General features: G+C 41.6%; 7 protein-coding genes and 3 long non-coding RNA genes across 23 annotated transcripts; 8 read left to right on the top strand and 2 right to left on the bottom strand.

Moving 5' to 3' along the window:
* The first annotated feature begins 25,962 nt into the window (after positions 1 to 25,962).
* Positions 25,963 to 30,657, top strand: LOC112185827. 2 transcript variants are annotated; one of them, XM_024324150.2, is made up of 6 exons: positions 28,490 to 28,759; positions 28,829 to 29,124; positions 29,214 to 29,279; positions 29,354 to 29,491; positions 29,571 to 29,729; positions 29,810 to 30,657. In XM_024324150.2, the coding sequence occupies exons 2-6, from the start codon at positions 28,972 to 28,974 to the stop codon at positions 30,449 to 30,451; spliced, it is 1,158 nt and encodes a 385-aa protein (XP_024179918.1). In that variant the 5' UTR covers positions 28,490 to 28,759; positions 28,829 to 28,971; the 3' UTR covers positions 30,452 to 30,657. The 2 variants fall into 2 exon arrangements, with proteins under 2 accessions (XP_024179916.1, XP_024179918.1); XM_024324148.2 differs by lacking the exons at positions 29,214 to 29,279; positions 29,354 to 29,491; positions 29,571 to 29,729; positions 29,810 to 30,657 and adding an exon at positions 25,963 to 26,340 and having other exon boundaries at positions 26,959 to 28,632; positions 28,697 to 28,759; positions 28,829 to 29,038.
* A 15,622-nt stretch (positions 30,658 to 46,279) lies between these two features.
* LOC112189534 (ethylene-responsive transcription factor ERF109) lies at positions 46,280 to 47,150 on the top strand. Its single transcript, XM_024328875.2, has one exon. The coding sequence runs from the start codon at positions 46,365 to 46,367 to the stop codon at positions 46,989 to 46,991; it is 627 nt and encodes a 208-aa protein (XP_024184643.1). The 5' UTR covers positions 46,280 to 46,364; the 3' UTR covers positions 46,992 to 47,150.
* A 508-nt stretch (positions 47,151 to 47,658) lies between these two features.
* LOC112189535 lies at positions 47,659 to 51,139 on the top strand. 8 transcript variants are annotated; one of them, XR_005807519.1, is made up of 7 exons: positions 47,660 to 47,976; positions 48,646 to 48,725; positions 48,812 to 49,207; positions 49,356 to 49,485; positions 49,566 to 50,295; positions 50,491 to 50,547; positions 50,653 to 51,139. It is a non-coding gene; the product is annotated as an uncharacterized LOC112189535 (long non-coding RNA). The 8 variants fall into 8 exon arrangements; XR_005807518.1 differs by having other exon boundaries at positions 47,661 to 47,976; positions 48,973 to 49,207; XR_005807522.1 differs by having other exon boundaries at positions 47,663 to 47,976; positions 48,646 to 49,207; positions 49,566 to 49,776; positions 50,211 to 50,295.
* Positions 51,140 to 79,164: 28,025 nt separating this feature from the next.
* Positions 79,165 to 100,194, top strand: LOC112188439 (ethylene-responsive transcription factor ERF109). 2 transcript variants are annotated; one of them, XR_005806133.1, is made up of 2 exons: positions 79,165 to 79,987; positions 100,166 to 100,194. XR_005806133.1 is itself a non-coding variant. In XM_040514171.1 (2 exons), exons 1-2 carry the CDS (start codon positions 79,239 to 79,241, stop codon positions 79,815 to 79,817), a joined length of 546 nt encoding a protein of 181 aa, XP_040370105.1. In that variant the 5' UTR covers positions 79,165 to 79,238; the 3' UTR covers positions 79,818 to 80,061. The 2 variants fall into 2 exon arrangements, 1 of the variants encoding a protein (XP_040370105.1); XM_040514171.1 differs by lacking the exon at positions 100,166 to 100,194 and having other exon boundaries at positions 79,165 to 79,773; positions 79,807 to 80,061.
* Positions 88,026 to 90,584, bottom strand: LOC112183806. Its single transcript, XM_024322140.1, has 6 exons — positions 89,874 to 90,584; positions 89,531 to 89,756; positions 89,170 to 89,324; positions 88,870 to 89,022; positions 88,614 to 88,756; positions 88,026 to 88,548 (listed from the first exon to the last, which is right to left on the bottom strand). Exons 1-6 carry the CDS (start codon positions 90,582 to 90,584, stop codon positions 88,026 to 88,028), a joined length of 1,911 nt encoding a protein of 636 aa, XP_024177908.1.
* Positions 99,311 to 100,293, top strand: LOC112188920 (ethylene-responsive transcription factor ERF109). The gene has a single exon (XM_024328159.2). It carries the CDS (start codon positions 99,377 to 99,379, stop codon positions 99,956 to 99,958), a length of 582 nt encoding a protein of 193 aa, XP_024183927.1. The 5' UTR covers positions 99,311 to 99,376; the 3' UTR covers positions 99,959 to 100,293.
* Positions 100,294 to 106,740: 6,447 nt separating this feature from the next.
* LOC112188922 lies at positions 106,741 to 109,429 on the bottom strand. 5 transcript variants are annotated; one of them, XR_005805668.1, is made up of 5 exons: positions 108,950 to 109,429; positions 108,818 to 108,879; positions 108,511 to 108,712; positions 107,244 to 107,618; positions 106,741 to 107,020 (listed from the first exon to the last, which is right to left on the bottom strand). It is a non-coding gene; the product is annotated as an uncharacterized LOC112188922 (long non-coding RNA). The 5 variants fall into 5 exon arrangements; XR_002931628.2 differs by having other exon boundaries at positions 106,741 to 107,405; positions 107,540 to 107,618; XR_005805667.1 differs by having other exon boundaries at positions 106,741 to 107,618; positions 108,950 to 109,075; positions 109,199 to 109,429.
* A 1,375-nt stretch (positions 109,430 to 110,804) lies between these two features.
* Positions 110,805 to 111,464, top strand: LOC112188921. The gene is made up of 2 exons (XR_002931627.2): positions 110,805 to 111,006; positions 111,180 to 111,464. It is a non-coding gene; the product is annotated as an uncharacterized LOC112188921 (long non-coding RNA).
* Positions 111,465 to 118,744: 7,280 nt separating this feature from the next.
* LOC112188919 (ethylene-responsive transcription factor ERF109) lies at positions 118,745 to 119,485 on the top strand. The gene has a single exon (XM_024328158.2). It carries the CDS (start codon positions 118,745 to 118,747, stop codon positions 119,345 to 119,347), a length of 603 nt encoding a protein of 200 aa, XP_024183926.2. The 3' UTR covers positions 119,348 to 119,485.
* A 10,795-nt stretch (positions 119,486 to 130,280) lies between these two features.
* Positions 130,281 to 130,634, top strand: LOC112183804 (uncharacterized mitochondrial protein AtMg00820-like). Its single transcript, XM_024322138.1, has one exon. It carries the CDS (start codon positions 130,281 to 130,283, stop codon positions 130,632 to 130,634), a length of 354 nt encoding a protein of 117 aa, XP_024177906.1.
* The last annotated feature ends 13,545 nt before the right edge of the window (positions 130,635 to 144,179 follow it).

Below are 144,179 nucleotides of genomic sequence, written 5' to 3'. Positions count from 1 at the left end.
TTAAGGTAGAATCTGATTTCTCACTACAGGAGGGGACCATAGAAATAAGAAACCCAGCAGTTTGTTCCTAGAATAACAAAGGTAATTTCCGCGTCAATAACGTTTTTTCGAAGAGAAAATGATATCCACACCAGCTTCTGGTCTTCCAACGAGCCCAAAAGCTCAAGTCAACAAGGCCATTCACTGCTACCGACATGTTCCTAATTCGAAAGCAAGAGTCGTTACCTTCCAGGTTCAACCTCACCTTTGTTTCCGTTCACCCAACTTAGTCAGAGGTAGTTTTTTCTAAACCAGGAAGGAGGTAAATCACCTATAAAAGGGATAAAGATCCGGATGCCCAATAATATTTCACCTATTTTTGAGTAAGACAACAACCAACCTGGAGAAAGTGGGTAGGAGAGTCAATGTTCCAGATGTTTCCTAAACCAAGTAATGATCTGTCTCCATCATACCTCCAACCTTGAGATTAATCCAGAAGGGAGATGATATGTATACTTGCACACGAAGCGGATGATAACTGAGGGGGACATGCAAGTCCATAATTCTCACTTGGACTCGTCATGTCAGTAACCAAGAATACTCTTCTTCTCGAAAGAAAGCTGATATTGTTGCTTTAAATAAGCACAAATTTGGGGAGAACCTTGACATGTTTGTTTCTTTTGTAGTTTTTTTTTTTAAATAAACTTTAGCTAAAAATAAATGAACCTTGACATGTTTGTTCTTTTATTGTTTCTTTTACATGATTGTTGGTTTCTGAATTTCTAATCAGACTGGGTTGGGTTCTATTCATTGTTTCAAAATGTAGAAATTATCATTCGTAATTATTCGAAAGGTGAAAACCGATAAGTCCTTGAGGCGTTAGTTTAAGTGGTGAAAACGGATTGAAAATTTGATGTAGATGAAAACACGATAAGTCAATAACCCAGCAACAAAGTGTGAAACTGACATAGAGCTAGGAGAAGACTACTACACCGTTGGGGACCAGATTTCTAAGAGAAATCAGGAAAAGCCTTTGAAGTATTTCAATCTGAAAATACTTTGATAAAAAAAAAAGCTTCAAAACTGAGTTTTAGGCTTTTAGGGGTCTGAGCTAAACGGCATTTGGAATACAAGGTCCCTTTATTGTCATCAACCTGCAGTTACCGCTAAACAATTCAAATCCTCCACTAACATTTGCATTCAAGATGTGGAAACATATCCATTGTGAGAAAGCTGTTTGATGGGTTGGTTAACCAAGGCCGCGCTGTATTCAAACTTATCGCAGAACGTACATGAAGCTCTATGCTTGCACGGTGGACCTTTTAGGACTATCCGGTAACTTGACCGAGGCTTATGACATTGCTAGGGGACTCCCCTGTAAACCTTCAATACGCCTACTTGAGTCTCTGCTAGGTGCTTGTAGAATTCATGGGAATGTTGAACTTGGAGAGAATATTGATGTGCTTGTTCTAGATCTGAATTGGACTCTGAAAATTCAAGACCACATGTAATGCTTCATAATAACTAAGCAGAGCTGGGAAATGAACTGATGCTGATAGAGTAAGGTCTAGGATGAAAGAGAGACGTTTGAGAAAAGCACCTGATTTAGAATTTTCATGAGACATTAAAGCATTGCCCTGAAGAGTCTCACATGTATATATTATCGCACAAAGAACTTAGCTCAGAGCGTTAATTAGGAATTTAGGAGCGGATTTTTCTTCCTTAGCTATAGTGCTATACAATGTGTCTATCTCTCTCGCCACATAACCGACAATGACTTTGGAGTTTCGACTACAATTCTGACTACGAGCATTGTTGGGTAAAGAATGAAGAAATTGTTTCGAGAGAGGCTGGAATTTAAAAAGTGAAGAAGCTGCTTGGTCGGAGTCTCAAAGAAAAGGGAAGGATTGGAGGGGCTTCCTCTGTTTTTATATGGTCGGTTCAATTTGACATGTTGATGTAGAACGGATGGCAGTCCGAATCGAAGAATAATTCGATCGTGCAAAAAGAGGAAAACCTAAGTTACTATTGTAACTTTTGCATTCGGTGTTTGATTCGAGCATGCCATAGCTTTCTGGAAAGGGAATCGCGCCAGGAACAAAACTTGTATCTATGCCACGACGTGTGAGATTTTTCGGGCTTTCGAGGTCGTTTAGGGCCTTCAAACTGCAATTTACTGTTTTTCAGAATTTTTGGTTTCCTAGTTTGTTTTGGATTTGTTTTATTTTTACCCGTGGGCTTTAGGGTTTCATTGTTAGTCGCCCTAGGGTTTCTTTTCTCATATATAAGCAGTCTTAAGCGACTGTAGAACCCATCTTTCATCTTATTATCAATCAAATAGAGAATTTTCTCTTTTATCTCTGGTGGACTCCAGAATCCTTTGTTTAGGTTTATTGCTTGTAAACCTAGGTTCCCGTTCTGACTACATCAGGTGGTATCAAAGCAGGTCTTCCCTGTCTCTCCTATTTACCTTGGTAGCAATGGGTGAAGTTACGAAAGCAGATCTTGATGCTCTTACCGCTTCTCTTACTACAGCGTTTACCGCTGCCATCAACACCATGAACAATCAGATTGGAGAAATTCATGTGTTGTTGGGACAACAATAACAACAACAACAATAATTGGAATAGAGGCGGGGAAGGAGGCCAGCGAGCTAGGGCTCCACGTGGTGAAGTTGTTAATAATTCAGAATCTGAGTCTGAAGAAGAAATTGTGCAACCTGAACAACAAGGACAAGTTGACCAGGATTACAAAATAAAGGCTGAAATTCCTTTCTTTTCGGGCAACTTGGGTGTGGAAGATTATCTGGATTGGCAGCTTCAGGTGGACAGATTCTTTGAGATTATGGAGGTGCCTGAACACAAGCAGGTTAAGCATATTGCCTGGAGATTGAAGAGTACTACTGCAGTTTGGTGGGATAAGTTGCAGAATACTCGAAAGAAGCAGAGGAAGCAGGGCGTTAAAACATGGCGAAGAATTAAACAGCTGATGATGGAGAGATTCTTGCTAGATGATTATGAGCAGATTCTGTACAGCTTGTATATTGAATGTGTTCAGGGAACTAGGACAGTGGCTGAGTACACCGCTGAGTTCTTACGTTATTCAGAGCGTAATGAACTAGCAGAAACTGAAGGCCAAAAGGTGGCTCGCTATATCAGTGGGCTGAAGCCTTTCATTCAGGAGAAAATTGGGTTGCAAACTATGTGGACTGTGGCAGAAGATTCAAATCTAGCATTGAAGGCAGAATTGTTAGAGAAGCCTTCACGAGCTTCTTCTTTCCAGAGATATAACTACCAAAGGAGCACATATTTGGTAAACGCCTCAACTGACAAGGGTAAAGCCTTACAGCAGAATACAGGAAGTGCTCCTAGGGCTTCCAATCCTCCTTCTAAAGGAACTAGCAGTTCTAGTAGTGCTCCAAATAGAGTCCCAAATCAGAGGCTTCATAATCCTTATGCTAGGCCTACAACAGAAGTCTATTATAGATGCAACAAGCCTGGGCATAGATCTAATGTGTGTCCTGAAAGGAGACAAGCTGCTCTTATAGGTGAGTATGCTGAAGATGAAGAAGAAGTTGGAAGAGATGACGATTATAATGGGGCTGAGTTTTCGGTGGAGGAGTCTCCTGAAAAGGTTAATATTGTGTTGCAGCGGGTTTTATTATCTCCTAAAGAAGATGGGCAGCGGCACAATATTTTCAGGTCACTTTGTTCCATTAATGACAAAGTGTGCAATTTGATTGTGGATAATGGGAGCTGTGAAAATTTTGTAGCCAAGAAGTTGGTGGAGTATTTGCAGTTACCTACACAACCTCATGAGGCACCTTATTCCCTTGGGTGGGTCAAGAAAGGTCCACAGGTTCAAGTTGCTGAGTCCTGCAAAGTACCGGTATCCATTGGTAAGCATTATAAAGATGATATTCTGTGAGATATTATCGATATGGATGCTTGTCATATTTTATTTGGGCGACCTTGGCAATATGATGTGGATGTGACTTACAAAGGCAGAGATAATGTGATGATGTTTATGTGGAATAGTCATAAAATTGCTATGGCTCCTGTGTGTCAATTTGAGAAGTCTGGTGGAAAGAAAGGGGAGAGTTTTCTGACCTTGTCTAGCAGTGAATTTGAGATGGAGGGAGCCTTTAAAGAATCTAAAGTTTTCTGTCCAGTGGTGATTAAAGGTTTGTTGACTGAATGACTGCAGAAAAGGAAGATATGGTGATCCCTAAGGAAGTGCAAAATATGTTGGGAGAGTTTGAAAAGCTGATTTCAGATGAGTTGCCCAACAAGTTACCACCTATGAGGGACATTCAGCATCAGATTGATTTGTTGCCTGGAGCTAGTTTGCCAAATCTGCCCCATTACCGCATGAGTCCCAAGGAGAACGAGATCTTGAGGGAGCAGATTGAAGACTTGCTGAAAAAGGGGTTCATTCGCGAAAGTATGAGTCCTTGTGCAGTTCCAGTTCTCCTTGTTCCTAAGAAGGGCAATCAATGGCGGATGTGTGTTGACAGCAGAGCCATAAATAAGATAACTGTGAAGTACAGGTTTCCTATTCCTCGTTTGGAGGACATGCTTGATGAGCTGGAGGGTTCCAAAGTGTTTACCAAGATAGATCTTCGAAGTGGTTACCACCAGATTCGAATCAAGCTAGGGGATGAGTGGAAGATAGCTTTTAAGAGCAAGGATGGCTTATACGAGTGGATGGTTATGCCATTCAGGTTGCCTAATGCACCCAACACCTTTATGAGGCTTATGAACAAGGTTTTTCATCCTTTTAGTGGTTCTTTTGTCGTGGTGTATTTTGATGATATATTGATATATAGCAGGACCAAGGAAGAACATCTGGTACATTTGAGGCAGGTTTTGGGAGCCTTACAGCAAAATAAACTGTACATTAACCTGAAAAAGTGTACTTTCTGCACTAGTAAGCTGTTGTTTCTGGGTTTTGTGATTGGAGAGGAAGACATTCAGGTTGATGAAGAGAAGGTACGAGCTATAAGAGAATGGCCAGCCCCAAAAACAGTTTCTGAAGTGCGGAGTTTCCATGGTTTAGCTACTTTCTACAGGAGATTTGTGAGGAATTTCAGTACCATTACTGCTCCTATTACTGAATGTTTGAAGAAAGGCAAATTCCAGTGGGGAGAAGAACAAGAGAAGAGCTTTGTCTTAATTAAGGAGAAACTTTGTACTGCACCAGTTCTCGCTCTTCCCAATTTTGACAAGGTTTTTTAGGTCGAATGTGATGCTAATGGCTTGGGAGTAGGTGCTGTGTTGTCACAAGAGAAGAAACCAATAGCATTCTTTAGTGAAAAGCTTAGTGAAGCTCGTCAGAAGTGGATTACTTATGATCAGGAATTTTATGTAGTGTTCCGGGCATTGAAACAATGGGAGCACTACCTGATTCAATGAGAGTTTGTACTGTTCACTGATCATCAGGCCTTGAAGTACCTTAATAGTCAGAAAACTGTGAATAAGATGCATGCAAGGTGGGTGAGTTTTCTGCAGAAATTTCCTTTTGTGATTCAGCATAGATTTGGTACTCTTAATAGGGTGGCAGATGCTTTGAGTAGGAGGGCTTCCTTACTGGTCACTTTAGCTCAGGAGATTGTGGAGTTTGATCTCTTGAAGGAATTGTATGAGGAAGATGTCGAATTTAAGGAGATTTAGGCCAAGTGCAGTAGCCATAATGCAGTTGCAGATTTTTATGTGAATGAAGGTTATTTATTCAAGGGCAATCGGCTATGTATCCCTAGTTCTTCATTGAGGGAGAAACTGATCAGAGATCTGCATGGAGGGGGTTTGAGTGGACACTTGGGTCGAGACAAAACTATTGCTAGCCTTGAGGAGAGGTATTTCTGGCCACAGCTGAAGAAGGATGTAGGAGCTATTGTAAGGAAGTGCTACACCTGCCAGGTTTCGAAGGGTCAGTCCCCAAATACAGGTCTTTATCTACCTTTACTTGTTCCTAAAGATATTTGGCAGGATCTTGCTATGGACTTTGTGTTGGGATTACCCCGTACACAAAGGGGTGTGGATTCTGTGTTTGTGGTAGTTGACAGGTTCTCCAAGATGGTGCACTTTATAGCTTGTAAGAAGACTGTTGATGCTTCCGATATAGCCAAATTGTTTTTCAGGGAGGTGGTTCGTTTTCATAGAGTACCTAAGTCCATTACTTCTGATAGAGACACGAAGTTCCTTAGTCACTTCTAGATTACTTTTTGGAGGATGTTTGGAATAGCTTTGAACCGTAGCAGCACAGTTCATCCTTAAACTGATGGGCAGATAGAGGTTACTAACAGAACCTTGGGTAACATGGTCAGGAGTGTTTGTGGAGATCGACCCAAACAGTGGGATTATGGTTTGCCACATGTAGAGTTTGCTTATAACAGTGGTGTGCATAGTGCAACAGGGAAGTCACCATTCTCCCTAGTTTATACTGTTGTTCCTCGACATGTGGTTGATTTGGTGAAGCTTCCTAAGGTTCCTGGTGTTAGTGTTGCTGCTGAGGGCATGGCTAGAGATGTGCAGGCTGTTCGAAAAGACGTTAAGGCCAAGTTGGAAGAAACTAATGCCAAGTATAAAGTTGCAGCTGACAAGCATCGAAGAGTTAAAGTGTTTCTAGAGGGTGATGACGTGATGGTGTTCATGAGGAAGTAGAGGTTTCCTGTTGGTACCTACAACAAGCTGAAGCCCATAAAATATGGTCCTTTTAAAGTGGTGAAGAAGATCAATGATAATGCTTAGGGCTAAATACAAATTACTACCCTGTGGTTTAGGTCCAAAATCAATTCAGTCCCTGAACTTCTAATTTTATCAAAAACACCCCTGCACTTTCAATTTTGATCTAATAGGTTCAATTTGTTAGTTTTCCGACAATTGAGTTATTTAACTTGTTAATGTGGCTCATAAATGGCCTATGTTTTATGATGTGGTGTCGAGGTGGTCTGGATAGTCAATTTAGGAGTGAGTCCTACTATTAAAAATAAATAATTTTTCAACAAATAATCCAACTATAACTTGAACCCATAATTGAATATTAACGAATTGGACCTATTAGATCAAAATTGAAAGTGCAGGGGTGTTTTTGATGAAATTAGAAGTCCATGGACTGAATTGATTTTGGACCTAAACCACAAGGTACTAACTAGTATTTAGCCCTAATGCTTATGTTGTTGCACTTCCAGATTCGATCGGCATTTCTAACACTTTTAATATTGCTGATCTGCATGAGTTTCGTGAAGATGAGGTTGTTTATCCTGAAGAGAACTCGGGGTCGAGTTCTTCGGAGGTGGATGTTAGCCAAATAGCTAGCCACCCTCAAGTATAAGGGTCAAGTTATAGTGTAGGGGATTATGAGTAGGGGATATCATACCCAAGGGATTGGAAAACCCACTCTAGCTAAGGAAAACCTAAAGTATGCTAGATGAATATGCAAATGTACAAGTCATAAACAAAGGCTCACAAGTGAACCAAAGTTCATGGTGAATATATGCAAGATGGTGAGTGGTTTGATTTTTTTGGCTTTGGAAATGGTTTTGAATCAAATTAACACACAATAAAAACTTGAAATGTAAACTAGGCTATGCTAAACTAGATGTGATAGATTGGATGGAAGTTAGAGGTTTAGATTGTTCACCATAGCCTCCCTTGCATGCATTGATGTTCAAATTATAAGTAAAACAATCCCAAGTATCCAATTACCCTCTTAGCATCCAGATAAGACTACTAAGGCCTAAACTCATTTGATTTTATCAATTCTCACCGGATAAGTGCGAAACTAATTACCAAAAAACAAGTTATATTACCGGATAAGTATCAATTCCTTGCTCCTAGATGCATAAAGGTTTGAGTTTAGATTATCAAGCAAGCAAACCAATCCTAGGTCTAGGTGATTTTAACTCACTACCCTCACATACACACCTAGTGTGTTATCATGCTATTAATGTTCAAAGCTAGCTACTCTCTAAACATTGTTCATGTAATGACAAATGCAAAGTATTCAAATTAGCTAGATTCAAATACAAGCATTCACTTCTTGAATTAGCATGTGAAGATGATCATGGAAAATACATCAAATAAGACTCAAACATCAATTCATTACAAGTTTGGCTAGGGCTTTCAACCCTAGCCCCAACAAATTAACTACTCACTCATAATCAAACACATAAGCTTCAACATGTTTATGAACATCAAACTAAAAAGTAGGGATAGAGAGAGGACTAGTGATAATCAAGTTGAGGATGGTGTAGATGAACTCATAAAGACATTGACATGGTGAAAATGGTAATGGTGATGATAATTTCTCAAGTAATACTAGACTCCTCTCATTCTTCTTCAAAGGTTGATGATGAAATATGAGATGTAGAGATGATCAAGTGGTGAAATGGTGGAGTGGTGAAGCTTTTTGTCTATGAAATGGAATGAGTAGATGGAAAAGATGATAAAGGTTGTGGTGGTGGTAATGGAGGTTATGAATTGATGGTAGTGGTGATGGAGGTTTTTTGGATGAGATGATAGTGGAAGAAGACCATATGGGGTGGAATGGGTGATGGTTTATATGGAGAAGAAAAAAGAGGGAAATAATGATGAATAAAAACAAAGCATGAAGGTGGATTATGAGAGTAATGATGAATAAAAATAAAGCATGAAGGTGGAGTATGGGAGTAATGATGATCTATTAAAGAGGTTGGAGTAGCAAAATATATCCAAGGAAAAAGAGAAAAGCATCTAGCTTTCTTTATGTGGGTGGGAAACATGAACATGATGAATGTTGAGCTGGTTTTAGGTCACTTTCTGCCCCTTAATTCCTTCAATTAATTCTCCACTAAGACTTTAGAATGGGCCTCTGACATCTTCATATCAAATGTTCCTCCATGAGTCTAGATCATCCTAGTAAAATTTCAGAGTTAAATTTATTGTGCTTTGGCCGTAAATACTTCTGAAATACGTACAGGTCAGGTTTTCCAGTTTTCGTCTTTCAGAAAATTGAACTGACTTTTTGAAGGCTTTCTACTCAAAACTAGCTTTAGCACTCTTCATAATAAATGATCCTTGGAATTTCTAGGATGAAACTGGAAAGTTTCAACTTATTCGGAGTTCGTTTGGTTAGGCGGCTACCCCTCCTTTCTTGTCTAGCTCACTTTCTCTTCTCCATTATTTCCTAACATGATAAGGAAAATAAATATATATAAATAAACACAAAGATTAATTAAAGTACAAGATTAGGAAAATAATGAAATTGGATTAGTCAACATCAAATTGGACTTTAGAACAAGTAATATTCATGTTTTATGGCACAAATATGTATATGAATTATGATCCAACAGTGGAAGAGACTGATGTAGAATGGATGGCAGTCCGAATCGAAGAACAATTTGATTGTGCAAAAGGTGGAAAACCTAAGTTACTATTGCAACTTTCGCATTCGATGTCCGATTCGAGCGTGCCATAACTTTCCGGAAAGGGAATCGCGCCAGGAACAAAACTCGTCGCTATGCCACGACGTGTGGGTTTTTTCGGGCTTTCGGGGTCGTTTAGGGCCTTAAAACTGCAATTTACTGTTTTTCAGAATTTTCAGTTTCCTAGTTTGTTTTGGATTTGTTTTATTTTTACCCGTGGGCTTTAGGGTTTCATTGTTAGTCGCCCTAGGGTTTCTTTTCTCATATATATGCAGCCTTAAGCGACTTCAGAACCCATCTTTCATCTTTTTATCAATCAAATAGAGAATTTTCTCTTTTATCTCTGATGGACTCCAAAATCATTTGTTTATGTTTATTACTTGTAAACCTAGGTTACCATTCCGACTGCATCACATGTGCTGAAGTTGTAAAAAGATTCCATGATAATGCATATTAAGTTGTTGACGGGCCTATGGGATTGTCCCCTAATGAAGTCTTTCATTAACCAAAAAAAAAAAAAAACTGTTGACCGGTACTCACCTCCTCTTATGTCCATGTACTTTGTAGTTTGTACATTTTATCATGTCAGTGTCCAATTTCATTCATTTTTTTTTTTTTTTTTTATGTCCAATTTCATTCATGACTGTAACTCGTTTTGTCAATTCACTAGGAAAACTGTATGAAAATCAATAAGCTCAAAATATCTGAGAAAATTAAAGGACTAATTTGTATCTTGCTACACATGGTTGGTTGATTTATAAATTTGATCATTTTGTTGTTATTAACAAATTTGATAGACAAACATTTGTAATTTGCTCCTTTTTGTTATTTTCTATAAGTTTACATCTTATGCAATGTCATATTTTCCAAGTTTAGTATTGACATAGGAGCCAAGTAGCCTAAGCTTACATTAAGCATTCTATCCACTCATCATTGCTGAATAAGCTTACATTAAGCGTTCTACAAGTGATTGCATAAAGATCGTACTTGAGTAACAAAATTTCAAAATAAATTCAAAATCTATCGATATCTTTGAAATTACTATTATGATGACATATTACTTATCTGAAATATAAATGAAATGGACATAGATAAACTTTTAAAAGTATGTGGATTTGATTAGCTATATACATTTGACCATGCAATAGAGTCGAACTTACGTAGTTTTTGATGTGAGGCCACCTGCATTTGAGGTAAGTAAACATGTAACTTTATCAAATTAATTCATCATTGATATACATGTAGTTGATGTAGTAGTGTTTCAAAAAGGCTTTGACGAGTCTATCTTTCCTCTTCTTCTTCTTCTTTTTTTCTTTTTTCTTTTTTTAAAAGAAGAAAAATTACAAATAGAAACCTCTACAACAACAAAAATTGAACTGATTGAAATTAAAGGCAGAGAGTGCAGGCATGGGCAGCTTCTTGATCCAGATAGTTGGGTTGGGAACACTGTGCCCTAAAATCGTAATCACGTTCGCAACAAAATTAACTTCACGAAGAACATGCTTAAAATTTAGCTTTTCAAAATTGGATGCCAAGATTTGAAAGTCTTTGATAAGGGTTTTCAACACAAAATTTCCAGCAATTGTTGCATAGAGCATGGTAGAGGCCATCTATAACTGCATTGCATTCTGCAACTGGAATAGTAGAGTAACCAACATTTCGAGTTCCTGCAATGATAGGCAAGCACTTGTGATCTCTGATGATAACACAGTAGCCTTCTCGTTGCTGATACCTAATCCATCAAAGTTCAGCCTGGCAAACTGGCAAGGAGGAGGGAGCCACATTATAACAGCTAATAGACGAGCCTATCTTTCCATATTCCATAAAAGATAGTCAAGATCAGCATCAATAATCCTTCAAGACAATTCCAAATGAAGAACTCCATCAATTTCTCCTATTTCAATAGGATTTTAAATACTAATAAACAGAAGAAGAAAAAATCAATTTACATTCAACATAACCCTAAAAAACAAAGTCATTTTGCATCGCTAATTATCAAATATTTTAAGAAGAAAAAGGAAGAAAAATTGGATTCACCATCGTCGTTCATATTAAATGAACGGTTCAGATCTTCAATATCATAAACCGATTTTTCATCTTTGTCGCTTTTATTAGTAGAGAAAATAAACCATTTCAAATGAATTGAAAATGAGGGAAAACAGTTAGCTTCTTCTCCAACCCCCGCCATTACCAAAGCTCAATTGTTCTTCAGTGAAGCCACATCTCTGTTCCTCGAGACTTTCTTTAGAGACCCAATACTACAAGCCCGTTATGATTACCTGCGGCGATCATCAAATCAAGAAGTGGTCGGATGATCAATTGGAATCTTGGTTCATTTGTAGGGATTCGGGGCTTCAGAATCAAAATGGACCAAGATTCCGATTTTTGCTAGGTATGCGTTCTTGATCTCTCAATTCTTTGTTTACTTTGCTACTGTTTGAGTCTTGAGAATTGGTGTCGGGGTTTAAGCAAAGTAGTGAACCATTCCTGCTTTGAATTCCAAACGTCTACTTTGATCTTTAACAAGTTAAAGCTGATTATGTTTGATTCCTTTCAAGATTGTTAGTTTGCTGTGATTTTGATTCTTCGTTTGATTCCTTTTATATATATATATATATATATATATATATATATATATATATATATATAATGATCTTCATACTGATATAGTTGTTAAGTGATACGCTTAAAGTGAGTGTCAATTTAAAACCCTGCATCAGATTCTAGTTACAATAAGTATGGATCGTTCTAAGCTTGGGATGAGGGTATACTTCCTGTCAAAAACGTCAAACAAATTAGTATTATTCATAAAGTATGAAACAAAAATAAAACGAAGTATATATTTACAAGAATTACAAGATAGGGGGGATTTATAAGAGTTTGTATTCTAATCTGACTATATAATACGTGTGATCGATCAAACTATGAATTATGATAAATATAGGGGATGGAAAAGATGTAAGATGAAGTTAATAACCATTAACACAAAAACAGGTAATCTAATCATAAACCATGCATCAAAATATATAGATGAAAGAAATCAATCAAGAACATAGATGAACGCATGCAAAGTCCTTATCACTTTCCTTAGTTAAATTGACTAAATGAACGGACCATAGTTAACCCTATTAAACATGCAATGCTAGTCTTAGAACGTTACTCACTAACAAAACATATTTAACGCATAAAGATCAATGAAAGTTTGATTGATTTAAGCCAAACACACAAGTTAGAACGCTAATCAAGCATGCAAGACTCATTGTTGATTTACCTAAGGAACTATAGGTTTTCCACTTAGCAATTAAGAACTAGAATGCTAACATATCTTAATTTGGATTCAATTACATGCTTAATATTCTAAGTTTGCAACCAAAGAACACAAAACACATAAAAAGGGGGATTGAAGCACAAAATCAACAATCTAAATTCATCACATATAGAAATCATAATTTATGTATGTTGAAACCTAAAACATTTATCATGCTTTATGGTAATTGAAAACTAAACATCAAAACATACTCTTTATTCTAAAAAATAGTTGAAACATCCTTTAAAAAAAAAAAACCTAGAACACTAGTATAATTGTCTTTAACGTTACAAGGCAAAGAAACCAAAAACAAAAGATAGAAGGACATGGTTACACTTTTGAAGAGATTAAAGAATGCAAGAAAGACTTCAAAATGATTGAGGACGTTGATGATGACTACGGCAAGGAGGTGAAGATGCTTCATGACTTCAATACTTGAACAATGGAGATGAGACGAAATTTAGAGAGTAAAGGGGAGGAATTGCAAATTTGATTATGGGTTTTGATGATTTCAGAGTTGTGGAACAAATAGAAGTATATGAAGGGAGAGAAATGGTATGAATGGGGTGAAGGAAGATGTGTAGGACGTCCCACATAGGTGAGTATATATAGAGGAAGCTTTAGACGTCAACCCTAGATCTCATTCTTCAAATTTGATTCAATTTCCTTCTCTGTATTGATGTAGATTTCTTCTTGAATTTTCTCAGTGGTCCACGTCATCATGCCTGCAATATATCCTCAAAATCAAATCAAATATGGATTAGAGACCTTCCCAAACTAGTCCAAAAGATATTCACGTCCAAAACTCTCCTTATTTGTGCAAAACAGATTCACGTGCAGATTGACATTCATGTACTAAATCAGCCATAATTTCTTCTAGAAAATTGATATTAATGAACCGTAAAAATTTCTAGAAACTAGACATCCGTAGCTTTCTAACCATATAAGGATCATCATCTGGTTTTTCTGAGCTTCTCTCAAGACTCTGCAGAAGTTGACTGATCTGCACAAGCAGATTTCCTAATTTGAAACGGATTTGACTTTGATGTGTATCTTGCGTCCAATTAAGATTCCTTGTCTAATCTTGATTGCTTTGCCACCACATGCTTTGCACATGTCGTCCATGACATCATCTAGAAGCTTCATGAATGTTCTTGGGCTCTTCTAGCCCACTCAAGTATCCTAGTATCATCAGGATTCGTAATGCCAACAGGTTTCGTAGTCCAACTGAGATTCTGTCATTTGTTATTTCTGTCATTTTCACGAGCTTGACTCCTAGTTGACTCAGGATTCCTACTTCAACTGGGATTGCTTCTCCTAGTAGGATTGGGAATGCATCATTTCTCCATTTCAGATCATTTATGCGCCTCATTTCCTCCTTGTCTGCTTTTTTAGACTCAAAACTACCTAAAAACACAAAATTAAGTTAGAAATGATAATGTTAATGAAATAACTAAGTAAAATATAGAGAGAATAACGTTTAAAACATAGCAAATATTGCTTTCATCATTAAGACCGAAAGAAATCTAATAAGGAATTGGGTGTTTTTGTGACTATGAAATTCGGGAGCTCAAATTTGGAGCTTTAGGACTAGAGTTGTGAATGTAGCTGGAATTTTGGTCTGTTATCAACTGCAAAATTAAGTTGCTCGTGGAAATTTTGTTTCATTGTGTTTTCGGGTTTGTCAACATTGTGCATTTTGGGTGGGGTTGCATACTTGCATTGGCAGTACACCAATCTTGTGGTTTACTTTCCATATTAGTATGCAACCTTCCCTGACAAACCAACTATATTTCAGCTTCCAACATTTCAGTTTCTCTTCTTTATTTGAGTTAGATAGTGTTTGAATAGTTTTCTGTGTCTGTAAATTCAGGGGAAGGTAATTTTGTTATAAAATGAAATCGCCGGATCTGCCGAGTGAGACGTGGGAATCCATATTCCTACATGCCAAATTGTCTGTGAAATCCCTAGTGCAGTTAAGTTGTTTTCGCAGAGTATGGCGTTTGGCAATTTTCTCCCCTACGTTTATCAAGGCATACGATGAAAGTAATAGTGGCAAGACTGGTTTATTGCTTTTTCAGACTCAACTGAAGTTGATTTACTGGCTGTTCTCGATTGATATCAATAACTGGGTTTCCTTTATAAACAGTCCTTTGGAGATTCGAGGCCTTTCAATCGTTGGCTCTTGCAGGGGACTCCTATGTTTCAGTAAACCCTATGAGATGATTTTAAATCCACCAATATATGTCTGGAATCCTTCCATTCGGAGACTTAGGCAGTTACCACAGGGACATATCCAAATAGAAGAAGGGGATCAAGGTGATGATGTTATAGTTCCTACTGCCATTGGTCTAGGCTTTGAAGCGAAGAGATATGATATAAAGTGGTTAAAATAAGGTGTACTGGATTGACAGAGATGATGAATCCTTTGTACGAAGTCGAAGTGTACAGTGTGAGGTCAAATGTTTGGACAAGATTGCCACCATTGAATGTCGCAATTGGGGATAATGAGACATACATTTTCAAAGCGGCGATGGCATTTACTTGTCAGGCTTTTTGTACTGGATGCTTGCGCGTAACAATGAAGGCATGCTGTGCTATGATGTGGCAAATCAAAGATTTACAGTGCAAGCATATCCAGAGCCTCCACTTTTGCAGAATGATAATCAAATTTCTGCTGGAGTTCATGATCATTCACTTTCTTTTCTCAGTTGGAGGCAGCAAAATGGTCATTTTACTTGTCAAGTCCACATCAAGCAAAGAAACGAGGAAGACCAAGAGCAGTGGACACTCATTTACAGCCTCGACCTTGAAAGTCCTTTTGCAATATCTCGGCCACTGGCCTACACACCAAAAGTTGGATACCTCATAGGAATTGTACGTGATGGTACACAAGACAGGAGTCTGCTTATTTTTGATCCAGCAACAAATCAAGGGGTAACTTTTGATATTGACCTGCCACACGACGATGATGAATTCTATGCTGATGAGTATATGGAGAATCTGCAGTTACTGTAGACAATGACCCCGGCTTCCAAGATTTTGGTAGACACTTTGCAGGCTACTATACTGCATCAGGTTCAAGGTAACGCTGATTGTTTACATACATAATTGGAGTTGCATTTTAAATTTTAGCAACTGAGGCTAAAGTGCAGCAATGTGTTGGCAGCTGTTTCCCAAATATTTGATTGACTCTGTTTTAAATCTACCATGAATTTTGTATCTGCTATGGGATTCAGGTCAGAAGTCTTTGTATACAATTTTTTTTCTTTTTCGATGGTCTTTGTATACAACTTTGTGGCTGCTATGGATGTTCTTTACAACCTTCACCCTCTAAGCGTTTTAGTCTCTCATAGTACTGTCTTCCTCAAGTGGGTATGCAACCCCACCAACATGACATGATATGACGATATCAATGCACATATGCAGAGAAAGAAGGTCCTGCATCCATGACACACACACACACACACAATTTTGGTATCAAAATATTGGTTACGCGTGCTCCATCTGCCCCCTCGCCTTTTAAATTGGCTACGTATTCCTGGCAAAATCCCATTTATCCAACCATTTTATTGTCTGCATTCATATATTTTGTAGTATATACCATATAGTGTTACTATCGTGTAGATTTTAATATAGTGACCATCATAAAACAATTCCTTGTTAAATGCCCACACGATCGATCACATCACCTTATTTTCATTTATAGTCTCCTCAGTGCACTTCCAGTTTATAAACCAAATATAATGAGGAGGTGCATGTGGAGCATGGACTTGTGTTGCAGGCCAATATAGTAATATCCACTCCATAACTTGGTCAACTCGTTGATTAACATTTGATGTCTTTTTGTTAGTGTGAGTCATCGTTCTCTATTAGGAATAGACTACAAGAGAATATATTGTTGTAATTACTTACCTTGTATATGTTGTGTAGGACAGTAGTACACAATAGTTGTCGTACGTTGTAGTACGATTGTGTAGGACAGTAGTACACAATAGTTGTAATACGTTATAGTACGATTGTAACCCTTTTATATACACCACAGAATGGGTGTAATTACATACAAGAAAATTCATTTTCTCAATACTGTCTTATTTGACTTGGTATCAGAGCAAAGATCCGAAAGGACTTTGTCTCCTTAATTCTTTGTTTAAGACCAGACCGATCTTCGTCTCTTTCAAAACCGATCAAGACCGATCTTCGTCTCTTCCAAGACCGATCTTCGTCTTGTCACATATTTGTTTAGACCAGATCTTCGCCTGCAATCGTTCATCACCAAGACCGGCAGTTTTCAAGTTAATTCCGGTCTGCTCAGATTGAGTCCGTCTGCGTCAGAACCGCCGTGCGCTGTCAACCATCGTGCATCGTCCAGTGGTCGGTTTCCAGATCGCCCACGATCCTCGCTCAGCGTCGTCGCTCAGCCACAGCAAGCTGCACAGCCGCGTCGTCCGGTTCACATCAGAATCGATCGATTCCAGCTGCGTTGCCCGGTTCACATCAGCATCGATCGCTATCAGCATCGATCTATTCCAGCCCAGAAAACGATCCGATCCTATCAGCATCGATCGCTATCATCCTTACCCAAACGTGGGACGATTCCAGATCGATCTCTTCACTCGGTCAACTCGGTCAGTGAGTCAACTCGGCCAGTGAGTCAACTCGACCAGTGAGTCAACCCAACTCAACTCGGTCAACCTCAAACAGGTTCCAAAAAAAAAAAAACTGTTACTATCTGTTTGTTTTTTGTTTGGAGACAACTATTCTTATTTCCGCTGCATACTTTGGGCTTTGTGTATTGTTTCTATTTGTATCATTGCAATGGGTGGTGATGACAGTGAAGGTCAGGGTTCTAAGGCCAATAAGGTTCAGAAAGTTGAGGTCTCTGTTAAGAGCTCAGAAGGTGGTTCTTTTGGAGGTACCAAACTCACTGGTACCAATTTTCGAACATGGAAGAAGATTATGTCCGTTTATCTTCGTGGGATACACAAGATGGGACATGTGACAGGAACAATCAAGGTTCCAAGTGAAGATGACATAGAGGCCTATGCTAAGTGGGAAGATGATGATGGGTTAGTAATGTCTATTTTATTTAGAGCTATGACTGATGATGTGCTATAGATGGTAGAGGAATGTGAAACTGCTGAGGCGATATGGAAGACGTTGGGAGATCTCTATACAAATGAGTCTGATTTTATACAGGTTCATGAACTGATGTGCAAAGCTGCAGGAATGCAACAGAATGGGCAACCAGTGTCAGTATTTTTCACCAAGCTGAAGAATGTATGGGCTGAAATTGATCAGAAGCGTCCTTGCAAGATCAAGAATCAGGAAGATCTTGTGTGGTACCAGAAAGAGAAGGAGCTAGAAAGGGTTCATGTCTTCCTGAGAGGGCTTGATGAGAAGCATAGCAGTGCCAAGGGAGAATTGCTCAGAATGACAGACCCTCCTAGTTTGAACACAGCTTTTACATACATCAGCAAGGATGAGTCTCAGCAGGAAAGTGTCAAACATGCACAGGTTGAAGTATCTAGCCTAGCCATTCAGGCCAAGTCACCTGCACCTTTCCTTCAGCAACAGAGTTCAGCCCCACTTCATCAGCAAGGTTTCCCGCAAGGCTTCACCAACCGTCCTTGTCCTCAATGCTCTTATTGTAACGATCTTGGGCATGTTCGGGAGACTTGTTGGAAGTTGAACCCACACCTTAAACCTAAAAAGCAAGGTTATTGCCTTAAGGGGAAAGCAGCTGCGGTTCACTTGGTCCAGGAACAAGATTTCTATGGAGTGGCTGGCCAAGATCATCATACAGCAGGTGGAGCTACCCCTACAGCCTCTATAGCTGGTCGACGTAAAATTGGTATGGCTTTACAAATTTCTAACTTTGTTGGTTCTGATACATGGATTATTGATTCTGGTGCCTCCGATCATATGACTTATGACAAATCATATTTTACTGAATTGTCTTCCCCATCAGTGTCCTATGTAACCAATGCCAATGGTGAGGCTTTTCCTGTGTTAGGGTCAGGGTCAGTGCGTATTACTCCCACTTTAGAACTTTATAATGTGTTATATGTGCCTGACTTATCTCATCACTTGATATCTGTCCCACAATTGAACACTGAGTCTAAATGCTCTGTAACCTTTTATCCTATGTATGTGATTTTTCAGGATCTTCTCACCAGGGAGATAGTAGGTCGGGGGTATCTGAGGGGCAGGTTGTTCCATCTGGATCAGACATACGCAGGAGAGAAACCAGGAGCACAGTCCCGAGCCACTTTGACTTCGACTTCTGATAAGCTAAGTGAGATTTGGTTGTGGCATCGCCGTTTAGGGCATCCATCTTTTAGTCTTATGAAGAAAACCATGCCTACTCTGTTTATTGGTGTGGATGAGTCAGTTTTACATTGTGAAACATGTGTTTTGGCCAAGAGTCATCGTGCTACTTATTCTCCTAGTATTTCTAATAAAAGTGTTATTCCTTTTGAGTTGATTCATTCTGATGTTTGGGGACCTTCTAGAGAGCCTACTGTATCGGGTATGCGATATTTTGTGTTGTTTATTGATGATTGTACAAGATTGTCATGGGTTGCTCTTCTTAAAACCAAAGATGAAGTCTTCCCTGCTTTTCAAACCTTTCGTAATCTTGTTCAGACACAATATCATAGCACCATTAAAGTCCTTCGTTCTGACAATGGGGGGGGGAGTATGTTAATCATGTGTTCCAAGAGTTTTTTCAAATCCATGGGATTGTTCACCAAACCACGTGTCCACAAACACCAGAACAGAATGGAGTGTCCGAAAGGAAAAACGGTCATTTACTTGATATGACTCGTGCCCTTCTTTTTCGTGCTCATATGCCTAAGTATCTTTGGGGCGATGCTATACATGCTTCCTCTCATCTTATCAATCGTCTTCCATCCAGTGTCCTTCAGGGCAAAATTCCATTTGAGGTTCTCGCCTCTCATGTCTCCTTACCATCCTTTCACAATCTTCCAGCTTGTGTTTTTGGTTGTGTTGCCTTTGTCCATGTACCAAAAAATCAGAGGTCTAAGTTGGATGCCCGGGCCCTTAAGTGTGTGTTTGTTGGCTACGGAGGTCATCAGAAGGGGTACAAGTGCTATCATCCACCCACCAGAAAGTATTATGTCACTATGGATGTTACTTTCTTTGAAGACATGAGTTATTTCTCCTCTTCAGATACAGCTCTTCAGGGGGAGAATTCATATTTTGAAGAGCTATATCATGGAGAGGGGGAGGAATCAGAGGGAGAAGGAGAAGCCACACAGCCAAGAGGTATTTTGACGGATCCGGTTGAAACTATTAGCTCGCCGCCTCCAGCAGCATAAGCACCAGTTCCCATCAATCAGAATGAGGTTGAAGACACAACTGCCCCTCCTGCCATCGCTTCTACCCTTGACCCACAGCTTCCTGGTACTGAAGATCACCCATTTGAGGTATGTCCATCCACTGATACTAGTAGTAGTGAGTCTAATGTTGAGCAATATGTGTTACCACATAGGACCACTCGAGGTCAATCAGCCAAAAGATATGAACCTACTCTTACTGCCAAATCAACATATCCAGTAGCCAACTATATGTCCACTAGGAGGTTGTCTAAATCATATGAATCATTTGTGAATCAAATATCTGCTGTATCAGTACCTAACAAAGTGCAGGATGCGTTGGGGGATCCAAAGTGGAGGAAGGCTATGGATGAAGAGATGGAGGCGTTGCAGAAGAACAATACTTGGCAACTTGTGCCTCCACCACAAGGCAAGAAGGCTGTAGGCTGTCATTGGGTGTTTACCGTGAAGCATAATGTAGATGGGTCAGTGAATCGATACAAAGCACGTCTTGTAGCAAAGGGATTTACTCAGACGTATGGTATAGACTATGATGAAACTTTTGCTCCTGTTGCCAAGATGAATACTATTCGGGTTCTGCTCTCGTTTGCTGCTAGTTTAAATTGGCCACTCCGACAGTTTGATGTCAAGAATGCATTTCTTCATGGAGAGTTAGCCGAGGAAGTATACATGAGCCTCCCACCAGGGTATGTAGTTGCTTCTCCTGGTGAGTTTGTATGCAAATTGAGAAAGTCTCTATATGGTCTCAAACAGTCACCTCGTGCTTGGTTTGGAAGATTTTCACAGTTCATGAGGAAGGTTGGTTACAGGCAGAGCAACTCAGACCATACCTTGTTTCTCAAGCATCAACAGGGGAAGGTAACAGCCCTAATTATCTATGTGGATGATATGGTAATCACTGGTAATGACATTGTTGAGATGGATAGACTGCAGAGACAGCTAGCTTCTGAGTTTGAGATGAAGGACTTGGGTGACCTTAAGTACTTCTTAGGAATTGAGGTAGCCAGGGGGAGAGAAGGAATCTATCTGTGCCAGAGGAAGTATGTTCTTGACTTGCTGACAGAGATAGGTTTATTAGATTGCAGACCTATTGACACTCCTATTGAGCAGAACCATGGTTTAGCTGCGTATCCAGATCAGGTACCTACTGATCGAGCTCGCTATCAGAGGTTAGTTGGGCGCTTGATTTATTTGGCTCATACCAGGCCAGACGTTGCGTATGCAGTGAGTGTGGTGAGTCAGTTCATGCATAATCCGAGTGAGAGTCACATGGATGCTGTTATGCGAATTCTGAAGTACTTGAAGTCAGCTCCAGGTAGGGGAGTACTATTTTCTAAACACAACAACATTCTTAAGGTTTGTGGCTTCACAGATGCAGATTGGGCTGGAAATATCACAGACAGGAGGTCGACATTAGGTTACTTTACCTTTGTGGGAGGTAATTTGGTTACATGGAAGAGTAAGAAACAGAAAGTTGTGGCACGTTCTAGTGATGAGGCCGAGTATAGAGGTATGGCTCACGGAGTGTGTGAATTATTGTGGCTGAGAAATCTGTTACGTGATCTGGGTTTCATACTCAAAAATTCTATGCAGTTGTATTGTGACAACAAGGCAGCTATTGACATATCACAGAATCCAGTACAGCATGATCGTACTAAGCATGTGGAGGTTGATCGTCACTTTATAAAGGAGAAGCTAGATGCCAAAATCATTAGCTTTCCTTTTGTTCCAACTGAAGAGCAACTTGCAGATGTACTTACCAAAGGAGTTTCCAGGAAGGCGTTTTATGACTCACTAAGCAAGTTGGGCATGGTTGATGTATATGCGCCAACTTGAGGGGGAGTGTTAGTGAGAGTCATCGTTCCCTATTAGAAATAGACTACAAGGGAATATATTGTTGTAACTACTTACCTTGTATATGTTGTGTAGTACAGTAGTATACAATAGTTGTAGTACGTTGTAGTACGATTGTAACCCTTTTATATACACCACAGAATGGGTGTAATTACATACAAGAAAATTCATTCTCTCAATACTGTCTTATTTGACTGTTTTTGGCCCAGCCGATCTAATTTTTCTTCATCGGAGATGAACGCACGACAAACTGTTTTTTAGGTTTTTGTTTTTTGCGAATTTGAGTCGTACTTCCTAATGAATTGGTGAATCCAAATCCATATCTGGATACGATCAGTTCATATTCGGGTGCTTGAGAATGCAATTTATGTGTTCCACTTGGATTGGAAATCTTTTTCCGCTGAAATATGGGCTCTGGAAAAGGATAATACTTGGAAAAATGTTCGCACTATTCGGCAGCCATCAAAGGATTACATAGCTTGGCCTCTGAGCTTTAATAAAAATGGTGGAGAAAAATTCAGCTACCGTCCCCAAACTATGCTGCCAAGGCCAATTTGATACCCGAACTCTTAAAAGTATCAATGTGATACCCAAAGACCTAAATTGGCATCAACGTGATACTTCTATCCAAAATTTCTAACGGCGCCGTTTGTTTGCTGACGTGGCAAGCAAGTGGGTCGGAAAAAAAATGAAATGACCTATTTACCCTTTTTTTTTTGTTAATTCATTTTTTTCCTTTCCTTTTCATTTCTTTTTCTTCCTTCTTCTTCTCAGCTTCTTCTTCTGGGATCTTCTTCTGGGATCTTCTTCTTCTTCTTCTTCTTAAGGTTTCGCGGCGCCAAGGGGCTGAAGCTCCCAATCAAACCGGTCGAAGAACCTGTTGGTGCCGAGAGGATCAACCATCCGTCGGCGTAAATTGGGGCCGCCGAGTTGTTGAGCGAGACGAGGCGGTCAACCGGAAGGTACCGTCAGAGAGTGGCCGTCGAGCATGGTAGCGATATTAGCGCCGAACGGGAGGGACTTGAGTGATCGGACAGGGAAAGCGATGGGACGAGGTGGTTGGTGGAGCTGGGTTCGCCGGAATTTGGTGTGCAGCGAACCGGTGCCTTCTCTTGAATCCGTTTCTTTTCTTCGGCTTGGGTTTTGTTGGGCTGTTCGATTTTTCCTCAAATTGCAGGCGTTGCTTACTAATTTGGGTCTTGGTACAACGTCTCTCTCTCTTTTTCTGCAAATTTTGGGCATGTTAATTTGTGATTTATTTAGTTAGTTTCTGTATTTAAACTCAGATGGTTGAAGAATTCAGAGTTAAGAAGATGGTTGAAGATGTTAGAGTTGATAACATGGTTGAAGATGGTGGAGTAAAGATGGTTGAATTTGATCATAGGAATGAAGATAAAGCTTTGGGATTGAGTAGGGGTGAAGATGATGAACTGGAGAAGGGTGAAGATGATCAAGATTATGATAGCAGTTCCACATAAAAACAAAGCTGTTCAGATAAGTAGATAACCACGTAAGAGAGCATAGCACCTGTATCGAATCTTGATGCAATTCTGCAAATACTAATGGAGGAATGACTGAATGAGGAATCAAACTCTCATGAGAGCATAACCACAGTCTCTTCTGTTTTTTTCCCCTCTGTTCAGCTGTTCGTCTTAATGGGATTGAATTGATTTTGATCAGATTAAACAACCCCTTGCCCCTTTGTATAATTGTATAATTGATTTGATCAGATTAAACAGGCGTGCTCTAGGGAGGCGTTCTCCAAATACCAAGGTGCAACAAGCATGCTCCAAATATTCTTCTACTCATGGTTCTGCTTCTAAAATCCAAGAATTCTTTATTATTTACTATTATTCCAAACTAACCAATCAAAAGATAGGGGAGATATATTATATTTTCATGTGAAGCCAATCACGTGGAGAAGTAGGGGGTGCCAATATTAATAATTGTGTGTGTAGAAACTCAAGTCAACTAGATTGCAAGCAACAATTACATATGCTGTCAAAAAGTTAAGGGGTGCCACAGGAGTGCGAGGGAGATGGATTTGTGGCAGGAACTGGAGAGGATCTTGGCGGCGTTAGTGATGGTTTGGGCGGAGGAGAAGTAGAGGAGAGAGAAGATGTTTGCCTCAAAATCGTCTCGGCCAAAGTGAGGGCCGAGGGACCTGTGGTTGAATCGTCCTTCTGAAATTGCGCGGGCGTGCCAACTCGCAGTCGAATGGCCAAGCGAGGTTTAGATCTGATTTGCACTTGTATCTAACTTCTTATCAAATGATTGTTGGCCGAGGAAGGAACCGTCTCGGCCGTTAGGTTCTGATGCCTCTGTTGCAAGGACTTTGGTTAGGCGTCAATCCTGACCGGGATCTTCTATCATGTTCACTTCTTGGGTAAACTCAAAGGTTCGGGTGACAAGCGAGAGACCTATTGGGTGAAGGTATTCGCAAATCACAGTGAAGACGAGGGTGAAGTGGATTTGGTTGTCAAAACGTTGTGAGATGATATGTGTGTGAACGGTGAATCGCATCAATCCAATCCGGACTGGCCGAAAGAGATCAATGGATGATAATTCTACGTTACGAACTACTCCTAAGTGCGAAAAGTAAAGTCCATATAAAATAAATAGACAAGAAAGTAAAGTGCTTGAATGTAACGACTGAAATAAAAGTAAGAAACTAAAAATGAAAAACAAGTTATGAAAGTTGAATCGAAGGCAAAGTACCTATGAGATAGTAAGAGAGAAGTTTGTGTAAAAGTTGTATATTGATTTGTTTGTGTGGTGCAGGACCTTTTACAATGAGTTACAATGTGCTATATACAAGTCAAAACCCTAGCTAACTTGTCCTCCAAGACGTGGCATTGAAGTAGGATTCTCCTTCCTTCTAGGATTGATTCGTCTCATAAAATCCTGACTTGGTTGATATCTGAAATCTTCACAATCGAAATCCATAATTGATTTGAACTCCTTCCTTGTGAGAATTCCTTCCATGAATGACCTCTCGACCGAATTTATTGTTTGGGCTTGGCCGAGCTAATCCTTCTCTTGACCTATTTGCGCATTCACCCATTTTTCACCTGGTTTGTCTAAAGGTATGGCTGTATGGCCCATTTTATTAATTTTAGGTAGGCCGACCCAAAGTCTCAAATCTCGGCCAAATGGCTGAACGACACACTCTTCTTAGTCATATGATTCAAAAACTTTACCTTGGTCAAACGACACCTTCAGCTCAGTTGTATCACTCAATGTCTTCTCGGCCAACTCCCCAAATGGCCTTACATCGGAGTGGCTAAATTCAGGTCCAAACATTGCCTCCCCAGTCTCATGAGCTTCGGCTCTCAAGTCGAGTGGTTATGAGACTTGAATAGAGCTTCTTGAAACAACTTGGTCGTGAAAAGAAATTGATCGTGCCGAATTACCTACATGAGACACGGCTGAACGACTCAACTCCTGAATTAGGCCGAACCCGGCCGAAGCATACATTGCCTTAAAGTCTTGGCCAAGATATGTGATGTATAAAGTTCGGCCGAGTTTACTTACCTAATATAATTTGCTAACCCAAACATTTGGTGAAGTGGCAAGGAAACTGAGTGCTTGAATTTCGGCCGAATAGCCCAACTGCTTGTCAAAGGTAAGATAACTACCTCAGTCAAGATTTCGTGCTCGGCCACGTCCATGATAGTTAGAAATTTGGCCGAAACAAATTAATTATTCCAAAACTCACTCATGCGTTTTAATAAAGTTTGGTCAGATTATTTTATAAGTTTGGCCGAGAAGGCCAATGTATAAAAATCTTGGCTGAGCCGTCCTTAAAAGAAAAGTGGGCCAAGGCATCCAATCCTAAGAGTTTGGCCATGTCGGCCGAACTATGAGCTTTGGGGAAGCCATACATCACAATTATATATATATATATATATATATATAGTACGGAAGACTTTAGAAGTCATGATATATATATTATATATATATATATATATATATTTATACATATAACTATGCATATAAATCATGATCTTGATCCTCAGTACTTTGCACGTGGGCTCTGACATGATTGCATAATTATAATATAATAATATGAATATGGGTGCAATGAGATAAACCTAACCATGTGACCATGCTTCAGTTTGATATCTTTTCTGGAGAAAATGAAGAACTGGGTGCCGATACCAATAGCCTCACTCCTCCAAAAAACCACTCAGTCTTCATCAGACACAACTCCTTCAAAATCACTCTGAAACTTCAAACACACTTCTGATCTAAGTACCTGGCTAAAGATCCGTGCTTGAAAATGGCAGGCTGCCCACTGGACTAGTACTTGCAAGTTTCGAATCGGGACGCCGGTCTAGAAAAGATGCCGGTAAGCTGCAGACAAGGACGAGTTGGGTCGGAGTAGTTATCTCAGGCTGAATAAATTGCACGGCGTCCATCGTCTTCCGGTAGAGGTCAGCCACTTTCACCATTTCTTTAATTGAATATAGGCTTGATGAATATTTGGGTCAATTGCTTCTATCCCCTCTGGGTTTATTTTGTCTGATACGAAAGGTTTAAAAAAAAATCAAACCTTTAATTAGGATAACCAATGCCATGAAGCCCCTGAGCAAGCTTGATTTTGTTCTTGACTTCTTCTCTAATTAAAGGTTTGAAAAGTCAAACCAATGTTGACAACTGCACGTGAATTTCTCCAAATTGAAAGTGATGTGTAATACTTGCAATGAATTGTGCTTCTGCTTGCATTTGATGAGTAATTTGCCCTGAGATTTACATATCTTGTACTTGGAATTTTAATCCCTAGATTATGGTTCATTTTGCTGGCGACTTCAAAACTTAGAATACTTTCTGTTGTGCTCTTACAGAGGACTGATTGCTTTCTTGCCATATCAATGAAGGTGCAGCCCTTAATTACCAATTACCACTTGCCACTGTTGCATTGCTTATTTCCTTTCTTGTGTCCAAAAGAGTAAACTCAATTTGAATTTTGAACAAACTCCAGATTTTGGTCTCTATGTCAAAATAGGGCGAAATCTGTCATGCGCTGATTCGATGATTTTTTTTTTTAACAGGTCCGAGGAAGTCTCTTGGCCACAAAACGAAGTGTCCTATGGCTGATGATGCTTCAGAACAAGAGGCCGGGTCAGAGGGTGGTGATGCAATAAAAATAAAATCAGCCGAATTCGCAACCAAATTTATGAAGGCTTTCGATGCTTCCAAAGACACACTTCAAAATTCCGTGGTTTGTCAGCTGGCGAAAAACAAAGAACCGCTGGGAATGTGCACACTGGGGCCACATTACTACGCGGGCATGCCGCTGGCCGTGAAGGAGGTACTAGAGGGTTCGTTAGTTGACACGTCATGTCTTGCTTATGGAGCTAGTTGGTCCACCTGGAGCTCTGAGTTCAAACTTCCGCGAGTTTGGCCGAAACTGACCCCTGAGTGGAGCAAATGGGTGCCAAGGATGGAGCATTTCTTTGCTCAAAAATGGAAGGACTATGGAATATATGATAGTATAAAGATGACTGAGCAAGAGATTCATATGGATCGGCCCCTTCTTGCTGCGAGCTTATGCTTCTGGTCGTCCGCAACCAACACCATCAACTTGCCTCTCGGTCCCATGACCCCTACTTTGTTAGACATGGCCGCAATATTTGGGTTTCGGCCGAATGGCGAGGCGGTTTGTGCTACAGCCAAATTCCCTAGTTCCCTCCATGCTAGTCTGAAACCTAAAGCAATAAAGAATGACAAGAAGGCTAAAGATGACGCAGAAGCTAAGGCAAAGCAATTACTCAACTATAGCACCTTTTATGCCACACATGCAGTTGATGAAGCAGTTTCAGAAACTAGGAGGCAACCTCCAAAACAGCACGAACACGCCGCCTTCCTTCTCTATTGGCTTTGTAAGTTTGTATTTTGCTCCAAGTCAAATAAGTGCACTTTTGAATTTGTTGGTATTGCAGAAGCTCTTAGCATGGGTAGACCTCTAGCCCTTGGGCCATTTGTTCTTGCTCGCCTCTACCGTGCTTTACGCAATGCAGTGATCGATAATATGAATTTGGATATTGGAGGGCCATTATGGATGTTTCAAGTGTGGATACAGACCTATTTTCATGAGCTCCGGCCGACATGTCCTCCATTTGTCCCCACAATGACACTTGGCCGTCAGATTATTGCCCTTGGCACTCATACACATTCAGCCGTGCAGTGTTTTGCCTTCTTTTATTCAAAAAAGACTATGTCCAAAGACGAGTTTGCCATATGTTACAGCCGAGATCACCCTTCTTTCCTTGAGATCAACATATCAAAACCATGGGATAAAAAATTTGAATTGGATGTGATTCTGACTTGGGGGAGTTTTCTGATCTCTCGAGACCTGAACTATGGCCTCAAAGGCACCGTGCGTCGGTATGGTGTGGAGGTCTATCTTCCCAATTTTGTTGCACGTCAGCTTGGCTTCATACAAAGTTGTCCGGCCTTATTCTTGATGTCAAGAAACTACTTCTCGTCATGGAGAGATGGGTTCACACGAACTTCTCAGTGTTCGGCCGTTGGTAACTACTATGAAGAGCAATTTGGCAAGTTTGAGAGGTCCGGCCTAAAGCCTCGTTGTCCTGATCATAGAGCCACCCCACACTTCCAAGCTTGGTGGTTGACTTTTATCATGAAAAATCTTGGAAAGGACTTGGCTGGGACCCAACGTGCTGCTTTACAAGGACTTCCGAACTTGCTAGGCCCCAAGGAAGGTAAGTTATTTTGGCTTATTGTTCCAACTTTTCCTTATATTGATCTCTTACCTCTTTGATCCAGGTAATGGTAAGAAGAAAGCACCGGATGGCAAGTTAAAATCAACCAAAGGATCCTCTAAACAAGGTAATCTTCAAACCAATCTTTCCGATTTCTGTTTACACATTTTCCTTCTAATGTGTTGCAACTCTTCAGGACAAACATCGAAGAAACGTGGCTCAACATTGGGGTATACTCGGAACGCCAAGAAAACAAAGTAATCATCGGATGTGGTGGAGAATTCGGTCACAAACCCGACGAACACTATGGTTAGTGAGGACATATTTTTTTAGGCTAATATGGATGATGGCCACGATGCTTTGGCTGAAAACCAAAATACGTCTGAAATTGAGGATATGGCCGAAACTGGTGACGCCTCGATCCATAGCGCGGACTCGGCTGATAGCGAAGGTTATTCGGAAGAAGCTCAATCAGAAAGTGGCGACCAAGAGGTAAGTTCCTAATCTAGAGTTGTGTGCTTCTCTCTCAACTTGGTTATACGATTCGTGCTTGGCTAAGAACCTTCCCTTTATTTTGATAGAGAGATGGCCGCATTGATCATTCTTTGCCCCCACTTGAAAACTCCATGATTGAGATTGACATGGACGTAAGCCTCCCTTACTCCTTTCTTGGATTTCATTTCTTGCTTGTCTGAGATTATTGACTTCTTTCATTTCACAGGACTTGGGTGAGAGCCAACTTCACAACACATCGAGCATTGGCCAACAACTTGCCATATCAAACAACTTTTCCAAGGATGTTGAAAACACAGATGCACGTGGCCGAGAAACACTACTTATCCATCAGACATTGGTTCAGGTAAGATATTTCATCCTGCCTTGGTGTTTAATTTTCCGAAATTCTATACGAAACAACTTGAAAAGTTGTTATCATGTAGGTGGGAGAATCTCGAAGCAGTACAACCCTAGAATTGGCTCTTCTCAACCAAACTGAATCTCATCCCCCTATGTTCGGAACACTTACCTCTCCTCCTAATGACGGGATGTGTCAAAGTGAGCAAGCTATCGTTTGCGCTCCATCTTCGGCCGAGCTTGTGGTGAGTGCCCTGGTAACTTCAAGTCTGGTTTGCCTTTAACCGAATTAATTCAGTTCCATTTTTTTTTTTTTTTTTTTTAGGATCATACAGCGAGTGATCTTGGTTTGGACCTACTTCAATTCCTAAATACTCTAGACAACACCACGAGTCCTGAAGAGGAAAAACTTGAAACAGCCGAAACCAAAAAGGCACTTGAGACGGTCAGACAGTTTTTGGGTTGTGATGTGAGAACAGTGATCGAGGCTAGTTTTCTCTCTTTCAAGGAGGTGGTTGAAGTACTTATTTCAGCCAAACATTTCTCTCAGGTAGAGGCTTATGAAGTTCATGCTCGTTTGGCTGTTGTAAATTTTAGTCTCTCTCCTTGTCTAGAAGCCCAAAAAGAGTTTGAAGCAGGCGAGAAGTTGAAAAGTGAGTACGATGACATTCGCCAATCCACCGATCTTGGCCAACTCCAAAAGTTGAAGACTTCTTTGGACAAAGGAAGGCAAAAAGTGCTTGATCTGAGGAAGCAGTTGGCCGAAGCTGAAAAGCAAGTCAAAGTCACTTCGGCCGCCATCCGAACCATTGTTCCCCAACAAGATCTCACCAAGTATAGCTTGATTCTCTCATCGGTCAAGTCGTATAACAAGAAGAGGGGCATCTTGAAGCGAAAGGTCGACCAAGGTATGCAAGACTTAGAAGATGTTAAAGAAGCTCTTCGGTCACTCTTGCCCACTGATTAGTTACTTTAGGATGTGATATTCATCTCGGCTTATATTTTGTACATGGCCTTAGGCCTGTAACTCAGCCGGTTGACACGTTTTTTTGTAGAGTTTGGCCGACCTTCTTTGTATGACTCAAACGCTAATTTTGTGAATGTGACCGTTGATCACCCGGCCGCTATTTTGTCAATTGACTCGGCCTCTTTTGACTTCATATATTCCGGCCACCTAAGTCTTTTTGCTTGTCATGCATTTTAATTTTGAGCTCGACCAAATCAACATCTTGAACTAGGCTGAAACTCTTGTTCACTTCGGCCGAGATGACCTCAGTCGTCTCGCCCAACACTTCTTGTTTAACTTAGCCAAAATAATTACTTGACTTCGGCCAACACTATGATGGTTGGTTCGGCCGTTACCTCTTATTTAGCTTTGGCCAATGAAAAAACTCTAGTCAACCAAATCAACAACTCGAGCTCGGCTGAAACTCTTGTTCACCTCGGCCGAGATTACCTCACTTCGGCCAAGATTACCCCAGTCGTCTCGGCCAACATTACTTGACTTCGGCCAACACAATTATGGTTGGTTCGGCCGATACCTCAACATTTTAACTTTGGCCAATGAAAAACTCAACATTTTAGTCAACCAAATCAACAACTCGAGCTCGGCTGAAACTCTTGTTCACTTCGGCCGAGATTACCTCAGTCGTCTCGGCCAACATTACTTGACTTCGGCCAACAAAATTATGGTTAGTTCGGCCGATACCTCAACATTTTAACTTTGGTCAACGAAAACTCAACATTTTAGTCAACCAAATCAACATCTCAAACTTCGGCCGAGATTACCTCACTTCGGCCAAGATTACCTCAGTCGTCTTGGCCAACACTTCTTGTTTAACTCGGCCAAAATAATTACTTGACTTCGGCCAAAACAATTATGGTTTGTTCGGCCGATACCTCTTATTTAGCTTTGGCCAACAAAAGTAAAGGTAAATTTCAAAAATATGAGTAAAGGGATGTAAAAAGACACTAAAATGTTGTTCATATAAAAACATCAAAAATAAAAAAGGCGGCCGAGTTTACAAACCCAAACTCGGCCGATGTTCTATAGATAGTACATTACGATTCTTGCTCCCTCATCTCCCATGTCGTGGGGTAGTATTTCTTAAGAAATTGCCCATTGATAGGCATTGCATGCAGCTCTCCATCTTGATCCCTAAGTTGATATGCACCTTCTCCTAGCACTTGATCGACGATAAACGGGCCTTCCCACCTTGGCGACCATTTTCCGAAACGTCTATCTTTAGTTCCGATAGGCAAAACGGCTTTCCAAACTAAATCTTCCTCAGCAAATGACTTAGACTTAACTCGCTTGTTGTATGCACGAGCCACAGCCTTTTTCTGTGCTTCCATTCGGTTGTAGGCGTCCATTCGCTCTTGGTCGAGTTCTTCAAGTTCCTGAATCATTGCTTGAGTGTAGTCGTCAGCCACCATTTCATTTTGAGCAGCGAATCTAAGTGATTTCAGTTTCACCTCGACAGGTAACATAGCATCGTGGCCATATGTTAGTGCAAAAGGCGTTGTTCCTGTGGCTGTACGTTTGGAGGTCCGAAAAGCCCACAATGTCTCAGATAGCAGATTGTGCCAATCTCTAGGATTCTCTTGAACCATCTTCTTGAGTATATTTATAATGCCTTTATTGCTAGCTTCGGCCTGACCATTTGCTTGGGCATAGTAAGGTGTCGAGTGAGTTAACTTGATACCCAGACTATCTGTGAGTTCATGCATTGCCTCGGCTATGAAAACCGAACCCCTATCGGCCGTTATGGTTTCAGGTATCCCAAACCTGTGTACAATGTTTTCCTCCACAAACTTGATCACTGTCTGACTTGAAATAGTAACGTATGGTTTGGCTTCTACCCATTTAGTGAAATAATCAGTGGCGACCAAGATCCATACGTGTTGTTTTGATGATGGTGGTCTAATACTCCCTATAATGTCCATGGCCAACCTCGAAATGGCCATGGCTTAACAATTGGATGGAGGACGTCGGCCGGAACCCTTTGCACAGGTGCATGAATTTGACATTTCTTGCAACTCTTTGCGAATTCAATGCAATCCTTTAGAATTGTTGGCCAATAGAAGCCATGTCTTCGAATTAACCACCTCATTTTGATTCCGGCCTGGTGTGCACCACATATCCCCTCATGGACATCTCTCATGACTTCCAAAGTCTCTTGCCCCCCTATATAAAGAAGGAGTAGATCATCCGAGCTTTTGCGGTACACTGCTTCTTTGTATATAACGAAATGTCCAGCCAAGTATCGAGTCTTCCGATCATGATTACCTTGAGGATTTTTGTGGAACTTGATAATGGGGAGTCTCCAATCATCGGGCTCGATGTCGATAACAAAAACATCCTCTGAGACTCCTCTCTCTTCTAAAGCTGGGAGGGTACGTTTGGCAATCTTGATGACTCGGGAGTCGTCTCCTTCGGGGATCCGTAACCCTGAGGCTAATTGAGCCATCTCATTGGCCTCCATGTTTTGTCCCCTTGGGAGGTGAGCGAAAGAGATTCGGTCGAACGTGTTGGCGAGCTGGTCAGCTAAAGCGTGATAGGATAAAAGCCCCCAGCTTGTGCATTTGAACTCCTTATTCATTTGATTAATGACTAGTTGAGAATCCCCGAACACCAAAACTCACCGTGCTCCCAACTCTTGGAGAATCTCCAAACCAACAATCAGAGCCTCATATTCTGCCTGATTGTTTGTGCACGTAAAGTCTAATTGGAAGGCGAACTAGAACTTTTGTCCTTCAGGCATTTCAACGACAACACCAGCCCCGGCTGAAAATTCAGTACTAGATCCATCGAAATACATGGTCCAGTGGTTATTGGTCATGGAAGCCACATATATGATCCCAATATCTACCTCTTCGGCTCCCTCAAACTCGGTCGAAGGGTGATGAGCAAGAAAATCGGCCAATGCTTGGCCTTTGACTGACTTTTGAGACACATATTGAAACGTGAACTCAGACAACGCCATGGTCCATTTTCCAATTCGGCCTCGTATGATGGGTCGAGTCAGCATGTATTTTACTAAATCGGTCTTGGATATGACTTGGACAACCGAGGGTAACATGTAATGCCGAAGCCGGATTGCCGAAAAGAACAATGCAAGACAAAGCCTCTCAATAGGCGTATACCGAGTTTCCACATCAGTGAGGATCCGGCTCAAGTAATGCACAGCACATTCCTTGCCATTGTCATTGTCTTGTGCCAGTAGGCTTCCTATTGAGTTATCCGATGTCGATATGTATAACTTCAAAGGCCTCCCACGTACTGGGGGTACTAGGACGGGTGGGTTTGATAAGTATCGTTTGAGTTGGTCGAATGCCGCTTGATGTTCTGTTCTCCAAACAAACTCATTTTCGGCCTTGGTTCTCAAAAGTGAAGAGAATGGCTGAATCTTGCCAGCCGAGTTAGAGATGAAACGCCTTAGAAAATTCACTTTTCCCAGGAATGATTAGAGTTCCTTCTTCGTGCTAGGAGCAGGCGCATCCATTATGGCCTTGGCTTTGTTTTTGTCGATTTCAATTCCCCTTTTATGAACTACAAAACCAAGGAACATACCAGCTGATACTCCAAAAAGGCATTTGTCAGGATTCATTTTTAGTTTGTGGGTTCGCATCCGTACGAATGTCTGTCGAAGGTCGGCCAAATGATTTTGCGTCTTGGCCGACTTTACCACAATGTCATCAATGTATACTTCGACTGTGTGGCCAATAAGGTCGTGAAAGATCATATTCATGGCCCTTTGATAGGTTGCGCCGGCGTTTTTGAGTCCAAATGGCATAACGAGCCACTCAAATGTTCCTATTGCGCCTGGGCATCTGAACGCCGTTTTGTGAACATCTTCCTCAGCTATAAAAATTTGGTTATATCCGGCGTGCCCATCCATGAAAGAAAGAATTTCATGTTTGGCCGCACCATCCACGAGCAAGTCGGCCACGGGCATTGGGTACTCATCCTTGGGTGTGGCCAAGTTGAGATTTCGAAAATCAACACATATGCGCATTTTTCCATTCTTTTTTCTTACTGGCACAATATTAGATAACCATTCAACATACCTGGCCGTTCGAATAAAACCGGCCTTTAATAAACGTTCCATTTCTTCTTTAATTTCAGGCAAAACCTCGGCGGCACATCGCCGAGGAGGTTGTTTGTAAGGCTTACAATTGGACTGTATAGGCAACCTATGTTCTACTATATTTCTATCTAAACCTGGCATTTCATGGTAATTCCATGCAAAACAATCTTGAAACTCAGTCAGCAAAGCCTTCAAATCTTCCTTCATCTTGGGTGGCAGGAGTTTGCTGATCCGGACTATCCGAGGCTCAGCGGTGGTCCCTAAATTTAGTTCTTCTAGAGGGTCTTGAGTTTCAGTAAGGTCATCTTCCAACTCGGCCGGTGCAGGGCCGATGTCTTCTATCTTCAACTCATCCTCTGGTGCTCCTTCTGAGATAAATTCTATCAAATTCATGGCCGAATCATTCTAAATAGAGTTTTCGGCCCAATGAGCCAACAGTTTCCTCATTGTTGATTTAACCGCGGTCGATAGTGTCTCGTTCTCTAGGCCACTATCCATGGATTATGGGATCAAACAAGTCCGCCAATGCTGGCCGCTCCGAGTCCTCGTGGACTTTCTCGGCGCCTAGGGCCAGTGCTCTTCGCATGGTTATCCTTGTAATTCGGCCAGTACCATCTTCCCTCTGAATTTCTGAGCAACCAATTTCTTCCTCGTAGTATTGGGCATCAATTGCGTTGGCCGAAGCTTTCAATGGTTGAGAATCAGCTTCCACTACTTCCACAGTGTTCCCATTCCAGAATACCAAAAGTTGATGCATGGACGAAGGGATGCACATACTCTGATGTATCCAATCTCTTCCTAAAATAACATTATAGCAAGGCTTGGAATCTATGACGAAGAAACCAGTCATCATGCTCTTGTTACCTACCGTGACTTCCAAAGGTAGAATTCCCTTGGTTTGCTTCTTACCACCGGAGAAATCTCGGATGGCGATCTCGGAGGACAAAATATCTTTGTCAGTCTTTTTCAACTTCTCGGCAACCGAAAGAGGAATAACATTTACGGCTGCTCCACCATCTACCAATACTCTTGATATCGGATATCCCTCAAAATGAGCCGTGATATACAATGGCTTGATGTGCTTGGACATAGCTGGTGTTGGCTTTGGAAAGTAGGCTTTGGCCAAGCCTTGGACTGGAGTTGGGCATTCACTTTCTTCTCGGACATCTCCCTCCATCCCGTCCGACTGTCCTGGCTGAGCCTGAAACTCGAGCGGGAGCACATACACCATATCAATGGCGGTATCTTCTTTATCTTCGGTTCGAACCGACCGTATGACCTCGACCTCATTCCCATTCCACAAAACAAGAAATTGATGTACTGAAGATGGGATACAAGTATTTTGGTGGATCCAATCACGACCCAGTATGGCGGTGCATGAGTTGTTGGTGGGGATGACAAAGAAACAAGTTGTCGAGCTTTTCTTTCCTACAGTTACTGTTAATGGCAATGCTCCTCTGACTTCAGCTTCTTCCCCTGTATAGTCGTAAATAGAAATATCAGTTGGAACAAAGCCATACCTGGCAGGGTGGAGTTGACGTATAATAGAGCAAGGAAGGATGTTGACAGCTGATCCTCCATCCACTAAAACCCTTGAAAATCGGTATCCGCCTATATAAGCATCTATAAGGATGGGATCTTTGACTTGGGTCATGGACTCGCTCGGCCGAGAAAAATATACTCCGGCCGAATCCCTCTCTTTCTGCACCAGGCCGAAATCATTCTTAATTGTTGACCGTACGCTAATCATATTCACCATAAAGTCACCGATGCCCTGAGATGTTGGGACAGTAGCTTCGTTGGCCTCCCTGGCCGAAGGTTGTACACTTGTCTCACTCAAAGTGTTCATGGTGGTATTAACCCGTGGATTAGAGCTCAGGACATCAGGAACCTGATCGGCATCATCATAGTCAACCTGTTCCTCATAATCCCCTATGTCATCATAATCCCCCATATCCTCATCCAATAGGCCTTCATCGTCCTCCAATATGCCCTTATCAATCTGGCCATCCAAGTCATCCAAATGTTGGTCTTGCTTATCATTTGTATCAGAGTCTTCTAACCATTTGGCCAAGTCTTGGTTTGCTTGAGCTTGCTGACAATTCTCTTCTTCTCGGACATGGTGGTCGAAACGTTTCATCAACTCTCTTTCCTGAGTAGTCATCCCATACATCTCGACCGCAGATTGGATCTTATGGAACCTCTTTAAATACTTCAGATATCTATCCGAGATTGGAATTTCCTCATTACCAAATTTAAGCTCTATGCCTTCTTGGACAGCCTGGTAAGCAACCTTTAAACCAAGGCTAGAATCCAAGTCCAACAAAAGGGTTGCTGACTTTGGGCATTCAGCGATCATGTGTAACGTATCCATCTCCTTATTTGTTGGTCCGTACAATGCAAGAGCAGAATTCTTTCGGTGATACTCCTTCATTCTCCTAAGTCCCTTAACTGAAAAAGGCGGATTCAAGTCCTTGTACAGTTTTACGAAAGGCTCTTCATCACCATTTGATTCAGAAATTTCTTCTTCCTCTTCACCTGATGCCGGTGTACCTGATGAAGACTTGGGTGAACTTGGGGCGTGAAGAATGTCCCACCTTTCTCTATCCATCTTCTCCATGCGTTCCTCAAATATGAACGCAAGTCTTTGTTCCTCAATTGTTAGGCCGAACAATTCTTCGGCCGAGTGCACACTAAAGCATTCTCTCAAATACTGTAAGTCGTCTCTCGAAATGGGAAGAGAATTATAATCAGCCTTTATTTCCTGATCTTCCAAATAAGCTTGATACTTGGCTCTCACACCTCTTCTCACATTAGGCGCCCAGAGTTCTTCGCATCTATTGCAATCCCTACGCACTAAGTTAAAAAGCTTGTTTTCCTCCTTAGTCAAACCATACCAATCGATGGCCGAATGCAAAAGATGATAGTTTCGCATAGTTACGAGTCCTTCGGCCGTAAAGGGTGGATTCCGACTCCTATCCACTACAACCAATGGTTTTGGGCGAGGGGCCTCTTTGAAGTGAACCTTCAATACCCCCTTTCTGCTTGAGTCGATTTGCATGTCTTCAGTATCCCGAGTGGATTTATCCACAGGAGGATCAGTGCTCTTTTTCACGTATGTTCTAAACCTTCTCGGTGCCGTTTCGTATCCAGACCTTTTAACGGGTCGCGGAGGTGAAGTTCTGGTTGTCTCGCTCAGTCGGGCTTTCTTAGCCTCGGCTACTTGCCTTTGCTGTCTTCTCAATTGTGTTTTCGTCATGGGGGCAATTGGCTGGTCCCTTGAAACACGGCCGTACCAACGGTTATCAGAAACCAAAGGAGGCTTGAAAGTCCTTAGTGGACGGGGGTTTCCATCATGGTCATAGCTACCACGGCTACAACCCTCGTCTCTATGATATCTCTTTTTGTCCCTCTCATTTCGGCAGTAATATTCTTCATCATAAAATGGCCGATCAAAGTTTAGGCGCCGCCTAACTGGCTCCCTCTCTGAGAATCTTCCGTCCGGTTTATCAAGACGATGAAACACACCCTTCGAATTTTCCCTTGGACTGTGCGAACCATACTTGTCCGATGCATCTGGGGTCAATGGTCGCTTTGTGGTAACCTGAGACCTGAATCTCTGTTTGTCAGCCTCGGCCTTACCTACTTCGGCCAAGATAATTCCTTTGTCCCGAGGTTCTACTCTGGAATGCACCTGTTCGGGCGTATTCCCTATTTTGGTTCCTGTTGGTGCACTCTCGGCTTTTTGAGTCGAATTAGAAGTTTTAAAACCCCTGTTACCAACCTGCTCTGGCCTCTGGAGTTTTAAAACCCTTTCAAGCATGACTTCTTCCTGGCACCGAGTGCATAGAACAGCTACTTTTGGTGGCTCAAGCTTGATACTCCCAATAGTAAGTCCTTCGGCCGTTGGCTGGACCAATGATTGGAGCTTATCAGTAGTCTTGCTATCATCTACCATTTTCCTTGGAGCATCCCCATCCTTGGGGACTCTGACATACACCATGTTCACTTGAGCTTCAGGAAACGGGTTGGTGTCAACCTTCATTGCTGGCTTACTTTCAGGGAACTTGAGAGTTCCTGCGTCAATGAGATCCTGTATCATATCACGAAAAATAACACAATTGTTAGTTGCATGCTTCCATGAATTATGATACTTGCAAAAAGTATTCCCCTTGATTTCTTCGGCCTTGGGGAGTATATGGCCGAAAGAAAGTTGAATCATCTTCTCGGCCAAGAGTTGATCAAAGATCAAATCGGCTTTAGCTATATTGAAAGTGTAAGTACGTGCATTAGTTTTTGTTGTGCTTGTGCTTTGGGCTGGTGGTGGTTTGGTTTGTTTTGGGTCAACCCGTTCCAAAGCTTTGCACACACGGGGTTGCTTAATCACCATTTCGGCCGAATCCACTTCAACCGAGTCCTCGTTTAAATCCAATCCAAATCTGTCAACCGCATTAACGGCCTGATTCTTGTAATACGTACCCTTTGATGCTGCCCGCTTTTGAGCTTCATCCCTCAAAATGGCATCATACCGATCGATCCTTGTCTCGAGCTCGAATAGGTCATTGAAGGTAACACCCTCAAAATGTTCTCTGAATTTGAAGCTCAAGCCAGCTACAGCCATATCTACGAACTCTGATTCAGGCAATCTTACTCGGCATCGTGCTCTAGCTAGTTTGAAGCGGCTTAAGTATTCTTGTGCAGTCTCATGACTCATCTGCGACGTCTTGGCCAGGTCAGCCAACCTAATCTCTTGTTGCGCTCGATAATATTGGTCATGGAAAGCTCGTTCCATTTCCCTCCAATTATTGACCGAGTTGGGCGGGAGATTGATGAACCAAGTGAAGACTAGTCCCGTGAGGGAGTGGACGAATAGCCTTAGCTTGTTGTCGTCAGAGCTAGCCTCTCCGCACTGGGCCGTGAATCGGCCAATGTGTTCTACAGTGGATTGATATGCATCTCCAGAGAACAATGTGAATAAGGGAATGCGATATCCTGCTGGGTACGGGATGGTATCAATATATGCAGGATACGGTTTAGCATAACTTGGTCTCTCCACCCGTCTTGGTAAGACTCCCATAAGATCTTCAACTAAATTTTGAAACTCATTGAGCCGAACCGGTCGGTCTTGACCTCCTCCTTGATGATTGTTCTGCTGATGGTTTTGAGCCACATTGTTGTTTACTTGGTTCGGCTGAGGGATGAATCCTTGGCCGAATCCCATTTCAGGTGGCATGCCATAAAGCGGATACGGCATCCTTGGCTGCTGTTGCATATTTGGCATCCTTGGCTGCTGTTGCATATTCATCTGGTTTGGAGCAGCCATGTTGACTTGGTTGGGTTGGATTTGAGCTTGTATGTTATGCTGATGTCCCACGATTTCGTGCGCTCCATTATTCCCGTTAGCCAACAATTGTTGGTAGATGAGGAGCAGGGTGTTATTGAGATTTCCCATTTGGGTACTAGTGTTACTGTTGATGCTTGCTGCCAAGTCTCGACCCAAACCATCTACTGAGAGCCTCAACTCATGGACAGTCCTCCTAGACTCGTCAGCCATCATTCGAGTTATCTCCTCGGCCGAAGGGTTGAAATTTGGATAAATCCCCCATTGGTTTTGTCCAGACTGTGATGAGTTTTGATGTGAAAGAGCCATTTGTCCGGAAGGCATTCCAAATGGTGTCACAGACGTAGATTCGGTCTGAATGCTTGGTACGATCATGGCCATACTTGACATTCCTATGGTTGAGGTGTTGGTAGCCCCTAGGACAGCCTGGGTTGCGGCCGTAGTTCCATGACCAGCCGTGACCGGGGTTGAGGTACGTGATGGTGTCACACTACCTGACGTCCCTGGTCCACTACTCATGGCTGAAGTTGTTCTTGTATACTTTCGCTTCGGACACTCGGCCGAGGTATGGCCGACTTCGTTACACTTAAGACAAGTATTTCCCCGGTATTTTAAGTATGGATTGGGGTGCATCCAAAAATGACGTCTTAGTGTTTTGTCCCACTGGGCGTGCCAAAAGATATTTGCCTCAAAATCGTCTCGGCCGAAGTGAGGGCCGAGGGACCTGTGGTTGAATCGTCCTTCTGAAATTGCGCGGGCGTGCCAACTCGCAGTCGAATGGCCAAGCGAGGTTTAGATCTGATTTGCACTTGTATCTGACTTCTTATCAAATGATTGTTGGCCGAGGAAGGAACCGTCTCGGCCGTTAGGTTCTGATGCCTCTGTTGCAAGGACTTTGGTTAGGCGTCAATCCTGACCGGGATCTTCTATCACGTTCACTTCTTGGGTAAACTCAAAGGTTCGGGTGACAAGCGAGAGACCTATTGGGTGAAGGTATTCGCAAATCACAGTGAAGACGAGGGTGAAGTGGATTTGGTTGTCAAAACGTTGTGAGATGATATGTGTGTGAACGGTGAATCGCATCAATCCAATCCGGACTGGCCGAAAGAGATCAATGGATGATAATTCTACGTTACGAACTACTCCTAAGTCCGAAAAGTAAAGTCCATATAAAATAAATAGACAAGAAAGTAAAGTGCTTGAATGTAACGACTGAAATAAAAGTAAGAAACTAAAAATGAAAAACAAGTTATGAAAGTTGAATCGAAGGCAAAGTACCTATGAGATAGTAAGAGAGAAGTTTGTGTAAAAGTTGTATATTGATTTGTTTGTGTGGTGCAGGACCTTTTACAATGAGTTACAATGTGCTATATATACAAGTCAAAACCCTAGCTAACTTGTCCTCCAAGACGTGGCATTGAAGTAGGATTCTCCTTCCTTCTAGGATTGATTCGTCTCATAAAATCCTGACTTGGTTGATATCTGAAATCTTCACAATCGAAATCCATAATTGATTTGAACTCCTTCCTTGTGAGAATTCCTTCCATGAATGACCTCTCGACCGAATTTATTGTTTGGGCTTGGCCGAGCTAATCCTTCTCTTGACCTATTTGCGCATTCACCCATTTTTCACCTGGTTTGTCTAAAGGTATGGCTGTATGGCCCATTTTATTAATTTTAGGTCGGCCGATCCAAAGTCTCAAATCTCGGCCAAATGGCTGAACGACACACTCTTCTTAGTCATATGATTCAAAAACTTTACCTTGGTCAAACGACACCTTCAGCTCAGTTGTATCACTCAATGTCTTCTCGGCCAACTCCCCAAATGGCCTTACATCGGAGTGGCTAAATTCAGGTCCAAACAGAAGAAGAAGAAGAAGAAGCTATTTTTCTTTGATTTCTTGGGAGAGAGTCACCATCGTCATCGGAGTGGTCTTGGGCTAGAAGAAAACCCCAGAAGAAGAAGAAGAAGAAGCAGAAGAAGAAGAAGAAGAAGAAGAAGAAGAAATGAAAAGAGAAGAAAAATAAATTAACAAAAAAGGGTAAAAAGTCGATTTTGCCCTTCTTCTTTTTGCCACGTGTTTGCCACGTCAGCAAACAGACGGCACAGTCAGAAATTTTGGACGGAAGTATCACATTGATACCAATTTAGGTCTTTGGGTATCACATTGATACTTTTGAGAGTTCGGGTATCAAATTGGCCTTGGCAACATAGTTTGGGGACGGTAGCTGAATTTTTCTCAAAATGGTGAAGTCAATATTACAAGAAGAAACTCTTGTTTGGTTTTATACGATACTAAATCTTTTTTTTTTTGGTCTGATATACATACTAAATCACGTCCTGTTAAGGAGATTAAGATACCTCATATAGCCACGTATATCGATGCCTAAGAGAGAGTTTGATTTTACTCCATTGAGTTCTAGTACTTGAGTTTGGAGTTTTCTTATTCAGATATTTGGATTAATTAGGAAATTCAGGCTTTAATTGTATGTTCCTAAACCCGTTGGTTTCAGCTCCATCGCTTGAGGTTTTAGTTCCATTGAATACTCTGTATGACAGATATGACAGCAATATTCATGTTTCTTACTGTTTCAAGAGGAAAATATGGAGGATGTGAAATGCCATTATCAGTGGCGGATTCAGGATTGAAAAATAGTGATTGGCATTGGCACCATACAATGAGACACTTCGTAATTTAGTTTCTGCATGTGCTCAAGTCAACTGATAGCCTCAGTCTTGCTAATTATGTAATGGCCGGTTACATCATTCGTGAGTGCTTTGAGGATCATTCGTAAGGGCTTTGAGGAAGATCTGGTTATCAGTAATACATGATAGATTTGCATTTAAGAAGTGGAAACATATCGATTGCTAGAAAGCTGTTTGATGTTAAGAAAGGTAGTGGGTACGTCTTGGAGTGTGATAAATGGGTACAGCTTGAAATGGGAATGGTGAAGCTGCCTTGAATGTTTGCTTGATGATGAAGTTATCAAGGATGGGACATTGTGGATTGGTCGAGCAAGGCGCAGTGTGAAGTCTATGGCAGAACATGGTTTGATACCCCAAATGAAGCACAATGCATATTTGCATGATGGGCCTTCTAGGAAGAACGAGTAATTTGACCGAGGCTTATGACATTGTTAGGGAACTGCCCCGTAAACCTTGTATAAGCCCACTTGGGTGCTTGTAGAATTCATGGGATGTTGAATTTGGAGAGAAAATTGGTGGTTTGCTCTCTGAATTGGACCCTGAAAATTCAAGACATCATGTAATACTACATAATATTTATGCAGCAGCTGGGAGATGGACCGATGCTTATAGAGCATGGTCTGGCATGGAAGAGAGGTGATTGAGACAAGTACCTGGATTTAGTCCTCTCATGCGACATTAAGGCATTCCCTTTAAGAGTGCCACGGAGATTATTGTACAAAGAACATAAACCGAATTAGGAGCGATTTTTCTTCCTTACCTATAGAATTTTGTTTCTCTCTCTCGTCACATGACCTACATCGACGCTGCAATTCCGACTTCGAGCGTTGTTGGGTAAAGAACCCAGAAATTGTTTTAGGAGGGGCTGGAGTGTAAGGAGTGAAGAAGCTGCTTGGTCGGAGAAAAGGGAAGGACCATGGAGGGGTTTCCTCTGGTTTTATATGGTCGGTTCCATGTGACATTTGCTGAAGCTGTAAACAGCTAGCAGTTTTCTTTTGCATTATTAATGCAAAAGCTGTTAATGGGTCCATTGTAACATATCATCATGCCAACATCCAATTTAAGGTCACTATCCATCCAATACAACTAGTCAACTATCCCTACTTTTGTCCTTTGGTTCAGGAAAACAAAAATAGTATTAGACAGTTAATTTCGTTGAGCACGTTTGGAATTAAATTTACAACAGCTGGCGGTTGTACACGCGACTTTCCACGTGGGTAACTAACCGACCAAGAGACCAAACAACCCTTTAATTCCAAATGAAGTACCCTGGGAATTAATTATCCATTCTATCCAATTTCTTTTTTGCCATTTCACTATCCCCAATTCCAATTTAACTGTAACTGGTTCTGTCAGTTATATAATCAACTGAATGATTAAATTTTTTTTAAAAAAAAAAAATTATGAATGTAAAGCTTGATATATCTTTCAAATATTATGGCGAGGCAAGAATGTAAAATTAAACTGAGATTTAGTCTAATTTTAGAAAGAGTGTGTATATATACAACATCATAATTGTTTAATAGTTTAATACACCATCCTTTAATTTTTTTTATTTATATAAAATTATAAATGACCCATACCTCTTCCACTTCCATCCCTTTCTTGTGAGACAATATGCCAGAACATTGTTTCAATTCTACAAATTTCATGACACCTATGGCTATCAAATTCATGAATTCACAAATAGCTTCAAATAACTAACAATTTCTACTGTGTCCCTTAATCAATTAGCATACAAAGCAAACAAGTTTCTGAATGCATCAGAGCATTTCGGTCTTCATAATTGCAGATGAGAAACTTTAAGACGAGAACCTCAAAACGATCTCATTGGAATTCCTCTTCGCCATTTTTTTTGTTATTAGTACCATTAATTGGTATAAACTCATCTTCCTTAATAATCTCACCAATACCATATCAAGCACAGCGCACATCAAAATTCTTAATTGGTAGCAACCACCTCACAACCCGATCATTCCATCAACGCCAGAATTACCAGAGCGGGTCGACAACCATGGCACATGTAGATTGTGTTCTTCTTGTTTATTACTTGCGGCAAAAGAATTTTAATAAGTAGATAAATGTGTGTAGGTATTTAGGATTGTGTACATAAAATCTCTCTTTAAAAAAAAAACTATGATCCATCATTTATAAAAAAATACTTTGAGAAATCATTTTGTATAATTGTGACCTCCACGTGTCTCAACTTTAGGAGGATGCTCTCGATCGTATTACTTTGATGAACATTCTGGGGAATGTTAAGCTGAATCAACATTTGGAAAGAAATCGGATGAGGATTGTCTCTTGCAAATCCGATAAGCTCTAATGGATGCAGATTTGCTCACTATCAACAATTAAGTGGTGATACTATCACCATATATGAAGCTGACACGTGTATAACAATCTAACAATAGTTAACTATATTTAACTCAATCAATTAAGAATGAGAAAAAAACATTTAACATTATTAAAATCTTTATATTTTATTTATTTTACTATTCATCTCCATCTTTCATCGTTCATCCTAGAACGATCCTCCACGGGAAGAAAGATGAGTCTCAAGAACAAGCCTCAAGGAAGAAGGTTGATTCAACGGATTGTGGTGGTAGAGATGAATTATTCCACCAAAATAAATTCCACTTTGGGTTTATTTCCCTATTTGGTGTCAGAGTGCCAATGACTTTGATGAATTATTTCACCACATTCAAATCTCAAATCTGGGTTTAGTGGGATTATTTATGCGAATTGGGTTTGTCTGGTTTGTTGTGAAGAAGGTAGGGAGAAAGGAACTAGTGACTAGAGAGAGAGAATTTGTTTTCTATCAGACCGCTTTTCAGTCTTGCAATTGAAATTGGGTCGTTTTGGTGTTCGATCAATCCTTGGTTTGCAAAATTCATAAGGGAAATCATATTTCAAAACTGAGTTTGATATGTTTCTCGGTTTGTGGGGTTTCTGATTGAGAAATAATCAAAACATAAGTTTATGAATTTTGAGTATTATCTCCAGCTCTGCAAAGTCCGGTTTGCTGCGTTTGATGAGAGAGTTTTGTTCTTTTATTTCTCTTTCTTCATTAATTATTAATATTGTTAATGGTATTAATATTAATCCTAAACCAGGATTAGACTATTGGACACGCGGTGAGTGTTTGTGGAGTGGTGGTATCACCCCCTTTGGCAAGGTGGTGAGCAAATTCACATCCAGCTCTAACGTCCCGGGGTGCTCTTCTGTCACTGTACTTGGCCGCCACGACGCCAAGTTTGTGACGGACGCGGCGGATTAAATGCTTACGCGGCACTCTCAAACTCAGCTGCTCGGAGGGCCTACCATCTCAATAGCGCAAACCTTCTAACAGCTGGCAACCACGTGGACAGCCCCCACTGTTGGCTCACCCTTATTATAAACCCAATCTCTCCCGCCGTTTCTCTTCATCGACTCAGCAAATCTATTCCAAACTCCTCACGTGACTAGTTAGTCGCTACTGATATTAAATGCTTACGCGGCACTCTCAAACTCAGCTGCTCGGAGGGCCCACTATCTCAATAGCCCAAACCTTCTAACAGCTGGCAACCACGTGGACAGCCCCCACTGTTGGCTCACCCTTATTATATACCCAATCTCTCCCGCCGTTTCTTTTCGTCGACTCAGCAAATCTATTCCAAACTCCTCACGTACTAACTAGTCGCTACTGATATTCTATGTGCATGCACTCCACTGCTTCACTTAGTCGCCACCAGAATCGAAAATGTCCTCGCATTCCGGGGGTTTGCCGAAAGAGCAGGAGCACGCAATCATGGTCTCCGCCCTTAAACAGGTCATCTGCGGCGGCGGCGGCGGCATTGCTTCCAGAAGCAGCGGACACTCTCGGCCAGCAGTTGAAGGTGGAAGTGGAACAAAGAAGGTTGTGATATCAATTTCGGATGGCGACACGTGCCAGGTGTGCAGGATCGACGGCTGCCTCGGCTGCGAGTTCTTCCCGCCAAGCAAGCCGGACAAAGGGAAGAGGATCAAGAAGGGCAAGTACAGGGGAGTGAGGCAGAGGCCTTGGGGGAAATGGGCTGCGGAGATTCGGGATCCGCGGCGGGCGGCGAGGGTTTGGCTCGGGACGTTCAAGACGGCGGAGGAAGCGGCCAGGGCTTATGACAAGGCTGCGATCGAGTTCCGAGGAGAGAAAGCCAAGCTCAACTTCCCACTAAGCAGTGAAGCTGGTACTACTAGTGCAGCATCGACTACGCAAAGCATGGAGACTGGTGAGGTCAATCAAGTCAACGCGAGTTCTGTGAAGTCAGCGAATCAGGAAGAGGGACAGAGCAGTGATGTTAAGGACGAAGACATTGATCGTTTCATCTGGGAAATGCTTAAAGATCAATGACGACGGCGATGAAGATTTAAGCACATGGGTCAACTCAAATTTGTTGAATAATAAAGAAATTGAGTAATTTCACTCAATTTCTTCTAGGTAGGGGGTCATCGTCGTACTAGGAGTCAACAAGCCGTAGCGGTTCATATTTATTAGTTAGAAGGATTTAGGAAAAGACTGCAGTTGGTTTTCTCAGTTGAAAAAGACGAAACACAAGCAAGCAGCAACATCCAAGTACCATCATATTATTAAGTTGGGAAATCTGGATATAATAAGTAGGAGATTGACATGAGAGTGTACTCTACTTTAAAAATTAAAAAAATTAAGCAGTACGTAACATGTTCTTTCCCCATTGGGTTTAGCACAACCAAGTGCCAAACCGTAGCACAACCAAGTGCCAAACAGAAGTGAATTTGGATCAGTTGGGCCCATTTCTTCTTAATCCATGAATGACATGGACAAGCCACCAATCACTACCACAAAACTTTTGAGCTAATGGTGACTGACCCTCTAATTCTTTGACTATTTAGAACATGACCATAGGCCAGCGACAGATTGCAAATGATTCTATTAACTGTTGTGATCCACGATAGCAAACATTAGTGACAAAAAGTTGCATCTGTCACCAATGAGATTGTTTATTAATAAACCAAACAATAAAATAAGGTAGCCATAGCTGATTGCTTTTCCTTCCCCTCATTTAGTGCTATATTTTGGTTTTTGCAACAGAATTTAGTATTATTCATCCCCACTTCTCTCTATCTCTCCCTCTCTCAGCAGCTAGCTAAACAAACAATGGAAAACTTAAAAACTTTCTTCTTCACCGCCATTTCTCAAACTCCGGTAACCTGCAACACGACCTACGCCAATGAATCTAGGATGAGCCGATCTACAAAACCCATATGGCCATACGACGGGAAATTAGCTAACGCGGCATCACCAACGAACAGCTGCCGATCATGTCTACTTCCTCGGGTCCCCCATCTTCTGCAAAAGGGTATAATTGCTTTGGATTTTAGACTTGTTTCTTTCTGCCTGGTTGAAATTTGGATTTCAGTATGGTATCATCGCTAGAGGATTTTATGGATGTTTTAGGGTGTTGCGTGTTCCTTTCCTTTGGGTGAATCTTACCTAAAAGCATAAGCATCCAAGTTAGTTTTCTTGACTCTTGTCTTTTAAATGTAAGTCCTTTAGTTCTGAAATGTCGGAAAGATTTCTTTTACCATTTTCAGATATAAGATAAGGAGAATTGTGGGTTTTTCTTTCATTGATTTCATATAAATATGGTTCTGGACTTGTTCAAGGAACTGTAATACGTGGTAGAATAATGGTCAAGCAATCACTTTATTTGGACTGTTCTTAACTTGCTGCTTTATTAGGAAAAGGAGATTGACTTGCTTGAAGTTGAAGGTTGGAGGAAATTACATAGATCAGGGAGAAAGATCAGGATTTAATTAAAAGATCATTCCTTCTTCTTTTCATTGTTGCTATAACGTTATTGTTGCTGTATTGTTTCCCTTTATATAGATTATACTTTTCTCATTATGCAAAAGCTGTATAATTCACTCCATCATCCACACTTTAATCAAAGTGATGCTGATGTGCAAGTGTTTCAAATAAAGAGTGGTTCCACACCTTGATTAGTTATGGTTTTTCTTTCCTGCAGAGATGGATTCGTTTCCGCTGCCAAGGAAGTTTCATTGCTTGATCAAGGAAGTCAGGGGAGGAGTTGTGTTCCCCAAACAGGTGAAAAATTACATCTCCTGATTGACTATTGTTACTTGCTCATGAGATTGATCATTCTTCACATTTTTGGTTTTCCCTTCTTCCAGGAGATTGAGTTTCTCAGTTGGCTTGAACACAAGAACATAGTTCAATTTCAGCTTGAGTCTTTGAATGTTTACAAACTCTAAAGTGTTTTGGTCATGCTATGATATTTTGTGGTTAAATATAAGATTTAGCTTAACATTATATGAAGTGATGTGATATGCAGGTTCATTTTTTGTCAAGAAAGATGGTTTACTTGGCCTTGGTTTTGTTAAGATATCTTTCATTTAGCAAAGAGGATTCTTTGATGGATTTGCTTAGTAAGCTGGTTTATGGAGACCTGACCCAAGTACGGGATAGCCAGGCCAAAAGAGGGCCCTTTCTTTTTGAAGATCAAGTACGACAAGTATCCGGCAATTGATGTCAGCGCCTGTAGTAAGATCAAGTCCGACGAGATTCAGGTAAACAAAACATGATCCTCTGCCTCATGCGTCATTTTTTCGCTTTTATTGTCATTTTTTGGTTTTTGTTTTGAGTTTGTATTAACAAGATAACTAAATAGAAGTCTATAACAACAACTTGCAATGCTTTTTTTTTATATCCATGCAGGTTTTACCTGCAGAAATAGGCAGCATAAGAGGAAGCCATGTGGAACTCAAAAGGGGGAAGTCATACCAGCCAGTTTGAGTCCATCGTTTTCTGCACCGGATTCAAGACATCAACAAGTTTGTGGCTCAAGGTGATTATACTAATCAATTACAATAAACAAAGTGCAGTTGTTTTTTGGCCTCAATTCATATTGATTTTTTTTTTTACTAGGCAGATGATTATCTTTTGAAAGAAGATGGGATTCCAAGACCAAGTTCTCCAAACCATTCGAAGGGACAGAAGGGTTTGTATTGTGTGGGACTATCAAGAAGCAATTTCCGTTTTTTATATGTTCTGTGGTCATTTTGTGAGGATGCCTACTTTCTTCATCACTTGAACCATTTATTTGTGAAGGCATGGTTTGGATGATCTTATGTTCCATGTAATTGTTCCCTTGCATCTAGATGAGAAGTGAATTGTATTGTAATCATAAGAACCGAGGAAATGGTGGACCACAATTAATTAATTAATTAGCATCACTGATCATAAATACTTGGTCTGCACTGCAAAACCTCACTTAGTTTCACTGATCATACACAGGCCTGAAATGCACTTCTTTGTTGTCTGCTTTCCTTCGAGTAATATAGTATCATTCTGCAGAAATCACGATCCAAGTTGATCTTTGTTTCATTTGTTTATAGTTATGATTTAATAGTCAACCTGTAGTTCTAATTAGAATGAAGTACAGATTCATAAGACATAATGTCTTGGTATCTGTTGATTATTTTTGTTTATTCATTGATGGTTTTATTATTTCTCGCTCTAATGATATTTCCACAATGATTGGCTTCTAACGCCTTATGGTTTTATCTGTAGTTTGGAGCCAAAATTTGTTTAATCACCTCTCTTCGGGATACTTGCTACATTGAGATCCTTCCTAAAGACAGGAATCCTACACAAGGTATATCTCATTTGCTTACTGCATCTTAACGTCAAGCTGCATTGAAACTTGAAAGAGAATGCATAACGCATAACATATGTCAGTTTCTGTTCAACCTTTGTGTTATATTGCTATAGTAGAACTTCCAAGTAAAAGTCAGTGAGGGTTCTTTTGTTTTTTTTTCAAACTTGTCCACCCTTTTCTGTTGTTTTTCAGAGCTTTGGCTGAGCTTTTGGAGCAAAGTGCATTACAACTCGCTATATGCTACTGCAGGTGATGAACTAAACTGCTATTTCTTGAATATCTTATTTACAATTTTTATTTTTTTTGCCCGACAGTCTGGTTATAATACTCATTCTTTTACTAATCTATTTACAGATGTTTCCACAAGAAGACCCAGAAAGAACCATTGGCTTTTCTAGACTGCAATTAGCAAGCAGACAGACTGGGATGTAATCTTAGTCTGCTTGCTGGTATCAATTCTACTGTCTTTGGCAGAATTAGAAAATGGGACAGTGCCTTGGTTGTTTCTACGAGGACCATTCTATTGATGATGTGCTTGAACCAGATTGTCGTTGTTTGCCTTGGTGTTTAGGTAGCGCAGCAGCTGGTCATTTCTTTCTACGAGTGCAGCAATTGGATATTCGCTGTGAAACAAAGACCAAGATTTATTTTTAATTTTCTTTATACACAAAAGATTGATATTAACTTTCTATACACAGAGCAAGCACTGCACACGCGCTCTAGCCGGATCTCTTAGTTCTCTCACTAATGTAAAGACTTTGTGTTGTTTCTCTTAATTGTCTATGTATATATTTGTCCTCTGTTGGTTTAGTTATTTAAGGTGCTTATGGTTGTTACTTATTTTTCCCAGTTTCATTTGCTTCCTTCCCTTTTGGGTTTTTACTTGGGTTTCCAGAGCATTTTTCTAAGTTGTATTTGCACTTTGTTTTGCGCTCTTTCATTTTCAGTTTCATGTTATTCATAAGTAAGGTGGGTGTCCCTTTCTTCAACTGTAGTTTGTTTCTTTCATATACAAAAAAATGGAGTACTTGCTTTTCTTACGGTTTTTTTTTTATTTTTGAAACTTACGGTAAATAATGTTCTAAGCAAAAGCAGTGGAAGAGACGAGAAAAAAAACAACCCCGCAGCAATGTAACAACTAGTAGTATTTATTTCAAAAGCTGACTATCTTTTAACTTTTAAGAATTATTTATATAATGTACCTATAATCAACGTTAGAAAATCTGGACATACATTTTGATTATTTGTACACAATTGAGAAAATCGTCTTAATGAGTGTCGCAGACGACATTTTAAATTTAAATATTAACTTTACCTAACAAAATGGTCACTGAGAGATTTTTTTATATTTATTTACTATTTTAATTATAAACAATAACTTTTCTGACGACAATTTCATCAGAATAAGTTTTTTTTTTTTTTCCCTAAATTCACTAAATCTTTCAATTAAAGCATAATACTTCAGGTGATTACACTTTACAATGTGATACTTCTGAATTTTATTTTTATTTTTATTTTATTCCTATCCCACCCTTCTCTCTCGGAGTTTCCAGTGCAATTTTGACTTGGAGCATTGTTGGGTAAAGAACCCAGAAATTGTTTGGGCCTTGTGCCCCCACGTAAAAAAAGAGAACCCAGAAATTGTTTGGGCCTTCTGTCCCCATTACACCAAAAATAAAAAAGAAGAAGCCAGAAATTGTTTTGCGAGATCGAGGCTAGAGTCTAAACTCTAAGAGCAAGTTCAACGGTATCGGTTTGCCCGGACAAAAGGTGGGAATGATGAGTGTTTGACCGGTTAATTGATTTTTATGCTTCCACCGTCCCATACATGACCAGCCAAGCTTTGCCTTTTCTTGACCCAGGCCAAAAAAATGGGCAAGCCTCTGACTATTTTCTTGCCCAAGGTCATGGAGCTGCCAGCTCGCCAAAGAGGAGAACGTGGGTGACGTCAGGTGCGGACGCAAGGAGACAGACGCGGGAGTGGAGGCCACGGACCAATCGAGAAGCGCCATGTGGCCCAGCACCTTCTGCATATCCGTATTTTGTCGCGTAGCGACATTGCTTTTGCGGCAGGGGACAGGTGGCATCGACCCGTTGGCTTTTCAGAAAATTTGAAACCAACGGTGCTTTAATCTGGGCAGTTGGTTTGTGTACATACATGTCCAATTGCAAGCATAATTAGCTATAATGAGCCACGCTCATGGTACCACCAGGGGTACCAACGCCCACCATATGAGTGACTGGCGTAAAGACAGTTAGCCGGGTTACCGCCTGAGCCCCGGATCAACCCCAAAGCACCGCCGACGCGCCGCCACGCGCCGTGTCAAGATGGCATCAGAAGCTACTGAAACTGGGAACTGAAGCACATCAGTCCCACATCGAAAACAAAGAGAAGATCATCCTCTTCCTCACCTATAAAAGGTTCTCTCCTCTCTCCTCATTAATGACGCATTCAATACTTACCTACTGTTACTTTGTCAACATAAATACATTGACTAACTTAGGCATCGGAGAGTTGAAGACCGCCCGGCGCGGTCTCCCTCTGACGCCCATTGTATTTTATTTGACAGGTAACGGGAACCACTCACAACAAAGGTATCGATCCGCCCGCCGGATCAGCGTTAACTAAGGTCCAGCTACCGCTAGACTTTTAGACATTAACATTGGCGCCGTCTGTGGGAATCCTTGAACAGAAGGTCATCCCATCACAATTACCATGACTAACGGTAGCGGGGGAAATATCGGGGAGCAGGCAGACCAGTCCGCCGTTCCCCAACCCGCCCGCCCAGCGGTAAGCATCAACCGCGCACTATTCAACACCCCGGTCAACCCAGGCGGTGAAACAAATCCAAGCAGCAGCCGTCCCCCAGGTCAGGACCTCACCGCCTTGTATGAGCTGGCGCTGGCGGACCTCCACAAAGCAAACAGAGAGCGCGAGCAGGAACGCAAGGAGAAGGCGGAGGCCCAAAACCAAGTGGCCACGCTGATGACACGTTTCGACGAGCTAAGGCGAACGCTGGACGCAAACGCCAACCCTGCACGAAGTGAGCAGTCACACAGCACCAGACACAGCCGGCCTACCGCTGGTATAGGACCCATCGTGCAAATGCAGGTACCGCTAAGCCCACCTGAGCTGGCAGGAATGGGACCACCCCCTATCCCACAACTGCCGGAGCAGGAGGCGGAGTCATCGCTGCGCACCCACCACTCGAGGACTAGAACAAGGACTGAGGGTAATCTACCCATTCCCGGGCGGGGGTTCGCTCCGCGGAACGCCCGAGCGGGCCCCGCTGGCGACGCAACCACCCAAATTTTGGAGAGGATGCAGCAGTTAGAATGGAGATTAATCCTGGCGGAGGCAGGCACCCCGGCGCCAGCCCCAAACCCACTCTTCGCGTCCAGGCCAGGCCCATTCACCGCTACAATTTTGCAAGCCGTCAGACCAGCGTTTGCAAAGACCCCAAAAATGTCACATTATAGCGGTAAGACCGATCCCTTCGTCCACATGGACACGTTCAAGAAGGTCACCAACAACAAGGGATTTGATGACGCCACCCTGTGCCACTTGTTCAGCGAAACGCTGGATAGTGAGGCAATGAGTTGGTTTTTCGAGTGTCCGCCAGGGTCCATCGACTCATTCCACGCATTATCTCATGCTTTCCTCTCTCGATTCATCTTGTTGTCCGCCGGTCATCACAACACGAGCCAGTTGTTTGGCGTCAGGCAGGGAGGGGACGAATCATTGAAGGCATTCGTCACAAGATGGCGAGCGGCAGCATCTCAGTGCCGCGATCTCGACAAAACAATGGCTTCGGCGGCTTTCAAGCAGGGACTCCTCAAGGGACCATTCCTCTATCACCTCAACTACAATCATCCAAATGCGGCGTATGATCACCTTATGAGTGAGGCGGTCATTCATGCCCAGGCAGAGTTTATCACATATGGAGAAACCCCACCGCCACCAGCAACACCAATAAAGTCATCTCAACCCTCCTCCAGCCATCAAGAGACCGCCAGCAAAGCCCCACTGCACCGCCAGCTGACAAGAAGAGGGAGTGGCAGCAGGGCGGGTACCAAAGCAAGAGGCAGAAAGACAACCACTACAAGGGCAACCGCCAATCCCATGGGGACAATCGCAACAAGCAGACGGAATCCTCTCAGCGGTATGCAGTGTTCACCGTCCTCACAGCCTCGTACGAGGAGATTTACAATCAGTGCAAGGATCAGATACCACCGCCACCCTCACCGAGATTCCCCAAAAAGGGTAAGCCAAGAAACACCGGCATGTGGTGCAAGCACCACGAGGACAGCGGTCACAATACCAACAGTTGCAACGCTCTCAAAACAACCATTGAGACCCTATACCGTGACGGCAAGATGGATCAGTTCAAGGTGCGCCAACCGCCACCTGTGATTGCCAACATTGAGCCACTGGGCCGCATCAACACCATCGACGGCGGGGCTCCAATCACCAACATGTCTCACAGGGCAAGAAAGCGTTACGCACGCGCCAATCACCCAAAGGAAGTCTGTAACATCCGCTACGAGAGATCCACCAAACTCCCAAAGTCGGGTTGGGAGCCCATCACCTTCTCAGAGGAGGAGGAGCGCGGAGTACATCTACCCCATGACGACCCATTCCTGATCGATGCCATTCTCGACAGATGGTCAGTAGGAAGAATCTTGGTGGATAGCGGATCTGCTGTCAATGTCATATTCAGCGGTTGTTACAACAACCTTAAGCGGAACAAGAAACTACTACAAGACCATGAGCCATTGCTTAGCTTCTCCGGCGATATCACTCAGCCGCTGGGTTCTGACTACATGCGGTTAACCATCGGCTCTAGTCCATGTATGGCGGAGGTACATACCGAATTTATAATTGTGGACTGTTTCAGTTCGTATAACGCCATCATAGGACGGCCGGCACTCAACAAGCTCAAATGCATCATCGCCGGATACATGCTTCTCATGAAGTTCCCCACACCCAACGGCACGGGCTGTGTCAGGGGAAGTCAGCAACTGGCACGAGAATGCTACTCTACCACCATTGCGCGGTCAACCCGCCGCCACGAAATCCTAACGGTAGGAAATCAGGCACCGCCACCAGATATCTTCGAGGATCCTAGGGATGAGGAGGAGAAATACGTAAGGAAGGAACCGGTCAATCCTGAAACATCGTTGAAGGTCATCAGCATCTCTGACGAGCACCCAGAGCGGACAGTCCGCATAGGAGCTCAGCTAGACCCAGAAGTGGCCGCAGAACTCACTCAATTCCTGCGGGACAACGCCGCCGTTTTCGCATGGTCATATGCGGACATGCCAGGTATCTCTCCCGAAATCATCACACACAAACTAACCATTAAGCCATCCTTCCATCCCATCAAGCAGAGGCGAAGGGCCTTCGACGAGGAGAAATACCGCGCCATAGGAGAAGAGGTCGCCAAACTCCAGGGCATTGGATTCATCCGCCAGGTAATCTATCCCCAATGGATCTCCAACCTGGTCATGGTCAAGAAGCCTAGCGGCAAGTGGCGGATGTGTGTCGACTTCAAAAATCTCAACAAGGCGTGCCCAAAGGACAGTTTCCCTCTCCCACGCATTGATCAGCTGGTTGACGCAACCGCCGGGCATGAACTCCTCAGCATGATGGACGCTTTCTCCGGCTACAATCAGATCAAGATGCATCCCAGCGATCAGGAGTGTACCACCTTCACCACCGACAAGGGCCTCTACTGCTACAATGTTATGCCTTTCGGTCTGAAGAACGCCGGTGCAACTTATCAGCGGCTGATGAATGCTATGTTCGCTGAACATTTGGGCAAGATAATCGAGGTCTACGTGGACGACATGTTGGTCAAGAGTATAAAGGCCAGCGGACACGTGGCAAACCTCAAGATCATAGTTACCATCCTCCTGGCCTATGGCATGCGCCTCAACCCAGAAAAATGCTTCTTTGGCGTCACCGCCAGCAAATTTCTGGGTTATATCGTCAGTGAACGAGGCATCGAGGCTAACCCGGACAAGGTGCAGGCCATACTCGACCTGGCAGACCCTGAGTATAAGGTACACGTCCAATGCCTCCAAGGCAAGTTAACCGCCCTTTCTCGATTCATCTCCAGGCTCACTGACAGGTGTGCCCCATTTTTCAAACTCCTCAAAACAACTCACAAGAAAGTCATCAACTGGAACCCAGAATGTCAGGCGGCGTTTCAGGGCTTGAAGGATTATCTGGCGGCAGTCCCACTACTCTCTATCCCTGTGCAAGGAGAGACACTGTTCATATACCTAGCGGTATCGGTATCAGCGGTGAGTTGCGCCATTGTCCGGCGGGAGGGACAGGACGAGCTCCCAGTTTTCTACGCCGGCAGGGGCATGAACGGGGCAGAAACAAGGTATCCACCCTTAGAGCAGCTAGCTCTTGCACTCATCGTTGCCGCCAGGCGCCTCCGCCAGTATTTTCAAGCGCACACAATCCACGTGCTGACCAATCAACCACTGAGACAGGTGATGCAGAACCCTGAACATTCAGGGCGCCTCAGCAAGTGGGCCATCGAGCTCAGTGAATTTGACATAGACTACAAGCCAAGAACCGCCATGAAGGGTCAGGCGGTAGCGGACTTCATCGCCGAGCTCACTGAGCGTCAGCCCAGTCCCAGCACGGAGAATGAGCCCGGGACGGAAATGGTCACCGCTAAGGAGCCAGCTCCCCTACAATCAGATTGGAACCTGCATGTGGACGGCTCCGCCAGCGCCAAGGCCAGCGGCGCCGGAGTCATCCTCACAGGCCCTGGGGGGCTGAATGTGGAATACGCACTAAAATTCAACTTCAAAGCCTCCAACAATATGGCGGAATACGAAGCACTCATTGCCGGCCTACTCCTCGCCATCGATTCAGGGGCTGACAGCGTCAACATCTTCAGTGATTCCCAGTTGGTCGTTAACCAGGTCAATGACAGCTTCCAGGCCAAGGACCAACAGTTAGCGGCATACTTGGGGTACGTTAAGACACTCCTCAAGAAATTCACATTTCATAACATCACACAAATCCCCAGGGAAAAGAACGCCAAGGCTGATTCACTGGCAAGGCTGGCAACCGCCCAGCCACATCAGAGTCCAGCGGACACAAGAGTGGAATGTCTTGACAAGCCAAGTATCACAAAAACCCTGGCGGAGATCTTCAACATTGAGGTCAATACCAGCTGGATGGACGAAGTCATTGAGTACAAGCGCAACGGCACATTGCCGGACGACAAAGTTAAGGCGCGACAACTCCAGCGGAGGGCAACCCGCTACAACATCCAGAACGGCAAGCTGTACCGCCAGGGATTCACCCATCCCAACCTCCGCTGCCTAACCCCAGAGGAGGGAAAGGTCGTTCTGGCAGCAATTCATAGCGGAGAATGCGGAAACCATTCAGGCGCCAGATCCTTAGCCAATCGCACAATGCGACAAGGCTATTTTTGGCCTACTCTCGGCGACGATGCCCGCCAGGTATCAAGATCATGCCACAAGTGCCAGCAATTTGCTGACATCCCGCATGCACCGGCGGAACCACTATCGGTCATCGTCGCTCCATGGATCCACTCAACTTGGGGCCTGGATCTGATGGGAAAATTTCAAACCGCCAAGGGCCAGTTCAAGTACATCATAGTGGCTATCGACTACGACAGCAAGTGGATAGAGGCGGAACCACTAACAGCAATAACTACCGCCAAGGTAATTCACTTCCTCTGGAAGAACATCTACTGCCGTTACGGTGTCCCACACACGATAATCACCGACAATGGCACACAATTCAACAACAAGGAGCTCATCTCTTTCACTGCCAACTTGGGTACTAAGATGAGTTTTGCATCTGTCGCCCACCCCCAGACCAACGGTCAGGTCGAAGCAGCAAACAAGATAATCAAAAAGCTGCTGAAGAAAAAACTCGACAAGGCAAAGGGTCTATGGGCGGCGAAACTCCCGGAAGTTCTATGGGCCATTAGAACAACCCCAACTTCCGCAACTGGTGAAACTCCTTTTTGCATGATGTTCGGAACGGAGGCTGTCCTGCCTATTGAGGTCTCTCAACCTACCGCCAGAGTCGAGGGCTACCACCCAGAGACCAACACTAACGGCATCAACCTGGACAAGGACCTCCTGGAGGAAAAGCGACACAAGGCCCACCTATGCAACCTGCAAAACAAGCAGCGGGTATCGCGTTTCTACAACGCCAGAGTCAAGGCCCGGAACCTCCAACTGGGGGACTGGGTAATGAAGGAAGTCATTCCACCGCCAACAAAGCTTCGCCCAACTTGGGAAGGTCCATACAAAATTGTGGAAGTCGTTAGCCCAGGCACCTTCTACTTAATGGACAAGGATGGCGTCACAACGACCCACCCTTGGAATACCGAACACCTTCGGTATTATTACAAATAGTCATGCCGCTACCCAAGAGCATCTTGACTTAGCTAAATTTTTGTTCAATATTTAGCTAAGGGAAGCTACCCAACGGGTACTACCCCTCTTTTGTAAACGCTGATCAGTCAGCTATCAATGAAACGAGGAATTATTCAAACCATTGTTACCAAGTCTAGCACTGAGGGCAACTGGCAACGCCAGGAATCGTCAGCGGACCACGTCCGCTACGTGGTGCACTTGGACCAATTTTAATTCCTTTAATGTTTCATTGCTTGGCAAAAGAAATATCTCTACGTCAAAACTCTAGCGGTACAAACACATCATGACAAACGTCAAACTCTGAAATTTCATTTCAGGGCTGGGACTCCCCACCCAAAATAGTTCATTATTACAGTGTCAAAAAAAAAAAAAAAAAAAAACCTATGGAAGTCTCAGCTAGCTTCAGCGGTTGTCTCCGGCTTCTCCGGCTTCAACTGGCGGCGGCACGACCGATCGGCTCGCCTGATCGGACCCTCGAGCTGTCGGACTGGGAGTCTCCATTGTACCATCCGCCCGGGTGTGTGCCTCCAGAAATCCGGCACGTGACACCTCCGACAGGGTCTGCTGGGGAGTCTGCTGGGACCTTTCCGGCGGATGGGAGCCACTTTCCCCGCTGCCCGAATGAGTACCCGCCGCAGGGGGAGGCACGACTTCTGTCTCCGGCGGGACACCCTCGACCACCGGCACGTCGGGCTGTGACGCCTTTACAAAGTCAATGGCGCCCTTCCGCGTCAACATGTCTATATTGGCCCGGGCCCCAGACTTCGCCGCTTCGGTCAATGTCTTTTTATACTCCGCCGACATCTTGAACGCTTCAACGGCGGCGGCCGCAGAAGAACTCTGTTCATTTTTCAGGCGGTTGACCTCCCCGTCCAGCCGCTGCATCTCACCCAGTCTGGCGGCAGACTCCCGCTGCACAATAATGAGCTTCTTATCTTTAGCGGCTATCCGCTCCTGCAGCAATTCGATCTCCTGCTCCAACTGAGAGACGCGTTCATTCCTCTCCAGGTCCCGCCTTATGGCCGCATTAAGCTTGCCGCGGGCGTCCGCATAGTCACACTCCGCCTTGACCAGCCCCCGCTCGGCCTCCGCCAATCTCTCCTTGGCCTCCGCCAACTCCCTCTGGAGACCTCCGATCTCTCCCCTGAGCTCTTCCTCAATCCGGGGCTGCTTAGACGCCGCCTCGAACATATCATGTAACCCCGCAGATATTTGACCAAACGCCGAGCTGAAGGGCGATTGGTCAATTGCCGTCGGGCGCGATATGCCCGCCAGACCCCCGAACCCCAGCCGCTCGCACAGATGGAAAAGGAATGCCCGCTCCCCTTCTGTCATGAATGGCGCATACTCGGCAAAGGAGTCCAGATCACTGACGGCTGCTGCCTCTCCCTCCGCCACTGCAACCTTCGACGCAGCTTGTCGAGCCTTCTTTTGTTGGCGGACTCCGATCACCACCTCTTCTTCCTCTTCCTCGACGGGGGAGTCAGGCTGCCGGCGTTTTTTCTCCAGCGCCCGTTGTGTCCCAGCAGCGGTCCTCGTCACCCGCACCGGCGGCTCACCCCGGGACTCGGTGGCAGTCTCCGTCGGCTGCACCGTCTTCTTTTGAGGACCGCGCCGGGTGGTAGGCATCCGCTCCCGCGGCCTTGTACCAACAATCCCCCTCTCCCCGCCGCCCGCTTGGGTATCCGCCTGCACTACCGGCAGGCCATCCTCACCCAGATGGGAGTGGTGCGGCATCGGCAGCTCCACCGCAACCTCGGACTGGCTCAGCACTAGCGTCTCCGGGTTCACCACCGTCTGCTGGGCCGCCAGCCCCTCGGCATACATAGCCTCCAGAAAATTTTCTATCTCGGCACGATCCATTGCTTTTTCGAAAGCGTCGCGACTAGATTTGTTACCGGGCGGGGTTTCTGAAAAGAAAAACACAAACACCCGTCAGTCCGGATCACTTACAAAAAAAAGAGGTGTGGCGGAATTGCTCTCACCAATAGAGCGAGTTAGCCCCAGGTCGACCAGCAATTCCCAACCGGTCAGAAGACGGAAGTCAAGCAAATTGCGGTTCCGCCAGCAGCCGCGGATCCTCGCCACGCGACACTCCTCTTCGCGCGTCAAAATGTACCTTAGTCCCGCTGCACAAACACAATAATCATTAGCAAAAACCGCAGGTTTGCAAAAGTTTGAACCCGCCAGCTAGTTTTAGCGGAAACCAGTTGCCAACCTCGGATGGGCTGGAATTCCGACTTAGTCTTAAACGTCGGCCCCTCCACATTCGACCTGGTGTGGTACTCCCAGCCATCTGTGGCGACGCAGAAGGTCCCCCGCCAGTAGGACATTGAGTCCCTTAGATTCTCAATCAACTTGGGCGCTCCCTGGCGGCGGCTCAGGTTCACGCACCCTCTGCAACCTCAGCGCTTCACATACACTAGCTCGTAGAAGTGAAGCACTTCCGCCACGGTAGGCCCCTCGCACCCCGACAAACGCCACAAGGAGTTCATCGCCAACATCAACCGCCACATGTTGGGACAGATCTGCCCAAAGGCAAGGCCAAACTCGCACACAAGAATTTGGAGATTGGGCACTAGCGGGAATGTCACTCCTTGGCGGAATATGGCCTCGTGCACGGCAGCACATCCCGCTGGGAGCATCGAGGCCTTCTCATCCGCTGTCGGGGGCGCAGCTTCACCGAGCCCGGCAACCGGAACGTCCGCTTCATCCGGTTAACAGCGGCGGCATCCATCCGCCCACCTGCCTCGTCGACGGCGGTGCCATCTGAGAGGTACCACGCCGACTCGACATTTTGGCCCGGCGCTTCCCCTTCGCCAGCGGAGCCGCTAGCAGCACTATTGCTCGCCAAGCGCTCGTCGCGCCTAGCAACCTCACCCGCCCTAGAGCTCTCTGGACGCGAACCACGATCCATAGCTATTTCCCAGGGGATGGTCCGAAGTGGCTCAACTTCAAGCGGTTCTGGCAGTGAGGTTCCTGCATGGGCAGACGGACGCAACGAGTCAATAAAGGTCATATCCGCCACGCTGAACGACACGTCAGACCCGGAATCCTCACTGCTCGAAATATCTATGACGTTGGCCATCCCAAACCCTAAAACCCACATCAGTTAGCACAAATACAGATCTAACCTACTCTCACATCAGATATAGCCAAAGATGCCAAGAACAACTACCCACAAAAATACCAAAACAAAAACAACCGCACGCTCAACCCAGATTAGACAGTCTAGCAAAACCCAAAACCCCAACTTTCTGTCAAACACCATAACCTCCCTCAAATCTCTCCCTACACCCTCCGAGAACAACACAGAAGCAATATCATACCATTAACAGAAATACCAAAACCCAGAAACCACCATTGCAGATTCAATGAAACAGGAAGAGGATCCGAAATACCAACCTCACGTCGAAGACTTTGGAGTGCAGCTCGTCTTCACTGACAGATTTCGTCCTCTCCAGTCCGACTACTCCACGCAAACCCGGGGATCTCCTTCGCAATTCGCAGGCGAACAAGGCTCGAAGTAGGCAACTCAGATTTGAAGATTTTCCAGAAATGTCGAAACTCGCTCAGTTCCCCCCTTTTATGTCAACATCAAGTAATCCTGAGCCGTCCGCTACAAAACTACATCACGTACCAACCGTACACGTGTCCCACGTCTTCATTAACTCCCTGGATTAGCCGAGGCGTCGCCTCGGTTACGAAATCCATCATTACTCGCATTAATGACGAGAAGACGGCTAGGCTTAGGAGACAAGCCTCCAGACGCTAACCCTCTCAGAGTTAGCCACGTGTCAACCGTCATCATTCTTTAGCTTCCAAGGGAAGTCACCACCTGACAAGTAAACCCCCAACCATGGCAAGTCTCCGCTGAGCGAAAACCCCGCTCAGCGGATCCATCCTCACTTGCATCTCCCAAGTGACGGAGTCTCCGCTGAGCGAAACCCCGCCAGCGGATCCTCACTTGTCATCTTCCAAGTGACGGAGTATCCGCTGAGCGAAACCCCGCCAGCGGATCCTCACTTGCATCTCCCAAGTGACGGAGTCTCCGCTGAGCGAAACCCCGCCAGCGGATCCTCACTTGCATCTCCCAAGTGACGGAGTCTCCGCTGAGCGAAACCCCGCCAGCTGATCCTCACTTGTCATCTTCCAAGTGACGGAGTCTCCGCTGAGCGAAACCCCGCCAGCGGATCCTCACTTGCATCTCCCAAGTGACGGAGTCTCCGCTGAGCGAAACCCCGCCAGCGGATCCTCACTTGCATCTCCCAAGTGACGGAGTCTCCGCTGAGCGAAACCCCGCCAGCTGATCCTCACTTGTCATCTTCCAAGTGACGGAGTCTCCGCTGAGCGAAACCCCGCCAGCGGAGCTTCTCTCCTCATTTGGTAAACGGGGCGTCCTCCGCTACACAGCGCACCGCTGGCTGACCCCATTTCTCATCTGACAAGCTGCGTACTTTATTCAGCGCAACACCGCTCAATAAAATACCACCAAGCACGTCTACTTGACGCTGCTTCCTGCTACATCTAGCGGGGGGACTTCCGCCAGCGGCGGATCCCGAGGCCACGCCTCTCTGACAACGCCGCCACGCGGGGTTACGGTCAGAATGTCCCTACGGGACACGGGGACTAGTCAACAGTCTACGACAGCCCTGATCAGGTACGTTGACCCCCGTCACCTGGGTGCTAAGATTGGGCTCGCAACCCAACACCCTCTGCTCCGTGCAGCGCTGCTCCGTGCAGCTCCCCCTCAACAAACAATAACAACGACCATCCGGAGGTCCATCTTAGCCGGGGAGTGGGGGACTCCCTGGGGGGCCTAGCAGGGGCCCACCCGAAAGGGCACAAAGCATTTGCTCAGTAAATCCATGGTTGACAACGCACTGACGCTAATTATGCTTCTGCAAAGTCTAGCGGGAGAAACGCTTCAAACCGCCGATCAACTCCCCAACCAAGATTGCCCTCCTTGACTGGGGATTTGGGGGACTTGTACATACATGTCCAATTGCAAGCATAATTAGCTATAATGAGCCACGCTCATGGTACCACCAGGGGTACCAACGCCCACCATATGAGTGACTGGCGTAAAGACAGTTAGCCGGGTTACCGCCTGAGCCCCGGATCAACCCCAAAGCACCGCCGACGCGCCGCCACGCGCCGTGTCAAGATGGCATCAGAAGCTACTGAAACTGGGAACTGAAGCACATCAGTCCCACATCGAAAACAAAGAGAAGATCATCCTCTTCCTCACCTATAAAAGGTTCTCTCCTCTCTCCTCATTAATGACGCATTCAATACTTACCTACTGTTACTTTGTCAACATAAATACATTGACTAACTTAGGCATCGGAGAGTTGAAGACCGCCCGGCGCGGTCTCCCTCTGACGCCCATTGTATTTTATTTGACAGGTAACGGGAACCACTCACAACAAAGGTATCGATCCGCCCGCCGGATCAGCGTTAACTAAGGTCCAGCTACCGCTAGACTTTTAGACATTAACAGTTTGAATTAAGGTGAACAATCCGAAGGTGGATGAATTAATATCGATAGGAATTAATTGTAACGGTAATGTTCGGTGGAGTTTTGACCAGTCTTGACCGGTCAAGAAAAACAACGGGTGTAAACCCATGTCCAGTGGCAGTGAACAGTATCTTGACTGGTCGAATTCTTGACTTCTCGACCTTGACATTTCTTGACTACGGGTGAACTTGCTCTAAAGAAAGAAAAGGGCACTAACTTGTTTTTATATGGTCGGTTCAAAATGACATGTGCTAGAGTTTTAAACAGCTGGCAATTGTCTTTTCCATCATAATACAAACTACAATCTGTTCATAGCACATTAGCTATTAGTACATCCATGTTATACAGACCGCTTCAGAACAAATATGTAGCCTCAAATGATGATAAAATTATGTATGTTAAGCCAAAACCGAAAACGTGCAATCTTTAAACTGGTTTATTTATATCTTCTAAAGACTAGGTACTTGAATTGTTTATTTATGGATTTTCTTGAAGCAATATCATATCACAATAAGGTTGTACTACCTTTGTATCCTCTTAGGTTAAAAGAAAGAGCAGACCAAATTGGAGGAAGAAGGAAGTATGTGAGGAATATTACTCCAACAGTTCCAGTAATCACAACAGGATCCGCTGATGAAATGGTCTCGACAGTTGATGAAGCAATGGGCTTGGCATCTTGAATTACTTTGGTGGTCTGTCCTGCTGCATCACCTATCATCTGGGACCAAATATATCATGCAATAAATATACTGAATTCAACAAACGGGTGAATAGTATACAAATCCACCTTATAGTTATCTATTGCCAATACATCAATTTAAAATCTCAATTTCCCCACATTAGAGTATATGAAAATAGTTCGAATGTTCCACTAGTGATAAATGAGTCCACCTTATAGTTATCTATTGCCAATATACTCATGTTGTTTACATTCTATCAATCACAGTCTGCATAACAGAACCACAAAACAAGATCTGAAAAATCAAAAGAGCTAAGTGAGGCATTTAATCAAATACCTGCAAACACTAAGGGCACCCAAGCACTATTTGACCCATCTCCAAACTTCACAACCCATTCAATTTATACCAGCCTATGCACTTGTAAATGCTTTCAATCAATATATTCATGCTTGGTGACCTTGGGTTGTTTGACAAACCATTATTCAATTTCTCTTCTCCATTCGTAAAGTTTTTTATTCTGTTTTGGTATTAAGCCGCCAGAAATCACGAACACGGTGACTGACGTCATACTCAAAACATCAATTGTTCAAAACTCCAGCAAAATCAAAAACTAATGATAGTATGAGTAGAGCACGACAAGAGGATTAATTTTCCTACCTCATGCAAGTCAATCGGTGGCCGGAAATCGCCACGAAGTCACCGAAGCAGTAGGGTCTTCTCGGCGTTGATTCTCTCTCCAAAGTCGAAATTTTTTTATCCATGTTCCTGATATTCAAGAAGAGAAAAGAAACTTGAAGAGAGGAAGCTTGAAGTTCTGGGTGAGAGGAGAGGAAGAAAGACATGAAAGGGAAAGAGAGTGAGAGAGAAAGAGAGAGAAATAATAAAAAATAAAAGACAGAAGGAGAAGAAGCTGTCAAATTTGACAGAGGAGAGTCTTTTGTCAAATCCATGTGTAAAAGGCATATGGGTTGGAATATAGATTGGTCGGTCAAAAGTAACCGTTAGATGTCCATCTGGCAAAAGACCTATCTGTTGGAGATGGTCTTGGTAGTCAAACGAGTTGTATAATTCTCAAATGCATTCAAACGCCTGGTGTGCAACTCAATTTTTGATTCTCAGTTAGCTATTTATGAATACCTTTTCAAATTTTATTCAATATCTCCGATAGGCTATCGCCTTCGTGGTTCATCTAATTGTTTTCATTTTCATTTAATAATTTTTTTAATTTAAAGAATATAATAAAATATGAGTAGAGCTCAAAACTAGTTCTATGTACACGTATTATAATAAATAATTCTACAATGTACATGATGAATTAATGCTCCATGTTACTTGACATCATCTTAAATATGAGTGTCATCCTCAGACTCTGATATAACTTATTTTACAGGACCCGTGTCTGATTTCACCATGAAATCCGAAGTGCCCATGCGGGGCCCACTTTAGAAATAACTCTATCGAAAATTCAACAAAATCACTCCTAAAATGGACTATCCAAAACCCGTGGAGAGATTTCAACACTTCTCAAAATTCACAAATACACAAATAATTAATTGATAATCAGAGCAATCTAACAGTTCCACAGAATAGACAAAATAAAAGGAGAGGATAGATAAATTCTACAATGAGGAAGCAGTGACAACTATGCCTCAACTCCATGTTCGCCTGACTTCAACTAGCCTAATCTGCAAACTGGACATTCGAAAACAAAGGGCCCAAGAGGAAAGCATGTAAAACGTTAGCGTGAGTGACAAAAATAACTACTTGTAATAAATGAAGTAAAAGAGATGTTTATAAAATTATTTTCTTTAAACCACAAATTTCGTAAAAGCAGATCAGCCCTGCTGGTTAAGTACACATAATATACACATATAACATGGGGAAGATAAACATCACCATACAATAAAAAAGCCTCCCAGGCTCAAGTCGGAGCCTTCCAAGCTCTATGCTCGACTGCAACTCACAAACACCAAGTGAGAATGACGCCTAAACAAAACTCTCAACTGCAACCCACGTGAGAAGGAGACTAGATAAATCAACCCAAGTATGGTGAAGAAAAGCATTCGAAAAACCGTAAAATCCATAAAGCGTTCCCAAAATCTCGCAATAAATAATGATCACAGGAAAAACTTGAGTACGATTCTCAACCATACTTGGAAAACCTCACAACAATACTCCAAACTTGAGAGGCATAAAATAAATCAATGCAATTATAAATCTCAAAAAGATTTCCTCGAATCAATAAATAATTATGCGAGATTAAAGCAAGTTCACAATTCAAATGATAATCATTTCTCGGAGATAAATCATCAGAAAGCTTTATGTCAAAACAAACAGTAAAGCAAGGCCTTTCCCGATCATGAACATCGAAGTAAATCATGATTAAAACTCCAAAATCCAAATATATACTCAAATGATAATTAAAACTATTTCTTTAGAAAATATTGCATGCATGTATTTATTTAAACAAAAAGTCCACTCACAATACAACTTAGGCGATCACGGGTAGGGAATTATTCATCAAGCAAATGCTCGGTACGTTGTTCTCTACACATAAGTATATCTTAAATAAACGAACGGAAGGTCTAAACTAAAATTACAATGATCAAACCGAAAAATAAAAATCATCGACCCCCTGAAACCTTAAAGTTCCAAAACTCCTTGGAGTTAAACCAAACTTTACAAAAATCATCATTTCATCAATTCTAGCATTCTAGAACAAAAACGAAGGAAATCTAACGGTTGGATTTCCATAAATCACCACCGAAATTCCAAACTCCAGTTATCTTCGATCGATACCCAAACTTCTCTGAAATCTACCAAATTCATATATACAAGTTCTACGTGCTAAAAACATCACAACCACCAAAATTAGAAGGCCAAAATCGGCCCCACGATCCCCCACTGCCGTCGACTCTGACTTCAAATTGGGTCACAATACCTATGCCAAAAAGTTCATCTCAACATCCCTAACAACTTTCACAACTACAACTAAGTCCAATTCAAAACATATAGGCCGGAATTTACCTCGAAAAGGAAGAGGCCGTAATTTCTCCAAAAACTTTTGAAGCTCAACTCTCCCTCCTCGCTTTGATTTGGTTCAAGCCACTTGGAGGGATTGCTAGATGTTGGAAGAGCTCCAAAAATCAACAAGACTTGCCGCAGGAGGTAGCCGGAAACTCAAGTTCTGACCAGTTACCCGAAACGGTGACGGTCGTCGTGTTCTTCACCTTACTGCACCTTCTATGGCTCAAATCACATCGCACCACACCACTACCACAGATTGAAAGAGGAAGGGAAAAGGTTTCAAACGGAACTGGTGGCGTTCGGATTGGTCACCGCACGGCGGAGTTCCGGCCTGTTGAAGAATTCGGGTCTGGTCGGGTTGGGTTCGCGGGTCAGCAAAGATAGAAAAGGGTTAGGGTTTCCGAATGAGAATGGAAAGTTTCCATTTTCATCATGCTATTTATAGAAACTTTCTGAAACAGTAACTTCCACTTTTTTGACCATAACTTCGTCATACGAACTCCGATTTGGACGTGTCACAGATCCACGAACTCAGTTCTCTACAACTTCCGTGAAAATTTTTTCTCAAAAGGTGAATGATATTAAAAGTTAACTTTTTGGAGCCCCTAAAAGTGTCGAAATGAAGTTAAAAGTGAAAGTAATTATCTTGTATCGTCCGAATGATTAGTAAACTGGGGGTACGAGATTAATCATTGTTACTTAGGCTCTATTCTTATTTTTTCTCCAAAATTTTTCTACCATCAAACAATAATTTTTAAACACTTCTAGAATTAATGGAACTCATAAAAATCATGATGCATATTTTTAATAATTTTCAAAGTCGATAAACAAGAAAATCCATTAAAACAAATCAAGTGGAACATCTTTCAAAAATCATGCTCTAGGAATGATAAGATTATCGTACAGAAGAATTTGAAGAGAAAATAGTGTTAACAAAATTTAACATGTTTTGGCATGCCGTTCCATTCCACGAGTGCACCATAGTGCCTCCCAAAGTGTCAAACTATGCAAATCCCCAATTGTCATGTTTCTTAATCTTACAATAGTAAATCATGATATTTCAAAATGTGTTCCTATTGCCAAAGTACCGAAATCAGTCACGGATTTTTTTTTTAAATGATTTTTCTATGTCGAAACATGAGTAAATTCATATATAAAAGCTTGTTCGATATTTTGATGTTCCACAAATCCAAAATTTTAAAAACCATATTTTACTTCATGAATAATTGAATGCTAAGATCATGGCGTCTGTGAATTTCAGTGGATTCGTAAAATTTAAAAGATGACCTCATGACATGTCTAAACATGCTAAATCATGTCAATTATTATTTTTATTCAAATTCCTCCACGCAATGAACTCATCTTTCAGAAAACATGATTGTCAAAATAGTATATCAATTGACAAAACTCAAAATAATCCGCCCGTTGTTTCTTCAATCCCAAAGCCTCACACTTTCTTAGTCAGCTCAATCTCTGCAAAACAGCAAGGACTTGAAGCCTCTCAAGTCCTTTCTCGTGATCCATGGACTTATCAACAATATTTCTGTGATAGAACAATATATTTTTCATGTACTGTTTTCATCTGGGTGCTTCACCAGAGATGTCGGGATCATTGGGTTTGCAGATGACCCGCGATCCCGATCGCGCGACCCAAAAAGTGGTACAATCGTGAACCAGATCAGTAATTCCAGCAGCCTTACCCGGCATCAGGTCAGGTGTTCTTCAAGAATCAAGACTTCGTCGTCGGCAGGATCTCTGAAGAAGCTTATATGCTACTATCCCAAAATCTCTGAAGAAGCTGCTATGCTTTCTTTTCTGTGAATAATAGCATTTGAGTTTATCCTCTTTTTGTTTTTTTGAAGAAGATAATGACTCAGACCAAAAAAACAAAAAGAGAAGAAGATAATGACTATTCCGATAGAAAAAAGAAGATAATATCTTAAAGATTTCTATCCTAAATTCTCATTACCTCTAATATCTAATTTTAATTGTTTACAAACTTAGATACACATTTACGCAAGCGTACGTATCATTGTCAAGATAGGGAAGTATTAAGCCAAAATTATCGTACCACGGGGATCAGTGGCTAACCCACAATCCTTGTGTAGTCGGAACTAGAGTCACTAAGAAAACAAAAGAAAAATAAAGTAAATAAAATAAAAAATCTAATCTAAGGCACCAAGCCTTAACAATGCTCGGCTTTGGTTCTCACCAAAGCCTAATCAAAATTAAGAGCCTAGTGATGACTATTTACAATGAGGTAGAAATTGTCATTAAATATTGTGATTGTAATTTTCTAAAAAGACTAAGTCAAAAACTAAATTAACAACAACAATTAAAAACAAAGAAAAAAAATAAAAGAGAGATAGGTTTGGGTACTAGCTAGGGATCACTCTCTAGCAATTTCAATGCAACAAACGCATTTCAAGCAAACAAACATATCTTCATGAGAACCAAATCCTGTACTTAATGCCGGTCAAGGTCACTAAGCCGAATTTCCTTAAGGGTATTCACATTTTCGATTAGGAAAAATATGAACTATCTAATTCATGAGTTAGTACCTTATTAGGGCTACCAAAACATGAACTAAAGGTGTAGAGCTCTAGAAATTAGGGATTTAAGCATGCAATAGTTATAACCTAAAATGTAACGATTACTTAGTTCTCTACCTAATGCCGGTTAAGGCCACTAAGTTAATTTCTTTTATTTGGTATCCATTCTTCCTGTTAAGGCAAGAATGAACTCTCTAACCCTAATCACCATGCCTTGCTAGGGCCACAACATCTAGGATTGAAGGCAAAGGGCACAAGAAAATAGGAACGTAGGCAATCCTTAATTCTCGATTAAGCAACTACTTGACACACCATACTAATTACATGAAGCTAGTGAACAAAAGATCCACCAATTGTATCACACATCACAAATCTCAACACATAACAAGAGAGTGGTTAATTCCCTAAAATTCATGCATCAAGAATCAATTGACATAGTAATTAGAGTGCACCCATATGAAAATGCATTATTTATCACTTGAAATATATGGCCATTACATCAAAATTGAGCTAGAGTTAGAAACCCTAGCTCCCAAAAGTGACTACTCACACATATTTATGAACATCAAAATTACAAAATTCAAATAGCAAAGAGTAGAGAAGTGTAGAAGAAAACAAGAATAGTCACAAATAGCTATGAAGCTAGCATGACTAGCCTTGAATTACAACCCCACAAAATACCAAAATCTTGAATCTTGTGGAGATTGAGCTCCTTGATGAATCCTTGAAGCTTTGTGTGAGTAGTCCTTCAAATTTCAAAACAAAATATAAAGAAAAGAGGGAAAAAATGGAGGGGAAGAATAGGAGAGTGAGAGCAGCCCAAAGGCTGCCCCCAATTGTAGTGTGCAGCGTTGTTGGCTCGAAGGGGAGGAATGAGAGTATATATATCCCTCCTCGTTGGTCTTGTCGTCTAAGAGCTAAAGAAATAGATGAGCTCTGCATGTCAACACTTAATTGGTGGGCCAAAAGCAAAACAAAATGTGTGCGTGAGCGAGTGTACGATAAATATCTGGGAGCCTTCAGTTCGTGAAAGGAAGAAGAGGTAAGGACTTGATGATTAATTGAATGAAGGCCACGTGCTAATAGCGTTTGGCAAGTGAATGAAAAGGAAAAATTGCCACGTGTCAAGTGAGCAATTAATCAATGGGTAATTAAGCCAAAATTTCATTGTGTGCTGCATGTTTTGTGTATTGCTTAGTTAATCAATTAAGCTTAATTAATCAATTAAGCTTAATTAAGCGATTAACATATCCACAATTTCGTCCTTTCATCGAAAACTCAAATTTTCACCATTTTCAAGCCATTTTTTTTCTCGTTTTCTCAATTCTGCTTATTTCCTACAAAAAAATAAAAGTAGATTAATTACATAATAATTGATTTGAAGATTAGTTTAATTCAAGCGTTTTAAGTATAATTACATGCATAGAAATGCGTGTAATCACACCCTTCCAAATTAATGTGGTTTTCCTAGAATATGTATAAAGGTTATTTATGTAAAAAAAAATTATTTATTATATGTATGGTTATCTATTTATTATTTTTTCATAATTATGTTTATCATATGTAATTTATCTTAATTTGATTAGAATTTTTAACTATTATATCATATCTACCGCGTACCATAGAAACTGGCGTACTACGTAGTACCCGTACCTCAACGACTTGTGATCCAGGTAACACTGGCTTCACATTTAGCTCTCTCTCTACATACCAACAAATCAAAAGGCCAAATCTTGGTTTACAGAACCTGATAATCAGGTGCCTTTGCAATCATGACTTATATGTGCGTATCTGAATTCTCGGTGTTCAGGTTGGCCTTAAGATGATTTCACATTTCCGTTTATGATTAAGGCTTGTCTAGCTTTGGGTGTTGTTAAGATTGGAACCTTCAATAAGCCTACTCAAGTCTCTGCTGGGTGCTTGTAGAATCATGGAAATATTGAATTTGGAGAGAAAATTGGTGGGTTTCTCTCTGAATTGGACCCAGAAAATTCAACACCACTTAAATGCAACAACTGGAAGATTCATAGACTGATGCTGAGGTCAAGGATGGAAGAGAGATGATTGAGAAAAATACCTGGATTTAGTCTTCTCACGCGACATCAAGGCATTGCCTTGAACAGTTCCTATATAGATTCTTGTACAAAGAACCTATACGAAATAGAGTTAGGATCAGATTTTTCTTCCCTACCTTCACAATCAAGTGTCTATCCTCTCTTCATATAACCAACATCAACGTTGGAGTTTCCTGTGCAAGACCAACTTGGAGCATTGTTGAGTACTTGGGTAAGGAACCAAAAAGTGCTCTGTGAGAGGCTAGAGAGTGAATAGTGAAGAAGCTTGTGATGCCTTGGAAATTCATTATTAATATTTGATGATTTTCTTGAAATTATTAATTTGATTGTTTGGATGATTTCGTTATGTGGAAGTATTTCGGACAAATAAGTACTTGAAACACCTTATTTTCGAGGGGTCAAAGGGTTGACTTTTTATCCGTTTGGTTTCTCAAAAAACTTCATTCACGAAAGTCATAGAACGCGTCGATACAAGTTCGTGGACATGTGGCACACTAAAATCGAAGTTGGTATATGAAAGTTATGGTCAGCAAAAGTTTCTGCCATTTTTAGAAATCACTATAAATAGGAATTTCCGTTTTGGGAAATTCATTAATTTCATTTTTGGAAAGTTTCCCAAACCGCAAACCAAAAAAGCTCTCTTCTCTCTCCTAATTTTCGACTGACCTGACCCGTACCAGACCGATCTAACCCGGCTTTTCCGGCGACCTCTAGCGGCGAGACCTGGCCAGACCTCTTCGCCTCCTTGTTCTGATCCTCCTAGTGGTGGCCTCTAGCGTCGATTCTCGGTCATGGTTGTGCAGCAAAGCGGCGAACCCGAGTGCAGTAGGACCCGGTCAGAAATCTCAGTTCCGGCAACGACAGCGGCTCAAACTTGGCTTCTTGAGTTCATAGGAGCCTCCCCTGTCATGAAGAGAAATTGAAATTGCTTAATTGAAGTGAATAATTGATTACAAAGGAGAACACATATTTAAACTACTACAAGCATAAAGATGCCAAACAAGGCGTCGGAGACAAGATTTTTGTCTTGATGTATTTGCTCCAGATTTGTCTTGGCTCATAGCATAAGGATGGACCTTGGCATGCTTGTGAGGAGAGTCTAGAATTGCTTCAGGCTTCTGTCTATTCTTGTGCTTCAGATATGGTAGAGAATCTTGTCAGATAGTCCACTGCATTGCTTGTATGTTTGCTAGTATGTTGATATCAGTTTTCAATCCTAAATTAGGATTATGCTTAGTTTCCAACCCCATACACTTAACATGTCAATCCTTGGTGGTTGTTTGAAGCGATTTACATGGGAATTGGTTCAACACGAGGTGAACAGTGATCCTTGGCTTGTGAACTTGATTTTGGCCGATCTAGGCTGAGTTGGTTTAAACCCCAAGTATTAAAGTTGTTCTATTTGGTGTTCTTGACATTTTGGAAAGTTAGATTAAGATGGTTTTAAGTTTTGGCCGGTGGTGATTGTGGTGGTTATGCCACCACTTGTGGCGGTCCTTTGGCAGCGTTCCGACCATGTCAGGGGTAGTTTCTGGTTTTATATATAATCTACTCGTCGATACGAGCGTTTCGATATATAATACGCAATTTTTGGAGATCATATAAATATGTTATGGTTTTTACCGTTTTTGATAGTTTCGGTTATTGATCCGTGAGGATCTTGAGGTGAGTAATCTCACAATGTTCATTTACGAACGGAGTTACCTTTATCATTTTGAGAGTTATTTAATTAATTGCAAACTATAGTTGGTATTAGTGGCATTCCTGAGTAAATGACTATGTGTGTGTGTGTGTGTGTGTATATGTATATTTATATATTTACGTGAAATATGTATATTCTTATGGGTTGATGGGTGATTTAAACAATATGTATGATGGGTTTCATTCTATTATTTTGAGACTTGACTTTTTGGGAAACATTGTTTTACGAATTGAGAATTTCTATTGTTTGAAAAGTGTCAAGATTTGGTGTAAGTTGCTTTACTGAGATTTGAATGTTTTGATCTAATGACTGGGGGTCTGAATATCTGAGAGTCACATATGGTGATTTCTCCTTTTAATTTGATTTAACATTTTGAGTCCAGTGTGACTTGCTTAATATTTTGAATCTGATGACCGGGGGTCTAGAGATTCGGAGGTCACGGGGTGACATATTCTTTTGATTTGGTTTAATATTTTGGGTCCAGAGCGACTTGCTTAATGTTTTGATCTAGCGACCGGGGAAGTCTGATGATCGGAGGTCACGGGGTGACATCTTCTTTTAAGAGTTGAGTAACATTTGGTCATGAGTGACCACTTTTAAATGTTTTAATCTGACGACCAGGGAGGTCTGAGGATTCGAGGTCACTCCCAGTGACCTCAAGCATATATATCAGGACTTCACGCCTTTGGCCGGGTGAGTGGATACGATCAGTTAGAGATCTAGTCTGTTATCATTGTACATAGGCCTGGCAACGTGCGGGTATAGTGCGGGTACGGTGCGGGTTCTTAACGGGTCGACCCGGTAAGAACCCGTTAGCTTAACGGGTTTCGGGGGCCAAACCCGGCGGGTTTGTGGGTTTTCCGTTGGAACCCGTTAAAACCCGTAAACATTTTTAAAAAAAAAACTTTTTATCAAAGCAATTAAAACCAATTAAGACTTATGTATATAACCCCTCATTTGCCATTTTCTCTATATGAACTTTTTTGGTTTTCTATTTTGAAATTTTTTATTTTCTATCTTTTTAGATTTTTTTCCTTTCCTTTTTTGACAAAAAATAATTCACAAATCACAATTATACGACGATCCAACGGTCGGACCCTCACAGATCACCTAGAGGATCATCTTTACCATTTTATGCGATGATCTAACGGTCGGATCCTAACGGATCGCCCTTAGGTTCATCCTCTCAAAATTATACGAAGATCCAACGGTCAGATCACCTAGAGGATCATTTTTACCGATTTATACGATGATCCAACGGTCAGATCCTCACGAATCGCCCTTAGTTTCATCCTCTCAAAATTATACTACGATCCAACGGTCAGATCCTCACGGATCACCTAGATGATGATCTTTACTGATTTATACGATGATCCAACGGTCAGATCCTCACGGATCGCCCTTAGGTTCATCCTCTCAAAATTATACAAAGATCCAACGGTCGGATCACCTAGAGGATCATCTTTATCGATTTATACTATGATCCAACGGTCAGATCCTCATGGATCGCCCTTAGGTTTATCCTCTCAAAATTATACGAAGATCCAACGGTTGGATCGTCCCAGATCGCCCTTAGAATCATCCTTACAAAATTATATGACTATCCAATGGTCGGATCCTCACGGATCGCCTTTTGAATCATCTTTGCAAAATTATACGAAGATCCAACGGTTGGATCGTCCCAGATCGCCTTTAGAATCATCCTCACAAAATTATACGACGATCCAACGGTCGAATCCTCACGGATCTCCTTTTGAATCGTCTTTTCACAATTATACGAAGATCCAATTGTCGGATCCTCATGGGGAATAAGAAAAATTATAAAAATGCCCTGGTTGAAAGAAAAAAAAATAAAAAAAAATGGGGAACCCGTATGGGTAATGGGAAATGGATTTTTGGGAAGGATTTTGAGTTAACGGATTCCAATGGGTTCCAACGGGTTTAGCCCGGATTAATAAACGAGCGGGTTTGTGCGGGTTTTTAGCGTGCAAGTATAGTGCGGGTTTGCGGGTTACGGGTTTAAATGCCAGGCCTAATTGTACATCATGGGGAGCTATTTGATGCTCATGAGTACGTGTTTTAAAAGGGAGTTTCAGGGATTTTTTATTTTAAATGTCCAAGTGGGACTTGTGGTCATATTGAATTATCAGAGTTTCAATTAATATGATTTGTCACGGGGTGACTTTTGTTGTGTTCTTTGGGGAAAAACATATTTAATTGTCAGAGTTTCAATTAATATGATTTGTCACAGAGTGACTTTTGTTGATTTGAGAACGTATTTTAAAAGGGAGTTTCGGGGAATCTTCTTTTAAACATCCCAAGTGGACTTGTGTTTCATATTTATATGTCAGAGTTTCAATTATTATGATTTTACCACGAGTGACTTTTGTTGTTTTGTTTTGGGAAAAGAATATTGTTTTGGGAAGCATGGTATTTGCTCATTTTTCTCGAGTTGAAAGGTTTTATTTGTTTTGGTGTGAGTTGTGTGGAGTTTTGTTTTGAGTTACTCATATGAACTTTCATAAGCTTATCGGGTTTGTTAATTATGTGGCAACCCAGTGCATTATTCAATGGTGTAGGGGTTAATCCTATAAGTCAGGGTAATCGTGGCTGAAACTGAGGTAGCGTGCTAGCAGCTTTACGGTAGGGAGTCAATTTTGTGACTTTACCGTTATTAAGACTTCCGCTTGTAGTAAGCTCTGAGGAGCATTTACTTATTATTTTGTTGTGACAATTTAATTAGTAAACTTGTGTAATATATGACTCTGCGGAGTTTAAAGGAAAATTTTTTTTAGATATTTTGTATTGATGACTGGACCATCACGCATGTATGATTATAAGATTATATATTGATTTTTAAGTGTGTTTAAAAATCGGGGCGTAACAAAGCTACTTGGTCGGAGAAATGGAAAGGCTAGCTGGAGGGGTTTCCTCTGTTTATATATGGTCGGTTCAATGTGACATTTGCTGAAGCTGTAAAAAGCTAGCATTTTTTGACTTTTCACTTTTGCATCATTATGCTAAGCTGTTAATGGGTCCATAATCCATTGCTACATGTTTATAATCATGTGATCGAGTATCCAATTTAAGGTACCTATCCAATTTATTAACACTACCTGGTACTTACTTTTGTCCTTTTTGTGCGGAGAAAAGTCATTGTGCTACTATAACTAGCTAGACGACACATATATAATGTGAAAGACTAAAAGGACGCGTTTGGAATTGAAGGGGTTGTAAACAGCTGGTTGTTGTACTATATAAAGTAAACAGTTTGGTCAAGTCTATGCAAGTGGGGAACCAAGTTCACGACCAAACAACCTTTGATTCTCACTTCGCTATCCATATTAAGTTATTAACTGTAACTTGTCAATTAGTGAACTCAATGATTTAAATGAACTCTTCAAAAAACTAATAATAATATATAAATGTAAAACTTTTTTTTTTTAAAGAGAAGACGTCAAGCTTTTATTGATGAAGTTAATTTATACAATGAATAGCAACATAATTGCTAATACTGAAAAGAATCTAACCACTCCATAACAGATTTAAATTAACCATTCTTTAATATTTTTTTTATTTTTTATGAAAAATTCCATATTACCCATATCTCTTCCAGTTCCATCCCTTCCCTACTTGTGAGACAATGCTAGAACATTGTTTCAATTCTGCAAATTTCATCACACCATAGCTATTAAATTCATGAATTCACAAATAACTTCAAATTATCACCGATTTCTTTCTATTGTATTCCTTAATCAATTAGCATACAAAAACAACAAAGCAAACAACTTTCCCTATACATCAGAGCATTTTTTTCATAATTGCAAATGAGAGACTTGAAAAGAAGGACCTCAAATTGATCTCTCTTAAATTTTTATTCACCATTATTTATAGGGTGGTTCTAGTTAGACCTCCAAATTTGATATTTGGACTTCCTACACTTAGTACACCTATTATTTACTTTTTAGAATATTTGAAAAGCTAAGTGGACCTCCTTATTTTTACCAAAACACCCTTAAACATGAGATACAACAATCTATTACTCTACTTTTTATATCTATCTTCAACCATGAGAAGAAAAATGAATCAAATCACATGATATTGCTTTCTTATGAGTAGGTGTCTCCCCCACCAAAATTAATCAAAGGTTAGTTTTCAATCTTGATATGTTCCTGGAACCCCTTTGAATTTGCTAAAAGAAGGATTTCAAGGGTTTTGGGTTGGAAGATAGAGTAATAACTATATCATAATATTTAATGAATTTAGTTAAGGAAATTTCAAATCATATTGTTTTGAATTTACTTTTGTATTAAATGATGGGCCATATATACAAATTATTATTTTTACCTAATTATTTTAGGTAAATTATAAAACTATATAGGCAATATAAAGAAATTTCGGGGAAAAAAATAATTTAATTGAATGTTATATTTGTGGGAGGTACGAAGAGTATTTTTTTTTTTTCATTTTTCTCTCATTATCTTTATTTGTCTTTTCATATAACTTGACAAATTCTATTAATAATTGAAAAAAATTGGAGGTTCAACTATAACTACTCTTATTTATAAGTAAAAGCAAGACAAAACAAATCAAAAAGTCTGGGCTGTGAATCTATTGGGAGACCACGACGACAAGCTTGTGACGTATGGGCTTACGTGGTAGCATTTACAAATCCAGTTTGCGCCATATCAACATAGAAGCCCATTTCCCGCGTGGAATTGGTCATCTAAATCTAGCAGAAGCCCATCCCCACACGCGCCACACACGCACCGAGCCGTACTTGATGTTTAAGCCTGGCCCACGCGCCCACCTCGATAAATACCACATCAAATATCTTTGGCACAATGACACCCGCTCGAAATCCTGGTTTTCTGATGTTTGGATGAGAAAATCTGGATTTCTTCTTCCCATCTGCACTCAGAGAAGTCAGGGACTAAAATGCAGTCGCATTCCGGCTGTTTACCCAAGGAGCAGGAGCACGCTGTCATTGTCTCCGCCCTGAAATGGGTAATCCGAGGTGGCACCCAGCCACCGCCGCCGCCATCGACGCCGAATTCTGCCACATCGTCACTTCCTCCAACGGGTGGCACCAATCAAGTCGTGATACCATTTTTGGATTGTGTCACGTGTCAGGTATGTAATATGAAGATGGACGATTGCCTTGGCTGTGGTTTGTTCCCGCCAAGCGAGGAAGACAAAGGGAAAGGGAAAAAGATGAAGACGAGCAACTACAGGGGGGTTAGGCAGAGACCAGGGGGCAAATGGGTGGCGGAGATTCGGGACCGGCGTCGCGCGGTTCGGCTTTGGCTTGGGACTTTTCAGACGGCGGAGGAGGCAGCCAGGGCTTATGACACGGCGGCCCTCGAGTTTCGTGGAGCTGACAGAGCTAAGCTAAACTTCCCGCCATCCTCGGACACTGGTTCTACCAGTGGAGCAATGACTGATGATCCAAACAAGTCCAGTCGGAGAAAGCAGCGCTGCTGAGGAAGAAGAATAGATCCATCTACATCTACATGATCCGTCTCATCTGGCACATATGCTTAAAGTTGAGACAGACGAAGAAGATGGGTCCAAGTGAGATTTGCTATCTTTTGATGATTGTGTTGGAGAATAATGTTGATGACCTCGGTCATTAACTAATTATTGTGCCCATATATTACCAGGTACTGAGGTTGTCTCGTACCGAGGTTTGACGGTTTGACCTGAATAAGTGCCTATTACAAGTGCCACGTATAAACAACATAACAGTAAACATGCAATTGCTGCCTGCAATTAGAAAGAATTTTTCAATGAATCTTAGATCCAAGTACCATTATATTATTAAGTTGGGAAATCTGGATATAAGTAAGAGATCGATATGAGAGTGTGTATTCGATCTGCAGTAAACAAAATTGAAGCAACGTGTTCTCCCCCACTGGGTTTTGGCAACATTATCAACCCACACTATTAATTGATAAAACATAGAAGCACCAATTTTCCATAAGTATCAAAACAAAACCTTTTAAGACGACGGGTAATTTGAACGAGGCTTATGACATTGCTGGGGGACTGCCCTGTAAACCTGCAATAAGCCTACTTGAGTCTCTGCTGGGTGCTTGTAGAGTTCATGGGAATATTTGAACTTAAAGAGAAAATTGATGCCATGCTCTCTGAATTAATGGACCCCCCGAAAATACAAGACCACATGTAATGCTTCATAATATATATGCAACAGATGGGAGAGGGACTGATGCTGATAGAGTAAGGTCTAGGATGGAAGATAGACGTTTGAGAAAAGTACATGGACATTGTCTTCTGTTGGGACATCAAGGCATTGCCTTGAAGAGTCTCACATGGAGATTATAATACAAAGAAACTAACCCGAAGAGCCTTAGGAGCGGGTTATTATTCCCTACCTATACTATATATGTGTCTATCTCTCTCATCAGTCATCACAATACCTACAGCGCTGTTGAAGTTTCCAGTGCAATTCTGACTTGGAGCATTGCTGGGTAAAGACTAAAGAACCCATGAATTATTTTGGAGATCGAGGCTGGAGTCTGTAGAGAGAAGAAGCTGCATGGTCGGAGAAAGAGGAAGGACTGGAGGGTTTCCTCCTTTTATATGGTCGGTTCAAAATTATGACATGTGATCGAGTTGTAAACAGCTAGCAATTGTCTTTTTCCATCATAATGCAAACGTAATCTGGTACGAAATGACCTATAAGTATTAGGAGTCCAAGACGTACGCCTCCTCTTATTTCCATGGACTATGTACATTTCATCATGTCAGTGTCCAATTTAATTCATTAACTGTAACTATTTTGGTCAATTGACTACCAAAATTGCATGAGCTTAAATAAGCTCAAAATATCTGAGACAATAAAAGGGCCAATTTGTATTCTTGCCGGCCAGTTGATTTATAGATTTGGTCATATAAAAGAATTTAACTGAGATTTTGATGTGTATCTACGTGGGACCAACTCTATACTTAATTTGATATCAATTCGACAATTCTGCTGGTTGATGGTTTGGCGAGGTCATGAGGGTGAAACAACTTATGAGTAGTCAAACGAGTTGTATAATTTCTCAAATGCATTCAAACGCTTGGCGTGCAACTTAATTTTTGATTCTTGAGACACTGGCCAGTTTCGTAAGTCCTGTTGAATTGAGGTCGTAGGTTTGCCCTGACCCTGGTAGTGTAGGGAAGCCTCCCTCTTACCTAAACTTTTTAGGTCCAAAAAAAAAAAAAAAACAAGTTCACCCGTTGGGTCAATAAATCAGGGTCACTAGGTCAGTTACTGTTTATTGTCGCTGGATATCTATTTCCACCGGTTATGTTTCTTGACTGATTAGTTACTGTTCATTGAATTTTTTATTAATTTATTTAGGGTGGTGCTATTCACACATCTTTTTTCTCTATTCACACACCCCTTCTAATTTTCTATTACTTTAATTCAATCTTATTTATAAATTACCCTAACTACTCTCTCTTTTAAATCTTTTTCTTTTTTCTATTTAACAATTCAATCATGAATCAAACACCATTATACAATAAATCAAATTTTTTTACCTATAAATGATGGAAAAATAATACGTTTATTAAGTGGAATGACCCGTATTATTAGACAAAAAATATGCTTCCTAGGTTATCACATTCACCCAACTAAATCCAAATTGTAAAGTTTGTCCTCATACTTTGCAAAATACCAAACTCAATGCTTGTTTGTTTATGACTCTTAATCCAGGTGCATCATCCTTGTATTCAGCAATTTCATTAATCAAGGCTTGAGGGCAGCCGCACCAGCCCTTTATTCAAAAAAAAAAAAAAAAAAAAAAATATATATATATATATATATATATATATATATATATATATATATATGGAATCACCTTTTTATCCACTTCCACACTGCAGCTGATGATGTATACAAAATTTGGAGATGCTCTACATAATATTGACTGCAATGAGTTGCAATCTTCGTGTAGGGACAAATTATGTTCAACTAGCATAATATAGTAGAACACATAATGTTTATAATTATAAGTCCATCATTATTAGGTTGTTGTAAAGTTCTATAGTTGCTCAATGGATTCAATTACACCAAATAATTTCAGTTAGAATCTTACCAGAAATAATGGATTCAAAGGGGCTTGAATGATCACTGAACTCATTTTTTTTTCATGTCTCCATTGCAAATCAAATGTAAAATTTTCTCAAAAGATGGGTCTAAAGTTTCTTGTTCTAGCTATCATGATTAAACTTCAAAGCATCATATTAGAGAGATAGAATAACTATGCTAGAGAAGTTTTTGATGAAAAAGAAAAGAGGGAATCGAAAAGAGTTTTGAAGTCCTCTGTGTCTACGGGAAAATAAAGGTTTATAATTTGAGGATGATTGACTTGCCAAATAGAAAAAAGAAAAAGAAACATAATTATAAGGAAGGGTAGCTAGGGTAATTTTTTTAAAAATTGAATTGAATTAAAATAATATAAAAATAGAGGAAGTGTGTGAATAGAGAAAAAGGGTGTGTGAATAGCACCGCCCTTTATTTATTGTAAAATTGAAATATATTTAAATTAAGAACTTATTAAAAAGATTCAGAATTAGAGAAATTTTTTGAATAAATTATAAAAATAAATTATTTTTGAATTAAAAGTGAAATAGAGAATTTATTACAATTTTTATAATTTTTTATATTAACTTTTCGTACCATTTATAGCCCTTTTGTATCCTAAACAAAAAAGGCCCGTTTGTTTTAAGGGGTAATTACATATAAGGTCATTTTTTAATATTCTTTTAGCTATAGGGCCACTAACTTTTTTTTTTTTTTCCATTCATAAGGTCACTAGATTAAAAATTGTATTAAATTTTAGATATAAAAATCAAATATTTACGTAAATGCCACTAGAGTAAAAAGTCAACAATCATTATCTCTCTCCTCTCCGTCGAGGTCTCTGGCCGACCTTCGTCGAGGTCTCCGGCCAATTCCGCCTAGTCTCCGTTGCTTTCGGCCAACTTCGACGAGATCTCCTGTGACCATTAAAGATATTATCTCTAACACCAAAAACTACGCCCTCCAAAACCAAAAACTACTGTCACCAACAAAAGCTACTGTCACCAACACCAAAAGCTACGCTCGATCACTAGCAATAAACGTTACTCTCACCAGCAACAAAATCTACTCTCACCAATACTAGAACTTACTCTCATCAACGCTAAAAGCAATAATCAAGTAGAACAAAAGCTTTTTCAGAGACTGAGAAAGTTATTCTCAGAGACAAACAAAACTATGGAAATATAAACGATACAACAAAAATAAAAATGCTACTGCAATCGAGAAAAGAAAACATACGCAATGTTACAAAATGTATGCAGGGTTCAACAATAATATAACTATGTAAAAAGCTATTTCCATAGTTGTAAAAAGCCACTACCATAGTTGTTAAAGTCTATTACATTAGTTTTATAAAGCTATTATCAATGTTGTAAAGCTACTGTCATTTTTCAATGGTGATGCTCTAAACCCATATGCATCATTTGCCACCTTCAGCTTGAGCCTTCATTTCAACATTTCTTGATTGGCCAAATGTTGGGAAGAATATGATCAATGTTGGGAAGAAGTTTCTGTCAACTGCTGGAGACAACGGGATGATGAATTCTTCGCAACCATCTTCCAAGATCTGCGGTATCCCTACGATGCTGATATCGAACTGCTTGCTCGCTTCCCTGAAGCTAAGGCGCGATCTCCTGTCCCTAACCGGCTCCGGACCCACGCGAGCCCCGCGTCCTGCTCAAGCTGGCATTGTTATCCGCGAGCCACCATAAGAGGTAACTTGCCCTTTAAATGTTTTTATTTCTTCTAGCTTCACTCCTTTCCCCCTTACTCAAACTTTAATGTAGCAGGGACGTGCTCGGCCCTCTGGCGACCGCATAGTAGATGCTCCTCCAGCCACTGGTCAGGCTGCCAAACTGAAAGCTGTAGCTACAGAGCCTGAAATTGAAGACTCTTCTTGCGATGATGAAGACCCACAAAATGTAAGGACCTTCCTCCTAGAGTATGAGATTGTGACATTTTATCTATAGTCTATCATAACTCTCTTTTGACCCTGACAGCTTGCTGCTGCTTAGGCCAGCAAACGCAGTCGCGCTGATCCCCGGACCGACCCGTGGGAAGAAGATGAACCACTCGCATTTGTACTGGTACTTCATACTAACGCGAGCACTAAAATTTTCATTCCATCATTATATCTGAGTCTATAACGGCCCTCTCTTACAGGTCCGTCGCAGGCCCTTAAGCATTGCTGGCGACGAAGCATCTCCTTCTCAAGCCCAAGCGTGGCCTGATTCAACCAATCCTCCACTTCCTGTCAACACCGCGAATGATTCGTAGCTGCCTCAAATAGCGGTGCAGATTTTGGATGACAGCTCACCTGAGGCTGAAGAAAGAGCGCCACCTACAGAAACTGCTCGTGAGCAGCTAACTGCAAACCCCATCCTGGAGCAAATCATGCCTGACTCGGCCAATCTTCTTGAGGTTGCCCAAGAACAAATGACAATCGATGCTTCTCACGAGTCACCTGTTGAAAAGGTATTCTTTCCTTATGAATATTTCCACTCTGGTTCCCTCCTCATTCTTCTTACATTCTAACAACTCTTGTGAAGCCCTGAATGTTGCTCCTAATGAGGAAATGGCATTAGCTGTCGAGAAAATTGCTATCGAGAACCCTGCTGAACCAGATGGTGGAAACCCGGCTGACCAGGAACTTGCCCCCCAAGTGCTTGAAGAGGAGGCAGAGATACTTCATGAACCGGTGCCGGAGGCAGCTCCTGTCGAGGAACCTCTTGAGGCTCCTGTTGCTGTGGATCCCAACCTACCACCTATGCCTCCTTCGAGACTAGAAAGGTTGGCTCGTGTACTTGAAGTAGTCCCACCTAGAGTGGTAGATGATGCTAGGGAAGGCTTCCGCCACCTCCTAGGTCCTGACACCCGGCGTGCCCATGAGAGTCTTGAAATACCTAAGGGTGCTTCTCCGCGAGAAAGCCATTACTGAAGCTCAATTCATTGAGATTGACCAGTTGCTGAAGGATCTTCCCCAATGGCTGAATGAGAAGGCGGCCGTGACCCGCAGGATAGGCAGACCCAGGCACATTATCAGGCCCTGACCCACTAGATGGACAATTCCCGCGACTCCTTGGGTGATCGGGCCAATCTTGTCCTGGAGCTAACGCTCACTAGAGACCATCTCCGGACCCAGATTCAGGATCTCCAGGTCCAATTGACTACTGTGATGGCCATGCTTGCCCTTGAGGAACCTCAACTGGAACAACCCCTAGCTGCTTTCGAGGTACTTTCATAGGAAGTGGCCCAAGCCCGTGTGGCAGCCCAACAAGCCGCCCAAGCTGCTGCCGATGTGAGTTTTCGCCTGGAGGCCGAAAACTTTAGGCCTCTAGTATTAGGCCAATTGTTTTGTACGAACAATATTAATATTATTATCAATTATCTATTTAGCCCACTTTGCTGGCCCAAATGTATGTTCTCTTTTCGTAGATAGCAAAACGATAACTATTTTGATTTAACTGTTTAAAGCAGTTTTCAAAAGGATAAACTCGAAAAGGGGGCAGTTACCTCCTTGGAGACTGATCCATTGTCCATGCGTACTCGGTTTTGTTCATTTCCGAGATCACAACATTGAATTCCCTTGATGACCCCATTGATGGCATTGAATCTACTTCAACTGCTAAGACCGAAGGGTTGAGGCCACTAAAGTTGGCCCCCTATAAATACCTGTATCGTAAGAGTGTAAACACACGTAAACATGATTCCTCCAGAAATTGTCTTGCAATCCATACTTCTCTTCCCCTATTCCTGAAATCATCTCCTCTTCTCGCCTTTGGCCTCTATATCCTAGGCTTTATGGCTTAATCTCATTTCCTGGGTAGGCCTTATGGCCTAATCTCAGGTCCAGCCGCATGTCTTTGGCCCCAGAAAATCTGGACGGGATCCACCGGTTCCAGTTAGGCTGAAAAACACGCGGCGCTCCTAACGCGGGGTACCACATTCTGGGGAATCTCTCTCTCTAGGTTCCCTCGCGTGGAGCAAAACTAAGAAGGGTGGAAGGCCACTTGAGGCCCTACGCTCTTCTTCGGTGCCCTACCTCAAGGGTTTGAAGGACAAACTTTTATTTTTCCCCTTGAGGGAGTTGAGGCAACTGGGCCGTGCACTGCTCTGATGACCACCTCCATCCCGGAGGATAACTCATTGGAAGGGTTGAGATAGATTATTTCCTTCCCTCCTCTTCCAGTACCGATGGTAGCAGCGGCGACTCAGATCAGAGGAAGGTGAAGAGAGAAAGAGGAAGAACGATCAATTCACTGACCCTTCCGGAGACTCAGAAATCCAGAAATTTTTAGAAGATCTGAAACCCTTACGATATTCAGCCACTGTTGGCTTTGTAATTTGCATATATGTTTGTATTACTTTTGGCCGCAAAGCCACTTTATGAATTCAAGCATATTTCTTCCTCTATTTCAATATCCTTCTACATAATGGCCTCTGGTATAGGCCTTGTTACATGCTTCTAACACTTATTGTCAAAAGAAAAAAGAAAAATGTAAAAAAAAAAAAAGTTACAACGAAGAAAAGAGATACCTAAGGCCGCGAAAACAAGCCTCAATGCGTAGAGTGTTGCCCCCTAGTCTTGGTAGGTGAAGCGAAGATAGGAGAGGGAGGCCACTGAAAAGGCCGAAAAGGAAGGGAGGATACAAACCAAGGAAGACTATGGCTGCCCCTTTGGCCCCCCAGTAACAAGTGGAGTTGGTGGATCTTCAAATTCCCAAACACTGGGGCAATACTTCTTCAAGAACCTGCCATTGATGGGGTTGCAGTGGATTTCGCCATCCAAATCTTTCAGGTGAAACGCCCTGCGCTCCAAAATTTTGTGAATGACAAAGGGTCCTTCCCAACGTGGAGTCCACTTACCGCGGCCAGTCAGCTTCTCGCCAAATGGCAAAATTGCTTTCCAAACTAGTTCACCCTCTTTGTAACTGCGGCCATGCATCCTCTTATCGTAGGCACGAGCGATGCGTTGCTTTTCCATCACTAAGCTATCCAAGGCCTCCAAACGCTTATCGCTAAGGTTTTCATGCTCTTGCCACATAGTCTTCACCGATCAGGTGATGCTGATCTTGGACGCGCAGGGATTGAACATTCACTTCCAAAGGGAGAACCGCATCGTGGCCAAACATTAACGCATAAGGGGTGGTGGCAGTAGGGTTCCGCTTAGAAGTATGATAAGCCCATAACGTCTCATATAATGTGTCGTGCCACTGGCGAGGATTCTCCACAAGCAACTTTTTCAATAGAGTAATGATGATCTTATTGCTGACCTCCGCTTGACCATTGGATTGAGCATAATAAGGCGTGCTATGGAGAAACTGGATGCCATAATCATTAACAAGCTTCTAGACATCACCACCCATGAACGCTTCCCCCCTGTCAGACACCAAAACCACTGGAATACCAAACCTGCAAATAATATTGCGAAAGATGAATTGGCGAATGGTGGCACTGGAGGCTTCCTTCAAAGGTTCAGCTTGCACCCACTTAGTGAAGAAATCAGTAGCGACGATGATGAACTTGTGCTGGAGTGAAGAATGTGGATGAATTATGCCTATTAAGTCCAAAGCCCAACCTCGCGCAGGCCAAGGTTTAATGATGGGTTGCATGGGAATATTAGGAATGTGCTAGACTGGTCCATGAGCTTGGAAATCCGGGCAGTCTTTTGCGAATGCGATACAATCCTTCAAAATACTGGGCCAATAGTACCCATGTCTCCTGATGAGCCATCGCATCTTCGGACCCGCCTGATGAGCTCCACACACGCCTTCATGCACCTCTCGCATTAATCGTTTCACTTCGCGGCCATAGACACACCTGAAATCGATGTCATCCTCGCCACGTCGACGCAGCTCGTCACCTCTGAGGAAGTAATTTAGTGCCAGAAAATGGGTTTTCCTGTCTGCAGTGGGATTTGACTGCGTGAAGTAAGCGATTAACGGGATACGCCAGTCCACATCAATAGGATCGAGAGCCGCCACTGTGGGCTCGTCTGGTGGGTCAGGTCGTGCAAGCCACGAAGGCAGCGTGCGTCGCTCAACCTTGAGAATTCGCTCGCGAACCCCATACTTCAGAGTAATGGCGGTAGCCAACTGAGCGAGTTCGTTGGCTGTGAAGTTGCCTTTCGAGGAATATACTCCAAATCCACATCTTCAAATTGGGCCAGAAGTTCGAGGGCGCGATCCAAATATGGTGCAAGCAAGTAGTTGGAGCACCTGTACTTTGCGCGAAGCTGATTGATCACGAGTAAAGAATCACCGCGTACCTGGATGTCTCTGACTCCTAGTTCGAGTAACACTTCTAGGCCAATAATAAGGGCCTCATATTTTGCCTGGTTGTTGGTGCATTGGAACTCTAACTGGAAGGAATAGGAGAAACGATTGCTAGCTGGATTTTCCAAGACGACTCCGGCTCCGCCAGTGTCTCCGTTCTCGAGCCATCAAAATATAACACCCAAGGTTGGAGTGAAACCGTGGCTTGATATAACATGGCATACTCAGGTAAGCATGCCAGATCCGGGCGAGCTACAATGGCACTCGTAACTTCCAAGTCTCTTACCGTAGGAATGTCTAGCATAGGGTGATGCGCCAGAAAGTCTGCGATGGCTTGTCCTTTCACTGCTTTCTGAGGGACATATTGTAGCAAAAATTCTGACAAAGCAAGCACCCATTTGCCGATGCGTCCCCTTAGTATGGGTCGCGATAGCATATATTTTACCAGATTGGTCTGAGCGATGATGCAAGTAGTAAAGGATAACATGTAATGTTGTACCTTGCAAGCAGAGAAGTATAGAGTGAGACACAACCTTTCCATGAGAGTGTACCTTGTTTCGCAGTCTGTGAGGGTCCTACTAAGGTAAAAGATATCATGTTCGACGCCAGCTTCATCGTCCTGAGCGAGGAGGCTGCCAATGGAAGCCTCTGCTGCTGAAATATATAATTTTAACGGAAAACCAACTCTGGGGGGAACTAGCACCGGCGGACTTGCCAGATAGGCCTTGATCTTGTCAAAAGCCTCTTGATGTTGAAGTTCCCATACAAACTCGTTATGAGGGGCAACTTCAGTAGCGGAGAAAATGGCTGGATTTTACCTGCAGAATTAGAGATGAATCGTCGCAGAAAATTGATCTTACCCAACAGTCGCTGTAGCTCCTTCTTCATTCGTGGGGGAGAGGCGTTGATGACCGCGTTTGCCTTATCTTCTGGAACCTCGATTCCTCTCTGATGGATTATAAACCCCAAAAAGTCACCTGCCTGAACTCCGAAAACGCATTTGGCGGGATTCATCTTGAGCTTGTGTAGCTGCAAGCGCTCGAAAACCTTTCTGAGATCTATGATATGTTCCCCTCGCTTTTTAGACTTCACGATTATGTCATCAATGTAAACCTCCAAAATCTTCCCAAGTATGTCGTGGAAGATAAGGTTCATGGCTCTCTGATACGTGGCCCCAGTATTCTTCAGGCCAAAAGGCATGACCACGTACTCGAAAAATCTGGCGAAGCCTGGGCAGCGAAACGCAGTCTTATGTCTGTCTTCTTCCGCGACTAGAATCTGGTGGTACCCTGCAGTTCCATCCATAAAGGATAACAATTCATGCCCTGCTATTGCGTCTACCAACATATCCGCGACCGACATGGGATAAACATCTTTAGGTGTAGCCACATTAAGGTCTCTGTAATCCACACAGACTCGGATCTTGCCATTCTTCTTGCGAACGGGCACTATGTTGAATAGCCACTTATTATACTTTGCCACCCTAATGATGCCTGATTTATGCATCTTCTTGACTTCTTCTTTAACTAGAACCTGAGTCTCCGAATTCATTCTTCTCAGTTCTTGCTTCACAGGCCTCTTGTCAGGGTGTGTTGGCAGCTGATGGCATACCAAGTCCGTTGACAGGCTTGGAATGTCTTCGTATTTTTCTGCGAAGCAGTCCTTGAATTCCCGTAATAAGTCGATGAGCCTCTCCTTCTCGCTAGGCTCTAAGTATGCACTGATAGCCACTTCCATGGGCTCGTCTTTTGTTCCAAGATTGACATTTTCAGTAGGGTCCCTGACCTTGGGAGGTGTGTCGTCCAACGCTGCTGGGGCGAGCTGAATGTCTTCCTCTTCCTCTTCGGGGTTAGAGAGTTCCTCATTAACTATTTCCAAGGTCCCGATTAGATCATAGACCTCTTTTTCCGCCATATACGAGGATAATCTCTCGTACAAAGAGTGGAAGGCCTCTATCCCTTCCTCTGGAAGGTCGTAATCCATTAATTATTTAAAGGTTTGGGCACGGCGTGGCCAGACCTTTCCAGGCCTTCCTTTGCGAGCGTAAGCCCCCACTATGCCAATTCAGAGGCCGTCACCCCTATGGGGTGACCTTTGTCATCGATGCCACTGACCTGTAATGGAGTGATTGGCTCTAAGTAGTACCTGGCATCTACGTAATTTGCAGAAATAGAGAACGGGCGAGGATCAGCCTTAATCAACTCAGCCTTGTTTGTAACCCTGGTCCACATAATTAATTCCTGATGAAGAGTGGACGGAACATAATAACTTCAGTGAATCCAGTCTCTGCCTAGAATGGGGCTATACGCTGCGTAGCAATCTGTCACAAAGAAAGCATATACCCCTTCCGCGAGGTCGACCTTGATACGCAGGAATAATAAGCCCAAAGTCTTCGTTACGGTCCCCGCGAAGTTCTTAAGCGTGAGGGACGTAGACTGAATCTTCTCTTTCTTAATTCCGAGTAAGTGCATAGTCCTTGTAGTAATGACATTAACTGCCGCTCCTGTGTCTACCATGATCTTGCTGGCTTTGGTGCCTCCAATTTCTGCTGTGATATATAAAGGTCTCATGTGCTGGACCATAGCAGGTGTTGGTCTTGTAAAGCTCATGACGGATTCTATGGGGTTTAGGCATCCTCTGTTTTCAAGAACACAGCCTCTTCCACAGGTGTCGCGGCTGCTGAGGTAATCTGCAAAGGTTGTTCGCTGCCTCCTTCAGCTTCCACACACTCCTGCGCGGCGACCGGTAGTGCATACCTCGCGGGAAGGACATAAACCATGTTGCAGGAGATATGTAGCACTTCTGTCTCGTCCATCTCCTCGTCCAAGCTGAGTTTGGGTTCATCAACTGGTATGTCAGTGTTGAATTGTTTGACCAACAAAGCAACTAATGACTCCTCTACAAGGCCTTTTACCTGGCACTGCTTGTGCTCTTGAATCGTGGCAATCTGCTTTGGTGAGTCTGACCTGTATTCCTCCATTGGGTTCTCCTTTGGGGAGTGACCACCAGACTTTGAACCTTTTTAGGTCTCCACTATAATGCATCAATAGTGTTGTCCTTGCCCCCAAGTCTCCAAAAAACTGAGGGTTTGGCTTCTGGCTCCTCGCGAAACAACCTGCGCCTGACACGGGGTGGCCTAGTGGGTGAGCTTTCCTTCCTGGCTGGTGGAGGTGTTCTTTCTTTGGTGATCCTGCAGAAAACACTAGGCTTAGAAGCCCTTGACTCTAAGTGTGCTTGCTTTTGAAAATTGCGGGGAGTCACTAATGGCTTAGCTGCTAGCGCCTCCATCTCCTTCTGATATTGCTCAGGTGATTTGATCAGTTGCGAAGATTTAATTAGGCCTTGATCGAGAGCTTCTAGTATCCGCTTGGCCTCTCCGAACCTTCGCTGCAGCTTCCTTTTCTTGGAAGGGCTAATCTCCACCGCTTTCCCCTTCTCTCTGGTATACAATTTACCTTCCTTGATGGAAGACTTTGAAGCAGGTGGAATGTACGGTTTGGTCAAGACATCTTTGTGCTCATTCCTAGCCCTGTCATCTTGCTTCTGTTCTGCCGCAGCTGCTTTCAGTTTCTTGAACAAGTTGGAGTCCCTTGGGGATGACGGCGACTCTATCCTGTCTCTTGCTCTTGGCCTCGACGGTTGATAGTTTCGCGACGGTAAGGCCCACTTGATTGGCGGGAAAGAGCCGAAACAAAACATCTGCTCAACTTCTTCATGCAACACTTGGATGCCACATTCTTCCTTGCATCGTGAGCAAAGGACCACTGGTGAGGCTTCGTCGACCGGTTTAGCTTTCTCCTTTGCAGGGGTCTCGTCCCCTTCTGTCCTTCCTTTTCAGCCCTTTGTAGTCAGATCCAAGGTTGGCTTTCTAGTGTTCTTCTTGGTCCGGTACACATCAACCATGTTGATCTTGGTGTCTGGAAAAAGGGTTCAGATCCACTAGTGCTGCCGCAGTCGTCGAAGCTTCCACCTGCAAACTACCATTATTGAGCCATACCTAAATTTGGTCCTTTTGCTTCACACAGTCAGCCTTGTTATGGTTCCACAAATTGTGGAATTTGCAGTACTTCTTTCCTTTTAGCTGATCTGGACGAGGAAAAGGTCCGAAGTCTGTCTTCACCATCTTCGCGGCGATAATCTCATCTAAAATCTCATGTGCCTTATTGGCATCATATGTATACGTCGCGAACTTAGGTTTGGTAAAGGCCACAGACTTTAGTTTGACAGGTTCCTGAGATATCTTCAATTGCTTGAGGGTTGAGCTCTTCCTCCTTGTCAGTTCAAATGCGGAGACCTCATTCTCCTCTTCATCATCTTCTTCCTGGCAAACTTCTTCCCCTTGATTATGGTAGTATGGATCATAGGAAGTTGGCTGGAAGTGCAGAGCAGCCACTGTACGATGCTTTCCTGGTACATATGTCCCTTTGGACGCATTTTTCCTAGCATCAGTCTCTCTGAGGAGATGCTCAAAGCTACCGACCTCTGTGATAAGCTTTCCCATTGACTGGATCATGTTGCCATGTTGCTTCTTTTGTTGGCGAGGCTCCAATCCTTTGATTGCCAATTTAACCAACTCTCTCTCAGGCAATATCATGCTCAATTTCGCCTTCTAGATCTGGAATCGTTGGAGATAAGAGACAGCGGATTCGGTGGACTGTTGGGCCATTTGAGTGAGAGAGGCCAAGTCAACCTCAGGCTCAATAGCTCCAAAAGTCTCTCGATAGAGCTTCTCCATGGCTGGCCAATCAATTATTGACCCTGGCCGCAGTTTAGAAAACCATCTAAAAGCTGCGCCAGATAGAGAAGTGTCAAAGATCCTGCACTTGAGGATGTCATCATTCTGGTACTAGCCGCACTGCACCTTAAACCTGGCCAGATGTGTTGCCGCGTCCTCAGTATCCTCTCTTGAAAGGTAGAAAATATAATATTTTTGTAGCCTCTGGGAAAAGGCGCGAGCATTATATGCGGTGGAAAAGGTCCCTCATAGACCCCATCTAGGTGGGCCTTAGGATTAGACAGCCTGATCATCTCCTCAACCTCTTCACGTCTCACATAGCCCTGAAGAAGGGGAGGTATCTCCACGTTCTGGCTAGCATTCTGCAGAGGTGTAGCCTGGCTAGTGGCTACTGTGCCGTCCCCTAGGCGAATTGTCTGAGGAATAGCGGATGGCTGCAATGTCATAGCTGGTACGGACACATCCTTTACCTAGGCCGTTAATTTGATAGGAGTGCCAGTCTGGTCAATACCATAATAATTCCCTGGAAGCTCTTCATAGACATTCTTCGCCCCATCACTGTCGTATTGCGTAAATGCAGCAGGATCAGGGGGAGTGCTTTCCCCAGTCTTCTGAGTCTTACTCTTTTGCGCAGGAGTTGGATTGGGCTTATTACCTCCAATTACTAGGGCTTTGTCCTTGTTTTTTGTTGCTGAGGCAGAGGTGGTTGCAGCTGGTGTAACGGTATTGCCGCTAGTCTTCTCCCGAGCATTAGGAGGTATGTATTTGCCAGTAGCTGAAGGTTGTCCTAGTGAGCCCAAAATGGCGTTAGGATCCCATAAAGCTTTGTTCAGCACTTCCTTAGCCTGGTCCAACTCAGCTCTCTGCATGGCTACTTGGGTCAAGAGATTGGATCCTTCGTTGCGAAGCACTGCCAATTCTGCCGCAGTATGCTTAGCTTGGTTCGCGATGTCAACAGAGATACGTTTGCTCTGAGCGGCCTAGCCAGTCATCATATCCACAAGCTCCTTGTGGTTTTCCTTGCTTTTTTTGTACGTATCTTGCCACTGTCCCTGCGTCTGTCGTGAACTTGCTTCAAGATTTCACAGTGAGATCGAAACCTCATCAAGACTTCGGCGCTCTTCCGCGAGGGCCTTTTCCATCCTCTCATTATATGCAGCATTATTCTGCTGAAAGATGGTGAGCCGCTCCTCAATGCTTGCATTCACCGGGGCGACAATGGGCATGAAGGAATCAATTGTTCCCTCACTCGCGACCACTTGGGCAGTGTTAGCCGTGCCGCCAGCCTCCTTAGGCTGGACAGGAGGATTATTGTTGCCCATAGTAGTGGGCTGTGGAGTTTCACCCTGTTCTGTTGACATGTCTAGTGATGATGGGTAGAGTGAGAACTTGTGTGTTACTTGTTCGTCGGAAAGACCACGACAGTCGGCACGAGCGTGCTGCCTGTAACTGGAGGTCTTGTGGTTTGGGCAGTTCACGTAAACCTTTTGGTAAGGGTTTGCGCTTGATTTCCCAATGGTTGCAATCACAAAGAAACGCTAAAGTCCCACTGGGCGTGCCAAAATGTTTGGCTCCCAAACCAGTATGGTGCAAACTGTCTCTTTTGAGCGTGTGCGCAGGCGTGCCAGCATCGTGGAGTGCAATCGTCGGAGAATCCCTTGACCTGACTTCTTGATCAAACGCTGTAGACGAGGAGAGCACCAACCTCATCACCAGGTTCTTCTTTAAGCCTTTCGGAAAAGGACTTCTTGCCTTACGGATAAGGGCTTTAGTTGTGATCTCTTCGCGACATCGAATCGATACCCAACGTTGTAGGTTGAGCAGAGCAATCACTGAGAAGTTTGGAGAAAGCACGGGTTTTGCTAAAGCGTGACTTTAGCTTCGCTGGGTTGCGAGGGTGTTACCCTTACTTCGTTGGTTTGCAATTGGGTTGCAGGCAGGTGTGCTCTGGAGAGGCTTTGATAATTTGTATGATTAGTTGATTTGAGAGTTGTCTGTAATTCGTCCTTGAAACCTGGTATTTATACCTAGGGTTTTGACTGTTCCTTGCCATAGAAGGATTATTAATTGAAGTTTCATATTCAATCTCCGCTACTTGATTCCAATAAGGGCTCGTTTTCCTTATGGATCACGGAATGGGCGAAGCTGTAACCCAAACCTAAGTAGGCTTATTTTTTGGGCCACATGTATCGGCCCGCTGTGCTAAATCCCCCAAGGGATCTTGCCAAAAATACTTTTGGGCTCAAACACAAAGAACCTAAACGGAAGAGAGTTAGGATAAAAATTCTTCCCTACCTTCACAATCAAGTGTTTATCTCTCTCGTCACATGGCCAATCGACGTTGGAGTTTCCAGTGCAAGTCCAACTTGGAGCTTTGTTGGGTAAGGAACCCAGAAAGTGCTTTGGGAGAGGCTGGAGAGTAAAGAGTGAAGAAGCTGCTTGGTCGAAGAAAAGGGAGGGACTGGAGGGGTTTCCTATGTTTTTATATGGCTAGTTCTATGTGAAATTTGCTGAAGCTGTAAACACCTAGCAAAGTAGCAGTTGCCTTTTGCATCATTATGCTAAGCTGTTAATGGGTCCATATCCATTGCTACATATTTATCATCATGTGAATATCCAATATAAGGTCACTATCCAATTTAACTCTAGTACTCTACACAGTACCTCCTTTTGTCCTTTGGCTGCGGAGAAAAGTCCTTGTGCTACTTAGACAATCCACACATATAATTCAAAAGAATATGTTTGGGATTGAAGGGGGTGTAGACAGCTGGTTGCTGTATTATAAAAGTCAAATGGTTTGGTCAGGTGTATCTAAGGCCATCTCCACCTGTGGGGGGCAAAAATAGACCCCAGGTTAAATTCTAGCCCCCAATAATCACTATTCATGCAAATATTAAAGGCTATACATTTGACCATCTCCAACTCTTAGAGCACATGCAGCGCTATACCAATTGGAGAGAAAGGTGAAATGAGGTGATGTAGTGGGATCGGATTGCTAGAGCAATTGGAGGGCCCCACCTGCCCAGGCAATTGCAAGGCCAATTCGTAGCAAGTGAATTGCCTGACCATTGGTGGTGGGCTCTACACTCACATGGGCCTACTACCAATGACTCCATTTTTTTTTTCTAACTGATACCTTTTTGCAACGGTCAATTAATTGTAGTTGTTGGATCATTCAACTCAATAGCTGCAATTAATTGGCAATGGTAACTTATTTTTTCACCCTAAAAAATAATCTGGAAGGTAAAAAAAAGAAATTCATAAATTTATTTTCACCTTAATTTCTCAAAATTTTCAAAATTTTACCTCTCCATCTTCTTCCTCCATCAATCCTAGATTTTTTTATTCTTCTGATGATAATGATATCTATGCATATAGAATGTGATTTGTTAGAAATATTATTTCTTAATTTTTTTTAAATTAAAGTTCAGGGATTAATCTCACTTAAATTAATCAAATTATAAGTTTAACATCATTTTGAATCAATGAATTCTTCAAATTGGATGTGTGAATAGTGAATTGTTAGTCAAATTGTCTTTTATTGGTGCGTTGTGTAAATTGGAGGCAATTGCCAATTTTTGATGAATAGTGAATTAGTAGTATCAATTTGGTTGGCAAATGAGCAATTGCCCTTGGTATATGGGTGCATTTGCTCTTAGGGCTCCATGGTACTTTTGGGGGCTACACAAAGGGCTAAAGATAGCTCAGCCCTTGGCCTTATAACCTCTCAAAATCTTTTTTGTTTTAGCTCAGCCAACCCATTAGAGATGAAAATCTTGATTTTTAGGGTTAAATCCAGCCTATAACCCTCCATTAGAGATGGCCTAAGTGGGGAATCAAGTCAACAAAGTGACCAAACAACCTTTAATTCTCACTTCAGTTATATATCCCTATCCAATTTTTTTTTTTGGCATTTCACTATCCAATTTAACTGTAACTCAATGATTTAAATGAACACTCTTCAAAAAATAATAATATTATATAAAAGTAATTTTTATTTTATTTTATATTATTTATTTATTTTTTATAAAAGAGAAGAGGTCAAGCTTTTCGATGAAGTTAATTTATACAATGAATAGCAACATAATTAATAATACGGAAGGAAATTTGACCACTCCATAACAGATCTAAATTACACTTTCTTCAATTTTTATTTTATATAAAATTTGAAATTACCCATACATCTTCCAGTGCCATCCCTTCCCTACTTGTGAGACAATGCTAGAACATTATTTCAAATTAGCAATTTTTATCACACCAATAGCTATCAAATTCATGGATTCACAAATAGCTTCAAATTATCACCAATTTCTGTCTAATATATTCCTAAATCAATTAGCATACAAAACAACAAAGCAAACAACTTTCCAAACGCATCAGAGCATTCTCGGTCTTCATGATTGCAAATGAATGACTTGAAAATGAGAAGGACCTCAAAATGATCTCACTGAAATTCCTATTTACCATTATTTTTAAGTTAAAGCAAGATAAATCAAATATATTATTAGGGAGCTTCTATTCATACCTCCAAAATTGGTATTTGGACCTCTCACTTTTTTCAAGTAATAGTTGACTTTGTCAACTCATGTCAAATTACCAATAAAGATACAAATAAGGAAAAAAAAAAATTCTCTTATCTCTACGAACAATAATAGTCTTCAACTTGAGAAAAAATTTCTCTTCCAATGTAAACCCTAAAATATATATCGTCAAACGTTATTTAACGTTTTAGTCAAAATTTTCTAAATTTGACTTTGTCCTCGTAAAGTGATAGACTTCCTTGGTTACACAGCTAACAATTTACAAAATCTATCACTGCGCTATAAAAAAATAAAAAATAAAAAGAGAGAAAATGAGAAATACAAAGACACCTCAGTTGATGAAGCCCTACTCATTCTGAATGCAATCAAACATGTGAAGGAGGGGCGACAAAAAACAGTCCTCCAGCACGTTTATATGACAAACGCATCAATGAGTAGTTGTCCACAAGATCTTCCCGCACATCATCAATGCAGAACAATTTTATGTGGAATTATTCTATAGATATGATGAAAAATTCGACCCTCTGATATAAATCTATGGAGAATGCACTAGACTTGTGGTTGATTATTGTAATTTTCTCCACTATCCCCTACATATCTAAAACAAAAGGACCATGCATTTTCATTTCAAGTTGCTATTAGGGACAATGACACCTAAATGCAATGAAAATAATACTTGGAAAACATATATACGAGATGATGAACAAACATGGTATTGTTGTATACGCTAACCAAGAGTCGACAAATCATTGAAAAAGTGTCAGCACCTCTGTTACTCGTGTATGGAGGATGAACTTTCAAAAAAAAAAAAAATTGCTGCAATTCCAAATCTTCAAAAACTGAAGAAGATCCAACTACTGATTTTTAAAAGTATGAATAGAATCTAAGAAAAAAAAAGATTTTTATTGATTTTATTGGACGATGGGCATTATCGGAAAATTAGAGAGATGTAGATAGCAAATTGATTATTTATAAAAGTAAGTTAGAGGTTTATTAAATAGAGATGTCCAAATATCAAATTCAGAGATATCAATAGAAGCTCCCATAATCTCATATTATTATATTCTAAAAGCTCAAAAAGTGCTGGGCTGTAAATCTATAAGGAGGCCACGATGACAGAGCGCGGCAGCATAAAAAATCAAGTTTGGACCATCTCAAGATAGAGGCCCATTCTTCACGTGGAATTTGTCACAAATCCTGGAGCCCATCCTCCAAACGCGAGCCACACACGCATATCTTTTTAAGCCTGGCCTACCCGCTGCCCTGGCGCCAGATTTGATTTAGAAAGCTGGCCCACGAGCTCACCTTTATGGCTCTATAAATACCAAATCAAATTTCTTTGGCACCCGCTCAAAAATCAAAATCCTGGTATCTGTATTTTTGGTAAGAAAATCTGGATTTCTTCTTCCCAGCTACACTCGGACTCGAAAATGAAAAGCAGTGGGAGTAAAATGCCGAAGGAGCAGGAGCACGCTATCATTGTCTCCACCCTGAAACGGGTAATCCGCGGTGGCGTTGGCACAGACAATGCACCCTCCCAGCCACCGCCGCCGTCGACGCAGCTCCCAGCAACGGGTGGCACCGATCAAGTTGTGATACCATTTTCGGATTGTGATGACACGTGTCAGGTATGTAAGATGGGGAAGGACAATTGCCTTGGCTGTGGTATGTTCCCACCAAGCGAGCAAGACAAAGGTAAAAAGGTGAAGACGAGCAAGTACAGGGGAGTGCGGCAGAGACCAGGAGGAAAATGGGCAGCGGAGATTCGGGACCCGCATCTCGCCGTTCGGCTTTGGCTCGGGACTTTCCAGACGGAGGAGGAGGCAGCCAGGGCTTATGACACGAAGGCCCTCGAGTTTCGCGGAGCTGACAGAGCCAAGCTAAACTTCCCGCCATCCTCGGACACTGGTACTACCAGTGGAGCAATGACTGATGAGACCAAAGTCCAAACAAGTCCAGTCGGAGAGAGCAGCGCTGCTGAGGAAGAAGAAGAGGAAGAGATGGATCCGTGATACGTCTCATCTGCGACATATGCTTAAAGTTGAGACAGACGAAGAAGATGGGGATCAAGTGAGACTTGCTACTTTTTGACGATTGTGTTGGCGAATAATGTTGATGACCTCGGTCATTAACTAATTATTACCAGGTACTTGCGGGGACGGGTTGACCTGACTAAAAGTGTGGAAGCTAGTTGCCTATTATATTTGTCTCGTACCGAGGTTTGACCTGAATAAGTGCCTATTATAAGTGCCACGTATAAACTTTCCCGTCCGAGAAATGTCATGAAAATGACTTGCATCCAACATGTGCTTAATCAAAAAAAAAAAAAAACATGTGCTTAATCTATTAGAAACCATCATCTCTGTTTCTTCTCGATCTCAAACAGTACCTTTGAGAGTTTGTGGCTTTAATCTTTTCTCTTCATGGGCAATTTTCTCTGGGTTGTGTGGAGAAATGTTTAATGCAGTAAATTGAATCAATCCGCAGAGCTTAAATTTGATTGCATTATGATCAGTATATTTTATTTCCAACATCAGCTCAAATGCATCAATAATGTCATTTCAAGTAGCGTCATCACAAATAACAGACAATCATAAGCAAAAACAGTAAACATGCAATTACTTACCCACTTTAAATGAGATGAAGCAAGCACAACATTATCAAATGCATATCTTTCATAACCAATGATCATAGGTGATGAAGTAAATTATTTTATGATTTGCACATATATAACCAAAATCATAATTCCTACCGGGCTGATCGAAAGCAATACATAAATTCTAAAAACAGGAGGCTCTGTTGGAACAAGTTCTACAAGCTCCAATGTGAGGAAAATCAAATCGGAATCTGACAGATCTAACGGATTTTAAAGAGTAACAAAAAAGTATAATACGAAATTATGCAACTCCGTCTAGAGTGATGCACTTGATTAATAATCTTGATGATGAGAAAAAAACAACAATGTTATACAAACTGCACATCTCCATCTCTGCCACTGTTCTCTTCCAGATAAAAATTTCTATTCGATTTATTGATCCTAAGATTCTTACTATCCATGGTGTGAAACATACACATAAATTCACAGCGTGTGACGCAAATTTTAGTACCAACGAGCTTTACAAGTTATTCAGATCACACAACCACAAAGAAAGCACAACTATTATGGCAGAAACTTCAATCGTATGAAATTCTCTTCTCCTGCTTGCTTAGAAGAATTCACGAATTTGACAAAGTTAGTCAACTCAAAAGGCATATCCTTCCCTACTTTGCGCCAAAGGCATATCAAGTTGGCAGTAGAAATCTCATTGACAAACATTAACAGAAAGTAAGATTCAATTAGAGACATCAAAACAAAACATGTGAAATACCTTGCCTGTTGCATTACGAATACGTGATACATGAAGAAGATTCCAAAATGAACTCTCTTATCCTTCCTAAGAATGAAACAATAACAAAGTTAAATTAGATGAAAAATGCCAGTTCATTTGGAAGATATTGAATTGTAGTTAAGTAGCAACATGTAATTCAGGATACGTATTGTGCATGCTTTTTCATTCTGAACGCTTTCCTTTATTTGAAGTAAAGTAGCTGAAATGATCAAATGAGATGGCATGGTAAACTTTAAGATCGATCTATCTATTTCAACAAGTCATGAAATCACATGGTGAAGACCAATAATCATAGCGGAAAAAAAGAAATATACCCGATATACTGCAGAGGAATCTGTATCCACCCTACTTAAAAATCTACAATTGCGTCCCAAGACTTCGTGTCTGGCATAAACCTATACAACATGCATGTAAACAACTGAGCTCAATAACTGCATATGCTGGATTGTTCAAAGCATTTGCAAAGTAAATGGTGTTTAAAATAGTTTGAAGAGTTGTTGAGCACCTGGCAAATAGAACATATCCCCTATTACCTGTCAATTTGAAGGCCTCACTTCGTGTCAGGTTAGTGCAGATTTGTTCTCAAGGCAACTCAATCATGTTGAAGTGAACACAAAATAGAACCATCAGCAATCTTCAACAGTCATAATTGTTTTCGAAAGTAAAAAAAAGAAAGAAAAGAAAGAGAATTTGCAACTCACAATACAAAGTTTTGTTTGATTCTACCAAGAGAACTATTTAAGGATGAACTGAGAAAGCCCACTGTGGGGGTGAATTTTGAGAGTGGTTTTAATAACAGACTGCTTGAGGAGAAATCTTCTTGAGAAAAATCTACGTTAGGAGAGATCTAGTCGAGGAAAGTCTCAATAAGGTGAAATTTTTTGAGAAAAAGTGAAACTTTTCGACAAAAATCTCAATAAAGTAAAACCTTTCAAAGATGATATCAATAGGGTGAAACTCTTTGAGAAAAGGTGAATCCCGTCGAGGAAGATTTCAACAAGGTAAAACCCTTCGAGGAGGATCTCAATAGGGTGGAACCCTATAAGGGAAGATGTAAGTGGAGAGAAATCTCCTCGAAGAACCATCCAAGTAAGAAGAGATCCTCTTGAAGAGGAATCTTCTCGAGGTAGATCAGGATAAGATGGAACCAGTTAGCCAGCGGAAAGCCTTCTTCCATGTCGTCCTGAGAGTTGCGTCACAAATCCAATATATAACGCATGACTTGTGGACCAAGTACACCACTATGCATAATACTTGAGATATTCACTCGAGCTCACCTATAAATATTTAGTAAAATGAACGTACATTTGGGGTAAACAACCTATCTCATAATTCTCATCTACACCTACTAACTCAAAGTATTAATGACTCACACATCACAGTAACTATTACTGATTCATCATCATCCATAAAAAAATACATTAAGAAATCATTGTTTCGATCTAATCCAATACCTCTTGGAATTGAATTTCTTGGAAGCGATTACGCTAAGAAATTCCTAATTACTTGGAAGCGATTACTAGATTTTTCCGCTCTGAAACTAACCCTTTTTCTTGTTCTCTTTCAGGATGAGTAACCTGAACAAATTGGACTTTGCTCCATTTGGGAACAACTGGCTTTGGATATCACAAGTGAGTTTGTGATGTCCGCCAACATCTCAAGGCTGATGGAATCCTGGTTACGATTCTCGAGCATAGCCAGGACGTGTTAACTATTGAGCAAGCCAACCTTCGGAAGCAAATAGAGCAGTCTTGGAGGCAAATAAGGCGAAAGCTATCATCCTAATGACTCGTCATATGGATGATTCACTCAGTACGAGTATATGAACGAAGAAGACCCCAGAAGGCTCTGGGTCTCACTCGAAGAAAGATTTGACAACATCCGTGACTCTCTGCTTCCTAAACTAGAAGTGAGATGGCACAGCCTCCGCTTCTGTGATTTCATGTTAGTTATTGACTACAACTTGGAAGCACTTTGCATTAAATCCTTAATGGAATTCTGTGGAAAATATATCACAGATGCGATGTTGATTGAGAGGACTCTCTCTACCTTCCCCATCTCTGCATTGATGGTTGCTAAGAACTATCGAATCGATGTATCTGTAGCACGGATCACAAGGTTTCATGAGCTCATTGGAGCTATGAATGTCTCTGAAAAGCATGACAACATCCTTTTGAAGAACTATAATTCGAGAATCGTGGGAACATAGCATATTCCGGAGTCCAATTATAGTCGCATCCCTAAGGGAGGGCGCCAAGAGCGAAACCCTAAATCTAGGGAATATTCATGACGTTTTGGTCATATTCTCGCGCTAATGTGGAAGGTAACTGCCAAAATATGCGGACACGGAACCGAAGAGGTCAACATAGAAAGAGAGGGAGAGGCAGCACCCTTGGTCATATTGGTGGCGCCACAAACACTAAGAGCCATCCAAATGATACTTTCAAAGAGCCTCAATCAGTGGAGTCTGAGCACAGAGATGAATGTTCCCGATGTGGAGTATCCGGTCATTGGGCACACATTTGTAGAGCTCGTGAAGAAATTGTCACCTACTGCAAAGAATATTGTGAAGCAAGAGAAGCTCACTATGTGAAACAAGAAGATCAAGAAGATGATCTAGAGTGAATGGGTGAAGACTTCAAATCTGGTTGGGATCAATAGATCGCCAATTCTGTTTAAGTCTTTATTTTTCCAAGATATGTCATAAGCAATTGCCATATACTTTGTAGTAAATTCCATTGGTTTAGTTTTTCTTCACATAGGCTCATGCAAAATGAGTATGATGTCTAGGAAGGTTTGAGATAAGTGGTACCAAAAGAAATCTTTGCTCTACTGACATCTCTATACTCACCTGGTCATATTTATTTTGGAGTTACCAAAAGAAATCAAACGACTACCTTTGTTTTGGATTAGCTAGCATTTGGATTAGATTCTCTTAATGGTTAAGAGACAATGATGTACACCATTGGCTTATGAATAAAATTTTGAGTTCCTTTAATTATGACTCCATTTTAATTCTGAGCATATTCCTTTGTGACTACAATGGCTGGACCATCAGGATTAGTTCAAGGACAAAGAATAGCCCAAATTTCATTTGCCAAATGGCACCTTGATTATTGTCACAGAAACTCTCTACTCCTAGGGCCAATCAAACCATATTGAGCCATTCGAGCCAACGGATTCCCTGCGGGAACGTATATAGAGAACGGAAATGAGTTCCTTTGCAATACCTCTAATGATTGTGAACAAATGGGTATCTTAGAGAAGTTTATGTGTCTCTCTAGTGAATTATATGTCACTATTCTAGCTATTAAATCCAATAAAATTATGAGAGAAGATCTCTTGGATTTAGACACATAATGGCTTTGTCACGACATGATAGGTCATCCTAGTCATGATGATTTTTCTACTAAAGACTTCACATGGACATCTATTCTTTCGAGCGAAACGAAGCATGAATCAAAATTTGATTCCTGGACTAAGTGTGACCGCTGCTGCTGCCTCTAGCGCCGCTGCCATCCACCAGCAACCTAGGGCTGGCACAGTCCCTATGCATGACGTCATGGATGGCGTCCATCATGGTGATGGCGCCCCAAGTGATGCTGCAATCACCAATTTTGCTTCAAATAGCGTTTCAGATGCTCAGGCCCAACCAAAATTCTTATTGGTTGCTTCTAAGGACTCTCGCTCGTTTTACAAAGTCTGTTCCTTAGGGAAATTAGGATTGAGACCGTCCTATGCAAAGAATATGAACATAATCATTTTGTTCTTACATAGAATCCGTAGGGATTCTGTGGACTGATTCAACCAACTTGCGGGCGTTTAAATATCGCATGATGTTGGTTGACACGCAAACACGCTGGTCACGTGTTGTGCCATTGTCCACTTGTAATGTTGCTTATGCTACACTCCTAGCACATATCATATGACAATGGGCTCACTCCCCAAATCATCATATTCAATCAATTGGATCTGACAATGTTAGAGAGTTTACATCGAAAACTTTCTATGGTTATTGCATTGGGACTGATGTTGGACATCATATTCCCATGAACACACCCAAATGGTCTCGCGGAAATGACTACGATGGTAGCCCAGACATTGGTAATATGCACTAATCTCCTTATATCCGCTTAGGGTGATGCAATATCGCTTGCAGTTATGCTAATTCGTTTGCAACCTACCGCCACTCAATCTACCTCTATGTTACAGCTAGTGATTGGGTACTAGTATCTCGTACTTACGTATATTTGAGTGTGCAATTTATGTGCCAATTACGCCACCACAGCGCTAGATGATGGGTCCTTACAGACGAAGGGGCAACTACATTGGATTTGAGACTCCAACAATAGTCCGCCACTTAATGCCCTTACTAGGCGATCTCCTTACCGCTAGATTTGAGGATTGTCACTTTGATGAGATAGTCTTCCCGTCGTTAGGGGGAGATAAGAACACGGATGTTTAGCATGAACGATAGGAATTGTCGTGATCTGTCGCCACTATGTCTCATCTCGATCCCCGCTAAAGTGACGATATCACACATATCTGCTGCAAACATGCCTGCAAGGATGAACGTCCCTACGAGAGGACATAGTGCCACCCTACACGAAGGTAGGTATGTCGCCAATGTCATAGAGAGTGGCACTCTAGCGTTACAGGCCATGACCCCAGCTAGGATGGGTGGGAGGCTCGTGGGTCGAAGGATACTTTGGCACAACCCAATCCTTTGATCATCGAAACTCAAAATCAGTCTCATGAGAATCTTCCGGATTATGGTTTTCGTTAGGGGATGCCTCAACGTCAGAACCTATTCCTGAGAATATAGAGCCCTATGAAAATTACACTAGTGTACATGAAACGTGGGATAGAAACTCCATCATGATTGATGATGTATTCGCACATTTCATTGCACATGAGTTTGTTGAGTAAGATGATATCAAACCATGCTCCGTTGATGAATGGATGCCAACGTAAAGAAATTTGGCCTAAATGGAAATAAACGATCTAGGTTAAGTTGGATGTTCTAACGAAAAGGATGGTTTTCGAGCCAGTAATGCCAACACCTCCTAACATAAAACCTACTGACTAATGGGTCTTCGTTAGAAAGTGTGATGAGAAAAACAGATGGCAATCTCGCCTTAAGGCCAAGGCTTTTCACAAAACACCTTGGAATCGACTACAATGAGACATATTCTCTTGTAATGGATGTCATTGTTGTAACGCCTCAATTTGCACCTCTTCAAACCGAGTACATTACAGTGCCGCGTGCCCTTAGAACCTAAGCTAAGATACTTAACTCAAGTCCTAAGAACCCGCAAGGAAACACAAGGAAGTTAAAAATGCTTTAGAAAATACACTAAGAAAACTTGAGCACGAAAGCAGTTGTTTAAGTGAGGTGAAAACCTAAAACCATCGGAAATCCTTTAAAGAAAACAAATACAAGTCATTTCAAAACAATTATCGAATGTTCGTCCAGTTCAAGGCCAAAGTCCAAAAAAAATATACAAAAGAAGTATTTTACAAACAATCATAAACTCGATAAACAAGTTTTGCGAGAATAGAGGAAATAAGACATGTCATGCAGATCTAACTCCGTCGATGACACAATTGAAGTACAGGGTAATTAAGCCACATTTAGCATTGTCCAACTGTCCCGTCTTCGTACACAGTACCTGCATCCACAAACTGTTGTAGGGGTGAGCTTTCGTCCTCGCTGCTCAATAAGACTCTACCCCAGCTAGGTGTAAAACAATTTAAAATACAGGTGTCGGCAAAGTAAGTGAGAAAACAATGCATATAGATAAAGATGTTCGAAACCACAAACCGTAGTTCATTTATAAAAGTACAGTAGGGCCCAGAAGAATGAAACAGACTTGATGACCGATCGCTATGCCAACTACAACCTTACCACGATTAATATCGATTACGCTGGCAATGTGTAGTGAGAGTGTCCACTTACGCCGTATCACCTAGAAGCAGTGCCACACCTCAAAGGATGTCAGATACTCTTCAGTCCATACAGCCCCTCCAGAGGTTTAGAGGATCGAAACCCAAGGAAGTCGCTATGCTCCTTTCACTCGCAGGTCATCAAACAATAGCTCATAGAAAATGAAATAAGAACCAAATTCTTTTTCATGCATCATTAATTTTTCATAAAATCCATGCATAAAAATAACTAACTGAGACGAGTCCAGAATCCCCTACCTGAAATATTGCAGCTTTGAACCCATTCGCTTTCCTAGGCCAACACCACCATGTTTCACATTTCGGGTAACTAGAGTCCCTAGTCCGACAATGATAGTATCGAGTGTTAAAATCATTCTCCGATCAATAACACTTCGTAAATCTTATCGAGTCCAATTAACTATTTTCGAATAACACTGCTTTACTCACTAGTCGTAACCTAAAATTTACTAAGGACACCCATTCAAATCAAGTCCACTTCAATTGTTCAATTGATCATTTTGGTCATATCTGTGTTGTAACTTTGGATACATAGTTATCCATAATTTCTTTCTTTCCATGCAATTCACACTTCAACAAGACCAAAATAAAATCAAAACAACTTAACAAGTTAACTTAGTTCTCTAACCAAAAGAACATTAACTTCCAGGCTTACCCGTTCTTCAAAGATTAATTGCACTCGTCAACATTCATAGATGTTAAGAAACCCAAACTCTTTAATTCCATATAAGTGGCATGGCTACCAATAAATTATAGAATTTACAAGCCATCACTAGCACATATATAGCATTCCTCAAGCAGACAAGCTCATATATACAATTAAACCTTATAATTCACCGCCACCCCAAAGTACTATGTTAACAAGTCTAAGAGCACAATGTACTTCCAGTAACCTTTCTTGATTGCAACCACCAAGATTCTACCTTTAACAGCCCTTGTAATTAATATAGCACCCGTGCTCCTAGACAATTAACACCAACAAAATTAACTCCCACTTTAGGTAAACAATGCTAAGTAACATATCCTTTTCCACCGGACTATAAACCATCACAATTTTGCTTCACGTTCAAATTCACAAGTCAACATACCATAAAATTCAAACATTGACAATCAAGCATAATCCCAAACTAGAATCGCTATTTGAGAGCCAATTGGCATGAACCCTCCTGACAATTAAACAATTAATCCATATTCAAGGTATAGGATTATACCTCTGTGAAGACTCCGTTGCCCAAGTTCCACTCCAAACACAAATGCAATCCCTCAACTCTTTACTTGTAGTAATTATACAAACCCACGCATGCGCACTTGACAAAAACACGCCAGCAGTAAACACTGTATTGCCTTAAGTTCTCGAACCCAGGTGATCACCGATGTCCCAACTCTTAGGCTTTCTTTTTCAGCTTCACACTTCTGTGATTTTAACAAAACCAAGAATGAATTCAAGCTCAAAGGCGCAGGTGAAGATTGAAGATGAGCTGATAAGCCAAAGCCCTGTTAACATGATTTTCAACTCACCTTAATCACAAAATTCAAATATCTTTTAAGCTGCTGCCACTTCACCTTTACGACACAGAATTCTGAGAGTTAACATATCCACCATCAACTCTTGTTCTCAAATACGAAATGAAATCAGAAATGGCATAATACCTCTATGCAGAACAGCCGGAACAAACCAAATTCCAATTCATCCTCGTTCCGATTCCGACACAGCTCCAATGGTCTCTAAGCTTACCACCAATGATGATCGAAAAAGCCGGAAAGTGCAGAAAGCCGCTGTGGTCAGTACCTCGGGAAAAAGTCGACGAATCCCAAAACATCAATTCCTCAAAGCTCAACCGAAATCGAAAAGCAGTTATACCAGAATGTAGAGCCCAACAAGAAGATTAATTTTCTTACCTTGCATGTCCTCATCGGCTACCGGAGCCGCCGGAAAACACAAGAAACCGTCCGAAACAAAGAAACTTCTCGACTTCAGATTGACTTCGTCGGAGCCTGTCGGTGGAAACCCAGGCCACAGGCTTGGTCGTGACGTCGAGGCGATCCCAATGCTGGTGGTGCGCCACTGATAAGTGGCTGGACGGAGGAGATTCCCGGTCTCCTTGGCGGGTCGCTGATCCGAGAAACAGGTCGCCAGTATTGATATTTCTGGAGTGATCTAGACCATTTGATCTAATATCAACGTACTTATAAACTCAGTGGATGGTCAGGATGAAGCAGTGGTAAAGATCAACGCTCCAAATTTAATTGCTTGAATTTCCTTTAATTAAAATGCATTTCCTTAATTTCCAGACTTCCGAAATTCAAAATATATGGTTCCGATGTCCGAAAAATTCCACAAAAATTATCCCGAACTCGTCGTGACACGTACTTTACACTCGAGTCAATACATTGAAGATTCAATTCTGTAAAGTTGTCCGGAAAGTTTTCCAAGTATTGTTATCACTTATCGATAAATAAAATTAATCTTGTCTTAATTCCTTAAATATTTCCTGGGGCTCACAATTGCACTCCACTATCCTGTCAGTTTGGTAATTTATGAATAACTGAACAAGCAACTTACAAATGTGGTCACTACATATCTCTATGGGGATCTAGATATGGAATATACATGGAGGTTCATGGTGAACTTCATTATACATGAAGGTTCATGGTGAACTTCATTCACCCAAATCAAATGGCTCCAGATCACGGAGATCTTTGCAATGAGGTTGAAACCTTCACTAAAGTGACTACTTGATTGGAAATGGATATGTAAATACCCGAGCGTTTCCATAACAAGTTTCAGATTCTATCGCGGTTCATGTTGGACATAATCTTCATTGGAAGCCCTTTAAGAGTTGAGGGAAACCGCTGCTTGTTTTGAACAAATGAAGTAAGGCTACATTAAAAGCGACAACACCATGCATAATCAACAACAATAGACTCTCCTCAAGATCAAAATGAACTATGTTCTATCTGAGGACAGTGTGGCAGACTTGCTAACTAAATCATTGCCTAAATTCCACTTTCGAGAAACATGTTGGTAGCATCGTTTGCAGAAGTTATCCGAATTCCCATGTGTGAGCCCCAAAAAAGTTTATCGAGTTTAAGTGAAATAGTTCGATAATTTACTTATCGATCTCGATAAACGTTAAAGTACTCTAGAATATTTTCAGAAATTTTCATAAAGTGAAATCCTCAATTTAAGAGTTGGGTAATAAAGTACATGACACGACGAGTTCGTGGGAATTTTCAGAGAATTTTTCAGACACTTGAAGTGTTTATAATGAATTTCTGAAGTTTGGAAATTATGGAAATTCATTTAAATAAAAAGAAACTATTGCGGTGCAATCCTAGCCGTTGATCTATCCACCGCTTCATCCGAGCCCTTGATTACAATTGAAGTTAGGGTATTTATATTCCTTGATCAGATTAAGGATGGAGATCAGTTCCAGAAAACAAGAGAGAGAAAGAGAGAGAGCTGGGAGCTCTGACCCGGACACCACTGCGACCGGAAAAGAAACCCGACTAGAGGGACGCCATTCGGCCACCCCACGATGGCGTGCGACCACCATCTTCTTCTTCCTGCAGTCACCAACAGCCTCCAATCCCTTGATCGTCCATGCACTGAACTGAGAAGAAAACTCGATGACTGGAAGCTCCGAGACTTCTCCAGCGATTTCTGCAATTCTCGGCTACTTCGGCCACCGCCTGAGCTGCTTGTGGTATGAAACCTCACCTCCTCGTCGTGCTCTACACTCTATTATAATTAGATTTTCAATTTAATCAAGTTTTGACAATTTCGTTTCTGGGTTTTGTCTCGGGCTGCCGTGTCATTCGACTCTGGCGACCTTTCCGGCTCTCTTTGGCTTGGTCTCGGCCTTGATTTCAACTTTAGATGATGAATTAAGAAGCTTTATGGGTTGTAGCACGAGGAATCATCAGTTCATCACCTTCCCAGTCTCAGCAGTGTGTTGGGCTCGGTTGCAGTCGATTTTCGAAGGTATAATTCGATCTTTGAATCGAGTTTGTTCGTGTTAATGATCGGAAGTGATGCTACTGAGTTTGGCCTTGCTTGAATGAAATTAAAATTCAGTTTCTCTGTACACTTCGACAGTTTGGTTGCATGTGTAGAATGGGTTGTTGTGTCTTGACTTGAATGAATTGTGTGTATCAAGTTTGATGTCTTGTTAGTATTGCTACGGCAATTTGTTGGAAATGGTGGATTGAGGTCGTTTATGGTTCTGCAAGTTAGTGTTTTGCTAAGGTTGCGAGGGCAGGTTATTCGAAATGGTTGTGAAAAGTTTGAAAAAAATGGTCAGGTTATGAAGCTTGGTTGTCCTTAGTAGTTTTTGGGTACACTGCTTTGTATGAAAATTGGAAAGTATTGGGTGTCCATAGTAAATTCCATCGAATTACTATACGACAAAATTGTTAAGTAAATTTAAGATCTTTCGTTGATAAAGTCGTTATTGGTTTGCTTATGTATTTTGCAGTTTGATAATAAGTAAAGAAAAGAAATTATATATTGGGCGGCCTTAGTAATTGGGTGACTTAATATATATGCAGTCGATATCATAAGCTTCAAGTGAATGTTCGGTAATTTAGGTTAATTATCGAACTTGTTGCGATTGGTCAAACGTTGGTCAAAATGGTCAATCATGGTCAAACCAGGAAAGGTTGGTCAAACCTTGGTCAACTCCTGGTCAAACAAGGAAAAGTTGGTTTGGACGATTTATTAATCGTCGAGATCTCATATAATTGTTCAATGGATTATTAACGAACGAAATGTCGGAATCTAGGACTCCAGTTACCCGAGGAACAGAAGGTTCGCGACTCTCGGAGTACGTGAAAGAAAGCATCGGAATCCAGGTAGGGATTCAGGACTCTCCTCAGTTAGTGGTTTTCTTATATATTTTATTAAAGTGATGCATGTTAAGTGGTATGGTTTGGTTATGTTAAAATGCAATGCATACTAACCAAATCGTGAGAAATGTGATGGCTTGAGAGTGAAAGGGGCACTGACTTCCTTGGGTTCGATTCCCTAAACCTCCAGAGGGTTAGTTACGCCGGTCGTCCGGGCACTCCGATCTTAATGACCAACCCGGTACGTGTGTGTAACTAGGTAGTGGATGATCTCGCTACGCTTACCTGGTGATAAAGTAAATTGAGGTAAGGTCGTGTAGTGGGTCTATGGGACCGGCCATCGAGTAAGATTCAACGCGCGTATTCAATTGAGTAATATGCATCGATTTTCGAGACATAAAGCATTTTTAAGAAAAGTTTGTCGTTCTTTTAAATACTTGGTTTAAGCCTGTTTTTATACTAGAGCTCCAAAACTTCAATTAGCGATTTCAAACCTAGTCGAGTTAGAGTTTCTATTGAGCAGAGAGGACGAAATCTCACCTCTACAACAGTTTGGATGCAAGTACTGTGTACTGGTGACGGGACATTAGCGGACTGAGCTGGTTGTGCAAAACAAGTTCGGTAAATCACTGTTTGGGTTTTATTCTAAATTCTATTTCTTGAACTTCGTATTCCATGATTGTGAATAGTCAGCTGTGTGTCAAATCTAGTTACACTTTTGTTCTTTGAAGTTTATACCTTCCTTGTGAACATTAATCCCAAGCTTTAGATGAATGAAACAGATTTTCACCTCAAAAGTATTCGTAGCTTTCGCTGTATTTTTACAAAAAGGTTTTCAAACCAAATGCCTAGTGGTTCTCTAGAATGTAAAATCGAGCGTTCGATTTATGTTTTAGAGATTCGCGGCACTGTAACGAGTTTAAGCTGGTGAGGTGAGGCTTGGGGCGTCACACCATGACCATTGTCATCAGGGGAGATGCAGATATCAGGGGGAGATGTCTACATGTATGGTCTCAAAACGTGAAAGCTGTGTTGTACTCTTTTTCTCTTTCGACTAAGGTTATTTTTGTCCCACTGGGTTTTTGTTACTCGACAAGGTTTTTGACGGGGCAACGAGAGGAACACCACGTTTGGGCGACACAAGGGGGAGTGTTCAAGTAAATCCAGAATATGTGTCTGGCCCAAACTCTAGGTTACTTGCTCTAGTTGTAATAGGGTTTATGTGAGAGATATTCTCAGATATATTCGTAAATATCGAATCAATGTACGATTATGTTTCCATGTATAACTCTATCTCTATACTTATAATCCTCTATATAAAGAGACTCATATTATCAATGAAAGCACGACTCAATTCTCTCACAATTTCAGTTTTCCTAACACAAATATCTTATATAATTAAGCCAATTATTGAGGAAATGGTTAAATTTTTGAACTACCATATATACCCTCATAGAATATAGATCATAATAAACAAATTATTTCTATATGAGGATAAGATAGACAATAGACTATATCATATTTGAAAAAATTGCAATATCTCCCATGAAAAAACTGAGAAACTTCCCCAAAATCAAGAGAGAAATTGTTGTGACTCTTTTAATTATAAAAAAAAAAACCAATTGACATGTGCGGAGCATATGTTAAGGGGCTAGTATATATAAATGTAAAACTTAAAAAAAAAAAAAAAAACAGAAGAGGTGAAGCTTTTATCGATGAAGTTAATTTATACAATAAATAGCAACATAATTACTAATACTGAAGGAAATCTGACCACTCCATAACAGATCTAAATTACACTTTCTTCAATTTTTTTCATTTATATAAAATTCGAAATTATCCCTACATCTTCCAGTTCCATCCCTTCCCTACTTGTGAGACAATGCTAGAACATTATTTCAATTTAGCAAAACTTTTATCACACCAATAGCTATCAGATTCATGGACCTTTGTTTACTTGGAGGGGCATCAGAGGGGGAGAAGAAGTCAAAGTACGTTTGGATAGGTTTCTTGCCACGCAGCCTTGGTTGGATCGTTTCCTACATTCAAGGGCAGTTAATTTGAATCCAAGCAAATCTGATCATTTGCGGATTCTGTTAGAGGTTCTTGAACGATGTATTATGAAGAAGAAGAAGAAGAAGAAGGAATAAGTTTCGTTTTGAAGAAATTTGGCTGCGAGAAGAGGATTGTGTGCAGGTTGTCAAGGCCAGTTGGGAAGGAACTGGAGGTGGTGACCCTTTTTCTCGGGTGTGCAACAAAATTAAGACTACCAGACAAGCTCTTTTAGAGTGGAGTGAGGTTCGGTTTGGGAGTCTGAAGGAGAAAATTGCAGAAACACAGGCTGGTCTTGCTATTTTTTACGACTCTTCTTTTTCTGCCCCAGATGATAGTATTCGCATGGAATTGGAATCACGACTCAGTGAGTTGCTCTAGCAAGAACAGGTATTTTGGAAACAATGTGCTAAAGTATTCTGGCTTAGTGACGGTGATATGAACACGAGATTTTTCCACCAACGGGATAGCAATCGGAAAAGGAAAAATTGCATTAAGGGTTTATTTGATGATGATCATAAGTGGTGTACGGAGGATGATGACTTAGAGAGGGTGGTTCTATCTTATTTCGGGGCTCTTTTTACTACGTCATCTCCTTAGTCTTTTGACAGAGTGGCGGATGTGATCCCGACCCTGGTTACGGAAGAGATGAATAGGGAGCTTATACAGGTTATCTCTATAGAGGAAGTGCATGGAGCGGTGAAACAGATGCACCCATCTAAAGCACCTGGTGTTGATGGTTTCTCACCTTGCTTCTATCAATTTTTCTGGGATGTTGTTGGAGTGGATGTCTTGGAAGCCATCCGGAGCTTTGTTGGGTCTGAGAGTCTAACAAGACAAATCAATCACACAAATGTCACACTTATTCCTAAAGTTAAAAACCTGGAGTACATGAATCAGCTACGCCCTATCAGCTTATGCAATGTTCTTTATAAGATAGGTTCGAAGGTGTTGGCTAATCGGTTGAAGCGATTGCTCAAAAATCTCATCTCCCCATATCAAAGTGCTTTCGTATCGGGAAGATTGATTTCTGAAAATTCCTTGATTGCATTTGAGCTCTCACATTTCCTGAAGAGGAGACGACGTGGCAATAAGGGGTATGGGGCGTTGAAACTAGATATGAGTAAAGCTTATGATAAGGTGGAATGGAGCTTCCTCGAAATGGTGTTGCTACAATTTGGCTTTAGTTCTATTTGGGTGAACTGGATTATGTGTTGCATTAAGACGGTCTCCTATTCTTTCCTTGTCATTGGTGAGCCCAAGGGTAATCTAACTCCCTCAAGAGGAATTCGTCAAGGAGACTCTATTTCTCTTTATTTGTTCCTTTTGTGCGCTGAGGTGTTGTCTAGTCTGATCTTGAAAGCTGAAAGTGAAGGACTATTGCATGGAGTGGAAATTGGTACAGGTGCCCCGTGTATCTCACACCTTTTTTTCGCTGATGACTCTTTTATTTTCTACCAAGCAGACATGGCAGGTTCTCTTGTGTTAAAGGACATCTTGAGGGAGTATGAAAGTACATCAGGGCAGATGGTTAATTATCAAAAGAGCAGAGTGTGTTTTAGCAGAAGTGTTCCTAGACTTTTACAAGAGGATCTCGCTGGTGTCCTATCTGTTTCTAGAGTCGACAAACATGACAAGTACCTGGGTCTTCCTACTGAAATCAGCTACTCTAAGACGGAGGCTTTCAACTTCCTAACAGAGAGGATGAAGAAGCGAACGAAGGGATGACGTGAGAAGACATTGAGTACTGCCGGAAAAGAAATTCTCATCAAGGCAATTGCTCAATCCATTCCAACGTATGTTATGAGCTGTTTTGAGTTGCCTATCCACTTGTGCAATGAAATGCATAGCTTAATGGCAAAGTTTTGGTGGGGTTCTACAGAGGATGATAGAAAGATTCATTGGCTTGCTTGGGAGAAATTATGTTTACCAAAGAATGAAGGTGGACTCGGGTTTAGTAATATGCATCATTTTAACTTAGTTCTCTTGGCTAAGCAGGGGTGGAGAATTATTCAAAATCCTGACTCATTGATTGCAAAATTATACAAAGCAAGGTACTTTCCCAACACTGATTTCATGCATGCTTCTATTGATGGGAATGTCTCTTATGCATGGCGTAGCATTTTGAAAGGGAGAGAGGTGCTTAGCAAGGGATTAAGGTACAAAGTGGGAGATGGTTCCTCCATTAATGTGTGGAGCGACCCTTGGATACCACTCCCCTTTAATTTTAAACCATTTTCTCGGCCTCCTGATGGTATAGGTGACTTGGCTGTGGCGGGTTTGATAGATGATGATGAAAGTAGAGATTGGGACCTGCAGTTGTTGCGTCAGTTGTTCACGGAGAAAGAAGTGGAGATTATTGCTGGGATTCCACTATGCACAAGGATTATGAGTGATAAATGGGTATGGCACTATGGGAAGAATGGTTTGTATTATGTTAAGGGTGGGTACCACACGTATAGAACCTGCATGCATGCACCTACGACTGCGTCCTCTTCTACAAGTAGACATGGCGGTGGAGATAGAATGTGGCACAAAATTTGGCATGCCCATATACCTCCAAAGGTACGTTCTTTTGTTTGGAGACTTTTAAAGGGGATTATTCCAACACGTTGGGCTCTTGCTAGAAAGTGCTCTCTCTCTGAACTTCATTGTCCTTTCTGCAACCTTGATATTGAGGATGATTTACATCTCTTCAAAAATTGTAAACTAGCAAAGGAGTTTTGGTTTGTTGGACCGTTGAACATTAGGTCTAGAGAAGTCCAAGTTCCTAGTATGATGGATTGGGTACTACATATTATGAAGAGCAAGGTTCTAAAAAACGCTAGGCGCTAGTCGGGCGGTGACCCAGGGACTAGCGCCTAGGGGCCTAGGCGGGGACTAGGCGGTTTTTTTTTTTTAATTTTTAAATTATTTTAATGACATATAATAATAGAAATGACAATATTTAAAGTCTAAAAATTAATTATAAATATAAAAATTGTCAAAATATAGAATAAATTAGGGTTTATGACCGCCTAGGCTCCGCCTAGAACCGCCTAGTCCCCGCCTAGCACCACCTAGTCCCCGCCTAGCACCGCCTAGCACCACCGCCTAGCCCGCCTAGTCCCCGCCTAGCCCGCCTAGGCGGCCGCCTAGTAGCCCAGCGCCTAAGGGAAACGCCTAGGCCAAAATCGGAGCCGTTCCTTGCCGCCTAGCGCCTAGGCGCCGCCTAGGCCGATTTTTAGAACATTGATGAAGAGTGTAACTTGGCAGCAGACAGAACTTTTCTTGACTTTGTTGTGGGCATTATGGACAAAGAGGAATAATGTGATCTGAAAGGGAGGGGAATTTAATCCAATCAGCACTATTTGTTGGGCATCCAGATTTCTTGATGATTACAGAAAGGTTCACAAGCCTAAGGATAAGACGCCAAACATCATGTGACTCGTTGGAGACATCCCCCAAGTGGTAGACTGAAACTTAATGTAGATGGAGCTTTTCACATGGATACAGGACAAGGAGGAATATGAGCAGTTATTAGAAATGAGAATGGTATGTTTTTAGCAGCTATTACACGTCCTTTCTCCTTTGTTTGTTATGCTTTACATATGGAACTGGAAGCAATGCGAGCAGGCCTTCTACTTGTGATTCACCAAGGCATGATAAATGTTGACATTGAAACTGATTGTGCGGCGGTGGTTACTGCACTAAAGGGAGATTTTGAAGACCTGTCAGAGGTAGGTAATATTGTAGAGGATTGTAAATCTTACTTAAGGGCTATTCCTTCTGTTAGTTTACAATCCATTTATCGTGAAGCAAATGGTGTAGCTCATAGATTGGCGCACCTTGCTAGTTCAGGTTATTTAGATGAGTATTGGCTAGAAGAGGCACCTGTGATTATCCAGGATGTTCTCTATGAGGATTCTTGTACTAGTACCCGAGGTGAAGGTTATATGTCCTCCTCGTTGTACAATCATTATTCTTTTATTAATAATATTCGGGCGTGGGGATGAGCCTTCCAGTTAGGCTGGATTCCAAACCCCTTAAAAAAAAAAAAAAAAAATTCAAATTATCACCAATTTCTGTCTAATGTATTCCTTAACCAATTAGCATTCAAAACAACAAAGAAAACAACTTTCCAAACGCATCAGAGCATTCTCGGTCTTCATGATTGCAAATGAATGACTTGAAAATGAGAAGGACCTCAAAATGATCTCACTGCAGTTACTATTCACCATTATTTTTAAGTAAAAGCACGATAAATCAAATTTATTATTATATTCTAAAAGCTCAAAAAGCGCTGGGCTGTAAATCTATAAGGAGGCCACGACGACAGGCTTGTGACGTAAGAGCTTACGCGGCAGCATAAAAAATCAAGTTTGGGCCATCCCAATATAGAGGCCCGTCCTCGCACCGTATTTGATTTAGAAAGCCTAGCCCACGCGTTCACAAGTATAATAAATACCAAATCGTATTTCTTTCGCACCCGCTCCAAATCCTGGTTTCTGTATTATTGGTAAGAAAATGTGGATTTCTTCTTCCCAGCTACGCTCGGACTCGAAAATGAAAAGCAATGGGACTGAAATGCCCTCGCATTCCGGCGGTTTACCCAAGGAGCAGGAGCACGCTATCATTGTCTCCGCCCTGAAACGGGTAATCCGCGGTGGCGTTGGCACAAACAATGCACCCTCCCAGCCACCGCCGCCGCCGACGCAGCTCCCAGAAACGGGTGGCACCGATCAAATTGTGATACCATTTTCGGATTGTGATGACACGTGTCAGGTATGTAATATGGAGATGGATCGTTGCCTTGGCTGTGGTTTGTTCCCTCCAAGGGAGCAAGACAAAGGTAAAAAGGTGAAGACGAGCAAGTACAGGGGAGTGCGGCAGAGACCAGGAGGAAAATGGGCGGCGGAGATTCGGGACCCCCGTCGCTCGGTTCGCGTTTGGCTCGGGACTTTCCAGAGGGAGGAGGAGGCAGCCAGGGCTTATGACACGAAGGCCATGGAATTTCGCGGAGCTGACAGAGCCAAGCTAAACTTCCCGCCATCCTCGGACACCGGTACTACCAGTGGAGCAATGACTGATGAGACCAAAGTCCAAACAAGTCCAGTTGGAGAGAGCAGCACTGCTGAGGAAGAAGAAGAGGAAGAGATGGATCGGTGATCCGTCTCATCTGGGACATATGCTTAAAGTTAAGATAGATGAAGAAGATGGGGGACCAAGTGAGATTTTCAACTTTTTGACGATTGTGTTGGCGAATAATGTTGATGACCTCGGTCATTAACTAACTATTGTGCCCATATATTACCAGGTACTCGGGTTGACCTCAGTGGCGGATTTATGATTCAAAAATGGGGTGGGTTGTATATTCAAGTGTCTTTTTTGGGCGAACCCCAAATTTTTTTTTTCAGTACAACTATATACAAATGTAAGAAGTATCGTGTTGTATTCACATCAACAGAGACCAGGAGACGAGTGTATTTGGAAGAGAACAAGCGGTGACTGACTGATAGGTTATAGAAACGAGAGTGGGAAACCTGAGAGAAGAAGAAAACGATGGCTCAATTTCTAATGAGTAATGGAATAGACAAAGAGAAGACTGGAGTCTGGAGACTGGTTCCTAATTATTTTCAAGTAGGTTTTAACATCAAGACGACAACATTTTGATGATATATATAGAAAAAAACATTCTTCAAAATTTTCGGACGGGCTTGAGCCTCCCCACCAACTATGTGAATCCGCCAGTGGTTGACCCGACTGAAAGTGTGAAAGATATATCTCGTACGGAGGTTTGACGGTTTGACCTGAATAAGTGCCTATTATGAGTGCCGCGTATAAACTTTCCCGTCCGGGAAAGGTCATGAAAATGACTTGCATCCAACATGTGCTTAATCTATTAGAAACCATCATCTCTGTTTCTTCTCTCAAACAGTACCTTTGAGAGTTTGTATCAAAGTGAAAAGAAAAGATCACAATCAAACTCTTTCGGGAGGGGAAGCTCTCGCTTCTCTCCCTCCCTCCCTCCCTCCCTCTTAACCTTTGTTCCTTTGCCCTTCCCTACCCTCTTTGGTGGTAGTGCTCTGCTCCGATGGCGGTGGCAGGCATCGTTTCCGTTTTCCTTTGTTTTGTTTTTTCCTTCTCCGCCCCAATCTCATCTTCCGAATCTCCCTGATTATTATTAAATTTCAGATATCCCAACCCTCCTCTGTTCTTCCACCGTTCTTTTTCTATCTCATGATTTCCTTCGCTGCTCTTTCTTTCATCTCTCTCCCTTCACTCGATCCTTCCCCCACTCAGGAAATTTCAGATTCTTCATATCTCAGACGCACATCTTCTTCACCCTTCAGTTTAACTTTAAACGAAAATTCGCCGATTAATCGGAACTCTGATTTCGGCGTCATATCCTTAGTCCAACATGGGCACGACGGTGTTATAGTTGCTGCTCATCTCGATCTCTTTCTTTTTTCAATTTTCTTTGGTTCCCTTGTTACCTGGCAAGTTCTTACCTGGTGGTCTGTTGGTTTTGACTGAAGATGTTATGTTTGGTTCTGAAATTTGGTTTGGGGCAATCTCTTGCTTCTTTGGTTGGGATCTGATCTGCTATGCTTGCGTTGGGCTGATGTGGTTGTTTTCCATGCCTTGGGTTACCGAATCGGTGATGTTTCTGCGTCTTGATGCCGTAGCAGCGGCGGTCCTGTGTCCTGCTATTGCAGTTTCCTCCTTGGGGGTGTATGCACAACCTTGGCTGGCTTGGGCTTTTGTTGTTTATTGTAACTGTTGTTTAGTCGTTGTTTTGTTCAGTTTGCTTTCTTTTTGTAACATATTGTTTCGTTAATAAAAATCCTTTTCACCGCTAAAAAAAAAAAAAAAAAAAAAAAAAATCTTAGCTCTTCATGAGCAATTTTCTCTGGGTCATGTGTTGAAATGTTTACTGCAGTATACTGAACCATTAATCCACAGAGCATAAATTCAATTGCATATATGATCAGTATATTTTATTTCTGACAACAGCTCAAATGCATCATTTCAAGTAGCGCCATCACAAATAACAGACGATTATAAGCAAAAACAGTAAACATGCAATTGCTGCCTGCAATTAGAAAGAATTTTTCAATGAATTGAATCTTACCCACTTTACACGAGAGGAAACACAAGCAAGCAGCAAGATCCAAGTACCATCATATTATTAAGTTGGGAAATCTAGATATGAGTAAGAGATCGATATGAGAGTGTGTAGTCGATCTACTGTAAACAAAATTGAAGCAACATGTTCTTCCCCCACTGGGTTTTGGCAACATTATCAACCCACACTATTAATTGATAAAACATAGAAGCATCAATTTTTATAAGTATAAAAACAGAAACTTTTAAGACGAATGGGTAATTTGAACGAGGCTTATGACATTGTTGGGGAATTCTACCCTGTAAACCTGCAATAAGCCTACTTGAGTCTCTGCTGGGTGCTTGTAGAATTCATGGGAATATTTGAACTTAATTAAAGAGAAAATTGATGCCTTGCTCTCTGAATTAATGGACTCTGAAAATTCAAGACCGCATGTAATGCCTCATAATATATATGCAGCAGATGGGGGAGGGACTGATGCTGATGGAGTAGGGTCTAGAACAAGGACCAAAATATCGAGTTTCGAGGAAATATCGATGGTTCCAGAAACAGAAATTTCGACAGAAATATCGAGGATATATCAATTTCGGTAAATAATCAAGAAAAATGATGGAAATTTGAAGAAAAACATGGAAATTTTAAGTGAAACTTCTAAATATGTTTATTTTATCAATTGTCTACTATATATGAAAGGAATATATTGAACAAGCTTCATTTCCTAGTGACTTGTAGTTATTAAAGCAGAATAGGTATATATAGAATCACTGACAAACAACAATTATTGAATTTGACTTAATACATACTAAATATTTTTTTATTAATTATGAAAATAAATTATAAAAAGCAAATACTCAGTAACCTTGAGTAACTAATTTTTTATTTGAAAGTAAAAAAATGATAGATACTTGATGTAAAGGAATGTGAGTGAGGAAGTAGATACTAGATATAGAAAGAATGACATGAATATGTTGAAAATTTTTATATCTATAGAGTTAGAATTTCAAAAGATAAGTTAAAAAATATTGGAGTGAAGTCAAGTGAATGTAAAACTTATAAATTAATAGTTGAATTAAAAAAAGAAAGGATAATTTATAAAATTTACATGTTCAGAATATGGACCATATATAATAAAAAGATATAACAATAACCACAAAAGCAGCGCAGCAGAGGTGGTCTTGGTGCTCGCTTAATTTTTAAGTGGTCCGAGGTTCGAAACCACTGTCTGTACAACTTTTGAGAATTTTCAGTTTGAGAGCAACTGAGGAAAATGATATTTCGAAGTTTTCGGACGAAATTAGTGTGGTATGCGGAGATAATTTCGGAGGAGCAAAAAAATGATAATTTCGCCGATTTTATGGATTTTTTAGTCCTTGTCTAGAATGGAAGAGAGACGCTTGAGAAAAGTACCTGGACATAACCTTTTCTTGGGACATTGAGGCATTGCTTTGAGTACAAAGAAATTAACCCGAAGAGCCTTAGGAGCGGGTTATTATTGTAAATATTCCCTACATATATAATGTGTCTATCTCTCTCATCACAATAACCTGTTGAAGTTTCCAGTCCAATTCCGACTTGAAGCATTGTTGGGTAAAGAACCCAGAAATTATTTTGGGAGATCGAGGCTGGAGTCTGAAGAGAGAAGCTACATGGTCGGAGAAAGAGAAAGGACTGGAGGGGTTTCCTCTTTTTATATGGTCGGTTCAAAATGACATGTGCTCGATTTTTAAACAGCTAGCAATTGTCTTTTCCATCATAATGCAGACAAAACTTTTTAACGGGTACATGGGGGGCCAATTGACCAATATGTATCAACACTCCAACGCAGTACCTCCTCTTATTTCCATGGACCATGTACATTTCATCATGTCAGTGTCCAATTTAATTCATTAATTCGTTTGGTCGATTGACTACGAAGACTGCATGAGAATAATAAGCTCAAAATATCTGAGACAATAAAAGGGCCACAATCTGTATCCCTGCCAGACATGGGACCAACTCTATACTTAATTTGACATCAATTCTGCTGGTTGACAGTTTGACGAGGTCATGAGGGTAAAATAACTTATCAGTAGTCAAACGAGTTTTATAATATCTCAAATGTATTCAAACGCTTGGGGTGCAACTCAATTTTTAATTCTTTTTTCTTTTTTATCAAGAAAGAACCGCATTAATAATGAACTGCTTATAATAAATTTTGAGCAACATTTCATACACATAAATGACCACTAGACTTCACACTGAAACTCTACAAAGACTGACTAAATGAGCCAAAAAGGCCCCAACTACAAACTCAAAAAAGACTAAAAGAAAACTTGCACAACAACTGCATGGCAATGACAACATGCGCTGGAGCAATGAATCTTTGACGTCTCACCTCTTGTCTAGCCAAGAAGAACACTGAGCCAGACAACTCACTTGTGTCAACACTGACTTGCCACCCAGAGTCCACCTGACCAGCCTTTGATCGACCAAGCCTACACTTATTGTGACTTGAACCCGACCAAAATGATTGCCGGACATTCAGACCTGGGACTAAATAAAACCCAACACCGTCACCACCCTAATATCAACACTGTCAGCTCACTACTGCTCCAAATCGCCATCGCCTCCGACCGAAAACCTGATAGGAACTACCCACTAGAAGGCTAAAAATGCTCGTTTAAGCCACAACCAGACTTTTTCGCTGACCCAAAACCAGACAGGAACGACCCTCAGGAAGACCAAAGTGATGATTGTCTCTGCCACAACCTGCAGTGCACTCGACCCAACAACTAAAATCTACCACACCATCTAACAAAAACTATGAGGATAACCTTAACTCAAGGACTTATTTGAGATCTGACAAACAGATCCAAAACTAAAGGCAAAGGAAAAAGACTAAAGACCAAACACCAAGCAAAAGCTCAAAAACCAGCAAGGCCCAAAGACCTATGGCCTGGCCTAACTTCCATACTTCCCTGCAAGGATTAGCGACGGAACAGACTGCCATGCCCGCCACCAATAGAACAGCGCCATCAACCAAACCCCATCATCACTCCTCCTCACGTTCGCTAGCCCCCGACTCGAGAATGTCAGATCGGTTAGATCGAAACCAACCCGAAATCGGCCACCTATCTGCTCCTGCATCCTCACGCTTCTCCATGCATCACCACGTTGCCCCTAAACTACGCAGTTCCAGCCACTGCCCAGATCTCGAAAGCGGTGGCGGCTCCAGAGCCCACCGCCGGCACGTCATACCGCGCCGCTCCTCGCCTGCTCTCGCCCACTATCCGAGATGAATATATCGAAATCGATCTGCCCATACCGAGATCAAACAGTCAATCTCCATCCCTGGACCGCACCTCTGCCATAAAGCCACACCACTAGCCTGATCACCATCCTCTCCCGGACTGGAACGCAACTGCTGGGGCACCTGTGACATCTGGCCAAGAGAGAGAACACGCACATTCTGTTTTTTTTTTCTTTCCTCCACGCGTGGGGCGCGTTCTATTGTTGCTTTCTTTTTTCAATTTTTAATTCTTGGTTGGCTATTAATGAATACCTTTTCAAATTCTATTTATTATCTCGAACGACAACAGCTATCGGCTTCATGGTCTCTCTAGTTGTTTTCATTTTCATTCAATAAATCTTTTTCTTTGAAAAAATAAAATAAAATATGAGTAAGCCCAAAATTAGTTCTATGTACGCTTATTATAATCAAATATTCGATCTACAATGTACATTATAAATAAATGTTTCATGTTACTTAATATCATCTTTTTTTTTAGTTGAAGGAGGTTAGGCTTTTATTGGGCGTCGAGTAAAACTCAGTGTACAAGCTGTTTAGCAGCAATTACATCTTGAATGAAAGGAGGAATAGAAGAAAACAAAAAATCTTGTTCAGTAGCAGAAGCATGAGCAGCCAAAAGGTGTGCTGCAATGTTAGCCTCCCTTCGTACATGAAGGACCCTTGAACACGGAATAAGTTTCATGTCGTCAGCAATGTCATCATACACTCTTCCTAGTAAAGAAGTGTTCTTTGAGACAGGTTCTACTGCAGGACCAAACAATCTGTTTCAAAAATAATGGGATGCATCCTGTTTTCCAAAATAAAGTCCACTGCTGCCTTACAAGCTAAAAGTTCAACATGCTCCGCAGATTGCACATGAGTAACAATCATACCAGCTGCTTGTACGAAGCTACCTTCAGAATCACGGATTAGGAATCCCACAGCTGCTTTCCCATTAGTTCTATGAAAAGCCCCATCAAAGTTCAATTTCAACCAACCTGGGGGAGGAGGTTGCCAACGAATAACTCTCCTTGTATGAGTACCACCCTGCATTTTGGAATTATGGAAAACATAACTACTCAGTCGCGCAGAACAGAGGATTGCAACATCTATGGCCGAAGCTGCTCTCTTCTCCCAGACACGAGCGTTTCTTTATTTCCAGATCGCCCCATAGAAAAAATAGAAGTTGAGCAAATACATTACCTGTAAGCTTCTCAGAGCAAAAATGTATCCAATTCAACGCTTCCATTTAATCCAAAGTAACCTCAAAACAACACCTCCTTATGCCACCATTAGTTCTAAGAACCACCCTAGAGAAGGGACATACGACATAAATGAATAATCGTTTCTGGTTCAGAATTACACAAAGCACACACCTGAGAGTCCAATGCCACATTTTTAGAAGCTAGGCGGTCCATTGTAGGCAAAATGTTATGACAAATCTTCCATGCAGTCACTTTAGCTGAGCTTGGTATTTTTGCCTGCCAAATCTTTTTCTAAACCTGTTGATTAGCCACCACCGCAGGAGAGAACTGTGAAGCAGTCCTGGTAAATGCAGAGCGATAAGCAGACTTAGCCGTAAACATACCTTGCTTTTCCAATTGCCATGTTAACCGATCCTCATGGGTGCGATGACTCAAAGGGATTGAAAGAATAGCCTCATCATCTTCAGGAAGAAAGACAGTCCGAATCTTATTTTCATTCCAAGAGTTTAGAGTAGTAAGAAGCTCCTTCACTAAAGTTGGACACTCGGCGTAATATGCCTTGTGGTCCAAAAGTAGGAAGATTTGGAATCCATGCATCATCCCAAACTGAAACCTTTTGACCATCACCAATCTGCCAAAAAGAACCTGCCTGAATAAATTCGCTCGTGGCAAAAATGCTCCGCCACGAATAGGAAGGAGAAGCATGAACTGAAGCATTCCAGAACGTGCTATCAGGGAAATAACGAGCTTTGTACAATCGTGCTACCAACGAAGTAGGATTAGAAACCACCCTCCAAGCTTGCTTGGCTAACATTGACATGTTAAATTCTGAGAGACTTCTAAACCCCAAACCGCCCACTTCCTCAGGATGACAGAGATCGTCCCACTTTTTCCAATGAATTTTTCTTCTATCTGTTGTGCTGCCCCACCAAAATCTAGCCAATTGCTGAAGATCCTCACAAAAATTCTTCGTGAGTTGAAAAACACTCATAGCATAATTAGGAAGAGCTTGGGAAACTACTCGGATCAAGATGTCCTTACTTGCTCCACTAAGCAGCTTGTCTTGCCAATTCTTCATTTTCTCCGCAAGACGCTCCTTGATATACTCAAAAGTAGTAGTCTTCTTCCGACCCACATATGTTGGTAGACCCAGATAACGCTCATGAGACTCCACTATCTCCACTCCTAATAAATTCACCACTGTTTCTTGGTTGGAAACACCCACATTGTTACTAAACACCACAGAGCTCTTATGAAAATTCACAACCTACCTAGATGCTCTACCATAAATCGCAATCACATCTTTTATCTGAAAACACGCTGCAGAAGAGGCCTGGGCATAAAGCATACTATCATCTGCAAAAAGTAGGTGATTAAAAGGAGGGGCTCCTGGACATATTGCAATACCAGGTAGTAGCCCAAGTCGCTGTTTCTGTTGAAGCAAAGCTGAGAAACCTTCAGCCCCAAGCAAGAATAAATATGGTGATAATGGATCCCCCTGTGTGAGCCACAGAAAAATGTGTCCAGCTTAGTGGAGATTGTACGATAAATTATTTAACGATCTCGAGAAACTTCTAGGTGCTCGAGAAACTTTTCAGAAATTTTCATAAAGTGAAATCCTCGATTTAAGAGTTGAATAATAAAGTACACGACATGACGAGTTTGTGGAAATTTTCGGAAGATTTTTCGGACACCTGAAGTGTTTATAATGAATTTCCGAAGTTTGAAAATTATGGAAATTCATTTAAATAAAAAGAAATTTCCGCGGTGCAATCTTGGCCATCCATCCACCCACCGCTTGATCGTGGCCGTTCACTGTTAATTGGACAAATCTATGTATATATATATACATATATGTATATATATATATATACATATATATATATATAGGTGTTTGATCAGATGGAAGATCCAGAATGATCGAGAGAGAGAGAGGGAGAGAGCTGGGAGCTCTCTGACCCGACACTTCAACTCGATCGGTGCTCCACCGTCAAGCCACCTCCGGCTAGTGCACGCACACCATCGCCTTCGTCTCTGCGTTGCCTACGTCCCTGTGCCTTTGGATCACTCATGAATTGAACGAAGAAGGAGCAACAACGACTGGAAGCTCCGAGACTCCTCCGACGAGCTCTGCAATTCCTGGCGATTCCGACCACCATTTTGGCTACCTGTGGTATGAAATCTCATCTCCTCATCCTACTCTACACGTTTCTGCACTTAGTTTCGAATTGGATTAAGTTTTCATGATTTACGTTTCTAGGTAGCTACGGCCTGGCCGTGTTCTTCGTCACCGACGGCCTCTCCGGCCTTTCTGGGCTTCTTTTCTTGCTCGACTGCAACTGTAGGCAAGATATTGGGCAGATTTCTGGGTAGATTACGTCAACATCCTCAGTCCTTTCTGGGCTTCTTTTCTTGCTCGAATCAAGTTTTGATCTTGGTTTGGTTCTTGGAAGATAGGGAACTGAGTTTGGTTTGGTATGGTGAGATGAAATCTCTATCTGTTATCGATTGTGTTAAGTTAGTTTACTAATGGCTTTTGGAGTTTATGCTTGAATTAGGAATTAAGTCTGGAGGAGTTGATTATTTGTATGTGTTATGAACAGTGTTGTGGTTGAATTCGGATTACCCTGGTTGTGTGTTTTGTTATGGCTTATAAGGTAAATTGTCAAGGAAATGGTTGTGAAGAGTGAACTTGGTCACGTGTGATTTTGGGTGTCGTTAGTAGTTTGGACACACCTTGTGTGAACGGGTAATAAGTAAAGAAATGAAAATAGCATATTGGGGCGGCCTTAGTAAATTTCGGGTACGCCTAATATGTTTGAAATTAAGTCGTTGCTTGATTTACTTCGACATAGTAGTAATTGGTCGATATCGTAATTTCAAGTAAATGTTCGGTAATTTGGGTTAATTATCGAACCAGTATCGATTGGTCAAACCTGAAAAACTTGATTGTACGATTTGTACTTGTCGAGATTTCAATTATTGGTTCAATGAGATATTAACTATCGAAATGTCGGAACTTAGGACTCCAGTTACCTAAGGAACGAAATTGGATGAAGGATCTTGGGAGAACATAATTATGCTTCGGTTTGGAACTGCCTTCAAGCACCCCCATGATCATTCGTAATCTTGATCCTGAAAAGGATCCTCTTCGTCCAACCTCTTCGTCCGAAGGATGATGACGAAGATGTGCCAGAGGCAAATGTGCCATGTGTGAGTACAATAGGAGTATTATTGTACTTAGCTCAATACACAAGACCAGACATCTCATTTGTCGTGAACTTGTTAGCTAGATATAGCTCCGCGCCAACGCGACGCCATTGGACTGGTGTAAAAGATATTTTTCGATACTTAAGATGTACAATTGATATGGGTTTGTTCTACCCATACAGAGAGACGATGGATTCGGACACATCATATGTCTTTTGAAGCTTCCGTTCAGGATCTTTTCAAATATAGCAAACTAAATTAATACATTAGAGCTTGTATTATACTTTTTTGTTACTCTTTTTCTTCCTTTCCATTCAAGTCGCGCGGGCTCTCAAATTTCATGCTCATCTACCACCTCATTTTTGGGGTGAATGTGTTCTCACCGCTGTACACATCATTAATCGTCTTCCAACACCTATTCTTTCTTTTCAAACTCCATTTGAACGTCTTTATAATAAACCTCCTTCTTTTTCTCATGTTCGAATTTTTGGATGTTTGAGTTTTACCACCAACACCCACGTTACCAACAAATTTTCTCCTCGTGCCATTCGTTGCATTTTCATAGGTTGCCCAGTAGGTCAGAAAGCATACAAACTGTATGATCTTGCAACTCGAAAAATTTTCACAAGTCTCGACATTGTGTTCCATGAGACCATCTTTCCTTATGCACCCAAAGAATCTACGACCAGCCCACTTCCTTTATCCCACCCAACTCAGCCCACTGTCCCAATTCCTTCTCCAGTCCTAGATGTTGACCAGACTTATTCTTCCCAGTCACCAACGTGTCAAACCTCTCGTACCAACCCCATTGCGTCGTCTCCCATTGACGCCGCTCCTCCTTCTTCCTCTCCCATCACATCAGATCCTTCTTCTCCATTCCCAATTACTTTACCTCTGACCACCTTGTCCCTCGATCTCAGCCTTTGCCCATCCTTTCCGAATCTCTGCTACACCTCACTCGATCTCTAGCCTGATCCAATCGCATCCCTATCCAACCACAGCCCGACCTCCACTTCATCCCCTCCGATTGAGTCACCACCGTCGGTACCCATTGCTCCATCTGAACCCATCATTCCTCCATCACCCAAGGCACATCTTCGTCGCTCCACTCGCACCACCGCTCCGCCCCCAAAACTTTGAGATTATGTTTGCTCTCAGGTAACGCTGCCTACTTTCGATCCGTCGTTCTCCTTGTTTCCTGGTCCAACCAAAGGTACCCGCTATCCCTTATCTGATTATGTCACATATGCTCGATATACACCCGTTCCCCATCCTGAGTAGCAAGAGGCTATGCTCTCCGAGTTAGAGGCTCTCCATGATAATGGCACATGGACTCTCACACGTCTTCCTGCTGGCAAGAAGCACATTGGTTGTCGATGGGTTTACAAGATCAAACATCATTCTGATGGTTCCATCGAGCGTTGTAAGGCTCGTTTGGTGGCCAAAGTTTTTACCCAGATGGAAGGTGTTGATTATCAGGACACTTTTTCTCCTACTGCCAAGATCATAACAGTTCGCTGCTTAATTGCTTTAGTTTTTGCTCGACGATGGCCCCTGTCTCAGTTAGATGTCAACAATGCCTTCTTGCATAGGGATCTTCAAGAAGAAATTTACATGATACCTCCTCCGGGTCTTCGACGATAGGGGGAGGAACACTTGGTTTGTCGCCTTCACAAGTCTCTGTACGGACTAAAGCAAGCATCTCGACAATGGTTCGCCAAGTTTTCTGTTGCTATTCAATCATCTGGCTATGTTCGATCGAGAGCAAACTATTCTTTGTTCACAAGAAAACAAGGCAAGTCTTTTACTATTCTTCTAATATATGTTGATGATATTCTAATTACTGGGAATGATTCTGCTAGTATTACTGCACTTAAGAAGTTCCTTCATAGTCAATTTCGTATTAAAGACCTTGGGGACTTAAAATATTTTCTTGGGATTGAAGTATCTCCTTCTACACACGGGATCTTTATTTCCCAGTGAAAATATGCCTTAGAGATCATTAAAGATGCAGGACTGTTAGGGGCAGCTCCAGTTGATACTCCCATGGAGCGTGGATTGAAATTGTCCGATAAAAGTGATTTGCTCAAAGATCCATCTCGATACAGGAGGTTGATCTATCTTACGGTATCACGACCTGATATTACCTATCCAGTCCATGTTTTGAGTAGGTTCATGCATGAACCTAGAAAATGTCATATGGAAAGTGCTCTTCGTGTTGTACGATATCTTAAGAATGCACCTGGTCAGGGTATATTTTTTTCTTCAGATAGTGATTTCAGGTTGCGTGCTTATTGTGATTCAGATTGGGCAGGTTGCCCGATTACTAGAAGGTCCACTACAGGCTACTGTGTTTTTCTTGGACCCTCTTTGGTTTCATGGAGATCAAAACGGCAGAAGACCGTTTCTCTCTCTTCAGCAGAGGCAGAATATAGAGCAATGACAGGGGCTTGCTGTGAATTAACCTGGTTGGGATTTCTTCTCCAGGATTTGGGTGTATTGCAACCAAAACCTGTAGTACTATATTGTGATAATAAAGCAGCGCTGCATATTGCTACTAACCCCTGTTTTCCATGAAAGAACAAGGCACATTGAAATGGATTGTCACTTCATCAGAGATAAAATTCAAGATGGTTCTGTTGTTACAAAGTTTGTGAACTCTTCACATTACTTAGCCGATGTTCTTACTAAACCATTGGGAAAGGAAGTTTTCATTCTTATGATTTGCAAGTCATGACATCCACTCTCCAACTTGAGGGGGAGTGTTAGGAAAGTAAATATTGTGTATCTTGTGTAATAGGAAAGTAGTTTAGCATAGTTATCAGCTGCCTTATTTTCTCCTTAATTGTAGAGATAGCTTTCTTGTAGAATAGGAACTCTCTCTTGTAATCTGTATATATCTTTGTTACGTGATTGAATACAATATTATTCAGCCAAATATCCTCTTTTCACATATCCCCTATTACCTGTCAATTTGAAGGCCTCACTTCATGTCAGGTAAGTGCAGATTTGTTCTGCAAGGCAACTCAATCATGTTGAAGTAAACACAAAATAGAACCATCAGCAATCTTCAGCAGTCATAATTCTTTTCTAAAGTGAAAAAAAAAAAAAAGGAAGAAGAAGAAGAGAATTTGCAACTCACAATACAAAGCTTTGTTTGATTCTACCAAGAGAACTATTTAAGGATGAACTAAGAAAGCCCACTGTGGGGGTGAATTTTGAGAGTGGTTTTAATAACAGACTGCTTGATGAGAAATCTTCTCGAAAAAAATCCACTTTAGGAGAGATCTAGTCAAGGAAAGTCACAATACGGTGAAATTTTTTGAGAAAAAGTGAAACTTTTTGACAAGGATCTCAATAAAGTAAAACCCTTCGAAGATGATCTCAATAGGGTGTAACTCTTTGAGAAATGGTGAAACCCGTCAAAAAAGATTTCAACAAGGTAAAACCCTTCGAGGAGGATCTCAATAGGGTGGAACCCTATGAGGGAAGATCTAAGTGGAGAGAAATCTCCTCGAAGAACGATCCAAGTAAGGAGATCCTCTTGAAGAGGAATATTCTGGAGGTAGATCAGGATAAGATGGAACCAATCAGCCAGTGGAAAGCCTTCTTCCATGTCGTCCTCAGAGTGGTGTCACGAATCCAATAACGCATGACTTGTGGACCAAGTACGCCACTATGCACAATACTCAAGATATTCGTTTGAGCTCGCCTATAAATATTTAGTAAAATGAACGTTCATTTGGGGTAAACAACCTATCCCATAATTCCCATCTACACCTACTTAAAGTATTAATGACTCACACATCAGAGTCACTATTACTGATTCATCATCATTCATAAAAAATACATTAAGAAATCATTATATAATTTTATGCCACCACATGTCTAAACTTTAAGAGGATACTCTCATATTACTTTGACTTACATGCGTGCAGAAGTGCGGTGCTCGCTGTGCGATTAATTTTTGTATTATTTATTATGATTATTTTATATTGTCCATCTTTTATATATGGTCAAAGGCCTATGCAATGGTCAGAATTACTCAACTATATCATAATTCTCAACTTTTTCTCAAATAAGGGGCTGCTTTTTGCCTTGCTTCTCAATACATTTTTCATTTTTTTCTTACCCCTACCTCCCCAAAACAAAGTTTCCCCAATGGAACCTCTTTCTCTGATCTTTAGAAAGTACCTTCATGAACAATTGAAAGGCTGCTGCTAGCACATTCCGATTTCGCATAAAGAGCAGCTACTAGTACATTCTTGTATCTTTACATTGTGCTCCAGCGTTGACACCTGCGAATAATCAATCTAGAAATTTAAACAACTTCACCCAATTAAAAAAGGTGCAATAAAATTTAATTTGGGACAAAATTCAAGAAACTCGAAGCAATTGTATTTCCATGGGTTCAATCATAGTAACCGAAAGTATTTTCCATGTATTTTACAGCACTGGCCTATTTTCATGTATTCTTTAACTGAAAAATATATAAATGTTGAAGGATGTCGACATCATGTGTGCCTCTTCAAACTAGGGTTTAGTCGTAGAGTTGTAATAGAAGAAGGTTCTAGATTTCCTAGCTATATCGGATTCTATTACCTTTCATGTACTTTGTAACTCCTTATATAATGGGCTCCTATTATCAATAGTAATAGACAATTCTCTCTGCAATTCCATTTTTACTTAAACACGTTCTCAGCACGAGCTTGAACCCTAGCCTAAAAGAAAAGGAAAAAAAAAAAAAACCCTAAAAACTGCCGCAGCTTTCAACCCTAGTCGCAAGTCCTAGCCTCCCCACCGCGCTGCTGCTGCCCCCCTGCAACCTGCACACCAGCCCACGTTGCAAACTGCTAGCCTCCCCACTGCCGCTTGCTACCCCGCTTGCGCGCCCAGCCACATGCTGCCACTGCAACCCTTATGCAACCCACCTGCAAGCCCTACGCCCCTGCTGCTGTCTGTCGCTGCTGCTAGCTACTGCCCCAACACGCGCGTGTTCTTAAGCCCCGAATCATCAAGTAAGCTTTTGTGATTAAAGTTGTTGTTTTCTTGTCCTTTAAATTCATTTATTTGCTGCAGGATTTTGAAATATATGAACATGGTTTCGAGTATTTAATAAGCAAAATTGTGGGGATTCATGCTTAACGAACTAAGAGCATTTGTAACTAATGAACTAAAAGTGCTCATAATAAACTAACTAAGAGCGTTCATAATCAATGAACTAAGAGTGTTCATAATATTCTGACTAAGAGCGTCCGCAAGCATCAAATTGTGACCATATTAAACATCATTGTTTAGTCTGATCCAAATTTTCTTGGAAATTGATTTCTTGGTAGCATAGCTCGGAAATCTTATTATTTTAGTTTTCGTGGAAGTTTAGCTCCGAAACTAATATATCTTCTCTTCTTATTTTCAAGATGTCGAATGAACCTAGACTCGACTTTCCCATGCTTGACTCAACAGGCTCGGATTACCATAGCTGGGTAACCGATGTTGAGAACCATCTCACTTCAAAGGGAATATTACCCATAATTGAGGCACCTAACCCGGATCTTGTGTTCATCCGAACACCTACAAAGCATGCTCAAGCAGTCAAATTGATGCGACGTCATATGGACAAAGCACTCAAATTAGAGTACATGTCGATCAAAGATGCAAGAGAGCTATGGGTAGCGCTAAAAGAGCATTTTGGCAATGTCCAAGATTCCCTCCTCCTTGACGTGAAGGTTCAATGGAACAATCTGCGCTTCGCAGACTTGAAGTCTGTTGCTGAATATAATTCAGAAGCTCTTCGCCTATAATCCATGTTGAGATTTTGTGGACAACCTGTCACAAAGCAAGAGCTAATTGAGAAAACTCTCTCCACCTTCCCAGTTTCAGCCATTGTGGTATCAAAGCAATATTTTACCGAGGTGAATGTTGGACGGATCACAAGGTTTCATAAGCTTATCAATGTTATATCTGTAGCTGAGAAACATGCTAACATACTCACGAGGAATTATAATTCAAGACCCATTGGAACTAAGAGCGTTCATGAGGCGAATTATAATGCACCCAAACGAGGGCGCAAGGGGCGGAATCGTAATAAGGGACATGAGGGACGTATGGGTCCATATAACCGCCCTACCAAGGAAGGAAACCGCAAGTTTGGTGCGGATACACGTGGTGGCAATGCCACACGTGGGAGAGGTGGTCGTGGTATCCCTGGCCTTGGTGGTGGCGCCAACCCTCCTAGGGAACGCCCACAACGTGCACCTCAATTGAAGGGAGGCAACCACAATGATGTGTGTCATCGATGTGGATCAAGTGAGCATTGGTTCAAGCAATGCAAGGCAAGCGAGCAATTAGTTGCAAGATACAGGGCATACAGGGACTCGAGGGAGCAAGAACTATACCTTGTAGAAGAAGAAGATGGTGAAGATGTCAATCTCACCATAGAAGACTTTAAAGCTGGAGATGAAGTGCACAAGGATGTCGCAGACTTTGATCAGAATAGTCCTTTTATTTTCCAAGAATTTTGTAATGGCAATATGCCTTAGTCAATAAATGACAATTGTATTAACTCTTTCTCATGTGGCACACCCAATGAAATACGATGTCTAGGAAAGTCATTGAGATTAGTAGTACTTAAGAGAGCCTCGCTCCACTAACATCTCTCTCTACTTTCCTAGTCATATTTGATTGGAGTTACCAAACGGATTGAGTGACTACAATTTGTCTAAGTTTGATTTTCTTTATTTTGGATTAGACTTTTGGGACCTTTGATGTAATCATTGGCTATTTTTATTAATAAAGTATCGTATTATTATTCAATATCATGGACATGTTTTAATTCTGAACTTTATTATTTTTCAGTATGTTTCCTGGAGAGTTGGAATGTCTTGTTGATAGTGGCACCTCACATACTATATTGCGACATAGACAACTATTTCTATGGATGATCCCTAGTCTATCTTCAATGACTACGATGGCTGGACCATCACAATTGATTCATGGTTGAGGACCAGCTCAATTTATGTTGCCAAATGGCACAAGTATTAATGTTACCGAAGCTCTATATGCTCCTAGGGCTGGAAGAACCCTATTGAGTTTTAAAGATATAAGAGCCAAAAGATATAAGAGCCAATGATTTTCATGTGGAAACACATTGTCAGAATGGACAAGAGTTCCTTTGCATCACCTCTAATGACTAAGGACATAAACGAATATTAGAGAAACTTATGTGTCACGGGTTGTATGCAACCACTATTCGAACTATTGAATCCAACCATGTCATGAGAGATGACTTATGAGATTCTGACATATATAGGCTTTGGCATGACTGTTTGGGACATCTAGGTCGTGATATGATGATCCGTATATTAAAGACTTCACACGGTCTTTCATTTTTCAAAACGAAAAGAAGTCAGAACCGAAATTCGGTCCAAGGTAGGGCTGGCACCGCCTACCCCATACGGCCTAAAAGTGGTACTGACGCCACCAATACCTCCTTGGTTCTTTTTTCTACTTCTAAAGTCAATTGTGACTTCGTGGCTCAATTGGATACTTCCCCGGTTGCTTCTAAAGCCCATATTTTGTTTTGCAAAGCCTGCTCTTTAGCAAAATTAGGATTGAGACCATCCTATGCAAAGGACACTAAAGAAAATATTCCATTCTTACAAAGAATCCAATGTGATATTTGTGGACCTATTCAACCAACTTGCGGACCATTTAGATATTTTATGGTGTTGGTTGATGCATCGACACGATAGTCACATGTCATGCTATTGTCCACAAGAAATGCTGCATTTGTTAAACTCCTAGCACAAATCATTAAATTAAGGGCTCACCACCCTGATCATCCCATTAAGTCAATTTGTCTTGACAATGCTGGAGAGTTTACATCAAAAACGTTTGATGACTATTGCATGTCCATTGGGATTGAGGTTGAACACCCTGTTTCTCATGTTCACACCCAAAATGGTCTCGCAGAAGCTGCCACTAAAAGACTTCAAATGGTCGCTAGAGCATTGGTTATGCGCACCAATCTCCCTGTTTCTGCTTTGGGCTATGCAATATTGCATGCAGCTGTGCTCATTCGTCTGATGCCTACTGCCACTCAACCCTTTTCTGCATCCCATATGGTTACTAGATATGAGCCTGATGTCTCACACTTACACATATTTGGGTGCACAGTTTATGTGCCAATTGCGCCACCACAGCGCACTAAAATGGGTCCTCAAAGACGATTAGGCATTTATGTTGGATATGACTCTCCAACCATTATCCGCTACTTATAACCCTTGACAGGCGATCTATTAACCGCTAGATTTGGGAATTGTCACTTTGATGAGACAGTCTTCCCGTCGTTAGGGGGAGATAGGAACAATAATGTTCAACATGAACGACAGGAATTGTCGTGGTCTGTCCCTACTTTGTCTCATCTTGATCCCCGAACCGCACAGTCCGAAATTGAAGTGCGGAGAATTCTCGATCTTCAGAACATAGCAGACTCTATGCCTGATGCGTTTTCTGATATCGCTAAAGTGACAAGATCACATATACCTACTGCAAACGTGCCTGCAATGATTGATGTCCCTAAATAGACATGGCGCCACCACCACTAATAGTGATGGCAATGTGGCTCAGGCCGGGATTCCAACAAGGAAACGTGGGAGGCCCAAAGGTTCGATGGATTCTCTCCCGAGAAATAAAGCAAGTTTGGCACAGAAAGATCTATTAATCCTTGACATAAATAACCTGTCTCATGAAGATATTCCAGATTATGATTATGTCCAAGAGACATCAGTGGGGGATGCTCCAATGTTAGAACCAATTCCAAGGAATAGGGAGATCTCTATGAATTATACTAGTGTACATGAGACGTTGAATCGAGATTCTATTATCCTTGATGATATGTTTGCATATTCTATTGCTCAAGGAATTATAGAACACGATGATATCGAACCTCGCTCCATTGAAGAATGTCAACGAAGAGCAGACTGGCCTAAATGGAAAGATGCGATCCAAGTTGAATTTCACTAACAAAAAAACAGGTATTTGGGCCTATAACACTGACACCCCCAAGTATAAAGTCTGAGCGTAATGAGAAAAATGAGGTTGTTAGATACAGAGCCCGCCTTGTGGCACAAGGTTTCTCACAACGCCTTGGAATTGACTACGAGGAGACATATTCTCCCGTAATGGACGTTATAACGTTCCGCTACCTTGTCAGTTTGGTAGTTTTTGAAAAATTTGATATGCAGCTTATGGATGTGGTTACAGCATATCTCTATGGGGATCTAGATTCAGAGATATATATGAAGGTTCCAGATGGACTTCAATTACCCAAATCAAGTGGCTCTAAACCACAGAGCGCATTTTCAATAAGATTGAGACACTCACTATATGGATTAAAACAATCCGGACGGATGTGGTATAACCGTCTAAATGACTACTTAATTGGGAAGAGATATGTCAATAATGAAATATGCCCATACGTTTTTATAAAAAGGACAAGTTCCGGATTTGCAATTGTAGCAATTTATGTCAATGACATGAACCTAATTGGAACTTTAGATGAGTTAAAGGAAACTGCTAAATACTTGAAATCCGAATTTGAGATGAAAGATCTTGAGAAAACACGGTTTTGTCCCGGACTAGAACTCGAGCACCATAGTGATAGGATTATGATCCATCAGTCAGCGTATACTTAAAAATTACTAAGGCGCTTTAATGAAGATAAAGCGAATCCTGTGAGTACTCCCATGATCGGCCATAGTCTTGAGCTTGGAAAAGATCCATTTCGTCCAAGGGATGAGGACGAAGACTTATTAGAGGCTGAAGTGCCTATCTAAGTGCAATAGGTGCATTTTTGTACTTAGCTCAATGCACAAGACCGAACATCTCGTTCGCAGTAAACTTGTTAGCTCAACATAGCTCTGCGCCAACACGCCGCCATTGGATTGATATAAAGACAATTTTTCGATACTTGAGAGGTACGATTGATATGAGATTGTTTTATCCCTACAGAGAGAAAAGAAATAAAGGAAGTGTGGGATCGGACCCTATAAGGAAAAATCCCACCTTCCGTGATGTTGACGCTGGTGATGCCGTCCATGGTGGCCGACGTCCTCCTCCTCCCCTCCATCAAAATGACAACGATATCTTGATAGGTTTTGCTGATGCAGAGTATCTCTCTGACCCTCACAAAGGTCGCTCCCAAATTGGTTATGTCTTTACCATGGAAAGCACAACGATATCTTGGAGATCTACAAAGCAGACCTTTGTTGCTACTTCCTCAAATCATGCAGAGATTATTGCTCTACATGAAGCCGTGTGAGAATGCATATGGCTAAGGTCTGTAGTTAGACACATTCGAGAAACTTGTGGTTTGAAGTCTACCACAGATGAACCTACATGCATTTATGAAGATAATGCAACTTGTATTGAGCAAATGAAATTAGGGTTCATCAAGGGCAACAACACCAAGCATATATCGCCTAAGTTCTTTTACAATCAGCAACAACAAGCACTTCTAAATATTGAAGTGAATCAAATCCAATCAGAGGATAATGTAGCGGACTTATTTACTAAGTCGTTACCTAAATCCACCTTCGAGAAACATGTGAAGAGCATCGGATTGAGAAAGTAATCCGAACTCCCATGATTGTTGCAATCAGGGGGAGATATTGACATCAGGGGGAGGCATGATGTCTACATGTTCGATCTCAAAGAGTGAATGACGTGTTGTGCTCTTTTTGTTCTTCGACCAGGGTTATTTTTGTCCCACAGGGCTTTTGATACCTGGCAAGGTTTTTAGTGAGGCAACGATCAAAGCGTCATCACGAAGTTTGAGCGGCATAAGGGGGAGTGTTGAAGGATTTCGACATCATGTATGCCTCTTCAAACTAGGGTTTAGTCGTAGAGTTGTAATAAGAGAAGGTTCTAGATTTCCTAGTTATGTCAGATTCTATTACCTTTCATGTACTTTGTAACTCCCTATATAAAGGGCTCCTATTATCAATAATAATAGACAATTCTCTCTGCAATTCCATTTTTACTTAAACAATAAAATTATATTTCTTGATAATATTAGAGTAACCGGAAGTATCAGACTTAAATTTAAAATTTCTAGACAGCTTCTCTTCTATCTTAGCAGGCATGTATGATAAAACAGTGCTTCCAAGTGTTTAATATTTTTATTATGGTCTTTGACTCTATTGATCAATGATCAAAATCTTATCAAAACATTAAAGCACATCCGTGCAGTCAAGTCTAGACTTCCATATCAGATATTAGAGGTTACATGAAATACCACTGAGATGCATCCCTGAACCCTGAAAGTAACTCTATAGCTTAGATTGTCATCGTATATATGTATACCTTTTTTCGCTGAACATTTTTTATGAATGATTCCTTCTAAGTAGTGGACAATCCTTGATAAAAGATTAAAAAGAGTGAATACAGATTGAAGTTTCAAAGAGCTACAATAAGCCATTCATATTTCCCAAATACAATAAAACAGGAACTCACCCGATTAGAATACATGATCAGCATCATTTCCTCATCACCAACATACTTTCTGAAAAATTAACATTAAACCTGAAACAGAGGATTTGCATCAAATCACAGATGACTGAAAAACCATGTTGACATGGTAAGACCATAAACAAAAAATCTAGATAGAACCAAAGGTACAGCCCACTGTTATGAACAATTTGGTTACACTAAGAAAATGTATATATGACTTTCTGACAACTATCAAAACCTGTAGCTATCAACTGTTACATGACTTGGCCGGTTACATGGCAGTACTATATACAATATAATGAAGCTTTAAACTCAGCATACATAAAATGCAATAAATAGCAACCTTCAAGAGAGTACAATAGTAGCACCTTAGAGCTTCTAATAATTTTAAACACAAACAGCACAATATTGTACAACAGGGAAAAAAACCAATCTCGACATCAGAATTCTACAATATTGCACAACGGGCACTGCTACCCTTGAATTGATGGACACAGGCATCTACTTGTTTGAAATATACAACATTATGCTCTGTACACGAAAAAAAAAAAAACTAATTGACATTATTCACACACATCACTACAACCACAAATCGAAACAAAATGAAGCAATCAAAGATTGACGCTAAAGATTAAGTTGAAAACTCACAGAGCCCTAGCCATATTGTTGAGAAACTTCTCAGAATCTTGAAAGAATAGAGAAACAACCTCAACCACAGAATCTGGACTATTTTCATCCTGGAGCTTCTTCAGCTGTGCAAACGGATCATCCAAGAATCCCTTTTCACCACCAAAATGAAAACCTACATCATCAAAATTCAAAATTCATCCAAAACCCCAAACAAAAAGGAACAAAAAATAGCTTTGAACATTATTATGGAAAATTAATGAAAATGAACGATTGATTTCTATAATGACTCCATTAATGAAAAGAAAACAGATTTGGGGAATTATGTGTATAGGGATGAAAAATGAATATGAAACCACTCAATTCTATACACTCCATAATGCTTCAAAGAATATGAAAGTTCCTATCTTTACACACTGAACATAATCATAATACTCCTAACATTTAGTTTCATTTGCTGAAATTAATAAAACCCAGAAACATTTTTCATGGAAACTAAATCACTATGCCAATAACCTTATCAGACGACAGACAAGTTGGTTTCTGTTGTCTGATATATTTTAACGACAGACAATAGAAAAACTGTCGTATGAATATAACAACATACCATACAAAGTTAGTTTTGAGAATTAAGTTTGTTTTCAAACAACAGTTATTTGTCGTCCCGTCAAAAGAGATAAATTGATTTCGATTCTTGTTGTAGCTGTTTATTTATTTATTTGTGTTCAGACAACATATATCTGTCGTCTTGTCAAAGGAGATAAATTCGCTTTGAATTTTTTCGTAGCTTTTTTTTTTTTGGGCACAACGTGAAGGGATATATGCCAAATTTTAAAGCTATTTCTCTTTCCCAAAAAATTTAACCTTTTGATAACTTCTCTCTTCCGCAGAAACCCTATGTATCTCTCTCTCCCTTAGGCACAGGAGAAACCAGCAGCCCCAACTCAAGACACATACACTCAGTTTTCTCTCTGAAACCCTAATTTTATTTCTTACCCAGATTCATTCTACAGAGCAGGAGAGCCAAACATGTCGATCAAAATGCCCAAAGGGCTCCCATTTTCAGTTGATACATGGAGTCCTTCCTCAAAGAGAAAGAGGCACCATTTCTTAACTCACGCCCACAAAGACCACTCCACTTGGATCTCCTCCCACTTTTCTTACCCGATTTACTCTACCCATCTCACCAAAACCCTCCTTCAACACTACCCTAAGGTTTGTCTTTCAATTTTGATACTTTAGATGTTTTTACAGTAGCTCATTTCATTTTTTGGGTTAAAGTTTCAATCTTTAATTGGGATTTTGCAGCTTGATGAATCTTTGTTTGTAGGCATTAAAGCTGGGCAATCTGTAGCTATTGATGACCCGGATGGAGCCTTCACTGATACGGCTTTCGATGCCAATCACTGTCCTGGTATCTATATTTCATGGTATCATGGATTGGTTTCTTATTGCTTTGTTTCTTTTCTTTCTAGATCTGAACCATAGCCGCTTAATCTCCAGTCCTTAACCATTCTTTAGCTGAGGTTAGAAGTTGCTCCGATTTTGGTCAAATTAAAAACCCAAGCTTAAGCCCTTCGATTTTGGACCCAGAAGCAAAAGCACTCTCAGACACCGAGACAAAGCAATGGAGGATAAAACTGAGTTTGTTTCATTCAACAAGAGAAGAGCAGAGGGTAACGATAATTGCTTCTTCTTTTTTTTCTCTATTGTTAACGGTGAAATCTGTAATTGCTTGCATTGGTTTCTGCGTTGTATTTCTTTCTTTGATTCTAGATAAGTAATATGATTTCTGGATAAGTAATATGATTTTATCTCATGTGGATAATAGTTCAAAAGTGACTGACTCTGAGCTAAGTTCAAATGGTAAGAAAGAAGTATTTTCTACTCTACTGTTCGAAAAGTTGCAATCTTTTGTCACATAAGCATGGAGCGTGTGAGGAGAGTATATTAATTGAACAATGAGACAGCCACTTGACCTGAAGAAGTGGGAAACGCAGTTCCATGTGACTTGGTAGTTTCAATAGGCAATGGGATTCTAGGAACCAGGATTGGTGCTTAGGAGTATGCATGGTTTGTTTTTATGACTTGAAGTCTGTGGGGTTGGATATTGGAAAGTTTGGCTTCTACTTTGAAATTTTGTTTTTGGAGTTTAGTTTTGGATTTTCATTTGTTATCTCATCCTACTTCCTTTGTGAGATAAGAATGTTACGATTTTGTGCAATAACTTTTAATTCATATGGATAATTTCAGTTATTATCTATAAACTAGATGACTCTGAAGCTATTTTAATTTATTCTATCTTTGTCCTATGAAGCTCGTATAAATTTTTATGCATGTTGTTGATGCAAATAAAAGGTGGAGTGGTGGATGTGGAGGAAGGCAATATAAGTTTTGTTCCTATCTGTGTAATAGGTATGGTATCTTGGTTTGGTCTTTGTGCAATTTGCTTTTTTTCCGTGCTAGGAGTTTGGATGCCATACTACATAAACTTGTATTTACGAACAGTTAGAGAACATATACATGGCCATAGTATATAAGCATATTGAAGCAGTTAGTGAACTATGTAAGATTTGCATTCCATCCCAGGATACATGGTTTAGTTGGTTATGAGCTAATTACTTTGTAGGAACGATTACAATATTGGCCTAAAAAGTAAAACAACTCTCTCTAATCATTGTCCGTGTACCTTGTAATTGAAGATGACATGGTATTCTTTGCTTCCCTCGTTACCATTAAGCTCTTGACAAATTGTTGTTTTTTCAGAAGCTCTGAACTTCTTCCTTATGTACATGTATACCCAATGTACAAGGCCTTTATTGAGCTAGATCTTCAAACTGCTTATATAAAAATTATCAACAAGTTCAATCCATTTACTAGATTTCTAAGTCCCACTTACATTTTAAAGGTTAATCTCCATTCCTTTTAGTAAATGTGCTTGTGTTGGTGTTGATTGCTAACCAGAAGTTGTTACACTTGCATCTTCACTGAAAATTTAGTGCACCATATATATTGTAGTCAGTGAAGCCCTTGTCAGTGGATCAAATAAAG

This window comes from Rosa chinensis, chromosome 2 (assembly GCF_002994745.2).
Source record: "Rosa chinensis cultivar Old Blush chromosome 2, RchiOBHm-V2, whole genome shotgun sequence".
Lineage (NCBI taxonomy): Eukaryota > Viridiplantae > Streptophyta > Magnoliopsida > Rosales > Rosaceae > Rosa > Rosa chinensis.
This window is presented reverse-complemented; position numbering and strand designations above follow the sequence as displayed.

Bases quoted from the DNA above. Each gene is read 5' to 3' on its own strand.
- LOC112188439 (XM_040514171.1), top strand. From the start codon at position 79,239: ATGCAGTCGCATTCCGGCTGTTTACCCAAGGAGCAGGAGCACGCTGTC.
- LOC112188920 (XM_024328159.2), top strand. From the start codon at position 99,377: ATGAAAAGCAGTGGGAGTAAAATGCCGAAGGAGCAGGAGCACGCTATC.
- LOC112183806 (XM_024322140.1), bottom strand. From the start codon at position 90,584: ATGGCGGAAAAAGAGGTCTATGATCTAATCGGGACCTTGGAAATAGTT. The intron at 89,325-89,530 runs GTAAGATCAATT...TATATATTTCAG, and splicing joins GGAGCTACAGCGACTGTTGG to CAGCAGAGGCTTCCATTGGC. The intron at 88,757-88,869 runs GTTTCACTCCAA...TATTCCTTCCAG, and splicing joins CCATGTTATATCAAGCCACG to TTAGAGTTCCAATGCACCAA.
- LOC112189534 (XM_024328875.2), top strand. From the start codon at position 46,365: ATGTCCTCGCATTCCGGGGGTTTGCCGAAAGAGCAGGAGCACGCAATC.
- LOC112185827 (XM_024324148.2), top strand. From the start codon at position 26,997: ATGGCTGATGATGCTTCAGAACAAGAGGCCGGGTCAGAGGGTGGTGAT. The intron at 28,633-28,696 runs GTAAGTTATTTT...TCTTTGATCCAG, and splicing joins CTTGCTAGGCCCCAAGGAAG to GTAATGGTAAGAAGAAAGCA. The intron at 28,760-28,828 runs GTAATCTTCAAA...GCAACTCTTCAG, and splicing joins CAAAGGATCCTCTAAACAAG to GACAAACATCGAAGAAACGT.
- LOC112188919 (XM_024328158.2), top strand. From the start codon at position 118,745: ATGAAAAGCAATGGGACTGAAATGCCCTCGCATTCCGGCGGTTTACCC.
- LOC112183804 (XM_024322138.1), top strand. From the start codon at position 130,281: ATGCTCTCCGAGTTAGAGGCTCTCCATGATAATGGCACATGGACTCTC.